A 144,179-nucleotide genomic window follows, 5' to 3' on the forward strand; every position below is an offset into this window, starting at 1 on the left:
CATTTGCAGCAGATAGAATGTTTGCCAAGTTCCGAAAACTTTGGAGAGCACTTACTTAATTCCGTGTGATGTCTTTTTTTTAATTTCAAATGTAAATTTGGTGTTAGTTTCGTAGCAAACTTGGACTGATCGAAAACGCTTTTGTTCTCTTCGTACTTATTACTTTTCTTTTTGTGTGTGTTTCTATTTGCGTGTGTATGTCAGCTGTTCCTCTAACATCGTTCTAATTTTCTATAAAACCACTTAAGTAACAAGTCATTCAAGGTCAAAGATCTGAGTTATGCAAAATTCGATATCTCAGATCTGCATCTGTTGTTCACCACATCTTCACGAGAAATGAATCCCATTAAAACGTGATGAGTAAAATCTCTCACTTATAAGTTCCATTTCATGTCACTGTTCATTGCAAACTTTTGTGGTGATTTTCTCTAGAGTCTCAAAGTTTTTCTCTAAGCAAATAGTTCTCGTGAGTCGATTTCCAATAGAGGAAGTGGTGAAAGCCTTGGGCTATCCTTCTCTTGATGTGTTGATCGTCCTTCCACTATCTACAATATTTTCCTTCTATATCCGTGAAGAAGCTTACTGTAAGATCGGTGAGTTAATGCACTCCACGAAGATGATTAGCTAGGAGACAACTTTGGAGAGCACTTACTTAATTCCTTGTGATTTTTTTTTTTTTTTTTTTTTTTTAATTTCAAATGTAAATTTGGTATTAGTTTCGTAGCAAACTTGGACTGATCAAAAACGCTTTTGTTCTCTTCGTACTTGTTACTTTTCTTTTTGTGTGTGTTTCCATTTATGTGTGTATGTTAGCTATTCCTCAAACATTGTTCTAATTTTCTATAAAACTACTTAAGTAACTAGTCGTTCAAAGGTCAAAGATTTCAGATCTAAAAAAATTCAAGGTCTCATATATGCAAAATTCGAGATCTCAAATTTGCGTCTTTTGTTCATCACGTCTTTTGATTCATTTGGATTCTCTAATATTAATGCTTTCCTTTTTTTTTTTTTTAAGCAAAATCTAGTGAAGGAAGTAAAAATGACAAAACTAACAATTATATATATATAGCCCCCTACCATTTAAAATTTTTGGTTAACTTACATTGCTAGTCACATACTCCATAAAATATATGAAGATACAACTAAGCCCTTCAATTAACGATTTTTTTTTTTTTTTTTTTTTTGAAAAGGACTTCATTTAGATGATCCATTATTCGACCATAGGCCCCCATATATATATATATATATATATATATATATATATATATATATATCATTAATTGGAGGGCTTTGTTGTATCTTCATATATTTTATGGAGTATGTAACTAGCCGTGTAAGTTAACCAAAAATTTTAAATGGTAGGGGGCTAAATGAAAAGGTTTCGTGGTAGTTAAAAAAAAAAAAGGCGGGTGATTATTAACCGTCCACTAACTGTCATAACTACTAACCGCCCTAACCTCTAACTGTCTTAAAAGCAGTTATTAAAAAACCGCTAATCGCCTAGGTGGTTACGGTTAGTGATTATTGAGTTTGCTAACCGCATTTATTGTAATATATATTTTTATAATTATAAGGGGAGAATTCAGTTTACCCCCTGAAGTTTCAGGAGTTTTTAAATTTGAACCTTAAAGTTTAAAAATTGGCAATGTACCCCCTCTAAAGTTTCAAAATTTTTCAATTTAAACCCTCCGTTAATATTTTCAGTCAAAATGGATGGAATCCATCCCACGTACGTGTCACGTGAGATATTAACGCCTCTTCTATCAATTTTGCCCTCAATCTAGATGCTCAATTTACGTTAGTACCCCTTTTGAAATTAATTTACGTTATTACCCCTGTTGGCATCAGAACCCTCACCAGACGAGGCGTTCTCTAGAGAAGCAGATATCGAAGATTGCGAGCTCTGATGAGTTCTCCCACTCTTTGACAAGGCTCACGCAGGATTTAACTACCAAAATTTTACTAGGTTATCGATCTTCCGATGGCTCTATTGGCGGTGGTGATAATTGTGCCAATTCTTCTAGTTTCACCGATCAGGCCATGGACAAGCTTTTTTCCTTTGCTGGGTCTGGTTTTGCTTCCACTGTTGTGGGAAGCTTCGCTAGGAACTTGGTCATGGCGTTTTATTCAAACAATTCGACGAATTTTGAGCATGTTGATTCAAAAACAAATGATATTCCTCAATGGGTGAACGTGATCTCCGGGATAGGTGTAGGGAGCTCATCGGTGATTGTATACAATTGTTTGTCAGCACGGCCGTTGCTGTTTATCTTGACAAGACCATGAACATCAACTTCTATGATGATTTGTTATCTGGGCTAACCAACCCCAAGCATGAAATGAAAGCAAGGGAAATCGGTTTGTAACAGTGCAGTTGAAACTCTTGTGAAAACCTGCCATGATTCTGGCATGAATTCCAATCCAGGCTCAACTCCGACTAAAATTGAGGACGTTTGTCTCAAACCAAGTGAGAAGAAAGACAGTGGGTGGGTTGATGGACTGTGATGGACTTTGCCAAAAAGTTGGAGGTGAGGAAGAAGGGGAAAGAGCTGGAGGGCAAAATTGGAAGAAGAGGCGTTAATATCTCACGTGATACGCACGTGGGATGGATTCCATCCATTTTGACAAAAAATATTAACAAATGGTTTAAATAGAAAATTTTTGAAACTTCAGGGGGTAACATTGCCAATTTTTAAACGTTGAGATTCAAATTAAAAAACCTCTGAAACTTCAGAAGGGTAAAATGCATTTTCCCCTAATTATAATAATAATAATAATTTTTATACATATAACATGATCAATTGATCATTAAATCCCAAATTTTTTTATAGATAATTAAATCACAATTTAAGTATTAATGTATTATCATTATAATTATATGATTATATGACAATTAATGATTAAATCATATGATTATATAATAACAAATTATACATATATAATATGACATAAGTCATAAGTATACAAATTCATATTAATACATCAATTAAACTTAGTTACTATGTATATTATAAACTTATAAGTCCATATATGTTATAAATTATAATTATACATACATGCATATTAAATGTATAAGATCAAATACTTAATCATATGATTTATATTATTCATGTGCAATGATAATGTGATTTGTACAATATCAAATTAAGTAATCGGCATTGGATTAAACAATGTGTTACTTATAACCTCAATTGAAGTATTAATGTATTATCATTATAATTTATATGATTATATCACATGATCAATTAATGATTAAATCATATGATCATATGATTATATAATAACAAATTATACATATATATAATATGACATAACTCATAAGTATACAAATTCATATTAATACAACAATTAAGTACTTGGAGACTTAGTTCCAATGTATATTATAAACTTATAAGTCCATATATGTCATAAATTATAATTATACATATATGTATATTGAATAATATAAATGTATAAGATCAATACTTAATTATATAATTCAATGACAATTCAAATACTTAATCAAGTTAATCATATGATTTATATCATTCATGTGCAATGATAATGTAATTCGTACAATATCAAATTAAGTAACCGGCATTGGATTAAACAATGTGTTATTTATAACCACAATTGAAGTATTAATGTATTATCCTTATATTTTATATGATTATTTCAAATGATCAATTAATGATTAAATCATACGATTATATAATAACAAATTATACACACACACACACACAGATATATATATATATAATATGACATAACTTATAAGTATACAAATTCATATTAATACAACAATTAAGTACTTAGAGACTTAGTTCCAATATATATTATAAACTTACAAGTCCATATATGTTATAAATTATAATTATACATATATGCATATTGAATAATATAAATGTATAAGAACAATACTTAATCATATGATTCAAATTAAATTCAAATAATTAATCATAATATTCATGTACAATGATAATGTGATTCATATAATATCAAATTAAATAATTGACATTGGATTAAACAATGTGTTACTTATGACCACAATTGAAGTATTTAATGTGTGTATATATATATATATATATAATCATTTTTTTTCCTTTTAGTATAACTCGTATTCTTAATAAGTTATAATTTACATTTAAGGACCTTTTTTTTTTTTTTTTTTTTAAGTACAAATAGATGTAAATTAATGTCAATTTGGGGTCAAATATTTTATATTTTTCAATATGGGCTAATTTTGGAGCAATTTGGCCCAATATGGTATATAAAAGAAAGCTCAAAACTGAAAATTGGCTCAAATGCCCAACTTTTGAAAAAACGGTTATAGCAGGCGATTATATGTTTACTAACCGCTATTCGCTAACCACCTAGCTTACGGTTAGTGGTTATTGGCAATAACCTCTAACCGCAATCGCTTTTTTCCCCTAATTTTCGCTACTGTGCCATTTCAATTGTGTAACAGTCCTAGCACCACCACACAAATAATGTAGTCTTAGTTATGGGTTGTAATTCGTGTTATATTTTAGGTTTGGATCCTATCAAGACATGTGTATAAATTATATATGTAAAATTCTCACATAATTAGCATAAGTGTAACAAGAGTTTTAACCTAAGGTCTTAAGCTTAGTTATGGGAACCAATGTCATTAGATCTAATTAGATAAATAAAATTGGATCAAAGCCTATAAATGAGACCATAATGACTAATGAAATTTCCTAATTGATATGCATAATTTAATGATTTAATACATGGCATATAAGACAATAGGAATTAAAATCGTATGATTTTTACTCAATATAAATGTTAGACTAATGAGGTGCTTTCCATGTTGGAAATTATGTCCAAAACTCCAATTGATGATAATGTTTTGATAGAACAATAGATATATACACTTATATTCTTGCATGGCATATATGTGTGATTGTGTATTGTCTGATTATATGCATGTAAGATCCCTAAGATGCATTGTATTTGAGTAATAGTGTGGGTATCACAGAAGATCACTCAAAGGTCCTTGCAAGTTATAAAACCAATTGTTCGTAGTTGTAAATGGAACTGAAAACAAGATCTAGACTATAACATATTAAACCTCAAATGACTTGTCTTGGTCATGAGAAGCAGGTAGGCTTCATGTTAATATGTTGGGGGTATTTACAGGGTTATATCATACACTGAACTAGACCACATGAGTCATCATTTGTTTATACTCTCATAACAAATGGTGTATGTGCACGATAGCTTATAACATTTACTCTAAATCCTGAAGAGTTTGTAAAATCAAATGTGAAGTGTAGGTTACATTGATGTATCAAAGAGTGAGACCTATCATTGGTCGAAATAACCTCATACATTGGGTAATCGCAGATAGCATTGTGGGAACACCAACTTTAAGATGGAATCCAAATCCTTTGTGAGAGAACAAATAGATAAGGAATATTTTCCTTGTTTTAGGTTTAATGGGAATGATTATCCTAAACCTCAGGCCCAGGTATTTTCAGTAGGTACATTGAAAACTTAAACATGTACAAGGTGAGATGCATTCTCACAAGGTACATAAGGATAATCATGAATTTAAATCAATGGCTCAAGAAAAAGAGGTAGTGAACAAAGTGACAGTTCATAGACTTTAGTTTGACTATGGAATGATTACATGGAGGGGTAACTTGCAATAAATAAGTATGTCATAAGGATTAATTGATTAAATCAAAAATATTCATTAGAGTTTAGTTACAATTATTTAGTTGATGTGAACCTCAATCGACGCGCTTTTGAGACCCAACAAACAATATTGGAATCCGGACCCAAGAAAGTTAAAATTCAGATTTTTTTGATAGAAAACTCCGACCCAACGTTTATAAATGAAACGCGAACCAAAGGTATAAAGTAACAACCATCGACCCAATGGTTATAATTGAATCACGAACCGAAGGTATAAAGTTTGAACGCCACAAGGAAGAATCCTTGATAAGTTCACAAGTTCTTTGAAGAACTAAAAGAAGACGCAAGCCTCATATTTTTTTCTAATTTTCATTCATCATGTCCATTACAATGAGTGCATGCTATTTATAAAGCATAGCTGAAAATATTACTACCTGCTTGCTATGGAAAGGAAATTAAATTGGTTCTAACATTGGAAAGTAAATAAAGTAAAAAGGACTAACTAATAAAAGCCTAAAATTAAGGTTGATTTGGTCTGAAATTAGCAGCTCCTCCATGCCAAAAATATACTGAAATTGACAATTAAATCACGCCTAAGGAAGGTCTTGAAATAGGTAAGTCAATCAACCAATTAATTGGCATGTAATTTGGCAAGTCAATCATCCAATTAATTGGTATGTAATTAGAAAGTCAATCAGCCATAATCAACCATTAATCCATGCCATTGCTAAGGAAATTATGCGCAATCAGCTCCATCAATAGCTTGGATCAAATTTATTACGCCTTCACCTCCCTTTGGGCCAAGCTTGGAATGCCCCATTTTAGAACCAGCCAAAATCTCTTGAATCAGCCCATTAAGTGCTTCTTTGATCTTCTTGGATCTTGCTCTAGTAATAGGCCCAACTGGAACATGCAATGGATCATTTAATGGTACTTGTTGATTCTCATCATTAGTGGAATTAATTGTGATTCATTAGAGTCGTGTGACATGGTCTAAGATGGCATGATCACATGCCTATTAAGCTAATGATATTTTTCCTTTAGGTCACTCTTTCAGCTAATGTAAATTGATTGGCATTTATATGTTCCTCAGTTATATATTTATATTTATTGAGATGTTTTATTTTAAATAACGCATGGACCAGAAGATTTATTAATCTTGCTGGTTATTTGAAGAAATTGGATTTGGGAAATTATATAGAGCACTAGGCTTATAGTTTAAATTCTTGCAGGCTAAAGAATTAAAATAAGCATTGGGCTTATGATTTTGATTCTTATAGGCTGGTAAATAAACTTTGGGCTCAATGGAATTAATTTAAAGAGCAAAGTTAAGTCAAAGGAGTATTGGGCTTGATGATAAAACCCGATAAGCGTCGAATGTTTAACATTCAAGCCCCTTAACTCGCATATGCTAATTCCTTAGCATCATTATCTATTTGATTTTTGTGTTGTTTTACTGTTTTTAGGTTTTTAAGAAGGATACAAGAAATTCCATTGGTTTCGAGCTTAAAGCACACTTTAAGGTGCATTTGCAGTTCATTGGATCGAGCTCAGCACCATTAGGCTCGAGCACACTCAGCACTAGGCTTGAGTGCACATGCACTCGAGTGCATCCCCTACTAGGTTCGAGCACACTACTCCTTGAGCTGAAGCGCACACGAGGTAATCTGCTAGACAGAAACATGGAACTAATATGGAAACAAGCCTAGGTTCTCTAATTTGACTAGGGGACAGAAATCCAACTTTTCTGAGACTCCAAGGGCTCCTAGGGTCTATTCTAAACCCTATAAATAGGCCACAAAGTTCAAAAGGAAGGTGTTCTTGGTTTTAGAGAGAGATTTCACATAAAAATCTTCTTGGTGGCTTGAAGAATTGAATAAAAGATGAACATGGCAGAAGGCCATCCTAGCATAGCCTTGAGCAACTAATTCCATAATAGGGTGTTGATGTAGCCATTTCCAAGTAACAATAGTTTGATTGTATCTTAATTTAACAATTTTCAATATGCATGATGGTTGTATAACCCTGAGAATTGCTCTTTAATGCTTATATTCAATCTTGATGAATTTTTATCTTGTCTTATAAATCTTTTTATCTCGATTGAACTCAATCATTCTTATTTTCTATAATTGTGAGAATAATGGTTATGCAACAGTTTTAACTGACTTATGATTAAGAAATTTGATAGTTCATGCTTAGGGAAAATGGACCGTATCGCATCTAGAGGTTAGGTAGACGGTCCGTGCCAACCGAAGATGGATTATACTTATTTCTTAGCCATGTTATTTTCTTGACAACTTGAGTGGCACGAGTCTTATCATGCATATAAAGAATTTCTTTTATTATTTTATTATTGACCATTGTTATGCGATTATTAGTGAAATCAACCCATTATTCTTTCTCTCATTACAATTTACTTTTGCCTTTATTTTTATTCACTTAGCTTTACAATCAAAATCAAATCAAACCTCTTTAAATTTAGCTAGATTTAATCTTGATAAATTTGATAATAACACCCACATAGTCCTTGAGGTTCGATACCTTTAATATAACCCTATCCTACAAGGATTTGTTCTATTGCGAGTGGTTAATTATTATTGATCATTTTTGCACACAAAAAGCCCACATCAATTTTTGGTGCAGTTGCTAGCGACTACAAAATGGTTACGTTGTCAAGTTTTACAGATTGAATTTAACTCGATTCTTCTCTGTTGTTTTTATTTTATTTTTATTATTATAATCTTTTTCTTTGTTTTTTGGTTTAGGTGCTGCATTGCTGGGATTCTACTCTCTGCGCTCGAGCCCAGCCAGTTTTCAGAGTGCGCTCGGGCGCAACATCAAGGGAGCTCGAGTGCAATTGCTCAGTAACCACTTCCAGCAATTGTGATCGAGGCAATTCCAGCGCAAGGTTGCCATCTCTGGGCCATTTATGAGCTTTTATTTTTGTTTTTATTTTTTATTTTTAACTTAGTATATGCTAGGTCGCCATTCTTTATCCTTACCATTAATTTCTTGCGACTTGGATATTGAACACACTCTTAGACAACTTAGAACTGAAAGGGACTCTAACTTGCTAAGAGAGTGTAACACTAAAACCATAGCTGAGGGAGAACATGTTGCATTGAAAGATCACTACCTCCCTACCACTTACAATTCTCCCTCATGTCTCCATCTGCCGGATGTTACAGCAGCTCTCAGGTTGGGTAGGAGATTTTGCTAAAAGCAGTTGTCTAGGCTATTCCTACATACACAATAAGTTTGTTCAAGCTCCCAAAGGCTCTTTGCAATGAAATAAATTCCATTATGAAGAAGTTTTGGTGGGGACATATGGATAATGATGCAAAAATCCATTGGTGATCTAGACCAAAATGGGAAAATAAAAATTGAATGGAGGATTGGGATTTCGACACCTGGAGAATTTCAATAAGGCACTGCTAGCAAAGCAGGGTTAGCGTGTACTTCAGAACCCAAAGTCGTTGGCTGCAAAAATTTTAAAGGTATAATATTTCCCTACTAGTGTCATTCTTAATGTACAACTAGGAAACCAACCCTCGTATTTATGGAGGAGCATATGATCTGCTAGAGATTTATTGAAGGAGGGGTTTACTTCGAGAGTAGGGAATGGTGAGGAAATAAATTTTTTTTACGACAAATGGATCCCACAGAAGGTTGTGTGTATGCCTTATATTCCTGGAAGGGGACTTTCAAAAGATACAATAGTGGCTGATCTTATTGACAGGGACACTCGGTGGTGGAATTCTACCTTGCTTGCAGCAGCCTTTGAGGAGGATTATGCGGCAAAAATTAGTCAGATTCCTCTTAACACGTTCAATGGTAGAGATAAACAATTTGGAGGTGCTCAGCATCGGGAGAGTTTAATGTTAGAAGTGCCTATCATCTAGCAAACTAATGTGCAAAGAATGATAAAGGGGAATGTTCTTATACGTCTCGCTTCACGGATACATGGAAGAGCATTTGGCAGATGAGGGTCCCAAATGTTGTAAAAGTGTTCACGTGGAGGGCGTGTCTCAATGCATTGCCGACAAAAGCCAATTTGTTTAAGAAGAAAATAGTGCCCAACTCTCTATGCCCTGTATTTGGGAAGGCAAAGGAAACAATGGAGCATGTTCTATGGAACTGCCCCGCAGCTAGAGATGCATGGAGTGTATGTTGTCAGAAGCTTAAAAAATGCAGTGAGATGTATGATGAGTTTATACTCTTTGTAGATATTATGCGCAAAAAATTAGGCAAGGATGAATTGGAGGCAATGGCGGTGGTCGCTCGAAACTTGTGGCTTAAGAAGAAATTTTTTGTTCTTTTGGGGGGGAGGGTTCGACCAGCCTAACCAACTTGTTCGGAAGCCCTCAAGTCCATTCAAAAATACACAGATGCACAAGCCATCTAGAATAAGACGGAAGATGAATAAACTATGGTTTGCTATTGTTGGACGGTTACTTCTGAGGGAATTGTTAAGGTCAATTGGGATGTTGCAGTAGACTTACATAATAAGAATATGGACATAGAAGTGATTATACGTGATTCTATGGGAGATGTGCTGGCTACCTTGCAATCTCCAAGAGGTAATATTACTGACTCAGTTGTAGCTGAATCTGTTGCTATTTTACGGGCAATTATTTTTGCTAAAGAGATGAGGTGGAATAAGGCGGAGCTGGAAGGAGATGCATTACAAGTAGTCCAGGCTTTACAGAAAGGGGCAAAATTGGTGTTGCTATGGCCAAGTAGTTGACGATGCTCGAATTATGTAGCAATCTCTTATACAAAGTGGAGTTTCTCATGTTCGACGAGAAGTGAACAATGCAGCTCATAGGCTTGCAAATAGTTCACTCACAATTATGGAAGAAGTGATTCATATGGAAGTGATTCATATGGAAGCTCCTCACTGTGCTTTTGATATTGTAATGGCCGAACGTATTGTTCGAAGTATTCATCATTATGATTGAATGGTTTAAAAAAAAAAAAAAATAGCAGCAAAATTATCTCAGATCTCAAACATATGGAGTCTCCTCCATTTATTTAAGAAACAAAATTTTTACAGACAAATAAACTCATTTGCCAGAGACAAAAATATATCATAAAAAAAAAAAAAAATTACATTAAGGAATTCCAATAATTTTCTATTCCTTGTCGCTCCAATGTGATTATCTCCCTCAATAAAAATAAAATTAAAAAAAATAAATTAAAAAAGGTATTACTCTTGTACTTCATAAATGAGCATGTGGAGGCTCACCCCTTTATATGAATGCTTAAAAAGACTACCATTGCAGTATGGAAACTTAGTTAATCCTAAACCTAATCCAGAATCCAACCCGACCTATAAAGAATATGACATACAAATCACCCCTTAATCCTCTAATGGTGGACTAGCTACATCTACCAAAACTGCTAAAAAAAGCACATAATTACAAATCATGAAAGTTTTAGTCACTATATACCTTGATAAGATTAGAGCTGCGTTTACAGACACAGAAGGCTATAGAACACCAATGGTATGAAAGCATTGTCAAGTTGTGCTGTGTACGCTTCCAACAAACCACTCACGGTCACGGCTAGGAGAAGAGATAACCAATGCTGCAAACATTGGCATGGAGACGTCAATAAATGCATCAATAATCCAAACAAGACAACAGACAAATATCAAATTTCCTTCACTAGTAGTTGCACAAATTTCTTCATTCTTCTATGAAGCCTTTTTTTCTTTTTTTTTTTGTGTCCTTTTTCTTTTTCTTGGGGGGGGGGGGGGGGGGGGGGGGGGGGGGGGGTGTGGATGTTGGGGTGACTGAGTGTGTTAGGACGGGGAAGGGGGATTTCGAAGATGGTACAGGCACAAAAATAAGTCCTTTTAACTTGAACCTAAAAACCTCAGGCATAAAGCACATGCATTAAAGTACAGATTCAAGAAACCAATAGTAAGAATCCACATAGAGAGAGAGAGAGAGAGAGAGAGACCTGGCTAAGAATATATCCAGTAGATGCTAGAAGTGGAACCAGAACTGAACAAGCAGCCAGGACAGATGTTATACCAGCTGCAGTCCCTTCAATAGTTTTCTCTAGCAAGTGGAAAGAATACCATGTTGGAAATTAGCAAAATACCTATTATTTCAACGAAAAAAAAAAAAAAGAAGGAAGAAAAGAGAGACTAGATCTGTAGAAAAAGCTGTGGTTTGAGGGATACTTACTGCCAGTTTTGCTCCACCTAAGAACACCATATTTGTGGCCAACCATTGATGCCTGGAGCATTAAAGGAAAACCATTCTATTAATTCTCTCATTACGACATAGAACTACATATGAACAACTAGGAAAGATAAAAGATGGCAGTCAAAATGATTGTTAAGTAAACCTCACAATTTAACAGTATTCTTATATCCTACTATTCCGCCATATGCATGTTTACTCTCAGTAATGTTATTTTGTTTGTCATTTCTAGGATTAGTAAATCACATAGGATAGTGCTAAACAAGTATTTGCTACCATCTTTCACAGGGAATAATCATGGCACCCTAGATCAACATGGCAAACTAACCAGAGGCACCGCGCCAAGAGTAACATTGTTGTCCTAGTTATTTATTTGTTACCAGTGTGATTAATGGGAATACACCTACAATCGGGGATGCCATTATGAACTTCAACTCTAATATCTAAGCAATTTTGGCTATTAAGGAAAATCTATGACTTCATGACAAGCCCATAACAGGATACAGCAAGATTGTAAGGCATCAGTTTGACGAACTAGTGATTAAGCTCCACATAGATAAAAATTTGTTTTTAGATTTTCGAGGCCCTACAGTTCCAAGGAAGAAAATGATAACAACTTAATCAAAACCAGATACAACTAAGAGACTTGTAAGAGAATGTGTCGGTAACAATTGTGTCAAGATCATTGGAAATCTTTAATTTGGAAAAATGGAATTTCCTAGAGCACAACTCCGAAAGGATATCATGATGGCAGACCATGTTAGTTTTTCCTCTAACTTTCTTACTGTACCTCTTCTACACTTTGTCTCTTCAATTAGAAATTTTCTTTACTTATTTTCTTTTTCTTATATTGAAAGAGACGATGGGAAAACAAAAATTTACAGAGAATGTACTAATATATGCAATGGCATGATTGTTTCCTTTCATGATTCCCATCAATAAGATCATTTCCACTACAACTGAATCATGGGTTGAACCCTCTAGTTCAACAAGTTCCACAACCTCAATCCACTTCTCTATAAGAGAGATCAATCTGAAGTCAAAGATTAAATCAAAATAAGTTGGAAAATGTAGTACAGCTTGTAAGTGCAAATAATCTTCTTCCCGAATATGAACTTATACATGATGACTCATTTTTACAAATTGGTAAAGGAAAGCTGACAATTTAAGAATCTAAACCTATATCACATTGCTTAGAATTGAACAACACACTTCATCTACAGAAGAAAATGATAAAATACACAGAAGGTACAATTCCCATCCTATTCATGAACTCATAACAGATAATGCACCTTCAATCCATTCAACCTTGATACCTTACTGATAAATCTAATAGTCTGAAAATGCTAAAGCTTTTATGAACCTAAATATCAGAATAATGCTACATAGCAACAAGCAGACTCACCATTGTATCTCCAATTCCGAGACTTAAAATTCCAGCAAAAGGGGTGAGAGGTCGATCATTATAACCAGAAGACATCCAAATTGGAAGTGCGCAACCCAATAAGAGTGAGAAATGGCTGAAAAGGCAGATAACAAAAAAAAGGAGGCATTCAAACTTCTCCGTATCAAACATACCATTTAAGGTTTGAGCTACATAAAAAATGACAAGGCATACCTGACAATAAGAAGATCAGAATCACGATGGTCTGTAAAAGCGTTCATAAATTGATGTACAAGTTGTCCCAAAGGCCAAATTCTCCATACCTGGCTACAAGAGAATGGTTATAAAAGATCAACCAAGAAACAAAGAAAGAAACTTCAAAAACCAGTTTAACAGTTTTTAAGCATGTAAAAAACACAAAAGATCCAGCTTGTAACTCATAACTACTAGGATCATAATAATTTTGCTTCACTTTTGGAAATGATTGGGAAAAAGGTCTAGGCAGCTGACCCAAACTAGTTAGGGAAAGGCTTAGTTGTCACATTTTGTAAGGATGAGAACATAATTTCTGAACAAAATGTCCACATTATGTAACTTAAGACTTATAACGATTCCTAAAATTTCAATCTTACAAAAAAATATTTCTTAAAGCTCAACTTTTCGTCCCAGTAAATAAAACTGGCATTATGAGATTGCAATGCATTATGCAATATTGACACCTCAAACCTTGAGTGATAGGACATTTAGAAAGTAATGAAAGCAATGGAACAATTATTTGAGTCAATTTTGTTTAGGAAATATGATAAATGATGTCAACATCAATAACTTACTCGAATAATTTCTAATGCCAAGAAAATTGCCAAAGCTGCACCAAATGCTAGATCAAGAAACTTTGGCTGAAAAACAGATGCATAGTCAGCAGTATTACTAAAAAAGGGGGTTCCAAGAACGGACTAGTACAAAAGATACATCCTTTTTACTCCTAAATCACCTGGAAGATAAGGGCAGGCACAAACATTGAAACAGCCATCAGATGGTAGTACTTTCGAAGGAGAATCCTTTCAATCTTACTATTCTTTGAAATGTTGTAGAACCGCAAAACCGACACATATATCACACACACCCAATAGATACATAAAGATAGTCTTTTAAGTGGTTCCGAAAAAACAAATGACATGACCCTGTCAAAAAAGATATGACACAAGCATTAGAAGCTAATCCAGACAAAATAGCTAGATAAACCTGAAAATGATAGTGTAGAAAAACAACCATTAACAACTACAGTAAGTAACCAAATCAAGCATGTTGTAGATTTCAGGAGTTTTACACAAATAATATATATCATTTCCACACAGAATAGGAGAATAACATGACAGACAAATGAAGTAAAAATCAGAAGTTATTTCACCAAATCAAATTATCTATATGACTCGTGACAATTAGGATGAGGGAAAGCATACAAGTAATGACTCTAACATATATTATCACTAGTGGAGTTTACACCAGGGAATAAAACAGGAACTTAGCATGGACCCTACAAATTCAAAATGCAGGAATTATTTGTAGCAAAAAGAGCAATGACATACCGTTTGATGAGAAGTTTTAAAAGAAAAAGAAAACTAACATGTGTACTTCTAGACTTAGATCACAACAAATAGACAAATGCTTGCAACCTCTCCCCCAACTAGAATACAACTAAAACCACAGTGCAAACATAACACTCACATCTGTGTGGAGACAGATCTCTAAAAGACTAAGACAAATTGGATCTGATCAATAATAATGGAGGAAAATGGCAGATAAATCATCTACGAGAAATGTTCCTAAGTTTTGTTCCCACTGCCTGCTTCAAGGCCACAACAATTAAAGTTGCAGGCATCTTCTTCCACCTATGGAAAAAACAGAAAAACCCCAAAAGCATTCAGAAAGCCTTTCACAAAGACCCTACAACAGGGCAATCCCTAACTGGGTTAGGCCAAACTCAAGGCCTCAGATTCTCATGAAAGCCAATGATAATCATCAGAACAAAACTGATCACTATTCAGCCCTTAAGATAAAGAGACTTCTACCCGCCAGTTGGAGAGTATCTTACAGTCAGTGGCCACAGATTTCCAACCTCTTTATTCCAGAGAATTCATAATATGATTAGTAGCCCCACACATCTAGTTGATGATAAAGAAATATGACATGATACATCACATAACATTAAAAATTGAAAGCAGAACCGAACAAAATTCTAAGATCAAGTTGATTGGATTGCTGATGCAGATGGAAAGCACTCAAAGTTCAAATGGATGACATTTACAACCTCTCTGTGTTTTGTATCACCATAGAACGAAATTTTTATACTGAGGTACAATTCTACAAGACAATCCTATCTATGATAGCACTGTGAGTAATTATGAAAACCATTTACAAATGTAATAATTGAACACTCAAGTTGCAAAACTTATGAAAAACAAGTTCCCAAGCCAAGGAAACTGAGCAGTGCAAAGTACTATTCTCAATATCTTATTAGCTCAGATAAGCTTCAATCTCCACACAAAACATTCATAAAGATAGAAGTTTTTCAGAGATATGACTGTTTATTCGATATTGTATTCTGATCTGCAAGTACTAGCCCATGCAAATATGAACATGCACATAGACCTACATATAAAATTACTCAAAGCAATTACATACCATGAGAGGGTCCTCCGTTTAACTACCTTTTATTCAATTTATAAACTGCAGAACAAACTAACATGCTGTGTTGTAATTGACTTAAGACTTTAAGCACTAATTCTACAATGGCAGTACTGAGGCAGCAGCTTATATGTTTTGCTCATACACCAAGCAAAGGATGCAAATCCATGAATCAGAAAATACTGGCAAAAAAGCACTACTCCATCACCTACCTGTGTTTATGAATCCAATAATAACCACTCTATAAACTCATTACCACCAGATCATATTTGATAATAACAAAATGTAGTGGAAGAAAATATAAGCATCAAAGTAAATTAAATATTGATAGAGAAATAATACCACAACAATGGATGTAAATTGAAATCCTGGACAAACTGCATCCACAATGGGATGATCACAATCAAAATAAATCCAAGGGATGCAAAGAATATAAGAGATCTCCCTATTTCGTTGCATGTCCTTGCTTCACAGTAAGCTCTACTTAAAGAGCGTTCCCATACTTTAACAACATACTTAAAGACCATTGGTAAAAGAAGAAGGCCTAGTAGCAACCCCTGCAGGAAGAGAACAACCTTAGCTATCCAGTTACACCCTTCAAAATAAATTTCATCACTTAAAGAGTAATACCTGAATAATTGTAGCAATTTCACTTCTTTTGATTCCATATTGTACAGAAACCAAATCAGATGAACTTAAGAATCCAATCACCTGTTAAAACAATGGTATCCCCAATAAAATGTACATAAAACCATTTTCCAGGAAGAAATATAAACTACCTAGGTAGAACTGCACTAACCTTCACAATTGTACATGCCAACATGTCACCAAAATAAAGAACAAGGCCCCCAGTCACCAAAAGTGCTTCCCCTAAAAATAAAGAGGGAAGTAATAAATAGTTACAAAAGAACAGGAAACACCTATTAAAATGACCAAACAATAAGGTTCCACCGACTAGACTCTTAGAGTGATTCAGTCGATACAGAGGTGCACTTGAAGTGGGGCGTGTGCTGTCCCTATTGGGCAGGGCCCTTCCCCATAAGGCCCCACCATCGGGGCATAAGTGCCTCTTCCTACCCATATGATATCTCCTTCAAAAGAAGGGACATTTGATTATCTGATTAGGCCAACGCTACAAATATTCAACTTTAGCTATTCAAGGCTGATATAATGGAAACATTTAAGGAACAAAGGATGTTCAACCATTTCTCAACAGAACTTGGGCACTAAATATTGCCTAATTTCTTTAGCTTGTGATCTATTGCTTACAGATATTTTTTTTTTCTTTTTTTTTTTTTCAAAAAAAAAAAAGTAATGATATTGAAGGCATACCCATATTCATAGCTATATACTTTTAGAAGCAGGACAAAGGTCAATACTTCTCAACACTCGCTATTATTTTCTTACTAAGCATTTGTTTGTAAGCTTGTGCGCTCCTATAAAAGAATCCACATGCCATAACAGTGCTCAAACACTATAATTTCTCTTTTGGCTGTTCTTTTATCCATTTTCTTAATTTCCTTTTTCTCCCTTCTATGATAGAAAACTTCATTGCATTCACTGAGGAAAAGGTGACATAGAAACGTTGCAAGACACATACCAATTGAAGCACAAGATGGAAAGGTATTAAGAGAATGCTGGATTAGTTTCACTGCTGCCAATCCATGACAAAGCACCCATAATAACTTCAATACTGTATCAAAGCCTGTAAACAAAAATAAATAAATAAATAACAATTGTATTTGTACTCGATAGAAAAAGTGGTAACCATCCATCTGATAGAAACAATTAGTTTAATTTTTTTTTTTTTTTTTTTTTTTTCAGTTAGATTTTAAACATAAAAATTAAGAATACAAAATAAAAATAAAAACGTTATAAGAAACTAAATCAATTTTCTCATCTTTATCTTCTGATCCTGATCATTGTAAAACACCACAGATGTTAAAAAATTAAAATTAAAAAAAAAAAAGAACAAGTGCAGAATTAAAAACTCACCAGTATGTGATGTTGTAGCAAGAGACACAGAGCATACCACAGAATATAAGACTATACCACTTAAACTAAGCTTAGCATCCAAACTATTACGTGAACGAGGCCCCATATTGTCAGTTGCACGTGATATAACTATGTAGAGGAATACAAGCACACCCAAGCTGGTAGCAGATGAGGCCCAGTACTGCATAGTCAGATATTCAAGCTCTACACAGTGAAAATTGAACAGTGTCAAATACATTGCGGTATTGCAATAAAATACATATAACAGAACAAGAAAGAAAGTAAGTAAGATGAAAGCCAGAAACCCAAGAAATTGTATTATAAGATAAAAACAATTTATACGACAGAAGTGGTGCATCAAAGATGTAACATCACAAGTTACAACCTTTCCCATTTGAAAAATAAAAAAGGTGATAATTTAATGACAAGGGGTGGTTGGTTAAATCTTATGTGCTACAAGTTAATGATGTGCGAACCCTTTCCGGGAGAAAAAAAATGTATTAAAAAACAATAGTCTCAAGAGCTCAACTCCATAATATGGAGCCGCAAACCCAGGAAATAAAAGACATTGTCAGAATATTAATTAGACAATTAAATTTACCATTTCCTATCCGCTTAAACTTTTGTAATAAGTGGTGATTTAATATGGTATCAAAGCCAAATGTCTAGAGTTTGAACCTTGTCTTTATCAATTCACCTCTCATTTCAATTAAATATTTCACATGTTGAGTCTCACTTATTAAGGGGAAGTTTGAGCTCACACGTAAGTGAGGATGTTACAATATTAATTAAATGATTAAATTTAATATTTCCAATCAACTTAAACTTTTGAGATAAATAGTTATTAACATACCTTAGTAGCAAAGAACTGTTCTTCAACCACATATGATTATAGACTCAAACTTGGTGCAATTCTCTTATATCAGTGAGCTATGTCTCCATATCACATAGTAAAATCTTAGAAACCATTAATTCAAAGGAAACATTATATCTCTTCAGTTATGATATTGCAATTCTATTTGTTTCTCGTATTGAATATTCAAAACTAAACTATATTTTCCTATGAATTTCTGTGTGCGCGTTTGTGTATACATGAACATATATAGAAACAAAAGTATCATTTAAGTGTAGTACCCTCAGTTGCAACTTCATGCAATGACAATGCTCGTGACAGCTGTATCAACTTTGAGAGCATAAGCGCGGGAAGTGTTACTGCCCCAAGAAGTATTCCTGATGAAGCACCAGGCCTGGAAGAAAACATTGATATCTCAATTTTACGAAAACCACAAACAAAAAACAAAAAAAAAAAAAGAGGACGAAAAACACATGTAATTAATTCTTGGACATCATATACAATACAAGTCAAATTACTTTGAGAAAAGACTACACCAATACTGCCATAATGTCACATTTACCGCTAAAAGCATGCTTGGCATTATGATGAAAAATATAGTTTTTAAAGTGAAAAGGAACTATTTGCGAAAAATGAGTTTTTTCAAAAGTACTTTTTGGCCCATTTTAGAGTTTTTTTTTTTTTTTTTTTTTTTTTTAAAAAAAAAAAAAAGTTAGAAGAAAAGTTTTTGAAACAAACCAACTTTTTTATTTGACACAACTTGTTAAGTTCTAAATTACTTTATGTTCTTCAAGCCAATGCCAAATAATGTGTAAATTGAAAACACAATCGGTTTCCAAAACCGAAATTTCTCATTTAGATATCCGACGCTTTTTGAGCAACCAAACCGAGAGTAGAATTCACACGCCAACGTCAATTTTGACTTGCAGAATCATCAGGAAAACCCCCAATTTTGATTAAAAACCCTAGCTAAGGCATCCAAAAAAGAGTAGGAAAAAATGGAAGAAAGAGGGTTGGAGAGGGTACCTGGTCTTGAGAAGGGAGAGGGAAGGGGAGGTGTCGGCGGTGATCTCGACGAAGAGGGCGGAGAGGGCGAGGAACGAGAGAGCCAGGCCGTGAAGGAGAAGAGAGAGAGGGAGAGAGAATAAAACGCGAGCGATGAAGAGGAGGACCACCGCCGTCTCACCGTTGAACCCCGACGACGACGACGCCGTGCTCGCCATTTCACTGCTCTCCTCAAATTTCAAAAAAAAAATAAAAAAATAAAAAATAATAATAATAATAGTAATAACCAAGAATTCAGAGGCAGAGAGAGGAATACGGTTAGAAATTGGAATTTCGCGGGAAGAGGCGAGAGGGAGAGGAGGTGGTTCCGTTAGGTGGGTGGACAAGGCAAATACGGTGGGTGGGCCCCAGCAGACTCAGTGTCAAAATTTCATTGGTCTTGATGACCAAAGAGAAGTTTCTATTGGTACCGATGATGAGTCTGGTGGCGTGAGTCTTACTTCGAACGCGCTAAAACCAGCACCAACTGTGACTTGGTCCAACTTCCCTTTTCTCACATTTTGCTTTCTTCCATGAAATAACATTAAGGTAGCTCAATGGATGGCCGTAGATTAGTTTAATGAAATGAAGGTTACTAATTTAAATTTTTTTTTTTATGTGAACATGTCAAATAAAAAAAAAATTAGCATATTACTTCTATGTTGTTTATTAATTTTTCACATATTAAAAGTTTTTTTTCAAAAAAAAAAAAAAAAAAAAGTGGTCATTATTTCTCTCCTCAGATTTTTAGAAAGTAATATTCATGTAGGAATACAAGAATACTTAAAATTCTTCTTAATTTTTGAGAAATGATATGTGCTCTCCAAATCTTAAGTAGTTATTATTTTCTAAAAAAACAAAACAGAAACTTCTCTTATTTCTCTCGCTTGATATTTAGAAAATGATATCCATCTAAGACCATAAAAACACAAGAATACACCTAATAATACCCACCTAGAACCAAAAGAAAACATAGCATTTTTCAAAGATAAAACTAAAGGAAGCAAAATTTATTATAAATTTGGAGAGCTATAGATTCCCCGAGGGTAAAAAATACTTCTACCCCTAAATACAAGTACTGTAGTAGGAGATTGGAAAAATAAATAGAGTTAACTACCTTTTGCCTTATGTGGTTTAACAATTTTATTTTTTGTCTCTTAGGGTTTAGTTTTTATCGCAAGAGGTACCTTGGGTTTACATAAAAACGGTTAAATCCAAAATTTGATAAAAAGTCATGTCAGCACCATTAAAAATTGACATGTATCTATATACCTAATTAAAAATAAAAATTTAAATTTAAATTAAAAACATTAAAAAAATATATTTAATTAAATTTAAATAATAATAATTTGGGAGTCACTCGGCTACTGCCAAGGGGCCAAATGGCGCGGCAGAAACCCCCCACCCCCCAAAGGCCCAATGAGTTTAGATGTGGTTCGTCACCCAAGGACTACCCACAAGGCAAAAGCCTCCAACTGCGAGTCTGCGGCTACTTCTACCTTGTGGCACTTGTCCCAAGATGCAAAAGCGGCTGTTTGTGTCTTATTTTCCTCGAATGCAGAATACATGAATGCCACTCAACCATTGCATTTGGATAAACGTCAATAGAGATATGAGGGAAGGAATGCTGCCTCAACATTTTTCAAGCTCCATTTCCAACACTTTCAATCGTTAGCAAACAGAACAAATGACCTGCAAAAGGCAACACTAGGAGGATATGGACAATAGTATTCAACACCTTTGTATAAATCCTAAAAAAAATTACGAATTATAGAAAAATTATGTCAAGGGTTCTTCTTGATAAAACTGAGAAAATAACAGGAATAAGGAAATTAGGCCATCCTTATTGTACTTGAATAAAAGTGGGGCACAACCCTCCAAAATATTATAAAATTGTCCTTTATTAAAAGATTGCAAGTTTTAAGTACATTGAAAGAACAATAAGGGCAACTCAAATAAAAAGACCTTAAACCACCTAACAAAATACAGGTAAACAAAAATTAAAAAGCAATGCAACAAATAAATGATGCAAGCCAATGGTTTCAGAATAGGATTCTCTCAAGTCCATTTGGACTAGAGAGATCTCCGTTGATGGTCAGAATGGCCCTAGGAGAATCTTAGGGTCATAAATAAGACAAGTGTCCCATTAAAAATAAAAATATTAAAATATTATTTATAAGTATGGCTGGACCACCCCATTTTAACTAGGATGGCCGGCCAGGGGTGGCCAAACCACCCCATGGCCTATGGAGGTGGTTCGACCACCCCCATCTTGCAAAAGGAGGTTGCCGAACCACCCCCAATCTTCTTCTTTTTTTTTTTTTTTTTTTTTTCTTTGGTCCTTAAGGGTGGTTCGGATACCCCAAGGGCCAACCCATTATTTATTTATTTTTTTCGTTTGGCCCTTGGGGGTGTGCTACCCCCAATGGCCAACCCATTATTTTTTATTTTTTCATTTGGCCCTTAGGAGTGGCGGAGCCACCCTCAAGGGCCACCATTTTTTTTTTAATTAATTTTTTTTTAAAAGAAAGTTATAACTAATATTTTAATATTTTTATTTTTAATGGGACACTTGTCCCATTTATGGCCCTAAGATTCTCCCTAGGAGAGGATCCTATTCCAATGGTTTTTTGGCATAAAGACCAAGAAAATGCTTTAAAGAGTTTCCATATAGCTTCCATATACATTATTTTAACGCAAAATATTTCTCTCTCATCTCTCTTTTCTTTGCTTTTCATGAGGATTGCGCTGAAATTTTGTTAAAAAAAATGTGAGGATAAGTAGAAAACTTATATTTTGTAAAAAAAGAATATTTAATTAGTAAGGTGAAAGATAAGGAAAACTATTATTTGAATAGGAAAGAAAAAACTAGTTTAGTTCCTAAATTTAGGTAAAATAAAAAAGAAGCTAAAAACCACCTGCAACACCTTTCCAAAAAAAAAAAAAAAAAAAAACCACCCTCAACAAATTCCTTAGGTGTTTCCAACCAAGAAAACCAAAAGTGCTACCTTAAATCTAAAGTAACACTTTTGCTTTCCTTAACATTATTTTCATATAAAAATGATTTATCTTTTCTCTTCCTCTATCATTTATTTGAAATTATATTTAAATGACTTGGCTTATCTTTCTATTTTCCCGGACATCTATTCGAAAGAGTATTTAAATGATTTAAAAAATGATAAAGTAAGTTATTGTGAAGTTTATTTAAATAGGAAAACAGAAAATAATGAGAAATGATAGAATTTATTCATTTTTCAACTATCTTTTAATCATATCCATAATGAATGAATGAATCAACCAATGAATTTGTGTGGGATCTACATGAGTACTAACTTCGGACATTTTACACACCAATCTGTTTCTTACCATGTAAGAATCATATATATATATATAAGAAAACATATGTTTCTCACCCTCATGTCATTGGATTTGGTTCCCCTCATATTTTCTAAAATATGAGATTCTCATATTCTAAAATCTTGATCATCCATTTCATCTAACGGTTTAAACAAATGCAGAAGTTTGAATTAACAAAGCAAGTGGATTTGTACCTCGGTAACGCACAAATTTTTGCATTTATTTAAATTGTTATATTAAATAGAAGGCTCAAATTTTAAAATATGAGAATCTTGTAGAGGATCTCAATTCCATGTCACTTTACTTGCAACATTTTTGCTAGAATCGCTACCCTCTATCCCCTCAATATAGATGATATATAGTGCCGTTAAAAGATTTTATCCTCAAAATTTTAGGGAGCAATAAAAGATTCAGCTAAGAGACATGACTCACATTCCGTCATTGTAGGCAACGGGGTCTAATAAGTTGTACTTTGGGAATTTAGTCATTGCATTCCTTAGAATCTCTCTCTCTCTAACAATGACAAACTCAGACACACACCAAAAAAGCCTCATGCCATCTTCATCCCCTACCCGTTGCAAGGCCACGTGATCCCATCCGTTCACCTAGCCATCAAGCTCGCATCAAGAGGCTTCACCATCACCTTCATCAACACCCACTCCATCCACCACCAGACCGCCAAAGCCTAACCCGACACCACCGCCGTCGGCGACGATGACATGTTCTCCGCCGTCCGCCAATCAGGCCTCGACATATGCTACACCACCGTGTCCGACAGCCTTCCCCTCGACTTCGACCGCTCCCTCAACCACGACCAGTTCATGGCTGCCTTGTTGCACGTGTTTTCAGCACATGTGGATGAGGTGGTGGGGAAGATGGTCAGCTCCGCACAGCCACGAATCACTTGTTTGATTGCCGATACTTTCTTTGTGTGGCCTTCAGAGATTGCAAAGAAGTTCGGGTTGTCTTACGCTTTGGTGTTTACCTTGTATTATCATCTCGACCTTCTTCACAAGAATGGTCATTTTGCTTGTCAGGGAAAGTATAATGTCTATGTTTTCTTTCTCTTCTTTTTCATTTTTTATACGACCCACCAATTTGCAACAAAATTATTGGATTAAAGTTGAGGACTTACCTATTTAATATAAATAAATTTTTTTTTTTTTGGAGCAAATTAAATAAAATTTATTAAAGTTGACTTATATAGTCATAAATTTATGTCTCGACATGAATTGACAATTATTTACACGACCCCTAAATTTGACAAGAAACCAACACAAAATTAACCAGTTATAGTTAATGGTAAGAACCCACGATAAATTGAACAGAAATAAGCAAATAATTGAAAGATAATAAACTCCACTACAGAGTTAGAGACAAACTACAAAGGCATAATAATAATTGCCTACTAGACATGAACGTAGTAACTACCCACTACACTAAGTTGCTACCCTACATTTTTTTTTAAAGTTGCTCCATGATTTTTGTTATCAGTTGAAAGGTCTAACCCGTTTAATTAAGTGAATGAAGTTATGGTTGACTTATATAGTTTTATGCTCATATTTAGACACTGACCCACACCCAACATGCTAGCACGAATTGTGACCATCAATATGAACTACAGAATCGGTACCAACTTTTTATTTTTCAACTTTTGTGGTGATCAGATATTGGAAAGAACACCATATAGATTACATACCGGGCGTCCGAGCTATTGGACCAAAGGACATGATGTCGTATCTTCAAGAAACCGATACATCATCGGTGTGTCATCAAATCATATTCAAGGCGTTTCAGGATGCTAGGGGTGCTGATTTCGTTCTATGTAACTCGGTGGAAGAGCTTGAATCCGAGACAATATCAGCCCTACGTGAAGAAATGTCATTCTTTGCCGTCGGTCCCATTTTCCCATCTGGGTTCACCAAGAGCTGCGTGCCCACCAGCCTGTGGTCCGAGTTGGACTGCAACCAATGGCTCAATAATAAGCCCCACGGCTCAGTCTTGTACATCTCATTCGGTAGCTATGCCCACACTACAAAAAGGGACCTTGTAGAAATAGCTAATGGGCTTTCACTTAGCAAAGTCTACTTTGCTTGGGTGCTCCGGCCAGATACTGTGAGCTCTGTGGATGCTGATCCGTTGCCCGTCGGATTTAGAGAGGAGGTCGGTGACCGTGGGATGCTCATGCCTTGGTGCTCTCAGATTGAAGTGTTGGCCCACCCAGCGATCGGAGGGTTCCTAACCCATTGTGGGTGGAACTCAATATTAGAAAGTATTTGGTGTAAAATTCCATTGTTATGTTTCCCTTTGCTAACCGATCAATTCACTAATCGAAAATTAGTTGTTGAGGATTGGAATATTGGGATTAACTTAAGCAATGAAATGTTGATCACTGAGGAGAACGTTTCATTGAATATTAACCGTTTGATGGGTGGAAAATCGGGGGATTAGTATAGGAAAGCAGTCAGCCACGCGAGGCAGATATTGGAAAATGCGTTGACGCCAAACGGAACATCAGAAAAGAATCTGGACCAGTTCATGAAAGATCTAACGGCTAGGATACAAGGAAGAGCTGAAATGCTACATATTCATTGAATTTTTTCTGTGATTATTATTTTTAAATTTTATTAGCCAGAACACTGCTTTTATTTCTTTTGAATGAAAGCAATGCTTTTAATTATTTTTTAAATTCTTTACAAATGGGATAAGGGGTAAGGGTTTAAAAGAGCATATTTGTACAATAAGAGCATGTTATGGTTTGCTTTTCAAGGCATGTTTAAGCGTATGTTTGAAAGACCTAAAAGTGTGTTTAACACTCAAAAAATTTATTTGAAAAAAAAAATACCCGTCTGGTAAAAAAAAATTAGAAACACTTTAAAGTATCCAAAAAACCTAAAAATGGCCAAAACGCACTTTTGGCAAAAACTTAAAAATGAAACTTTTATTTTTTGACTTAAAACTCAATTTCTCAAACACAATCTCAAAGATGCTCTCATTCTAGATCATCAAATGAATTTGGCACAATATTTTGTTTCATATATAATGTCCTTTTTTGTCATTTTTGCAATTAAAGTACTTTTGAAGTTTAGTTACACAAACATAAGTAACACTGAAATAGCACTTAATACATGTTACCAAACAGCATAAACAACATTTTTAGTAGTAGCACTTTTAGCAAAAGCTCATAGACAAAAAGTTATATTTCTCACTGTAATCTCAAACAGGCTCTAAGTTTAAAACCTAAAATAATATGCACTTAAGACATGTTACCAAATAGCATAAACAACCTTTTTAGTAGTAGCACTTCTGGCAAAAGTTCACAGACAAAAGTTTTATTTTTCACCGTAATTCCAAACAAGCACCAAGTTTAAAGCATGCAATTCCCACAGTAATCTCATAACCCAGACATGTCTACTTTCAATAGTAACCCATAAATCAGGCATGAAACACCAAAGCCTGAAAACCTCTTTTAATTATGGTAGAGACACATGTATCATTTCACAAAGGTTTTCAAAACTTAATGGACAAGCTAAGCAACAACAAAAAGAATTATACAAATGTGAAGGGTCCAGGGAACAAGGCTCACACTACCACTACTTTCATTCATCTTGTACTTGTGCTTTTCTTATCCTGATTACATTGAAAAATTTTGTTTACGGATTTATTTTTCCCCAAACGAAAATGCAGTAAAACAAACACCAGAATGCGATACCCAACCACCATAAGAAACAGAATGAGTAAATTCTCCCACTTGGAATTATTGTCTGAAGATATGTCATATGCGCTACGAATGGCCTGAAATCCAGTTATGGTCCTTACCTGCCCAACTGCAAAGGAAGTCCCTAGGTATTCATTCTCCAAGAGGCCCTAAAACATGAGAAAATGAATTCAAAAGATTACGAGGTCGTTCAACAAGAAATGAGGTTTCGAAGATTGTTTCCGGCCGATGCTGGGAAATTCAGAATCAGATGCCAGCAATTTGATTTGATATAATAGAATGACCTTGTGAATTTACTTGCCTGAATAGAATATGTATGGAATGCGACGTAGGATAATGGATACATCCACATTGGTCCAGGCAAAGCATTTCGAATTCTGAAATAGCCTGCGGCAAGCATCATTAATACCTGAAATGTCATACATCTTTACTATCAGATTACCTGAATCCAGAAATGATCAATCATAACGTGGATGATTAGCTCACACATTGTTTATGTAAAACGCTGCTTCATTCATACACAACCCGAAATAGAAGACTTAGAAATGCTAATCTGAAGTAAATAATATGATCCTTGTTGGGATCATAACTCACATGTATGGATACCAGTGTCAAGATGCTCCAGAAAACATGTTGCCATAAAGAAACAACAACTAGCATTAGTCCTTCGTTTACTAAAAGGCACATGAAAAAATTCAGCACAAAGTACATCAACAAGCTGAATTCGTCCTGCAATCCTATTAGGAAATAGAAGACAAGGCTCGACGAAATGGAGATTAGAAACAGGAACGGGATGCTAGAGAGAAGCTGCCCCAGTAAAAAGACAAATGCACCCGAATGCTGGTTTGATTCTTCACTAGCATATATCTGCAAAATGGCCATCAACATGATATAGGTCAATTCTGAGATAACGGTGAACCTGGGAATTTTATTACTATATGACAAGATAAAAGCTCAAAAACTAAAAAATTAATTTAATGTCACATGTTGGCAATAAATCTACATAAGCCTGAGTAATTGTGTTGGATAAGCCATATGTAAGTCATTTTCATCTAGGGCATGGATAGGAAAGAAATGGACGATTTGATTATTCAACTATGTCACCAAGGGCATTCTGAGCAGAAATGAGCAGAAGAGAAAAAAAGGGAAGGGGGGCAAAATATGTATTCATACAGATGCATGTATAACCATGTCCATTTCTCGATATTCAGGAATTCTGTTCCCAACAACCTATATCCATTTAGAATCCAAAAATCCAATCTGCCCCCTCCTATTATATTATAAGCATGGTTGAAATAATGAAGAGCAAGAAGCATATGCATGACAGAGAAAAATCACTGCAACAAAGGGAGCCCATAAGTCCAACATACCCTTCCTGGGAAAAACCAGTGATTCTTATCTTTACAAGCACTGACATGTAAATATCGTAATTAATTATCATTATCATCATCATCATAGTCGATCATAAGTTGAGGACAGCCCTCTAAAACATCCTCAAATCATATCACAGGCATCACACAATGTTAAGAGGCTATCCTAGATGACTAGAATGTCAAAATACAGATGAGTATAAACATGCATAATTAACAAACCATGAAACCAGAAATTAGGTAAATACTTTAGCTAAAAAGAGCTATGCTTTATTGCATGCATATCAACCACATATTGGAAAACTCCTTTTTATATATATAGCAATCAGGATTACCTTGATTTCTTTCAGCAGTGCCGGTACTCCAGCAATGCTTAGAAGCGAAGTGAATGATATAAATACAAATATGGCTGCAACTCTTGTCTGCAACATAAAAGATGAAGTAAAAAAGAAATTAGCACGCAAATTACAAATGCAATAAATATCGTGGATGCATATTAATAAAGCTATTGGCAAAGAATTGTCCAAACGCAGGGAAAGAAATCTCCACTTGAAAAGTTAACATATGCAAGGCATAACTAATAAACCCAATCCACGTACAGATATGCAAGAACTCTATGCTGATGCAGCCCACATAGATTGTGGGTTGACAAGCAGAATAATCCTTAAAACCTCCATATAAGGTAGTCCAAATAGCTCAGATTCCTTGGGGGTCTTGCATGTCACAGGTTAGGAGGCCCAGTGTCTGGTCCTAGGTAGCAGGCAGAATTCCCAGCATGCACACCAGGTTGGTCAGAAATATTCTACATAAGGCCTCTACAACAAATAGATTTTGACATTTTTTCTACACATTGTATAAACCACGACAAAAAACCAATTCACACAAGTAGTGGCCATCACAAATCATCACTATCTATAATTTGGATGTCTTAGAAAATGAGTTAGGCACATTATAAGCAGAAGCAGTCATGAAACCATTAGAGTTCACCTAAGACAATGATCAGCATTTGAAAGATTTAACTATATTTCATAACTATTGCACCAAAGTAATATATAAAAATATGATTTGAAGATACTCACCACAACTGAAGACAGAGAATGTCCCAAGCCAGAAAATACTGTACCGACACAGAGAGTAAGAAGCATACAAAGAATAAGTCGAAGCCAGTAGAATTTCCATTCCCTTGACATAATTAATAACGATCTCCAAGTCAGGACTGCAATTCGTGTAGCATTGCTAGCCTTGCCTTTACTTTTGAGGAGTGGACCTTCCTGTAGATGTAATTGCATCTCACAAGTTAATGAAGGCTACAAAAGCCACTGAACACCTCTTGATGCAGACAAGCAGGCAAGAAAAAGAAAGCAGAGGACTGAATTAAGTCTAGTGTGCGTATTGGAACTGTTGCAAATTTTAAGAGAGGGTTTTTTTTTTTTTTGGGGGGGGGGGCGCAAATGTAAACTTTTTGACTTCACAATCATTACTAAGTTCACTCAAACCTCGTGTCTATGAAGCTAGTTTAACTATAATTTTCCAATCTTAGCCTTTCACCCAATCAACTTATTTAGGTATCTACTTCCCATTTTTCTGATCAAGGAAGCTCCTTTTCTCCAACCTTTTATTTACACATGCACAAACCACTAAACAAAAGGGATTCCAAGTGGTTGCCAAAATTAACCAACCTCTCTCCCTAATAGAACAGGTGCATAACCACTGTATACATGATTGAATCTGTGCGGCCACATATAAGATGACACAAACAATTTTGCCTTCTGATGTGCCATGATTCACATGGAGCAAAGCTGGCCCTTGGAGAACATGGCTCCCCCCATTCACAATCACATGTGCAAACCATGATTGCAAATCAAGCATTGTTGAAATCAGTCAAGCCATTTTTCTGCTGTAATACAAGCAGCATTCTACATGGCACAACATGCCACTGTAACCAAGCAGAAACGTGAAGATTGGCTATTCTTTTCCTCAAACAATTAAAGAGAGAACTAACACACCCCCACAACAGAACATAGTACGTGTAATATGTAACTCACTGTGATGACAAGCCTAGCCAAAGCTACACACATACAAATAGACAGAAAATTTATCAATAGTGTTGCAGACAGAACAATATAATAATCATACCTTCTCTGTGAGTCGCAGTATCATACTTTCAACTGCAGCAGCGTCTGCCGACGATTTATAAGTTGCTTCAAGGGTGCGTATTGCCACAGCAGTATCCATATTCACCGATGAGAAGTCCCCATGCTCATCCTGTTATATTGCTCCAGTCCATCCAGAGCACATTTTCAACCAAGCAATAAAGAAAAATGGGCTGCTAAAATTTGTGGCACATGTTCAATTACCTGCCAATTTTTGCACATTGCAATGATCCTGTCGAAATCCGTGTTTATAGCACGTAAAAAGTGATCAGAAGGGCTTTGCATAATTGGGCAGGGAAATCCAGCATTTGAGAAGTGCTTCATCAGCAGAAGATAAATTAATTAATATTAACCTAAAATGCTACATTTAAAATCAAATAAGTCACAGAAAAGGCCCCTTGCAATTTCCCAAAATATACAGGTTTCCAGGATTCTCTACAACATGGAAATTATATACATGTTTCAAATTCGTTATGAAAACCAAAAAAATGTCTAAAAAAAGAGAGAAAATCATTTATACAGTATTATTTACCTGTAAGCAAGCCAATGTTTCTCCAAAAAACAGGGTATTCCCATTTGAAAGCAGACAAATCCGGTCAAAAAGGCCAAATACTTCTGTGCTGCTCTGGTAAATGGTAAAAATAAGAGTGCACCCCGTGCTTGCAAGTTTCTTGAGTGTAACCATCATCAGAAGTGCAGAAACACTGAATCAAAATGTTTCCAACAGAAAGACAAAAAAAAAAAAAAAAAATTATGAGCAAGTAGGGAGTGTGCCAATCTGTCAGAACTATGTATGAATTTTACAAGGGTTAACTCCAATGCAGAGACAATAAAATATTAGAATCTTTAGAATAGCAGCATAGCAACAGCATGATGCCAAAATTATCAGTCAATAATTATTTTGCCCAAATTTCATTAATTGAGAACCCCACCCCCCCCCCCCCCCCAATCGCAATATATTTCTAATTTTTAAGACCAGTTGCAATTTGTTGGCAAAATTGATGTACAATGCAGGGAACAGCCAGGTCTATGCACACACAAACCAGTGCACAGTGTCTTGGGAATGACGAGTGTCATCTAATCAAAATAATAATAGTGCTACCAGTTATCCACAACAGAGCATCATTCGATTGTGCAGTGTGGTAGGGAGTAAACAAGAAGTTCCAGGTAACTGTCAGAACCTCTAAAATCTAAATCAGAGTAACAGAAAAAAAATTACCTGTCAAGATGATATAGTGGCTCATCTATAAATAAGATATGTGGCCTCATCACAAGTTCCCTGGCAATGCTAACTCTCCGTCTCTCACCCCGAGGAAGGCCCTTCATATAACAGTGGCCACCTATCAATTTGTTTGCATAGTCACCAAGTGACATAGCATGGATGGCATCCTCTACTACATTCCTTTTCTGACAAAAGAAACCAGGAAGCTGAAGAAGTGCTGAATAGTACAGAAACTCCCGGACAGTTAGGGATCCAATCAGAGTGGTCTCCCTCTCAACGAATCCCTGCAAATAGGAAAACAATTATGAACCCCAAAGCAACAGAACACAATAACCTTTTTTTTGATTGTTGCACCATATAACCTTAATCTTTTGGCCAATTACTAATTTAACCACTAAAAAAATTATTTCAGAAATGTGCAGCTAAACTTATGATTAAGCACTTTCACAATAAGAAAAATATAGCGCGAGCTCAGCTTGAAGGCGCAAAATAAAGAGTTAGGAAAGGGTTGCAAAGTGTAAACTTCCAGATTGCCTCTGGATTACTTTCACTCTGTTTAAAATTAGGCATGTCGAGTGCAAAAACATAAGCTAAGAAATAGCACAGGAGGAATTTTTTATACAAAGACCAGAATAAGGGAAAAGATTGAACCCATGCATTAGTGAAAAACTGCAGGGAAGAAAAGAAAAGAATAAACTGAAGAACTGAAGATTTGATAGTAAGTGCAGTTGCGTAGAACTTACATATGACCCATAAGGCATGTGTGATTTTGCCCCATTAACAAACACTTCGCCATACATTTTGGCTGAATGATGTAACCTTCCTAAAGTAGAAAGAAAGAACTAGTTGAGTTTCAAATAAAATCCAAAAAAAAAAACACACACACACACACACAAATTGAAATTCTCAAATTGAATTACAAGTGATGACATGATTTACAACCTGCAAGAGACCTTAGTAGAGTGGATTTCCCTGATTTAGCAGGACCCATGATAACCGTCATAGTCCCCGGGAAAGCATAACCGTTTGAACTCTTAACAACTTTGTCAGAGTACTTCCTTTTCCCCTTTATTGTAACAGTCAAGTCTTTCCATACAACTGAAGCCCCTGCTATTTTCCTTACAACAACAGCACCCTCGGGTAATGGTGGAGATGGCAAGGACCCACTATTAAGCTTCGAAAGAGATGGGGAGGCCGGTGTGGTCGCAATGTTAATAGAGTCACCTCCTTCCTCCACCCTTACATCAATATCTGTATCCTCCCATTCTGGTGAATCTTCAAACGAGATGGGTTGTCTCAGTGAACCAGGTTTACGCAAATAGAAAAAGTTACTTGAGGGCACCCTACTAGCTGGACTACTTGCTGAAGATGACGAAGACCTATAATTATCAGATTGAGACTGTATTTCTTCCATTATGTACTCCCAATTTTCAAAACCTCAATTTTTATGGTCTAAATCACAAAACCCCAACAACACCCATTATGAATGGAATCCTGCATAAGAATTTAAAGTAAGAAAACTTAAGCTCCAGTTGAAAAATTCTGTGACTCAAATATATACATCAAATAGCACAGCCAACATTATCTATTTAGTTGTTGAGAAAATGAAAGGGGGAAGGGTGAGGAAGCAAATTCATCTAGGATTGAATACAAATGCCTGCAGTCAGCTTAACATAAGAAAGCAAATCTGCCTATGATTAAGCAAATCATAACTGTTAAGGTTCTAAGAAAAAGGGTCAAGATTGGAAATAACATAAAAAATATGCCTACCAGCACATTTCAAAAAAGTATTCTTTAGCAAAATTTCAGAGAATAACCCAACATTTGGAACATCGTCCTTGTTTTTCACACTTCCATTAGCATGAACATGAGAACCAATGTACGATATTTAACGCCGAATTGGACAGGGCTCTGCTTAGCTTTTTGGAAACCAAAACAACAGAAAGCAGTCTCCACTCAGTTTGCTCAGCAGTTTAAACCCAGCTTAAAGGAGAAATGAGCTCTGTTGGAGAGCTTCACTTCAAGACAATAAGAAATGATACAGAATAGAATGAATAGGAAACTTGAGGCAAAAACCCAGAAGCTCAAATACACTAACAATCTATCTAATCCCATCGGTGTTATCCTTTCTCTATTCTTTTCATATCATATCCACAAAATAAAAGCCGTAAACAACAGGAAACGAAATGGCAAATGCATTTGTGTTGTTCAAAAAATACTCTGTTTTGTAATCTCATAACCAACTTCTCAACTATATAAGAATTTAAATAACCAAATCTCCACTTGTATGCCGAAAGCAAGTAAAAAGAAAATACCAAACCTTTAAAGCGCAGCCTTCTCATTCTCTGAGACCCAACAAGACAAAAACCCCTCTCGGCTACTCCCAATCACAACAGAAAGTAGTACCTTTCTTTGGCCTACCTGAGCTGATTATATCATGTCCAGTAAACATCTAGAAACATAAAACCATAGACCAAAAAAAAAAATGCTTTTCTTTTATTTTCATTGCTCAGCAACTAAAAAGAGGATAAAAGCTACCATCCGAATCGAATACAATAATGGAAAGCTGGAGCGAGAGAGGATGGACATAAGAGACAAACCTGGATCTGAGTTAGAGAGACGGAGCCCGAAGAGAGAGAGAGTGAGTGAATGTGAAAGGAGTGAAGAAGACAAAGAGTACTCAGCGTAGATAGTACTATTATTTAAGTGGATTATTTGACGCGCTTTTTCGGGGTTTTTTCATTGCTTCGCTTTGCCTTTGTCTCCCTCGTTACCTATTTTTATTTCCTGTTCTCTTTTCTTTTTGTTTTGTCACTTTTTTTTTTTTTTTTCTTTTCTTTTTTTTAGTAACGTTAGAACATATACATATTTTTATTATCTCACAATGTCACAACCACAGTCTCAACTAATTTTTTTTAATAATAATTAATTTAATAATTGATTTGGACCTATGCAGACTAATTGTAAGATAAAATTGTTATCCTTTTTTTAGTAATATTAAAAATTATATTTTTATCCTATAATTTTAAAGTACTCAAAGTGAATAGTCTTAACTAACTTGTCCAATAAAAGTTAAATTTAAAATAAAGTATAAAGCTTGTTAAATGATTCTTTTGTGAATTTTTTTTAAAATTTTCAAAGAAAAGTAAAATATGAATAGCTCATTAGGAATGCTTTGAAAAATTTACACAATTGTTGTCGTTGTTCAGTTGTAGAAGCAAGAGGCAAAAATCAAGAAGAATTGCTTGAAAAAAAATATAAATATTTATTAGACTGCTACATAATTATCATAAAATTAGGATAATGTGACTGTAAAAATTAGTTATTAATTTTCTTTTTTATAAGTTATTGTTAATTCAAATGTTAATTTTTACTATTTTAATATTTTAATAACCGTGTATATATATATATATATATATATATATATATATAGTATTTAATAAATAAACAACAAGGAGGACGAAGCAATCTAATAAAAGAGATGATAATGTTTGGGTGGATTTTGATTGTTGAAGGAAAGCAAAGCAACTTTAAAGTGTCTGACGTGATCCGGGAGATGACAATCTGTTGTAATAATTACTTTGAAAGAGCCTTCCTCAAGAATAATAATAATTATTATTATTAATAAGCAAGCCACCAGGAGAAATAATAATAATAATTATTATTATTATTAAAGTGAGCCGGGGATCTGGATTTTCTGCTGCCAACGCATCACTTCCATAAGCAAAAGTAGCATCATTCTGCTCCTCTTCATGCTTTAGATGATTACTACACAGTCTATACTATACATCTTGGAGTTTGGGTTTTTTTTTTTTTTAATCTCTCTTTATATATATATATATATATATATATATATTTCTTTTTGTTTCAGTCGTACTATGATTTTATTTTACATGATTATTGAATCAAACTTTCACTTTTAACCTTTTCCGTAGTTTTTTTTTTTTTTTTTCTTTATATAAATAAAGGAGTATGGACAAATAAAATAATGAGTATCTCTTTCTTATTTTCTGAAATATTAAAGCGTGTGTAGTTAGAAGAAAAGGGTTTTCAATGATGAGTCCGGAGATTTCAGGCACCTGCCCAAGAGGCCCACATATCCCATTGTTATTGTCCAGCGATTTGGCTGAGTGGCTGAAAAAAAATAAAAAAAAATAAAAAAAAATCATATTTGCTTTGTTTTTTTAATTGCTTAGATTTAATTTAAAAAATTTCATGAAAAAATATAAAGTAAAATAAAATATGAAGGGTCATAAGAATAACTAAAACATATGCTGTAATTTTTTCAATCATTTAGATTTTATTTTAAATTTTTCATAATAAGGAGAAAGAGAGTAAAATTAAATTAGACCTATAAACAACATCAATCTCGGATAATTAACTTATTTAGGTACACTTCTTTTTTTTAAAAAAAAAAAGAAAAATTATTTTAAATACTACCTTTGTGAATTTCGTGAGGGTATTTAAGTGAAGAGTATTCCTTGAGGGGATTGTGATTTCTTATATTTAGGTGATTTCTAGTCTCACAATTTTCTCTTCATGTCCGAATTTTAGTAAAATTTGACCAATTATTTAAAGGGTTGGGAATCCTCATCCCTAGTAATAGGATGCCGCTCTCTCTGTTCTGTTCTGTTTTTTTTTTTGTCTTTTTATTTGTTTCAGTTTTTGCTCTTTTTTTGTTAGTTATTATTTTCAACAATTATGGAAACTTTAGCTTATCTTTGGCGGGCTAGCAGTCTGATGAGTGATGTCCAATTAATGCTTTCTTTGACTACATTGCCAAAATAACTGTGTATGACAGGATTTTTTTTTTTTTTCTCACTGGCATTTCCTATCCGAAAATGCGCCAAAACTAGCATTGACTTGGAAATAGATATAGTATATGGCTTTAATAATGTGATTCTCACTTCTTCTTTTTTTAATAGTTATGAAACACATGTCATTTTATTAGATTAGTTTGTATAAATTAATTACAAATTAATTTATAGTAAATTTTTGTCCATTTAAAAATTGAGACATACTTGAACAATATTACTCACGAACAGGTTTTCAGCTCAATTCAGTCACCCTTCACTCTGATTCTACTCAAAAAATTAAGTTCAATTATTAAATAATACAAATCCTTATAGAAACACCAATTCATATAAAGCTCGACTCGTCACAACTCAATTTGTTCATTATATATATATATATATATATATATATATATATATATGAAGGCAAAGAAAGTAATAGATCAGAGCAAATGGAAACACGGATCAACAACTCTTATGGCTCTGATACCAATAGAAAGCAATGAAATAAAGCAGTGAATGAAATAAAATTAATGAAATAAAGCAGTAAAACCTTCCATGCAGGCGGTATAACCGTCAATGTAGGAGGTATATGCAGTTAAAATAAACATGATGCAAGATTTTTCAGAGTAAGCGCGAAATTAGAGCGTATAAAAGAGTAACGGAGTAAATAGATAATGAAATGATATCAAAAGATTTGATTAATGATTAACAAGAGAACTTACAGATTGAAATGTAAATTGGAAGTGGTGAAATTATAAGTTGAAAACAGAAAGGAATACAAGTTGAAAGTAGTAGGCAAATGGCAGAGGGATTTCAGGTGTTTGGGCTGAAAGATTCTGCCTTACAATGAAGGGGGCTCGTCCTTTTATAGACAGAGTCCAGCAGGTAAAGAAAAATTACATCAGAAAATAAAACAGTAAAAATAGGTCCTGTAGCTCACTGTAGTGTCGGTAGGCACTGTAGCAGGTACTATAGTGTCGGCAGGTACTGTGCCAGGATGATTTGCTAAATGTCTTCAGTAGATTTTAATGATGTCTGGTGCCACGGAGGGCAAATGAGCTGTCAATAGTGCCACGAAGGGCAAATAATCTGTCACTAGTGCCACAAAGGGCAAATAAGTTGTCACCGGTGCCACGGAGGGCAAATGAGTTGTTCAAATAGTGCCACGGAGGGCAAGTAATCTGTCAATGGTGCCACGAAGGGCAAATAAGTTATAAATCTTCAAGTCCAGGGTAATAATTTTCACTGTCTCCAGGAAAACCAGAATTCCCAAACCATTGTCGAATGGGATTGAAGGTTGCTTCAGAAGATGCATCGGATTTTTTGTCATTGTCATTAAGTTTTTTATCTTCATCAGAACTGGAGCTATCATCTAAAGAAACGAGTAATGCTTTTAAAATTTCATTCTTCTCTTTCTTCTTCGAAGATTTTTTCTTAGAAGAACTGGAAGAGGAAGTAGTAGGAGAAAGGAAAGCACTGGGGGTTATCAATTGGGCAGACTTGCCAATGGTTAATGGTTTAGAAGGAAGAGGAGCTTGGATTTTTGGTAACTGGGATAATGCCTTGACATTGTCAATCAATTGATCAATTCGTGGGTAGTTATCCGACCATTTACAATACCAATGTCGTTCCAATTTGTCATCAAGAATAACATACTGCCACTTAATGATCCATCGTACTTTGAATTTTTTGGCAAAATGGAGAGTGTGGGGAAATTTGGCTCCATATTCATCAGTGTGGTAAAGATTTTTGAATGATTTTAAAGCTTCCACAATTTTTAATGGAAGAATATCAGGAATAAGACCGAATTTTTTCCACCAATTGGAGAACCAGAGAGGGAGAATGCCTCCAAATTCTTTATCAAAGCTCAAAGACCAGGAGTGGTCAAATTTGGAATTTTGAAAAAGGAAGAATTTATTGAAGGCATTGATGTAATCATAATAACAAAAAGGAATTGAAAAATTATCTAATTTCCTGAGCTGCGAGGGATGCTCTCTCCATTCTTTTTCAGAAATAATTTTGTCAAAATAGACACTGTGGTAAATGAGTTTTTGGGGATCAGTTTTGCAGAAAATTGGTTTGAAATGGACAGAATTTGTTTGGAGCAAGATATTAGTATAGTAAGAAAGAGTTTTCTGGGGATGTTCAGGGATCCAATGAAAATATGGGGGAAGGTAGGAAGTAGCAATTTGAGCAGGAAATTTTAAATGGGATCTGTTTAGTTCAATGTGGAACAAATGTTCAGAATGAGGAAGAATAACATAGGCTGAGGATTTGTCATATTTAATGAAAGGAGCCGCAGTCCTTTGGGAAGCAACAACAAAAGGGTCATAATCTGAAATGAGAGCACTGGAATAAGTGGCCGAAGAACCGGGATTGAAAGCAGAGAAACGATTAGTTAATGCAATAGCTGAATTGGTAGCTGGAGGGGCAATAGGAGTCTCTGGCATAAAGGCCAAAGGCTTGGATTCAATCTTCTCCTTGTCCTTTTTGCTGGCCATTCTGGCACTGCAAAAATTCACGAGTGAGAAAATCTGGAATTGAATTATTGGAACCTTTAATGTATTCAATGTCAAAATCAAAAACACTTAAAAGGGCTTGCCATCTGGCAAAAATTTGTTTTGATGCAATATTTTCAACATCTTTTTGCAATATGTATTTGGCAGATTTACAATCAATGCGTAATAAAAACTTTTGATTGAGTAAATCAGACTGAAGTTTAGTAATGCATAAAACTACAAAAAGAATTTTGCTTAATAGTACTATAATTGACTTGAGCTTTATTCCAAGATCCAGAATGGAATCGAACAATTTGTTCGAAGGATCCTGGGGAAACAATTTGTGTCAGAATACCTCCAAAGCCAATTTCAGAAGCATCAGTTTCAACAATTTTGAAGGCATTGTCTGAAGGAATTCCTAAACATGGTAGGGCCTTAACATGAGCTCTAATTTCTCTGACAAGGGAAGTATGGGTGTTAGTCCAAGGGGGAGGATTGCTTAACAACCGATCAAACAAAGGTTTACAATGTTTTCTCAAATCTTTGTAGAAGTCTGCAACATAATTTAAAGAACCTAAGAATCGCTGGAGCTGATTTTTATCAATGATAATATCAGGGAATTTATCAGCAAATTGAATAGCTCTATCAATGGGTCTTATACGACCTTCAGAAATATCAAAACCAAGGAACCTAATTTTGGTTTGGAAAAGCTTGATCTTTTTAGCAGAAACAACAAGTCCATCGTGTTTGACTGTTTCTAGAAACGAGTTCAAATGTTTCTAGTGCTCATTAATAGATTTAGAATAAATCAGAACATCGTCAATGAAAACAATAGTAAAGTGGCTAAAGGGATTGAAAATATCATTCATGATATTTTGGAATTCACTAGGGGCATTCTTTAGACCAAAAGGCATGACATTCCACTCATAATGTCCAAATGGAGTAGTAAAAGCAGTCTTATATCTATCTTTATCATCAATTTGGATTTGCCAAAATCCTGACTTCATATCGAACTTAGAAAAAACTATAGCTTCACTGATACGACTAACTAAATCTTTCCTATTTGGAATGGGATACCTGATCCATTCTAGTACATCATTAAGTGGTTTGTAATTGATTACAAGCCTAGGGGTTCCCCTTTCAACTTCAACATTTTTCATAACATAAAAGGCGGCACAAGACCAAGGAGATTTACTCTTACGAATAATTCCTTTAGCAAGTAAGTCAACAATTTATTTCTGGCAAAAATCTAAAGTTTCAGTATTCATTTGGATGGGCCTAGCTTTAGTGGGAATTTTCTTTTCAGAAAAATCTTTAATGCAAGGTAAAGAAACAATGTGTTTCTTCCTATGCCAAAAAGCATTAGGAAGATCAGAACAAACAAGATCAATGATACGAGTATTAAAAGAGGTAATTTTGGATTGCAATAATTTATCAGAAAGTTGTTCAGCAATTTTTTTGTATTTAACTTTTTGTTTCAGGAAGTTTAAATGTTTAGTTTTGGCAGTGATAATATTAAAATGGCAAATATCAATTTCAAATTTATTAGCGAAATAAAATTTTACTCCAACACCCATTTTAATAGTTGAAACACCAGTTTCATCGACAGAAAAAGGATAAAGCATGCAAATGAAAGGAAGACCAAGAATAACATTTTCAGTCATATTTTTAACAAGAACAACAGGAGTATCAATACAGACATTTCCCTGACAAACATGTATACTATTTAATTCATATTTGATTTGCAAACGGCTTCCAGTGGCAGAGTTCAATCTTTCAGTGGATTTTTCAAAATATTTGTTGGGAACTATACCTTCTTGAATACAATTCAAATCAACATCAGAATCAATCAAAGCAATAGTATCAAATGCATAATCAGGGGCAATAACAATATGAACTTTAGAATACCACTTGGGTGGAACAATTTTGTTAATAAGACTGATAATTTTAATGTCGTTGTTTATTTAATTGGAAATCACTTTATAGCTGGATTCCGCTTCATCAGAATGCTCAGGTTGCTTATCATTTTCATTATCAGAATTGTGATCTTGAAAACAATTTTGGATTTTTAGTATTAACAGTTGTTGTTTTAAATCATTATTATCAGTTTTAACAGTAAAAAGGTTATTTTTCAAATCTGTAATTTCTTTCTTGATATTACTAATCTCATGCTGTAAATCTGAGATAGTAATTTCTTTGGATTTTTGCTTAGAAAATCGTTCCAAAGTTTCATCAAGAGAGATTTTTGTATTGTTAGGTTTATTAGCATTTTTAACCATGGTATTCTTGAGTTTTTTAAGGTAGTCTTCCTTTAATTCAGGATTTTCAAATTTTGAAATTAAAGTGATTAGTAAATTTTCTTGTTCTTCAGTTTTTGAAAGAACGTTGCAGGTTTTGACATTTTTGCAGCAAGAATCATTGCAACCTATTTTGAAATCATTATCAGAAAATTCACTGGCAGAATGGTAATCTGAATCACTTGAAGTAGTTAAATTTTCATAATCAGAGGAATCAGAAGAACTTATTGATTGTAAGATTCTAAAAAGATTTGTCTTTTCATTGTCGTCAATTTTTAAAGTATTATTTTCTTTTTTCAACTTTTTGGGTGGTTCATGGCACTTATCAGCAAAATGTCCTGATTTTCCACAATTAAAACATTTTCCTTTAGAAAAATATTTTTCAAATTTTGAGTTATTCTTCTTGGATTTGTTAGCTGCTTGAAATTTTCTAATTGGTTTATTGAATTTTCTTTTCTTGTAACTATTGTAATATGGAGCAGGTCTTTTCTTGAAAACTTTATTAGGTTTCTTTCTATTTCTCCGAGAATGAGCCATAGGAGGTAACCCAAATTGTTTGCAGAAATTACCCATTTCATATTTAGCTTTATTTTTGTTTTTCATCTGTTGCCTTATCATTTTTTGATCAATGCACATTTTTATGCCAAGTTTTTTAACAGTACAAAATAAATCTCCGTAGGTTAAGTTTTCATATTTAATTAATCCAGTGTTAGGGTTAATGAGTTCATCTTTAACTTTGTGAGCAAATAATGAAGGTAATCCATCAATAAATTTTTCTTTCCAATAAGGTTTTTGACTATCAGATCTAACCATAACTCGAGAAAGAAAAACATCTTGATACCATCTATAATCAGACATAGTAGGACAACGAAGATTATTTAGAAAATCAGAAATGTGAGAAGTGATGTTAGAAGGGGTCCCAATAAAATGCTTAATGATGGTATAAATCAAAGTGTTAACACAATCGGGTTCACCAGTGCCATGTTGCCCATCAAATATAGGTAAGCCATCTTCATCTTTCTTGACAGCTTTTCTAATTTTTTCTCGAGATTCTTCAGTAAGGTGTTTATCCCACCAATTCCGAAGAATTCCAGAGAAACCAGTAGAAAGCAAATCAACAATTTCTGATTGGCTTAAATTGTGATTAGTAACATAAGCATTATCAACCATAGACATGTGGTTCATTTTATTCAATATTTCTTGTTCAGACAAACCGTCAATATTCTATTCATAAAGTTTATCAGCAGAAACAGAAAACTGAGATTGAAAAAATCTTTCTTCAAACTGTAAATCAGGAGGAGTGGGTCTCGAATATCAGTTTTTTGTAAGATTAACAGGCTTTGATTTATCAAAAATCCTTTGGAGTTTTTGATCGGGATCAAAATTTTCTTCAATCATTGCAATGTTAAAATCAGAAGAATATTGAGAATTTTGAGAATCACTTGAGTCAGATGTTTCATTGATTTTAATGGACAGTACAGGCTTGCCCAGAGCCAGAAGCTTGACTGGTTTTCAAATCCTTCAGCATTTTGTCAATTCTATCAACATTTTTTTGGTTAGTAGTTTTCAATCCAAGATTTTTTCTTTCTTCAGGAAGAGAAATGATGGGTTTTTCAATCTTACTTCCAAAGGATGTAGGAGTGTCAATTTTGTCTTCAATTCGATCAAGTTGTTGACCAATGATGTGAAGAGATTGATTTACAAAATTGTTTTGCTCAATGATTTTTCTTGTTTCATTATGAACAACAGCAGAATTAGTAGAATCAGGATTTTTAAAAGGGGAAGCTTTAATAGTTGTGTTAGTTCCATAAGTCTTTATTAGTAAACTTTCAAGAGGTGGGTGTGAAGCTTTAACAGTGGTTTTGTCTTCTTTAACAAAAGATCTTTTAACAACATTTAAAACATTATAGTTGAGATAATAGTTTTGTAGAAAATCAAAAAGCAGAATATGTTTTTGTGCTTCAATCATTTTTTTAGTCCAACAAATTTTTATAATGGATCTTTCTTTTTCAGAAAAAGTAGATCTATATGAATGTCGCAGTGCTTGGTTTTCTTTTGAAGAAAAATCTTTTTGTAAAGCAGGCCAGTTAATTTGGGAAAAGAAATCTTTAAGAGGAGCATGAAGGATATTTAACTGATGAGGAGGAGGGGGAGGAGCATTAAAATCTGAAGCGGATGGAGATAGCGATCCTCCATTATCATCAGCTTGAGTAGTGGGAGGAGTTTGCTTGGCAGTGTAAAAAGCAGAAGAAACTTGAGAATCATTAGAAACACCTTTTAATTTTAAATCAGGTTGAGCAAGAAATTTATCAATATCTTGGTCTCTTCGTCGGAGACTGATAAGTGCCAAATATTGCATATTTGAACCCCTTTATTTACATTAGTTAATCCTTTAGCTGTGTCGTTATTTAATATTTTGTGTTATTTTTGTGTTTTTAGTGTTTTGTAGCTCATTGAAGAAAAACTACAGCTTTAAAGGGAAAAATGCAAAGTTTGGAAGAAATAATACTTTGAGAAGACCTAGATTGTGTGGTTAAGTCTAACCAAATCCAAGAAAAGGTTAAATCAGATTAAAATTCAGATTGGATAAGATTTCGGATCGGATTCAAATGCAGATTCTGCATATGTCTTAGTATTTTAACCATAACTCTCCACTCAAATATCGGATTGAAGTGATTCAAACGGCATTAGAAAGCTAGCTCAAAATAATACAATTTGTTGTGAAATAAGATTTTCGTAATTCGGACGGTTTCTATGTCAAAATCGCCCCGCAATTAAAGGACACAAATCTGGACGAATCCTATTCCGATTTCAGACTTCTATTTTGACTGGGAGACAGACCTCCGAATTATCTAGGTTTGCTTGGGCTGCTAGGACTTCTCTAAGCCTATAAATAGACTTCTTTGCATTCAAGAAAAGACAGACAATCCCAGAGAGCAAAATTCTTTTGTTTAGTTTTTTCTTTAGGTTTAGGTTTAGGTTTAGATTTTATTTTTATGTGGAGCTAAATTCCTAACTAAGGTTGGGGATGAAGCCTCACCGATGAAGAACAACATCACTTTTATGTAAGTTTTTATTATTCTGATTTTATTGGGTTTTATATTTCAATTGTTTTACTTCTAATCAATTGTATGGAGTGATTCTTGGATATCTCTTGTGATTCAAGGATACATGTGATGATTTGAGATAATTTCATATGATTGATTGCTTTGCTTTTAACTCATAAAAATTGGATATCCCTTGTGATTTATTCTACGGATACATCTGGTGTTTCAATTGAATTTGGATTCCTTTTGTGATTTGATCAATGAATGGATACATGTGATGATTTTGATTCATTCTTTGAAGCATAGTAAAACATATCTATGATTTAATTTGTGAGAACTTCGGATTAATATTGATGAACATAAAGTATGTTGTTATGATTTGGTGAGTGTGAATTCTCAAACCTTAGTACCTTTATCCTTAGATTTACTTATTTTATTTAGTTTATGTTTATCCTTTAATTTTCAAAACTCAAAAATCAAAACCCTTTTGGAACTAGATTAGGATTTAATTAGTTTAGATATAAATTGCTCTTTCAAAAATACAATTCTCCGTGGGATCGACCTCGCACTTGCAATCCATTAAACTACAATTGATTTGTGCACTTGCGAGTTAAATAAATTTGCACAACAAGTTTTTGGCGCCGTTGCCGGGGAATTGTTCAATTTTTGAAACCAATTTATTTCTAAATTAGTTTTATTCTTCTACTAGTTATAATTAGGATTTTATTTTCTGCAATTTGTTTTGTTTTATTCGTGTTACTAATAAAAAAAAAAAAAAAAAGATTGTTCTTGTTGTTTTTTGTTTTGTTTGGCTTGTTTTACAGTTCTGCCGCAGCACCTTCCGCACATCAGCGCGATTAAGCGCACTCATAGCAAAAGCAGCAGTTCCGTAGATCTTTGCCAAAAATTTATTTTTGGTCCTTTTTGTGAGTTTTTAAATTTTAGTTTTCATTTTTTTATTTTTTTATTATTATTATTATTATTATTATTATTATTATTATTATTTTTTTGTGTTAGTTGTTCTTTTAGTTTATTTTATTTTATTTTTTTTAAAAAAAAAATTTGGTTAATGTTTTATGTGGGATATCTACATGCTAAAAAGTGAGGGGAAGCATGAATTTTCATTTTAATGATTTTAATGCATCTCCTAGTTGTAGGACACCAGCTCCTACCAACTACCCTCAAAATTTTTACCCACATAAACCATGTTCATTTTGTTTTTGAATCCTTATCATGAGGAGAACAATTGTCCAGATCTGCGAACTGAGCTCAACGCCTTATGGGACAAATTTGATCAAATCAGAGCAGCTAGATCTAACTTTTCATATGAACAAATGAACACCAGTTTCTCTAGCCCGGGGTTTGATTCAAATTTCAATTGTTATAACCCAGACTAGAGCAACCAATATGATTTCTCAGGATCAGCTCAAGCTACAGGAAATTATGCTCACCAATTTGATGAATTGCACCATTCAGAATATCCACAGTTCGATCATCAAGCTCAACCTCCTGTTTATCAGTCTACCACTCAAGTGCCTGCACCACAGTCATCACTGGAAGACATGATGAAAGCATTCATGCAATCAATGGATAAGAACATACAAGAGATAAAGCAAGATATGAAGAATACTACCCTGAGCAATTCCCAAGATATACAAGAGCTAAAAGGTTTCACCAATCAAGCCGTACTGGAGATGAGGAATTCCACCATGGCTAACAACAGAGACATACAAGAACTTAAGCAGGCCATGACCAAGATAGAAGGACAGATCAGTCATCTAGTTGCTTACTTCAACAGAATAGAGGAAGAAGAGCTTCAAAGTCAGCTGATGGCTGAAAGGCACTACATGATTGATGAGGATGATTCCAAAAATTCTTATGATGAGCATGCCTAGGTCACCATCACACTTGAGAGTGAGGAAATTGTGGATAACAAAGAGGAGGAAGAGAAAGAGGAGCAAGTTGAGCACCCTGAGCAAGTTGAGCACCATGAGAATAGTGAGCCACCAACAAATCCTGACCTACCCAGTGACATGGAAGTGAGTACTGAAGCTCCCGCCTACATCACTGTCCCTCTTGAGGCACATCAGGAGCCATCTTATGTCAAGATATTCAAGGACTTGTGCACACAAGCACACAAATCTAGGAACCACTTTCGTAAGAAGATCTGTCGAAGCAAGCAAGTCTACATAAGATGGCGAAACATCCTTCCCGAGGGCTATGAAGTTTTGAAGAAGAAAGGATGGAAAGGATTGGTTGGACATCCGCATGATAGGGGGAAGCGCTGTAAAATTTTCTCCTCCAGTTTATTTTTTGCACTTCACTCCACAAATTTTTTCTTTCCTTTTTCATTATATTGCATTTCTATTTATTTGTTTTGTTTCTAACAGCAATTGATCTTTTGATGTTTTGTTTCTGTGAAAAAAATATTGCTGTTAGTTTTTGTTGACAGGTGTCTTGGTGTTTAAGTTTGGGGGACGCCCTAGCCTTTTTCATACCTTGAGATTTCTTTACTTCCGGTAATGTATTTCTATACTACACATTGAGGGCAATGTGTAATTCAAGTTTAGGGGTATGGAAAAACACTTTGTCTATTTATTTTTGTTCTTATTTGTTTATTTTTATTTGTCATTTTGTGTTAAAAAATTTGAAAAAAATAAAATAAAATTGTGCTATGTTGTTGTCAAGTTTGAGTTAAACTGTAACTGTGATTTACATTTCATTAGCTCGCTTAAAGGGTTGAACATCATCATTATGTCATTAGGAGTCTGAGTCCTTTGACTTATTTTTGGGTAAAAGGGATTTCACTTCTTTTGAGATAAAATTTTACGAGCACATTAGCATGTTTTCTGTGAGTTATGATGTTTGAGCTTAGGCTTGTTCTCTTTGAGATTTGTTAGATGACCTATTGATGAATAACCATTGGCTTGCAAGATATAAAATAAATAAATAAAAAAGAGAAGGAAAAAGAAAAGAAAGATCATGTTGAGTTTTCCGCTGAGTAACCGGATCTCTTGCCTCATTAAGCATTGAGTGTTCGCGTCAAAAGGTGTGAAGTTCAGTGTTGATTTATGATATGGCTAGTCTGGCTTCGTAGCCTTTTTGACTTAAGTTAATAAGCCCTTAGGGATGTTCTACATCTAGTGCCCTAAAGCTACCTGGCTTAGGAGTCATTGGCCTAACACTTGTTACATGAGTCAATTAGAAAGCTTAAGGGAGTTAGACATTGCAGAGCCTGTTTAAAAAAAGAAAAGAAAAAAAAAAAAAGTGAAAAAAATGCATATCTTGCCTTGGTTGTTTCATTTGTCAGGGATTCTTTCAAATTTTATGGAACTTATCTTGAGTTTAAACTGAAAGCTTCATGATTATGTACTAATTACACTTTACACATTTCAGAACATATGAGGTCTCAATTGTCCATTTATGAGTAATTTGATTTTGGATTTCCTTTCGACTATTATGATGGTGTTTGTCTTTTTAAGTTTGCTCATGAATAAGAACCATGGTTTATGTCAAACTTTTTTCTTGTTAACAAAATAGTGCACAATGTTTGTGGGTATCATTCCTGTTAAGCCCTCACGAGACTTCACTCGTCCACTAGGGATGCCTAGGGGTTTAAAAGGCTTGTTGCATATGCTAAATGTAATCGTCTCTCCCACGAAAGAGGATTTATGTTTCTTGCTTTCATTTTATTTTTCGTTTTGTTTTGCTAAGCGACTAGCAAAATGTAAGTTTGGGGGTGTTTGATAAGTGCCAAATATTGCATATTTGAACCCCTTTATTTACATTAGTTAATCCTTTAGCTGTGTCGTTATTTAATATTTTGTGTTATTTTTGTGTTTTTAGTGTTTTGTAGCTCATTGAAGAAAAACTACAGCTTTAAAGGGAAAAATGCAAAGTTTGGAAGAAATAATACTTTGAGAAGACCTAGATTGTGTGGTTAAGTCTAACCAAATCCAAGAAAAGGTTAAATCAGATTAAAGTTCAGATTGGATAAGATTTCGGATCGGATTCAAATGCAGATTCTGCATATGTCTTAGTATTTTGACCATAACTCTCCGCTCAAATATTGGATTGAAGTGATTCAAACGGCATTAGAAAGCTAGCTCAAAATACTACAATTTGTTGTGAAATAAGATTTTCGTAATTCGGACGCTTTCTATGTCAAAATCGCCCCGCAATTAAAGGACACAAATCTGGACGAATCCTATTCCGATTTCAGACTTCTATTTTGACTGGGAGACAGACCTCCGAATTATCTAGGTTTGCTTGGGCTGCTAGGACTTCCCTAAGCCTATAAATAGACTTCTTTGCATTCAAGAAAAGACAGACAATCCTAGAGAGCAAAATTCTTTTGTTTAGTTTTTTCTTTAGGTTTAGGTTTAGGTTTAGATTTTATTTTTATGTGGAGCTAAATTCCTAACTAAGGTTGGGGATGAAGCCTCACCGATGAAGAACAACATCACTTTTATGTAAGTTTTTATTATTATGATTTTATTGGGTTTTATATTTCAATTGTTTTACTTCTAATCAATTGTATGGAGTGATTCTTGGATATCTTTTGTGATTCAAGGATACATGTGATGATTTGAGATAATTTCATATGATTGATTGCTTTGCTTTTAACTCATAAAAATTGGATATCCCTTGTGATTTATTCTACGGATACATCTGGTGTTTCAATTGAATTTGGATTCCTTTTGTGATTTGGTCAATGAATGGATACATGGGATGATTTTGATTAATTCTTTGAAGCATAGTAAAACATATCTATGATTTAATTTGTGAGAACTTCGGATTAATATTGATGAACATAAAGTATGTTGTTATGATTTGGTGAGTGTGAATTCTCAAACCTTAGTACCTTTATCCTTAGATTTACTTATTTTATTTAGTTTATGTTTATCCTTTAATTTTCAAAACTCAAAAATCAAAACCCTTTTGGAACTAGATTAGGATTTAATTAGTTTAGATATAAATTGCTCTTTCAAAAATACAATTATCCGTGGGATCGACCTAGCACTTGCAATCCATTAAACTACAATTGATTCATGCACTTGCGAGTTAAATAAATTTGCACAACAGAGACCTTCTGAAGTGGTTGAACCAACAAAAGAATTTCTTCTTTCATTGGTTAAAAGTGGCCTTTCAATTCTGTTAGTAAGATTTAAATCAGAAAAACTAATTTTTACAGATCCATCTAAATACTACTGGATATAATCAAGATTACTGGTATCATTCACTACTCTGGCGGGCTTAGATACGTTTTCCAAGAGCCAATCGTTGGGAAGATTAAATTCATCGCATCGAATCATTCTAGGAGTTCGTATATTAGCGTACTGAGTAGAGCTTTGGATCAAAACAGTAGAGCTTCTAGAATTCTTAATAATAGCCTGAAGATTTATATTGGTTTTTAACAACTTATAATAAATACGGTAGATGATAGCAAGAGGTTTGCTACCTTCTTCCATATTATAACCAGAAGTTAATACATTTAAAGTTAGTGCTTTAAGAATATGAATATCATTCAAAGCAAGAGTTAAATTAGGGAAAGTATCAAAATGAATAGGACCATTAAACAAAGAAGATTGAATGATACCAAGAATACTAGTCTGAAAATTAACAAATCTAGCATCACGAAGGCATAATAAAACAGAAGCATTGATACCTAATCTAGTCAAAGGTTTAACAACAACTTGAACAGATCCAACATGTAGAAATTTATATCTTTTAGCAAGAGAATCATTGACAAATTTTTTATTAAACAATTGAAATTTTTCATTGTTGCCAGAAATAGCAAATGTTTGTTCAACAGTTTTAATAGAGTATTCAGCTCTAAAAATAGATTTAGTCCAAGAGGTAGTATAAACTTCATTTGGAAAAAGTTTAGGAATATTCCATTTATCAAAACTGAAAGAATTATCGTCTTCAACAAAGAAATGCTCAGAATTAACAACATTTGGTGGTAACGAAGACCTAGAGCTAACGGAAGAACTGGATCTCCACATTTTTAAAAGCTAAAATTTAAAACTTTCTTTTAATCATAGATTCTTTTCTAAGAACTCACAACACAAACCCTTGGCTAAAACTAACCCTTCACCATGCCCTAAGACGCCAAATTCAGGCTTAAGAAGGGACTTAAAGGTCAACCGAGGTTACCTAACGGGGTGGTTGGTTTATAACTGAGAAAAGCGATATGAAGGCAAAGAAAGTAACAGATCGGAGCAAATGGAAACACGGATCAACAACTCTTATGGCTCTGATACCAATAGAAAGCAATGAAATAAAGCAGTGAATGAAATAAAATGGAAACACAGATCAACAGATTATAATTGGAGAACCAAAGAGGGAGAATGCCTCCAAATTCTTTATCAAAGCTCAAGAACCAAGAGTGGTCCAATTTGGAATTTTGACAAAGGAAGAATTTATTGAAGGCATTGATGTAATCATAATAACAAAAAGGAATTGAAAAATTATCTAATTTCCTGAGCTGCGAGGGATGCTCTCCCCATTCTTTTTCAGAAATAATTTTGTCAAAATAGACACTGTGGTAAATGAGTTTTTGGGATCAGTTTTGCAGAAAATTGGTTTGAAATGGACAGAATTTGTTTGGAGCAAGATATTAGTATAGTAAGAAAGAGTTTTCTGGGGATGTTCAGGGATCCAATGAAAATTTGGGGGAAGGTAGGAAGTAGCAATTTGAGCAGGAAATTTTAAATGGGATCTGTTTAGTTCAATGTGGAACAAATGTTCAGAATGAGGAAGAATAACATAGGCTGAGGATTTGTCATATTTAATGAAAGGAGCCGCAGTCCTTTGGGAAGCAACAACAAAAGGGTTATAATCTGAAATGAGAGCATTGGAATAAGTGGCCGGAGAATCGGGATTGAAAGCAGAGAAACGTATATATATATATATATCGCAAGTAAGTGTACATACTAATATCTTGTTCAAGTATAAGACGGTAGTGTATAAGTACTAACATACAAACTGATAAACAGAAATGTCACAATAGCTCCAGAGTACGAGAGACCAATAATGAATCCAATTAGGACCGAAGACAAATCCACACGTAAAGGAAATACTATTTCAACTAGAATTAGACTATGAATGAAACATATAAAGGAAATACACTACTACAATTAGACAACCAACTAAATAATATTATATAATTATACTACAACAACATAAATAAGTAGATATGTCCATTGCTGTAGTGACCCAAATAATTAACTTGGCTTAAGTAGTTTGGTTAGAGGGTTAATTGAACTTTTGGTCACTAGGGACAACTGGAGGGTCATTTTTGAAATTTCAGACTCTCTAGTTGAATGCTTGTGTGGGGACCACGCGAGCGCTCACCTGTAAACAATACATGAGCACTCGTGTAGGGACCAGCCCAAGCTTACCTTGACTTTTGGTTGACCACTAGTTATTGCCCGAGCATACGACTGCAACCCTAAAACCACTTAGTAAATAGTATGCGAACGCTTGGCACTGTAGTACCGAGCGCTCGCTGCCCTGCAGAGCTCTCAGCTTTTTCCCCTATAAATAAAGCCCCCCCTCCCCCCCCTAAGCTCATTTAGCCATTGTGCCCTCTACAATTGCTGCTTGAGTGTGGTTGTGAGCCTTGAGTGATTTCCTTGTTCTTGGAGAGGAAGGAGAAACCACTTGAGGATTCTCGCTATGGGAAGGTAATCATCTCTCTCTAGTGTTTCTTTAAGATGTTATGCTAGCCTTATATCTTGCAGTAGCTTCGTTGTTAGAAACCTAGAAGTAGAAGTCTTGATCATGTTATAAGTTTTTCCTTTCCATTAGATTCGTTCTTGTTGCTCGAAGATGTTGTTTTGGGTTAGGAAATGTTAGAAACCCTTTTGTAACCTTAGAACCTGTTTGAACTGCTTAGGAGATCGTAGGACCAAAATGAGGTTCTACTTGAACTCTCTGGTCGAACGCTCGGCCTAGGGCACAAGCACTCGCCTAGAAGCGTTTAAGGGGAATGCCATTTTGACCAAACTCCTACAGCCCTTTTTTTTATATTCTAAGTTCGTTTTTTCATAGATTTGGAGAACCCTTTGGAGGAGTTTTTAGAGGACTTGTACGACCCGGGTGAGTACGAACTTGCATAAGGCTCACTATTTCTTTTCCTGCATTGCACAACTATTTTGTGTACAAAACATGCATATTTACAACTTTCATGAAATACATTTTGCCGTATCATAAACTTTGCATCTCCTAGTTATTGGACACTAGCTCCTACCAACTACCCTCAAAATTTTTACCCACATGAGCCATGTTCATACTGCTCAAATCCTTATCATCATTATAGTGATTGTCCATCCTGGGGACAAGTTTCTAATTTTCCATATGAGCAAATGAACACCAGTTTTTTCAGTCCAGGGTTTGATTCAAATTCTAATTGTTATAACCCGGACTAAAGCAACAAATCTAATTTCTCATGGTCAGCTCAGGCAACAGGAAATTATGCTCACCAATTTGATGAATTGTACCATTCAGAATATCCACAGTTCGATCACCAAGCTCAACCACCTGCGGATCAATCCTTTACTCAAAGATGCCAACACTCAAGCTACTGTAGGGAGGGAAGAATGGATTAGCCAGAGTGAGAATGAACACCCATCTGAACATCAACTTGACCCAATGACTCAATATTAGGGCAATGAAAGCATACAAGATAACAATAAGGAAGAAGAGTTTCAAAGTCAGTTGATGGCTAAAGGACACTACATGATTGATGAGGATGACTCCCGAAATTCTTATTATGAGCATGTCCAAGCAACCTCCAACTTTGAAAGATAGGAAAGTGCTACAAGAAATTATCTTCCTAAAGGTGAGGTATTTCCATTTTGTCCAACTGCTCACATTGATGACTTAAAAAGGAGAATAGTCCAACTCAAGACAGTTAGGTCAGCCTATATCAGAACTATGAATAAGTGGGGACCATCTTTGTTTTGTGAATATTGTTATAATCCTACTCACCACCAAAGCGAATGTCCATTCATTTTACGCTACATGGTTGATGAGAAGGAAATTGTGGATAACAAAGAGGAGTACGCAGAGCAAGTTGAGCATGCTCAAGTCACCACCACACTTGAGAGTGAGAAAATTGTTGATAACATTGAGGAGGAAGAAAAAGAAGAAGAAGTTGAGTACCCTGAGCAAGTTAAGCACCATGAGAATAGTGAGCCCCCAACAAATCTTGATCTGCCTAGTGACATGGAAGTGAGTACTGAAGCTTATGCCTACATCACTGTCCCTCTTGAGATACATCAAGAATCCAAAGCTTCATCGCCTAAATGTCTCAAAGAGCCATCTTATGTCAAGATACTCTAGAACTTGTGCACACAAGCACACAAATCTAGGAACCACTTTCCTAAGAAGATCCTTCGAAGCAAGCAATTTTACATAAGATGACGAAATATCCTTCCAGAGGGGTATAAAGTTTTGAAGAAGAAGGGGTGGAAGGGATTGGTTGGACATCCGTATGATAGGGGGAAGTGCTGTAAAGTTTTTTCCTCCAGTTTATTTTCTGCACTTCACTCCGCAAATTCTTTCTTTCATTTTTTATTACATATTGTTTTTATTTTTGTTTTTGTTTCTAATAGCAATTAATCTTTTGAAGTTTTGTTTCTGTAAAAAAAAATATATATATTGTTGTTAGTTTTTGTTGACAGGTGTTTTGGTGTTTAAGTTTGGGGGACGCCCTGGCTTTGTTCACACTCAGATTTCCTTACTTTCGGTAATGTATTTCTATACTACACATTGTGGGCAATGTGTAATTCAAGTTTGGGGGTATAAAAAAACACTTTGTCTGTTTATTTTTGTTCTTATTGTTTATTTTTATTCTTATTTGTTTATTTTTAGTTGTCATTTTGTGTTAAAAAATTTGAAAAATAAATTTTTTTTGCTATGTTGTTGTCAAGTTTAAGTTAAACTGTAACTGTGATTTGCATTTCATTAGCTTGCTTAAAGGGTTGAACACATCATTATGTCTTAGGAGTTTGAGTCATTTGACTTATTTTTGGATAAAAGAGATTTCACTTGTTTTGAGATAAATTTTTATGAGCACATTAGAATGTTTTTTGTAAGGTATGATGTTTGAGCTTAAGCTTGTACTCTTTGAGATTTGTTGGATGACCTATTGATGAATAATGCAAGATTAAAAAAAAATTAAAAAAAATTAAAAAAAAATAAATAAAAAAATAAAAAAGAGAAGGAAAAAGAAAAGAAAGATCATGTTGAGTTTTCCGCTGAGTAACCAGACATCTTGCCTCATTAAGCATTGAGTGTTCGCGTCAAAAGGTGTGAAGTTCAGTGTTGATTTATGATATGGCTAATCTGACTTCGTAGCCTTTTTTACTTAAATTAATAAGCCCTTAGGGATGTTGTACATCTAGTGCCCTAAAGCCACCTGGCTTGGGAGTTATTGGCCTAACACTTATAACATGGGTCAATTAAAAAGCTTAAGAGAGTTAGACATTGTAGAGCCTGTAAAAAAAAAAATGCATATCTTGCCTTGGTTGTTTTATTTGTTAGGGATTCTTATAAATTTTATGGAACTTATCTTGAGTTTATGCTGAAAGCTTCATGATTGTATACTAATTACACTTTTCACTTTTCAGAACATATGAGGTCTCAATTGTCCATTTATGAGTGATTTGATTTTAGATTCCCTTTTGATTGTGAGGATGGTGTTTGTCTTTTTAAGTTTGCTCATGAATAAGAATCATGATTTGTATGAAACTTATTTCTTGTTGACAACATAGTGCTACAATGTTTATGGGTATCATTCCTGATAAGCCCTCACGAGGCTTCACTCGTCCACTAAGGCTGCTTAGGGGTTTAAAAGACTTATTGCATACGCTAAATGCAATCGTCTCTCCCACGAAAGAGGATTTATGTTTTTTGCTTTCATTGTATTTTTTTCATTTTGTTTTGTTAAGGGACTAGGAAAATGTAAGTTTGGGGTGTTTGATGAGTGCCAAATATTTCATATTTGGACCCCTTTATTTACATTAGTTAATCCTTTAGCTGTGTCGTTGTTTAATGTTTTATGTTAGTTTTGTGTTTTTAGTATTTTGTAGGTCGTTGAAGAAAAACTATAGCTTTAAAGGGAAAAATGCAAAGTTTTGAAAGAAAGCATACTTTGAGAAGACCTAGATGATGTGGTTAAATTTAACCAAATCCAAGAAAAAGGTTAAATTGGATTAAATATCAGATTGGATAAAATTTCGGATTGGATTCAAATTTAGATTATGCACACATCTCAGTATTTTGACCATAACTTTCTGCTCAAGTATCGGATTGATGTGATTCAAGCTGCATTCGAAAGATAACTCAAAATAATACAATTCATTGTGAAATAGTATTTTCCTAATTCGGATGGTTACTATGCCAAAATCGCCCTGCAATAAAAGAACACAAATCTAGATGAATCCTATTTCGATTTTAGACTTTTATTTGGATTGGGAGACAAACCTCCTAATTATCTATATTTATTCGGGCTTCTAGGATTTTCCTAAACCTATAAATAGACTTATTTGCATTCAAAAAAATATACACAAGTCCAAAGAGCAAAATTCTACAGCTTTTCTCTTTAGTTTAGTTTTTCTTTAGGTTTAGCTTTAGGTTTAGATTTTATTTTTATGTGGAGCTAAATTCTTGTGCAAATTTTATTAACTCGCAAGTGCACGAATCGTTTGTAGTTTAATGGATTGCAAGTGCGAGGTCAAACCCACAAGGAATTGTGTTTTTGAAAGAGCAATTTATATCTAAACTAATTTTACCCTAACCTAGTTCCAAAAAAAGTTTGAATTTTGAGTTTTGAAAATTAAAGGATAAACATAAACTAAATAAAATAAAACAAAAGATAAAGACTAAAGTTTGGGAATCCACACTCACCGAATCATAACAACATACTCCATGTTCATTAATATTTATCCAAAGTTCTCACAATTAAAATCTTAGATATGTTTTATTGTGCTTCAATAGTTAATCAAAACCATCTCATGTATCCATTCATTGCACAAATCACCAAAAGAATCCAATATCAATTAAATCATTAGATGTATCCGTAAATCACAAAAGATATCCAATTTTAATTGAAACACCCAATGTATCCGTAGAACAAATCACAAGGGATATCCAATTTTTAGGCAAATAAAATCAAGCAATCAATTGTACTGAATTATCTCAAATCATCAAGTTTATCATTGAATCACAAAAGATATCTAATAATCATTCAATCCAATTGAAAAGAAGTAAAACAATTGAAATATAAAACTCAATAAAATCGGATAAATGAAGACTTACATAAAAGTGATGTCGTTCTTCATCGGTAAAGCTTCATTCCCAACCTTAGTTGGGAATTTAGCTCCACATAAAAATAAAATCTAAACCTAAACCTAAACCTAAAGAAAAACTAAACTAAAGAGAAAAGCTGTAGAATTTTGCTCTTTGGACTTGTGTATATTTTCTCTTAAGCAAAGAAGTCTATTTATAGGCTTAGGCAAGTCCTAGAAGCCCGAGTAAACCTAGATAATTCGGAGGCCTGTCTTCTAGTCCAAATAGAAGTCTGAAATCGGAATAGGATTCGTCCAAATTTGTGTCATTTTATTGCGGGGTGATTTTAGCATAGTAACCGTTTGAATCATATTTCTCAATGAATTGTAGTATTTTGAGTTAGCTTTCCAATGCCGCTTGAATCATCTCAATCCGATACTTGAGATGAAAGTTATGGCTAAAATACTGAGATGTGTGCAGAATCTGAATTTGAATCAAATCCAAAATTTTATCCAATCTGATCTTTAATCTGATTTAACATTTTTCTTGAATTTGGTTAAACTTAACCACATCATCTAGGTCTTCTCAAAATATGCTTTCTTCCAAACTTTGCTTTTTTTCCTTTAAAGCTTTAGTTTTTCTTTAACGACCTACAAAATACTAAAAACACAAAACTAACACAAAACATTAAATAACGACACAACTAAAGAATTAACTAATGTAAATAAATGGGTCCAAATATGAAATATTTGGAACTTATCAAACTCTATCATTTGTGAAAATGTGCTACTTAACAAGATAATGAAAGGATGATACTTGTAAAAGCATGCATATAAAATATGAACAAGACTAATTGCATCATATGACATGGTACACCGGTACGTGCTGGATAACGGCCATGGGCTTACTATACATGTTAACTCTATGGTCAAATGTGTGTGTGAATATGATATATGGGTCTTGGATCCAATAGTTATTTCGTGGTTGGTGCAGCCTTAACGGGCGAGTCACTATAGGACGTATGTTATTAGTAGCGTGGGCCACCTGAGGTCGTACTCGGTCGGGCTGCTAGTGTTATGGACGGTAGCGTATAATGGTCAGGGCACTGTCATTGTATTACAGGTCCATTGGGACAGCGCCAACCCTGCTAAGAAGGGATAATATCTCGGGTAGACCATACAGTTGAACTATCACTAATTCTCATGATTATAGCATGCACTATAACTGTCATACCTAAAATGTTGCATATTTTACGAAATGGAGTTCATCACTAAATGACATGGATATTATGTGCATTATTACTCACTAAGTGGTGGCCTAGGACCTGTGCGGTTTAGCTAGCATAGAAGAGGATAGCTTCGGATAGAATCATAGTGGTGGCCGAGGACCTGATCCAAGTCATTTTTGAGGATTTGGACCTAGTCTGGCTCAAGTTCATGTGGGACGTAGGAGTATCCACTCGGGAAAAGATGATAGAGATAGTGATCATACTAGCACTACTTAAACTTAGGTGTTGATTTTCCTATGTTCAAATAATTATTCTATGTTTTGTAACCTATTTTGATGATCGGTCTGTTGACTAGCACATTTGGGAGAATTTATTTATGTTATGAGGTTTATCTTTACTCTGGTTATCTTGATTGTGGTATGTAGTTGGTACTTTCTTATTCCTATAGTTAAAGTCTTCCGTTGTATTCTCTCGTTTAGGAGAAGTTAAGATCACTAAGTCTTGTCCTATAAGAGATAAGGCTGGGAGACGAAACATAGGATCAATTATCAGTTAATTGATTTCCACGGGATGTTACAACCGCTTCTAAGACTTCTATGTTAGAATATTTCAATAATATTTGTTCTTTCTCCATAGCATGTATAAATAAATCTAATAATGTCATACCTTCAATATTCTTATGACAAAATTTCAATATCCGCCTCCACGAATCTCATTTAGATGCCCAAACATATAGAAGAAAACTGTGTTTTGTGTGTGTAGAGAGACTATTACTCTCTGCCCTAATTTTCACATAATGATCTAATGAAGTCTAATAAGTCAACTTCACTTATATATAAGATGAGAGTAAAGGGTTTTTTTCATGTGTCCACAAAATTTGGCACATCCCATTATGGGCCAAAAACAAAATAAATGACTATGTTAGTCCACACAATAGGAATAAATACAACAATCTCCCACTTGAACAGCACAAGTCATCTAACCACAAAACAAATGCAAACAAGCATTTCAAAACACAATTTGATCCAAATGTGTCTGCAAGTAACAAGTTAAGAATATATCGACAAGATGCATGAAATATAACAAATATTTTCAATCACGTGACCTATGAAAAAAAATGCAAGTGTAAGACACAAATAACCCAAATGGTAATCAATATATTTTCAAATGAAGCCCACTGAGACTAATATACATTGTCTCACCAAGACTCACACACAATGTCTCGTATCACAACATCAATGCCATAGCTAACACAAATGCACGCAAAACAATATATGGCAACACAAAAATACTCATGATATACCCAAGGCACGTAATTTCCACTAAGTTAATAGAACAAATTATTCTAACAACCATATATGAGTCGCATGCTCTTGAAACACTATTGGAGCCCAAACCTTTGGTCAATAGGTCTGCTAACATATATTATGTAAGAGTAATTAAGCATAACTCAAATGTGAGATTTGGCTAACTTTCTCTCTAGCAAAAAAATTTGTTTATGTCAATATGCTTGTATTGCAAAGAGCTCATCGTGTTTCGAGAGAAAGAAAATTGCTGCATAGTTAACACAAAATATCTCCAACGGCATCACGATGGCATCTAGAATACCTAGCTTTGAGATAAAATTCGGCAGTCATGTATTCTGATACGTAGCCTTACAATAAGCTACATATTATGTCTCCATAGTTGAGGAAGCTATAAGTGTTTATACGACACTTTTCCACGAAATAGCTACTCCCACCATCACAAATACACAACTAGGATAACCAAAATAATTAGCATCACAATATCCAACTATATCAAGAATGTCGGATTATCGATATGTTAGCACAAAGTCCTTAGCACTCTCCGCAAGTACCTTAGTACTTTCTTTACAACTTTCTAGTGACTCAAGTGTTTTCCAAGTACACCAATAATATAATCATATGCTGTTATGTACATATTTAAGTTCACATCAAGCTACACACAATTGACGTAAATATGATTGCTTGTGGCTATTGAGACTTAGAAGCTATTACCTTTTCATAATATGTGTCTTTCCAGGAGAGATATGTCAGGATCGTCAATATTGAGGATGTTACAATAAGTTTATGATGCATATAATAAAAAATAGAAATATGCGCTCATAAATATCCTCATTCACCAAATAGTAAGATTTTATTTTACACATATAATAGAGTTCGCAATACACATTGCACTCTTACACATTATTTTCATCTCAAAATCATGCAAGAGTCTCTAACACATAATGAACTCTTACACACTATTTTTATGTTAAATTCATGCTAGAGTCTGTAACACATAATAAACTCTTACGCACAATTTTTTTTTTCTCACATTCATGCTAGAGTCTACAGCACACAATTGACTTTTATGCATTATTTTTATCTCAACTCCATGCTAGAGTCCATAGCGTTGGGATTTATACGTATGTTTGAGAAAGTAAACTTCAAAAATTTTCTTTTTTATACGCAGCAGATTAAAATGATCTCCAAGACCCTATTCCATCAAGATAAACATGTTTAAATCTAAAGCAAACATATAAGTTATAATTACTTACATGTAGATTCGGCATCTCCTAGGCATGAGGTCATAGAAGTATCCTTTGATTATTCTGTCATAGTTGGACTGAGTAATTGAAGTTCCAACATGTAACGACCGATGGAAAAATCAATTAACTGGTCATTGACCCCATGGTTCATTTCTTAGCCCTATCCCTCATGTGACAAGACTTAGGGATCATAACCTCTCCTATACGAGAGACTTCAGCAAAAGACTTTTAAACTATAGGATTAGAGAACAGTAACTAAAATAACCACACATTCATGCACTAGAGTAAACATAATAACCTCATCAAATAGATACATCATCAAATGTATCGATCAACAGACCATCATAACATATTACAACCCACAAGATAATTGTTTTACAAAAAGATAAAAAGATCAAATCCTAAGTTTGAGTAATGCCAAAGAGATGACAATCTCGATCATTGTCTCCCATGTGGATCCTCCATCATCCCACATGGATGCCAGCCACACATGGTCCATGTCTTCAAAAACAACTCGAATCAGGTCCTGAGCAATCACCCATGTCAGGTTCGTAGGCATCTTCTTCTAAGCTAGCTAAACTGTGCAATTATTCATAATGGAAAGGAAAACATAAAAATAAGGGGGTAAGTCCAAGGATTTAGTGAAGATTAATGCACATAATACCCATGCCATTATTTTGTGATGAACTCCGTTTGGTAAAGAATGCAACAATTTAATCATGACAGTTATACAAAGATGCGATATAGATATAGTAATGCTTATAATCATGAGTAATAGCAATAGTTTAATAGTATGGTCTACCCGAGATATTATCTATTCTCAGCAGAGTTAGCACTGTCTTTATGGAACTGTAATACAATACCGGTGCCCCGTCCATTGTAGGCTATCGTTCATAACACTAGCCGCCCGATCGAGTTCGACCTCAGGTGGCCCACGCTACTAATGATGTACGTCCTGTAGTGACTGTCTGTTAAGGTTGTGCTGGTCATGAAACAACAATTGGATCTAAGGCCCATATATCATACACACATTTGACCATAAAGTTAACATGTATAGTAACCCCATGACCGTTATCCCGCATGTACCGATGTACCATGTCATACAATGCAATTAATCTTGTCCGTATTTTACATGCATGCTTATAAAAGTTTTAATGTCATTATCTTGTTAAGTAGCACATTTTTACAAAAAGCTAGAGTTCATGTCAACATGGAGTATATTGTGAGAGTTGTAAATATGCATATTTTGGTACACAAAATAATCGTGCAATGCGGGAAAATAAATGGCGAGCATTATGTGAGTTAAAACTCACTTGGGTCAAGTAGGTTCTCCGAGTATCCTTCCAAGGGTTTCGGGCTCTTCAAATCTATGGAAAACCTCCCATTAGTCCTAAGTCCACTGAAACAAACTCTAGACTCAAAAACAGGGGTCTTTGGGTGCTTGGCCTAAAATGTCATTCCCATAACGATCCTGGTCGTGCGCTCGACCTAGGGACGAGCGTTCGTCCAGTGAAGTTCAGGTAGAACCTCATTTGACCCACTTGCTTTATGAGCTTTCCTTCGACTAGTGCTAAGGCCAAAAAAAGGTTTCTAGCAATTCCTAACCAACATGATGCCTTCTAATAACATGACTATTGTTGTGAGTTTTAATGTTACTCGCAAGTGCACGAATTGTTTGCAATATAGCTTTTGCAAGTGCGAGGTCAAATCTATAGGGAATTGTGTTTTTGAAGACTAAATATATAAAAATTAATTAAATCTTAACCTAGTTCCAAAAGATTTTTGATTTTGAATAAAAGAAAACATAAACGACAAAAAATAAACAAATAATCAACTAAGAATGTACTAAGGTTGTGGAATCCACACCCACTAAATCAGAACAACACATTTCATGTTCATCAATATTATATGAAGTTCTCACAAATGAGATCCTATGTATGTCTTACTATGCTTCACAAATTAATAAATCATTTAATATATCCATCCATTACACAAATCACAAAAGATATCTGGATTAAACCAAATTATCAAATGTATCTGTAAGACAAATCACAAAAGATATCCAATTTTATGTTGATAAATAAAGATCCAAGCAAAACAATTGAATAAAACTCTCATAAATCTTCACATGTATTCGTAAATAACAATAGATATCCAAGAGTAATCTCAATAATCGAATTAAAGTAAAACCATTGAAACCTTAAAAACCCATAAAATCATAATAATATTGACTTACAAAAGAGTGTTGTTGTTCTTCATCGATGAGGCTTCATCTTCAACCTTAATTGAGAATTTACCTCCACATGATTATGATAAATAAAACCTAAACCTAAGGAAAACTAAAACTAAAAAGGAGAAAAACTGTAAAAATTCGGACTTGGTCTCCCTAGCCTCCTTTTATAGAGGCTTAGTATTTTATTTATAGGGATTTCTAGGGCTTTAAACCCTAAAACCAGCGGCTGGAACAAGTCTGATAAGTGGTCCGTCCAAATGGGCCTTTTCAACATCCGGACATGCCTCCCAAGTGCGCTCGATCTCACAATACGTGTGCTCAAGCGTACTGCCGTTCAGACGGGACTTCCCATAGTTTGGACGGTGAAATCACCGTTCGGATGGCTTGCGAACAGAGGCTCTTTTGACCTATTAAACATCAAAATTAGCAAACTCTTGTGAAACATGAATTTATTGATCTTTGCGTTATCTTTCCAATGCCATCAAGATTACTCCAATCCGAGTTTTAAAACTCTAGATATGGTCTTTTTAGTGGGACTCGTCAGGTGCGAATCATCGCTCGATCTAAATTTATTGCAAATGCTTCCCGAAGTGTCTTAAGCCCCATAATTAATGCAATGAGTTGCATTTTTCCCTTTAAAATTGTAGTTTTCCCTTAGAAACCTAGAAAATACTAAAAACAAATAAGTATTACAAAATATCAGATTAAAACATAGCCAAATGATTAACAAATGCAAATTAAGGGGCTCAAATATGCAATATTTGGCACTCATCAACTATGTCTAATTAACAGAATGACTAAACAAGTTAAATCTTACAATAACCTACTAAACAAGGACCAAGCTAATAACTCAATGAAAAGGTAGAGGTTACCTTCGCAAGCAAAATGCTCTAAGGAGCGCTTCATTTTTCACTAAAAGCTCACAAAAGCTCATAAAATCTCACAACACTCACAAACTAATCTAATAGGTTTTCCCAAGGTTTCTAAGGCTGAAAATTCAAATGGGGTTGGGGAGTATTTATAGGGGAAGAGGCTGGGGACAAAATGGTGAATAATAGAAAAGGATTAAGCGCTCGTGGTACCACAAGGGTGAGCACTCGTGTACTGCAGCTTAGAAGGGCTAGAGTTGCAGGTGGCACGCGCAGGTAAAAATCAGCAGTCAACAAAAAGTCAAGGAGTGCTTGTCCTAGTCCCCACACTGGCGCTCGTGTCTGGTTGCCAAGTGAGCGCTCGTGTCTGGTTCCCCACACGAGCGTTCGTCTATTGTACCTCCAAAATGTCAAAATGTCAAAAATTGCCCCTTTAGGTGTCCTTAATGACCCAAAGTCCAATTAACCTCCTAATTAAGCTGTCCTAAGCCTAATTAATTTATTTGGGTCGATACACAACATGCTTGCAAACTTCATGTATTCATCTAAACTCATTTCGCCTTCATCGCATTCTTCGCGTTCTTCGTGAACTGCAAGAACATATTTTTGTTCTTCACCGATTTCACAAACACTTGATCTCACATCAAGAATTTCAAGATTTTTCATCAAATGGTGAAAGATTTCTCCATAAGGTCTTCTCTTTGATGATTGAAGATGACTATGAGTGTGAGCTCACAATGTTTTCCTAAGAACAAGAGAAGAACTAGAAGTATAAACTTAGGAATCAAAATTCTCACTTTGGCCGTGTATCAACTCTAGAGTGAGAGTGAGGTTGGGTTTTTGTCTCTCACAAAAATCACAAGCTCCAAGCCAAAGGTGTAGATTATGCCTTCACCTGCTCCTCTATTTGTAGTACTAGGTGCTGTAGAGAAAGCGGAGTTCTAATTGAAGTGGGACTAGGATTCAAGTCCTAGCCCTTATCAAACCACACGGCTATGGGGAGATTTATTCTCCCCATGAGTCTTGACTAGGCTTCTAGCCCTTGCCTACTTCCACTTCATTTAATCACTTTGGCTTGGATTTTATCCTCAAGCCCAATACTCCTTTAAATAAATTTAGCCCATTGGAATTAATTTCATGTGGCCCAATGAATTAAAATGACAAGCACAAGGCTTATTTTAATTCGTTAGCATTTAGGAATTAAATCATAAGTCCAATGCTTCTATTTAATTCATTTCTCCAATTAACCAACAATATTAAATCTTTTGGCCCATGTTTTATTAAAATAAAACATCCAGTAAATAAATACTTGAAGAACAATATATTTTCTTAGTTAATTTATATCAGTTCAAAGAGTGACCTAAGGTAAAATATCATTCGCTTAATAGACATGTGAATATATCTCTCAAGATCATATCACACGACACTATTTTAATCACAATTAATTTCACTAAGGAATTGTGACTGGTATCTAATGATTATTTTTGATTTAATTAATCAATCATCATGATGTTATTACATTTTTACCCTTCCATGGAATTATTCTGTAGTTGAACCAAAGTCTTTTCTAATTGTCACTTTGTTCACAACCTCTTTTCCTTGGGTCATTGATTTAAATTCATGATTATCCCTATATGCCTTTGTGAGATTATATCTCACCTCGTATATATACAAGTTTTCATTGTAACTACTGAAGACACTTGGGCTTGAGCTTTTAGGATAATATTTCCCTTTAAATCTAAAACAAGCGGAATATTTCTTATCTCTTTGTTCTCTAACAAAGGATTTGAATTCCATCTTAAAGTTCATGTTCCCACAATATTAGATGTGATTAACCAATGTATTGAGCTCTATTGACCGCCAATAGGTCTCACTCTATGATATATCAAAGTAATCATCATTTTATATCTGATTTCACTTACTTCTCAGGATTTAGAGTAAAATGTTTAAGGCATCGTTCACGTACACCAATTGTTATAACAATATTTTACAATTGATGACTCACGTGGTCCTGTTCAGTGTATGGCATAACCTTGACAATGCCCCCAACATATTAACCTGAAGCTTCCTTGCTTCTCATGACCAAGATAAATCATTTGAGGTTTAACATGTTATAGTCTAAATGGAATTCTCAGTTCTATTTACGACTACGAACAACAAGCTTTATATGTTGCAAGTTTATTTTGAGTATGATCTTCTATGATACACACACCATCACTCAAATACAATGCATTTTAGGGAACTTACATGCATATAATCGGATAATACACAATCCATATATATACCATGTAAGAATATATGTATATGTCATTTGTTCTATTTCAAAAACTCTTATCAATCGATTGGAGTGTTGGACACAATTCCCAACAAACTCCCACTTGTCCTTAATTCCAATTGGACACCTGTCTGCTATCTTGAAACATCTTCATGTATTTTATGAAATACTTTTGGTTTCGGACCAAACTCCAGTGCAAAAGGATTACGAGACTAAATTTGAGTAATGTGAAAAAATTCAGATAGAAAATGTTAACAAAACTTGCATTCAATTGGTTTTCAATTTTGTGAGAACTTGGGGATAATCATTGGCAATTAATAATCCTGAACAATCCTTAAATGATGATGCACATAATTTTATGTTGTTAAGCTTTTTTTCCCCAATAGCCGACAATCTACTAATATTGATTTTTTAAAAAAAAGCAATTGTTGGTTCTCTACATTAGAGTGGTCTCTCTCTCTCTCTCTATATATATATATATATATATATATATAATCATCTACATAGGTAACGTCCATTCGATCAGTAATGTGCATTCCTATAGAATTGCCACATTGGCGTGAACTCATTTTTTTTTTTAGAGAAATGCTATAATTTAATAAAAACTCTACATTTTGCCCATAAAAGTCCAAGTGGCAAGATGTCACATCATATTTTTTGTGGAGAAAAAAAGACAAAACAAAAAGAAGATGATGTGACATCTTGCCACATGGACTTTTATGGGCAAAATATGGAGTTTTTATTATATTCTAACATATCTCTTTTTTTTTTAAAAGGTTAAACCGGTTTTTTTAGGCATAATTTTTGAACCCATTTCTTAAGAGTGAATCGGTCATTAAATTAGTTTAATTAAGAGCATTTAATTATATTTCAATAATTTTCCTTATATGTGATTTTATTATGTTCAAAAATTTAATATACGATATTATTTTCTCAGAATTTATTACTTTCCAAATTATATAAAGACAATATTTAGAATTTAAAAACATACTACATTAATTAACTACTTATAATCTGCCATATATGTTTTTTCAATAGATATCACGCTAAAAATATTAAATATTCCTACTAATTTTTTATATTATAATTCATGTATTTTTCTTGCTTTTTTATTTTTTATACTTTTCATTTGAAATCATATATACTTATACGAACAAAGATTTAAACATGTTTTAGTTTATATAAATTAAACTAAATTCAATGGTCTTATGTTTTAATTCATCTGTGTGTGATTGTGTCTTTAAGTACATGTTCAGTACACTTAAAATAAAGGTGCATGTTCAATAATGTACTGGTGTATAACCCTTAGTATGTTTTTTCGTTAAAAGAAGCATAATAGATTTTTTTCACATGAAAAGTAAGATAAGAATGCGTTTAAATTTTAAAATTAAATTATAAAGAAAAATTCCGCGCATAGCGCGGATTATGTGCTACTTCATATAATTACTGATATATGTAATGGATTGTTTTCCCTGATAATAATGGGTATTACAAATTACAAATTTAAAGTTCATATATCTCAACTACAATCCTTGTTACTTTACCATAGAAGGCAATGTCCATAGAACAAACTACTCACTTCAACTCAAAATACATAGTGTGGCATCATGCTCATTCAAAATAACAAATTTTTGGATTTTGCTAACTAATTTGCAACACGTCAACCAAGCACGATGAAAATGATAAAGATCAACATCACGAATCCTAAAATAACAGTGACATTACCTACGCAAACATCCTAAAATGACAGTTTTTTTTACTATTGTATAACAAATTACAAGCAATTATGTAATGACAATAAAACAACCCACGCAATTGATAACAAAGGAATATCACATCAAATAGCAAGTCTGCAATTACATCACAGTCGCCTTACAACAAAAGTTTAAAATATAATAGCGTCATACCAAATACTTATCCTTGTTATCATGGTTATGCATGGACAGAGACAAAACAATAGTTTCTGTAACAAAAGTACAAACTGTTGAAAACAAATCTAGCATACCCCCCAACACCAAACATACATAACGATGTTCCCAACAGACACACCACCAACTATTTAAACTAGCATATAAGTGTTAGGTAAGAAGTTAGGGATGAGGGATGCTATCCCACATCAGCTGGGCAATTGTATCCCTAGTGTTGGCCATTGCTATGGAGGAAGCTTCAGAAAAGTCAAATGCATGGCCGTACTCCAGGCCATCACCATCAAGTGGTTCACAGGAGGAGCATGCGCAAAGAATGCATCATCATGATCAGCCAAGCGAATATAGTTATGCAACGTAAGACATGCGTTCACAAGAATTGGTTGGCGTGCAACTTTATACTTTGGCATTCTAGTTTGCACATGGAATCGAGCTTTCAAAACACCAAAACATTGTTCAATCACCATTCTTAAAGACGAGTGTTGGTAATTGAACTATTCCTTAAAGCCAACCGGGTCCCCGAAGTTGCGAAACTACTGGAGGTGATATCTCTCACCTCGATAAGGTGGAAGGTAACCAATAGGAGCACGAAAACCCAAAGTCAACAAGATAATAGAAACCTACGCGAAACATTCAAAAGAGGATTGATTTTAATTGCTACAGTAAAATAGAGTTAAAAGTTATTGTCATTATTGAAATAACGCATGCGTACCATTAGGGGGTATTGGGAACTGATTTTTAGACCGGGTCACTGCATCATAAAACACGCGCTAGTCATTTGCTGTGCCCTCCCATCTAGTGTACAAAAAAGTGAAAAGCATATCGAAATCACATGCGGCAATAACATTTTGAGATATGTATGCCTTGCGCCCCCTAAACGCACTTTGACTCGCCATCGGAACGCAAGCACTAACATGAGTACCATCAATTACACCAATGCATTGCTACCAAGAAAAATGAAATGGGTTAGCATTAATGACTACTGTTATCAAATGGATGGAAAAAGTATTGAGAACATTAGGAAAGTACATATACCTCGAACTAGTGGTAGTACTTCTAATTACCAGCAATGTATGGGTGTACACCACCATGGTGGGTTGGCCTTATGATTGTTTGGCCTAAGTGACAGAGAGCTCACATTACCATTTTGAAATGACGGGAGATTGTTTAAGTCGAGTGCTGAAAACGATCCGCCGCAATACGTATACCCTGTCGATGTCCAGCTATTAAGCAGAATATGGCTAAAGACTCCTCTCCACCCGTAACAGATGGCTGTCTGCTTGGTACCCACCTCGTAGGGTAGTACACAGAGAGTTGAAAGTATCCCGCTTCATCCTAAATAGTTCATAGCATGTGCCCGGATGGCCGAACAAAATCTCGTGGACGAAGTCATTTCCACTGAGAGCTGAGGTACGCTACAGGACCCGCTGTATACGTGTAGACTCGATCACTAAGTTTTGAAGTTGTAAGAGTAGTAAAAACATTTCCTCAAACCAGTCATGGTCATCAAAGGATGGAATCGATGCACCATAGAAGATGAAGTCAGCATAATTTGACCCATCCATGGATGCTGGATACAAATTCAACGAAGGCAGCCTTTAGCAGTAATGATACTAATTAAATGATGTTACTTATAAATAATAATGATGCCAAATAAATGATACTACACATAGTTGAAGACGCTTATGAATGTGATAATTAATGTATAATTGACGGTCTGAGAATAAATTGAGTAAAAAATAGTTTTGTAAACAATACAATGGCAATCGCTAACAATAGTGTTTTTTTTTTTTTTTTTAATCTCAAATCGTATTTGTACTTTTGTATATAGTCCACGGTTTGCAGATATAAATAGGATATGGATCACACCCTATTTATTTTAATATATATGTAATCCACATAGTTTATATAAAAACAATTGACTATGGTGGCTGCCGGCTACTATCAGTAAGTCCATCTAAGGTTATTTCAAAACACCACCACGTATACCGAAAATTATGTAGATTTATCTGTAATTAAATAATTATTTTCAGTATACAGACCAACACACTCATAGGCCATTTCAAGATAAGTACACCCTCATGGATCCAACTTTGTTTAAATTTTTTATTATGAAAATTATATTTGTTTAATAACAAATTGTAAAGGGAAAAAATAAATAAATTATCAACACAAAAAAACTACCAATGACATTACAACGTGAAGTCTAAAACACAACCTCATATACAGAGAATTACGTTGTTGTATCACCAATTAAATAATTTGTTCTAAACAATTTTCATCATAAAAACTTTAAAGTCAAACTCTAAATTAAATAATAATAATAATAATGATAATCAACACAAAGATGCAACCAGTGACATCATTACCGTGAGAGGTCCAAAACACCACCTCATATACAGAAAATTTAGTTATATTAGCAATGATTTTTGTTTTTTAATTTATTTTCAGCGTACAGCTCCACGCACTTGTAATGGCCATTTCAAGAAACCAAAAAATACACCCTCATGGATCCAAGTTTGTACAATATTTATCAACACAAAAAAAAACTACGAATGACATCACTGTATGAGCTCTAAAACACAACCTCATATACAGAGAATTACGTTGTTGTATCACTAATTAAATAATTTTTTTAAACAATTTTCATCATAAAAACTCTAAATCGAAACTGTAATTTAAAAAAATAGTTATAATCAACACAAAGATGCAAAAAGTGACATTACCGTATGAGGTCCAAAACACCACCTCATATATAGAAAATTTTGTAGATGTATTATCAATGAATTTTTTTTTTTTTTTTTTTTTTTGAGAAGAAATATAATTTAACAAACATATAGACCCACACACTCGTAATGGCCATTTCAAGAAACAAAGTTCACCCTCATGGAATTTGACCGTTTGGTTTTTATTAGAAAATTATATTTGTTTAATAATAAAGACAAAAAAAATATTTATCAATACAAAACAAGCATCAGTGTCATTAGCATATGAGGTCTAAAATGCCACCATATATAGAAAGTTCTTTAGATGTATGACCAATTGAACAAATTAATTTTTAAAACAATATGAAGAATAAAAACCCCTACACAGGTTTTGCCCATTTCAATAAACAAAAGTCACGCATGAATGCAATTGTGTTTAATTTTTTTATTACGAAAATCAAAATTTTTTAATAACTATATATAAAAAAAAAAGAAGTAATACAAAATACTACTACCAACAGACAATACTGTATCAAATAGCGACAAACACTAGCAAGTGCGAAATCACGTATAATTGCAGATTTCGTAAGTGAACACAAGTAAAAAGTAACACATAAAATAACATGCAAACATTAACTTAGCAAATACACAAATATTATAGAAAATTGCCAGCAATATAATTGCTGGCGGATAATAGTTCCGTTGCACATAATCGATAAATATTAAGCACACATTACAACCTTGAAATAAAGGATAGGAAAGCAAACAGCAGTTCCATAAAGCAACAAACATTACGCAGCACAACAGACCACAACATAACATACTATTGATCATTTTTTCAGCAACTACTACCTAACCTAAAGGCGCAAAATCCATGAAAGGCTCCTTTTTGGGGGCATGGATATAAATGCTTTTTGTAACTCCTTGTCCCTTAGCAGTTCAACCGCCTTAAAATAGTGGTCATCATCAAGTTCAGGTGTAGTTTTAGTTAGGAGTGCAGTACACTTGGTCATAGGGTCAAATATAGCTGCGCTACTGGCATCCTGACTACCCCTAATGGCTTTAGCCATCATCAAGTCTTTTTTCAGTCGGGTTGTCTCAGTAAACTCCTTGATTGCATCATTCATGTAAGAAGATGTGGGTTCCTTACCCTTCCTGCAAGACCTACTCCCAGACCCACTACTAGCTTCAACTACTGTACGCTTTGCCAAATGTCCACTACCATTTATCACGACCCCGCCATTAGGAGAGGCATGAGGGTTGCCACGATCTACAACGTCAGCATCGCCACTACCTCGGGGTGCACTGTCGCTGGCACTCCTTGCCGAGCTTAGAAGCATACCAAACCTTAGTTCGTTATCCAGCTCATTCTCCTCATCAATATTAGGTGGATCCTGTGCACATGAGTGCTTCAACACACCTCTAGTAGTGGACCCATTGAATAGCACCCCCAACAACTCAAAATTTGGGCTTCCCTTTCTACGAAAATGACTGGCCTTTTTGTTAACCTATGGGATGCAATATTAAAAGAAACTACGTATTGGTCAGAAAATCTATAAGTAAAGGGGATAGGTGTTCGTACACTTACCCTCATGTACTGCTGCCACTAGGTCTTAGTCCCTGTAACAGTGTTTGAAATTGGGTCCCATCTAAACCCTGTTTCTCTCGTCAGAAGGTCAGAAAATTCATGGTGATTCATCCCCAGTCTTTTATACTTCTCACTGCATTTTCTTGCAGTGTATGTCACTCCAAACATGTCCGACAATTGTGAGGCAATGGGAAACCATTGATTTGGGTGCATATGGCCATCCACTAGTCGTCCTTGGTTCATAAGCTCCACCAACATTTCAACAAATTTCGTCTCAATATTAAGAGGCCATGATGCATCCAGGTTGGCCATCTAGTGGGGATTGAAGACATGGAAGGGATAACAAAAAATAAAATAAAATTTATTTATGTTTAGAATTCAATTTTTTTCCTACATACACCAGACAAAATTACTAACATAGCTTTGACCTAAACATATAAATCGACAGAGGCAGACACAATTGAAAAAAATATTCATGATAATATTACAGTATACTAAACAACTCAGGGCTATGTTTACTACAAGTTAGAACCTTTTTGTGGATTTTCGAGGGTGAAGTCGATGGAACGAAAGGGCGATTGTATTTCGTGCTCCTGGTACAGTATGCCTGCCAACGAAAGGAAGAATGTGTTAGAATGGCATCAAAGGTTTACAGTTACAATGGCCTCAATTTTTTTTTTTTAAGAAAAAATCAAAGAAAAAGGTGTAGAGAGGATGCAATTGTGGACCTTACCTTCCACAATGTCTTCGGTGCTGTAACGGTTAAGGTGGCCGAGTTGCGAGTTTTACGCTTACGACCAACTCTACTATGATAACTGCAAGTGCATGGGGATTCAACTGTTGTATCTGACTTGTGGGAACGAAGGGATTAAGAACACCTCAAGATCACTATGCGCATCAACTCAACTCCCGTACATGTAGGGAGTAATTAAGCTGTAGGGATTATGCAGAGTAGGGATGGCGGAGAAGATGCCCTTGGGTTATGCAGCTTAGGCATTGCGGAGAAGACATCGAGAAGATAGTGAAGGAAAAGTTCTGGGGTACGGACTGAGGATTTCATTCTATAGGGGATATCTTTGAATGCAAAAGTTGTATATGTGAAATAGATGAGGAAATTAAAACGATGCGTTTAATTATAAAACGATGCGCTCAAGAGTATGTCATCCTCAATCGTTTATTTTGGGTTATCAACGTAACTGTGGAACTTTTGCTAATTATGTTCACAATTTATCATGAAATGTTGGATGTTGGATTTTCATTTGAAGAAGCCATCTTTGTCGTAAGTAGAGTATACTAGGTAGATACAAGATATGCTGCATGTGAGCATTATAAGCATTTTAAATGAACCATAATCATACAGCTAACAAGGACACACATGGAAAATGCATAATCGAACGATTATGGGTAAATTGAGAGAATCGATGAGGCAATTGTCAAATTTTTTCAAATGAGGATAAGCTGGGTTATAGTGTGGACATAGCATTGCATTCACTTTTAATTGTTATACGTGTATGGCTACAACAATGTACTACTTTAGATGTTAAACCATCCAACTAGATCAACAATAGCAGCCAATCCTATTGGATGACTTGCTTATTGGGCATCACATGAGAGTATACCATGGAAAAATATCATATGCGGCATCACTTCACTATTCAAGGGAAAAAGATTTCCAAATCTCGACTATGCCAACTTTATGTCATGCAAGTTGCATCTCATTTTGCCGTTGGAAATTTTTTTTCTTCTTTTCCTTTTTTTGTTTTCTTACATACAACAAATCGAGGCACCTAGAACCATTGGATACAGATGTGCAGCAGAGGAGAGCTGTAAGGATGGGTAGCCCGCAAATCAAAGCAATTGTAGCCGTTGGATATTACTATGCACCTGAGGAAAAAAAATTAAGAGTGGATAGCCGAAACAGCAACCAGATTCCATTATCACATTCAACTGACAAACTGGTAGATGAAAACGACAAATGTTGGCACATTAACTAGGCGTGAAAGAAAAAAATAGAAATGTCATATTAAATAGTGTTAGGAGAGGACAATTCAATGCGTATAAATTCCTACTTGGCAATTTTTAAATTTAAAAGAAACCTGAGTGCCTCGGGATATGGGATTAAGGGTGACTTACAAGTAAAATTGAATTGGGATAGGTTGGTACTGGGTTGGTAGAAGCAGATTTATTACTCAACAAAAATTGTACCCGACCGACCCGCACATTCATTGAGTGGCTTCTTGTATTAGGCTGACAATGTAATTAAAGGCCGGCCCAGAATTTTGTGACTGCCACTACCTTATGAAACCAGATTTTGAGCCCGGATAAAATGGTCTGAGAACAAGCCAAAAAACATCTCAAATTATTGCGGCCCAAAACTTATATAATACATTGGGTTTTGCAATTTTGAAACCAAACCCAAATCTAAACCCAAATGAAACTGCTTCCAAACAAGGCCCCAATGTTTCAAGTATCTTATGAACAAGATACTACAGAATTAATCATTTCCAGAATCTTGCCAAGCTTTATCTCTTGAGAGATTCTCTCTTAGAGATATCTTCTCATTTAAGACAGCGTTTGCATCTCACTCGAGATACCCAACACTCTTTATCCTTGGTCGAGTTAACAACTTGTATTGTTGTTCTCATAACTCCCACATTATCGTTTGTACAAACCCGATTTTGACAATCTATCAATAATCCAAGCACCTCTTGGATTCCAACTATTGATAGAATTCCTATATCATCCTAGAACAATCCAAGAGGATAATGACTTGGTTGACAAGATAGTGGAGCATGAAGGTGAAAGCAACCCATCTAATCATTCAAGTTCTTTCACACCTAGAAACAACCCATCTAGCTCTTCAAGTTCTTCATCTTTCTCTTCTCCTGAACCACCACCGAGAAAGGTGAAGGACTTATGGTGCAGTGTAACTCAGTGGGCTGCAGTGAATAACAACAATAAAGAACAGATAGGTATTTCTAGATCTTAATTTTATTAAAAGATCTAAGAAATCTTCTCTAAAATGCTAGATACTCTCTAGGATTTGAAGGAAAACTGAAAAACGCTAAACTCCGAGGCTTCTTATTGAACAAAACTCATATATAATCAACAGATGTGTTCTAGGGTCTATAAAACATGTATTTATAGGCCCCCAAACCCTAAACCTAAAATTAATATGAAATAGAGTCGGAATTGAACTTCTACGAGGCTTGTCTGGACGAGACATTGCCCTGTTCAAACAGTCCCTAAAGAAACTGAAAATTAAAGGGTTAATAACGTTTTTGGTACCTTGGTTTTAACATTTTTATTTTCCCCTCTAGGTTTTAAAACATGACAAATCTAGTACCTCACATATGGGAAAAGACGGAATCAATACCTCTGTTGGTTTTCGTCAGTCCCAATTAACGAAAGTCCACGTCATCTCCATTAATATCGCGATACCTGTCCTAAAATTAAAAATAATTTAAAAAAAAAATTGAGGTCCCTTTCTTCCACGCCTTAAACCAATCTGCAACCCATCTTCCAGTTCTTCGGTAAAACGTAACGCCGTGATACTGTGAGCTACGAGACCTCGGCCCCCGCCGACTCTTCCTCACCTATTGTCTCTGTGGCTATTCCCCCAGCTGCGGGGCCACGATCCTCTCCTTTGCGCACACTCCACCGTAATTGGAGGTGAGACCCAACCACTCCTCCCTTAAGGACTGCCCAAACTCGAGCCCGGACCAGGCCATGTTGGACTCTTCCTCTCCGGCTTTGGTAACCAGAAACAACTGAATGGTACGGTTGCACTTGTTGAGCTCTTCCTCGTCGCTGACACCAACTGTGGAGGAATTGAAGCTTCCGGAGCTCTCCTTTGGGCTTCCGGAGAAGTGTCGAAGCTTCTCAATCACCGTTCCCTTTGAATCCGAGCCCGAATTCGTTGAACCCACGCTTAGATTAAGATCCATCATTTTTTTCCTACTAAATTCACTTCAAACACAAATCGTCTATTAAGAAAAAAAAATTCTTCGCACTACGGCTAACAATAACTAGTAAAAAAATGAAATTAATATCAGTGAGAGAGTGAGAGAGATTGCTTTTTTCTTCTCTCAATTTCATCCTCTCAGTTTTTTATTTCATTTTTTTTTTTTTTAGGTTTAGTTATTATTATTATTTTATAATTATTTTTTATTTTAGGACATGTGTCGCGATATTAATGGAGATGACGTGGACTTCTGTTAATTGGGACTGACGAAAACTAATGGAGGTATTGATTCCGTCTTTTCCAATATGTGAGGTACTAGATTTGTCATGTTTTAAAACTTAGGGGGAAAAAAATAAAAATGTTAAAACTAAGGTACCAAAAAAGTTATTAACCCAAAATTAGATACGTAAAACGACTGAAAACTGAAACATAACATAGGGCCATTTAGATGGCTTGCAAACGGAGGCTATTTTGACCTAGTAAACATAAGAATTAGCAACCTCTTGTGAACATGACTTTGTAGATCTTTGAGTTAGCTTTCTAACACCTCAAAGCTTGCTCCAATCAGAGGTCTGAAACTCTAGATATGGCCTTTTTAACGAAAATAACATAAGCGTCTAGACGGTCTCCGGACGAGATTGCAGACGAGGCTCTCAGGTTGAGTCTCGTTCGGATGGGCTGCAGAAGAGCTTGCAGATGAGGCTTGTCGATCTGCATCATTCTCCCCGGGTTGGAGAGAATTTGACCCTAAATTAGGACGGATCTTTCCATAGTCCTTCGGGTGCCCTGTCAACTCATTACATTCTCCTCTTCTCAATCAAAGCAACTTGATACCGAAACATAAACAATTTGCAAACCTTCATAACATAACTTTGAGTATTATATTTGCAGTTATTTGCACCATGCCGACACCAACGTCAAGATTTTGTTTAGGGAAAATTGATAGAAAAGTTTCAATCCCAAGAAAATCAACATAATTAATTTCCTCAAGACTGCATTGAGATTTTTCACTATTTGGACTTTCGTCAAACACAAGGTGGACATCATTCCCTTCAACAATGTTTATGGTATCAAGAAATAAGTTTACCTCCTTCAATAGATCCTCTTTATCAGGATAAATGTCATAAATTTATGGAGATTCCCAATCTACCGAAAAATCTTCCTCCACCTCTCTAGGCACCTTCTTTTTGTTTGGCTTTTCTAGTTTTTCTGTCACAAGGAACTCTTCGGGTTGCAAACAACCTTGGAATTCCAGGGTGTCGAGCTTGACGCCTGCTTCCCATGGAATAGCATGAGCTTGTGTCGTACGACATATCCTCCGCACTCCATGCCCTGCAAAAGGATTGACAGGTTCACTCTCAACGATAAAGTTGTCTTCCGCCCCACATACGGCAGTCTTGGTTGATGACGACGACCATAGTGACCACCCATGTTAGATATTTGGGTAGTGAGGGCTTCGATTTGATCCCTCATAGCCTCGAATTGTTCCTCCATGTGTTGCCAATATGCCGCCACTTGCTCCTTATGTGTTGACTCCGTGCGCACGTGCACTTCGTTCATGTCTGCACAACGATTGCCCCTCTTTTTCATGGTAAGTAACTTGGGCTTTGAAACCAACTAATCAGCGTGACTTAATGGGCTACAGTAAATAACAACAATAAAGAACATATAGCTATTTCTAGATCTTGATTCTATCAAAGGATCTAAGAAATCTTCTCTAAAAAGTTAGATACTCTCTAGGTTTTGAAGAAAAACAGAAGAATGCTCAATTCTGAGGCTTCTTATTGAACAAAACTCATATATAATCAACAACTGCTTTCTAGGGTCTATAAAACATGTAGTTATAAGCCCCCAAACTCTAAACCGAAAATTAATATGAAATAGAGTCAAAATTGAACTTCTACGAGGCCCATCCGGATGGGACATTCCCCCATTCAAACGGTTCCGTAAATAAACTGAAAGTTAAATACGTAAAACGACTGAAAACTGAAACATAACATTGAGCCGTTCGGACGACTTGCAAGCGGCCTGCGAACGGAGGCTCTTTTGACCTAATAAAAATCGGAATTAGCAAACTATAGTGAAATATGACTTTCTATATCTTTAAGTTACATTTCCAACACAACAAATATTTCTCCAATAAGAGATTTGAAACTCTAGATATGACATTTTTAGTAAAAGTCATCAGACGAAAATAACATAGGTGACCGGATGGTCTCTGGACGGGATTACAGATGGGGCTCTGGGGTTGAGTCTCGTTTAGACGGGTTGCAGACAAGCTTGTAGACGACACTTGCTGATCTGCATCAACTTGAGAGAGATATATGAGCGGTGTGAAAGATGTCACTTTACATAAGTTAATGAATCAAGAAACTTTCAAGAAGTTGTTCAAGACAAAGAATGGTGTGTTGATATGGATGAAGAAATTAAAACTTTGGAAAAAAAGAAAAAAAGAAAAAAAGATAAGGGAATTTGTGGATTTGCCAAATTGAAAAGAAGTTGTTGGGTTGAAGTGGATCTACATGATTAAGTACAAATCAGATGGAAATATTCAGAAGTACCAAGCTCGACTAGTTGCAAAAGGTTACATGCAATATGAAGGTATTGATTTTGTAACGCCCTGGAAATTAATTAATTGGTAATTAATTCTACGGTTTGTCTCCCAGCTTTATCCCTTGCGGAACAAGACTCAGAGACCTCTACTCCTAAAAAACAGAGGATACTAAATAGCGGAAACAAAATGATTCTATAACATTAATCATTACAACCAGAGCATCTACCAAGGATCGTTAAAGTAGCTAAAATACTGTACATAACATTATATTTACAAGGGATTCATGCTATACCTTAACATGCAGACATACATAAAAGCTCTAAGTCTACAACATAACTCAAAAGTGCTAGTTACCATGAGTACCCACCTAAGCTTGTAATAAGTCCTCAAGCATCTCCTGGGTCGAATCCTCCACAATAATCGGAAGCTTCGCAGTATCCATCTATTTATAACAGCATAGTCGTACACATGGAGAAATAAAGCAAATATTATAAGGGTAAGTTTGACGACTTAGTTAGTATAAATGCACATGACGTACCCGTCATCAAATAGTAAACTCAGCTATTTATAAAGAACATGCAACATTATGAGATGACAGTTTATCATGGATGTGATATATATATTATATATGCTTATAATCATGAGTAATAGTAATAGTTTAACCGTATGGTCTACCAGAGATATTACCTCTTCTCAGCAGGGAACAGAGGGACCTGTAATACAACACCGGTGCCTTGGATATTGTACGCTACCGTCCATCCTATTAGAGGCACGACCGAGTACAACTTTGGGTGGCCCATACAACTAATGATGTCTGTCCTATAGTGACCATCCATTAAGGAATGGCTGCGCCTAGTCACGAAACCATTGGATCCAAAGCCCACACATACACACATTTGACCATAAAGTTAACCTGAATAGTAAGCCTATGGCCGTTATCCCACACGTACTGGTGTACCATGTCATATGATGCAATTAATCTTATCAGTCTTTGACATGCATAGTTTTATAAGTCTTGTCATTATCTTGTTAATCAACATACGTTTTTGTAAAAGAAAGTTCACAGTAGTTCCAAAATGTATTTCATGAGAGTTGCAAAATATGCATGTTTGATATACATAAAATAGACGTGCAATGCGGGAAAAGTAACAACAAGCATCCATGTGAGTTTGTACTCACCCCAGTCGTAAGGGTCCTCCATAAAATTTTCTTGAGGCTCTATAACCTCGAATACTGAGAAAAGACCTATCATTAGTTCTAAATCCAACTAAAACGAACCTAGAACATGAAAATAGAAGCTATCGGACTACTGGCTAAAGTGTCGTTCCCTGGAACGCTTTTGACCGTATGCCCGAGTCTTTGGCTGTACGTCCACCTAGAAGGTTCGTACGTCCGATCTCGTGGTTGTACATCCGCCCAGAAGGTTCAAGTAGAACCTCATTTGGTTCAACCGTCGTCCTATCCTCCCAAACTTGTTCTAAAGCTACCAAAAGGATTCCTAGGACCTCCAATCTCAAAACAACATCTCCATGCAAAAGAAAATATGCACAACAAGAATTAAACGATAACCCATGCTTAAACCAAGATTAAGGGCAACAACATAATTGGAAGCTACAAACTACCAACTAAGCTAACTATGAAAAGCATAACGACTAAGGAACAAGCTAGTCTTTGAAGATTACCTCATTGAAGTGAAACGTCCAAGAATCACCTCTCCTTCTCCAAGAACTCACAAAATCCTCACAAAACACTCACACAGGGGTATTAGAGAGCCTGGGGGCAAGAGTGGGCGTGAAAGGGTGAGGGGTAGGGTGTATTTATAGGGAGAAAAAGCAAAGGGGCACTACCAACTATACTGAAAAGTAACGAATGTCCGAGACTATAGGGCTATACATCCGATACTATTTACCTAGTGGTCCAAACGCTGTAGTGTACGTCTAGGTATTAACCAGGGGTTAACCCAAAAGTAGCGTACGTCTAGTACTATTTAGGTTATACATCCGTGTACTATTTGTAGAGTACGACGTACTATTGTCAGCGTACGTCCGATTGTCCCCCAACATACGTCCTCACTTAAGACAAGAGCGTACGTCCGGTCAGAAAGTCTGAAATTTTCAAAATGCCCTTCCAACTGTCCTTAGTGACCTAAAGTCCAAATTAATCCTCTAAGTAAGCTTTCCAAGCTTAGTTAATTATTTGGGTCACTACATTCTTTCATTCTTATAAAAATTTCGTCCTCAAAATTTTGCAGCCCCAACACATAAGAAGAAGAAACAGTAACATCACCTTAACGTCCGTAGTCTTATAAGGTTCATGCTCTGCCTATCCTTTGGAAAAAATCTTATCCCAACCATTCTTTCGGCACTGAGCTCCTTCGTCCAATATAAAGTGATCCACATCAGCATCCTCACAAGTTGTAGCAAATCCATTTGTTAGTCACCAAGGGTGTTGTAGTCGATGTTACCCACACTATATCAACCATCATCAAACTTGACGACCCCTCAATTCACCAAAACAAGTAGCTCCACATGGAGTCGAGCCCGTGGGTATCTTTGACATGATGCCATACTTCCTAGCAGGAAGGAAACTTATCTTAATTGACTATTCTTAGACAATCCAAATGCAACCGTTACTCAGCACCGTAACGAATTGGCATACAGTCCAAGACAAAGAAATTAACCATACAAATAAAATCCTTTAACCTCAATGTAAAGTTATAAAAGACATTGTGCTTAACTATCAAGTTTGGCAGCAAGGCAACTTGCTATACCGCTAAACGTACTCTCTTGGTGATTCCGATGGGTCCTACATGATTGTCTATTACCAACATTACAGCTACAAAGACGACTAACTTTGTTCGTTGTATCATCGGTGCCATGCTCAATGGCTCCTGGGCTATCTCCTCCCATTCGCCAACTGGCACTACACCATCCTCAAGAACCGTGGAAGGTCATCTCATAAGTTACCCAAGGCATTGTACTCAGCGTTTCCTACACTGTACTAGTCTTCATTAATCTCAACACCCAAGTCGATCAACTCACAAAATGAGTAATTCCATATACGGTCCGGATTGATGGGTATCTATGCCATAACCTTATAGAGGAAAACAAAATCTTTTTCACTCGACTATCCCAATAACCAAAACAGGAATAGGTATACAGTCTAAGTACAATCTTGAGAAAAAGAGTCATACCCAATCAAGTCTTAAACAAATGCGGATAACGGTTCCGTATGTCCTACTCCACTTCTCACCATGATTATGCCACAATATCTTAACAATGGGAATCTTCGTACGTAGTACTTGTTCCGTCCGATCCATGATCTTCACCTGCTCCTCGGTGTACATCAATCCTTACTAGATCTTCAAAGGTTCGTACTTCACCACTAAGTCTAGATTAGTGATGTACTTCCTTAATACCGACACATGAAAAACATCATGTCTTCCCACCAAGTCTGGGGTCAAGGCAACTCTCTATGCCAATCTCCCCTTCCTTCCCAAATTGAATCATTCCCCTCATCGATGATATCTTAAGAAACACATGATCTCCTACTTCAAATTTTGAAGGTCGTCTCCGGTTATTGGCGTAGCTCCTCTGCTGACTCTAAGATGCATTCATTCTTTGTCTAATGGTAAGCACTTTGTCACGAGTATCTTCAATCATTTTAGGCCCCAACGTTTGTCTCTCTCCAACGTTGTCTCAATACAAGGGCGACTGATACTTATGTCCATAAAGTGCTTCGTAAGGCGGCATTCCAATAGTCACTTGTAACTAATATTGTCGGCAAACTCGATTAAAGTTAGGTACTAAATCCAACTACCTTTGAAGTCCAACACGCAAGCCTGTGACATGTCCTCCAGGATTTGGTTAGTCTGCTCCAACTGACCATCCGTCTGTGGGTAGAAATCGGTATTAAACTCTAATTCCATCCTCTTCTCATTCTTGTACATCTTGGTACTTCGAGGATGTACAGTATAGGGAGAATGATGAGCCTTGCTCATGATCTCCTTTCTTAGTCCTCCATTACCCGACACGCACTGGTTTGAAATGGATGAGCAACCCATCATCCTTACGGCAAAACCCTTTGTGCCTTAGCAACTACTTGATCTAGGTACACTCAGGGTCCTCCAACTGAGCGGCTTTAATCCTAGCAAGCAATTCCAATGCAACCACTGGGTTAGACAAGCGTGCAAACGCACCATCATCTACCACTTCTACTCCCATCCTAGCGAATTTCATAACCAACTGGGGTTGTGAAATTCCAAGAGCGGCAAGCTCTACCGTCGACTTCCTACTTCATGTGTTTGCTACTACGTTAGCCTTGCTATGATGATAATTGATCTTGCGATCATAATCCTTAGATTAGCTGTAGCCACCTCCTTTGTCTCCATAGACATCTGTACCTGATAACTCCTTAGTCCATTCAAGTACAGAAAGATTCTATAGAATCTCTTAGCTCATATGTAACCCAAAATCATGTAATCGATGCATACAAGATCCAAAGGTACAAGATTCATTAATTGCCTTCTACCAAAACCCAAGTTCAAAAATATCATGCCTTAATATCTTTCTAATGGGAAATTAACAAAATCAGGGGTCTTATCACCACACATCAACATAGCTTAACAAGCATCATGCATTAACAAAAATCTTAGTTAATGTTACACTTTTAGGTCCAAAACCACAAATCAAGTGCAAGTACAAAACAAAATACAACTAGTTGATGTCTCAGTATACATCCAGAAACCCAGCCCCAAACTCCAAAACAAAGTGAACCCGCATGCCTTAAACAATGTGGTTACACTTGTCCCATGTCCTACCATCATTTCCTTCCAAGTAGACCAGTACTATTCCTTTTGGCCTTGTTGCAGTTTCGAATGAAGTGTCCCACCTTGCCACATTCGTAGCACCAATTTTTCCTTAATCTGCATTTCCCAAAATGTAGTCTGCCACACATATGGCACAAATGACTATGTTTCTTACTAGAACGCGACTCTTAGGGTGTCCTCCTCCTTAAGCTCCATTAGTACTCCCAATATAACTCTTCCTTGAATCGGGTTCATGTAATAACATCCTCGCTTCCTAATTCCATCATTATCGAGTTCCTCTTGGCATACCACCATCGCCTTGCTCCTCCAAAGAACTTGTAGGCCGTGTACTTGACTCTTTGCTGCTCAGTACAATCCATAACTCATAGCAGTTCCTCCAAGTTCATAAGCCAATCCCTCGCCTCTCTAGAGTTCAGGTTCCCTTTAAACACGGGGAAATGGTGCTCATAAAACTCCTTGAAAAAGCAACCCTTGATTCCACTTGGAGTCCCTTCTCCTCGTACGTTGACCGAAGCATCCACCATAAGACTTGCCACAATTTCCAGTGCTTGGGTGGCGTCCAGAACGTTCCTCGTCTTCTCATGGGTTGGGATGGCCTCTTACCATCGTTTCTCCCATTGCCTTCGTGCAGAGACATCTTTGCAGTCACAACGATCTTCAGCCCCTACTTTGAAGCGTCACATCGTGTCTCACTCAAAACGTCAAATCTAATCGCAAACCTATCCTTACTAAGGGCCTAAGCTACTACCACCTTATCCAAAGTCCTAATCTAGATCTAAGCTTAAGACCTTAAGTAACTATCTTAGTGCAGATCAAACCTAATCTCCAAATTTGCGTCATCAAAGCGGTCCTAGTCCTGACTTCAATACCATATCGAATTCCTAGATTCCTCAAGTCCAACATCCTCAAGATCATAGGTATCAAAACTCTGTACCCCTAGTATATGTTAAATCAATCCTATGCTCTGGTAGATCATCTCTTACAGTCCGCGGAACCAAAAGCTCTGGTAAATCATGACTTAATACTTAACAGATCCATTCCTATGGTCCGAAGAGCAACTACTCTGATACCAATTGTAACACCCCAGAAATTAATTAACTGGTAATTAATTTCACAGTTCATCTCCCAGCCTTATCCCTCGCGGAACAAGACTCAGGGACCTACTCCTAAAAAACAAAGGATACTAAACAGCAGAAACAAAAAGATTCTATAACATTAATCATTACAACCAGAGCATCTACCAAGGATCATCAAAGCAGCTAAAATATTGTACATAACAACATCTTTACCAGGGATTCATGCTATACACCTTAACATGCAGACATGCGTAAAAGCTCTAAGTCTACAACATAACTCATAAGTACTAGTTACCATGAGTACCCACCTAAGCTTGAAATAAGTCTTCAAGCATCTCCTAGGTCGAATCCTCCACAATAACTTGAAGCTTCACGATATTCATCTCTGCTAAACTATCTATAACAGCATAGTTGTATATATGGAGAAAAAAAGAAAATAATACAAGGATAAGTCTAATGACTTAGTGAGTATAAATGCACATGACGTTAGGGGTGTTAATACGGTGACGATTAGCGGTTATTGGCAAAAACCGCTAACCGTAACCGCCTTAGCAGTTATTAGATTGCACTAACCGCAACTGCTAACCGCTAGGCGGTTAGCGAAATAGGTAACCGCCCGCTAATCGCTTTTTCAAAATTGGAATTTTTTTGGGCTTTTTCTTTTATTATTATTATTTTTTTTTTTTATCACTGTTGCATTTTTTTTACCCTCATTTGTTTTTTGTATTTTTAGTGTCTTCTTGGGCCCAATTACTATAAAAAAAGCCCATATTGAAAAATAAAAAATATTTGACTCCAAATTTACATTTACTTGTACTTTAAAATAAATTCCTTATATATTAAATCATAATCGGTTAACTTAAAAAAAAAAAAAAAAAAAAAAAAAAAAATCAACACAACATATAAAAAAACTATCTCAGATCTAAGAATCTAAGATAATGTGATATATGTTTTATAAGTATAAAGTATCTAATAAATAATAATGAGTTGATTCAATTGTGGTTATAAGTAATACATTGTTTAATTCAATTGTGATGATCATTGTACATGAATAATATGAATCATATGATTAACTTGTAAATGTGACTTATGAGTTATGTCATATTATATATGTATTATTTATTATTATATAATCATATGATTTAATGATCAATTCATCATGTGATATAATCATATCAATTATAATGATAATATATAAATTACTAAAGTTATAATGATAATACATTAACACTTCAATTGTGATTATAAGTAATACAATGTTTAATCCAATGTCAATTACTTAATTTGATATTATACGAATCGCATTATCATTGTATATTAATAATATAATTAACTTGAATAAAGTATTTGAATTGTCATTGAATCATATGATTAAGTATTAATCTTATACATTTATATTATTCATATACATAAATGTATAATTATAATTTATAACATATATAGACTTATAAGTTTATAACATACATTGGAACTAAGTTTCTAGATACTTAATTGTTGTATTAGTATGAATTGGTATACTTATGAGTTATGTTATATTATATATGTATAATTTGAAATTATATAATCAAATGATTTAATGATCAATTAATCATGTGATATAATCATATAAAATATAGTGATAATATATTAATACTTAAACTGTGATTTAATTATCTAAAAAAACTGTGTGATTTAATTATTAAGTGATTATGTTATATGTATAAATATTATTATAATTAAAATTATAAAAATATATTATATAAAAAAGCGGTTAGCGGTTAGTAAATTCAATAACATCTAACCTCTAACTGCTAGGCGGTTATAGCGGTTAGGTGGTTAGCAGGCAATTAGAAAACTATCCGCATTGACACTCCTACATGATGTACCCGTCATTAAATAGTGAAATCAGTTGTTTATAAAGCACATGCAACATTATGAGATAATAATTTACCATGGATGTGATATAGATATAATATATGCTTATAATCATGAGTAACAGTAATAGTTCAACCGTATGGTCTACTCGAGATATTATCCTTTCTCAGCAGGGTTGGCATTGTCCCGAAGGACCAGTAATACAATACCGGTGCCCCGGATATTGTACGTTACCATCCATCTCAATAGTGGCACAACCGAGTCCGACCTCAGGTCACCCACATTGTTGTGCAAATTTATTTAACTCGCAAATGCACGAATCGTTTGCAATATAATGTTTTGTAAGTGCGAGGTCAATCCCACAAGTAATTGTGTGTTTGAAGAACAAATTATAACTAAACTAATTTAATCCTAATCTAGTTCCAAAAAAGGTTTGAATTTTGAAAATTAAAGGATAAACATAAACTAAATAAAATAAAACAAAAGATAAAGACTAAGGTTTGAGAATCCACACTCATCGAATCATAACAACATACTCCATGTTCATCAATATTTATCCGAAGTTCTCATAATTAAAATCTTAAATATGTTTTACTATGCTTCAAACAGTTAATCAAAACAATCTCATGTATCCATTCATTGCACAAATCACAAAAGGAATCCAATACCAATTAAATCATCACATGTATCCGTAAATCACAAAAGATATGTAATTTTAATTGAAACACCTAATGTATCCATAGAACAAATCACAAGGGATATCCAATTTTTAGGCAAATAAAATCAAGCAATCAATTGTACTGAATTATCTCAAATCATCAAGTGTATCCTTGAATCACAAAAGATATCCAAGAATCATTCAATCCAATTGAAAACAAGTAAAACAATTGAAATATAAAACTCAATAAAATCGAATAAATAAAGACTTACATAAAAGTGATGCCGTTCTTCATCGGTGAGGCTTTATCCTCAACCTTAGTTGGGAATTTAGCTCCATATAAAAATAAAATCTAAACATAAACCTAAACCTAAAGAAAAACTAAACTAAAGAGAAAAGCCGTAGAATTTTGCTCTCTGGGCTTGTATATCTTTTCTTGAATGTAAAGAGGTTTATTTATAGGCTTAGGGAAGTCCTAGAATCCCTAGTAAACCTAGATAATTCGGAGGTTTGTCTCCCAGTCCAAATAGAAGTTTGAAATCGGAATAGAATTCATCCAAATTTGTGTCCTTTTTTTGCAGAGTAATTTTGGCATAGAAACCTTCCGAATTAGGAAAATCCTATTTCACAAAGAATTGTATTATTTTGAGTTAGCTTTTTAATGCCGCTACAATCATCTTAATCCAATATTTGAACAAAAAGTTATGATCAAAATATTGAGACATGTACAAAATCTGATTTTGAATCCAATCCAATTTTGACTCCGATTAGAAAATTTTCGATTTAATCCTCTCCTTGATTGGGTTAAACTTAACCACATCATCTAGGTCTTCTCAAAGTGTGATTTCTTCCTATTAAGTGCTAAAATATTCATATTTTTAGCCCCTAACTTACATGTTTTAACCCTTTAGTTTTAGTTAATTCATGCCATTTTAGTTCCTTTTTGGGTTTTCCTTGTTTTTGTAGGCTTTTGGAAGAAAATGAAGTAAATCTGAAAGATTTGGGCTCAAAGAGAGAAAATGGAAAAAGTTGGAGCCCCTAACAGTGCGATCGATCGCAAGTTCTCTACGATCGAGTGCACTACTAGAAAAGACAAACCATGAAGCGGCCATGTGCGATCGATCGCACCCGTGCGCAGGTGACACATCAAGAGTGCGGCCAGATTGCTAGTATTTCCATATCAGAGTTTTTCAACTCCCAGTTGTAATAGGAGTAAAACCCTATGAATTTCCTAGGTTTACTTGTGTAACAAGGACTTCTAAAGCCCTATAAATAGAACTCTAAACCTGGAGAATGGGGGAGCTGGGGAAAATACACTTTCCAAGAAGAAGAATTGGAGTTCTTCAAGTTCAAGTTTCAGGTTTATTCTTTTCCTTTTCTTTTATTTTATTTTATGAAGGTGTTTAACATCAAACCTATGTGTAACTAATTTATTTAGTAGGGATAGATTGAAGCCATAGTTATGTTTAGTTAATATTCAATATTGGCGCCCTTGTGATGTTCATGTTGTGATATTTAACTTGATTAATATCTGCTTTCATGAATTCCTCATATGTGTGTGCCTGATCAACATATGCATATGGTATGAACTAGTTAGTTAAACCAATTTGGATGACCGAGTTCTGGGTTTAATAAAAGTAACAAAAGAAATTCACACTGGGTTCTTGGGTTGATCAACATGGGGAATTGGGAGTATACACCCAAGCCCTAGGTTTCACGTGTTTGTCGATTTTCACAGAATATATGTTTTCTTATAGAACAACTTAGTATACACTCATGCTAAATCTTTTAAGAAAGAAAAGAGTTAGAGTATACATCCATGCCTAACTCGTTGCTTAGGGAAATCAATAGCTTAACGGGTATACACCCATGCCTTTAGGTTGACAATATTAGATATACATAATATGATTAAAACATTGACATATTGATATATTATCTAAATATAATTAGTGGTGGATATCAAAGCCCTTCCTTTTTGTTATTATGAAATCAAAAACCAACATTTGCTTTGTTTTACTTTTTGGAATTTATTTTAAAATTTAGCAATCCTCGTGGGAATGGCCTCATACTTGCACCCTATACTACTATGTTGACCTCGTACACTTGCGGGTAAAACATACAATTTGTCTGGGATTGCAGCAAATTTTGTTTAGAATTATTTTCCTTTAGTTGTGTTATTTTAATTTAGTTATTCTCGATTTTTTCGTAGTTACTGTTTTGCCTCTTGAGGTGCGCTCGAGCGGCCAACCATGGCGATCGAGTGCACCTTACGGTGCGATCGATTGTACATCTAGAGAGCAGCACAGTTACTACACTAACTATAGATCTGAATTTTTTTTTTCTTTTGTTTCATGCAGGGTCATTTGAATCTGCATATTAGTAAGTTTTCTTTTTAAATTTCATTTTTTCCTTTTTATTTTAACTTTTTGTTATTTTATTCACACATGTGGGGAGGCGTTCTGACACCCATGAACCATGTTCTTTATGTCATGACCCTTATCACCATGTTAGAGAGTGTCTTATATTGAGACAAATTTCTAACAAATTTAATGGGCATAAGAACACATCGTTCTCTAGATCGGGGAACACCCGCTATTTTGATTCCTATAACCCAACATGAAGCCAATAGACAAATCTCTCATGGCAAGCTCAAGCTCCTGGAATTCATGCTCGACAATCTCATGGACTACAACATCACTCATATCAGCAATTCTATGATCATGCATATTCCTCTCATTCAGCTCCACAACAGCAGTGTTAGGCTAAACCACCTTCTCTTATAGATATGATAAATACATTGATTAAGACTACATAGCAAGCATCTGAGGAGATGACGACCTACTTCAAACCGAAAGGCAATACTCTCAAAGAAGAAGAAGCATATCAAGAGGAGCCATCTTCCACCTATTGGCCTCCACAATACCAAGAAGAGGATCCATCTCCCATATACGATCATTTGGACTCTTCTCCACATCAACAATATCAAGAAGAACCACCTTCTCCAAAAAGGTTTGTCTTACAAGAAGCAGTTACTGCCTTAGAAAAATAGTATGCTGACTTTACAAAACATGTGGCAGCTCATCTTAGCCGCATGGAGGAAAGAGAGCAATCATTTGAATGGATGGAGGCCCACCTCAAGCAAAAATCAGATACATTTAAAGAAGAAGAAGAAGAAGAGTGTCAAAGTGAGTTGGTGGCCAATCCTAATAAGCATTACATGGAGGAAGGGTGAGCCTACTATCATGAGCAAGTTGTCACGTTAAGGAGAGAAGAGGTGGTTGAAAATCAAGTGGAAGAGGGGAATAGAGAGCAAACCAAAGTTCTAGAGGAGCTAGATCGGGAAAAGGAAGAGAGCACTGAAACTTCTTCAACATCTATTCCCGAATTCTTAAGAATCCAAGAGAGAAGTCTATTGGGGCTATGTGATGAGCAATTTGAGGACATCAAGATAGAGAAGCTCTGTAACACCCCCAGCCCGTTAAGGCTAAGTTTGCCACTTTTCTTCTTTTACAACAAAAGTTTTTGCAAAGATCTATAAGGTCTATTAGAGTACTTGATTTTCAATGATACAATAAATGTATAAAACATTCTTCAAGAGATTTTATTACAAGCGAAATTAGAAAACATTAAACTTCAGTTGTGGAATATCATATTATTACAATAACTGATATGAAAAGACTATGAAAGTTAATAATTATTCCCGCCCCCATTCCGGCCTCCTATTCTAGTGTCCTTTCTATCTGAAAACAAGAAATAAAACTGAATGAGCCCAAAGGGAGGCCCAGCAAGTAAAATCCACAAGCATAAATAGTTTTACTCCTTGTTCTCAGTTTTAAAAATTGTTTTCACAAATAAATATACAACCAGCTATAATAATACATGTATGTACGGTTGCATCTCCCGTAGCATATACATACTATTACATCTAGTAATAAATTAACGTCATAAATCATCATTATAATTCATCATCATAATGCATCATTATAAATCATCATAGTAAATCATCATTGTAAATCATAGTATATCATTGATAAAATTTTATTATCATTTTCTCATATTAAGGCCCATGTACACTGTTATCCCTGTGTACGAGGGTTGCGGGTCCTTGTGACCATGGCACTGAACTGTAGCCTCAGTCATGCCAAACCGTCAATTAACTCTTTCTTGGTGCACTCAACGGTCATGTGGATGGAATACCACCTTCTTGCATAGCCTTCTTCAGTGGTTTCGCCTCCATCCGAGTATCGGTACCGAACTCCTCTCATCCTTACTTATCTTGGGGCCAAAAATACTCTCCTCCATACATGTACTCTTATTTCATAAACATTTAACTCATTTCTTGTACTTCTCTCAGTACTTCTTTTGAATCATCTTAGGGCAACATGTAGAAGGGTTTATCATTATTTTTCTTTCTTATAATCATCATCATTTCTCAACTTTCTTTTCTCAAAATGGAAACGTTTCCAAATATAAACTTGTTGTACTTAGAAAGCGTTTCAAGAAATAGAAGCTTTCTAAATAATTCTTTTAGAAATCTTTCATGCATGCAACATATCTGCATGATAGGTAAATAAAATAATTATTTACAGTTTGATACAAGAATGTATAAATAGCATGACATGAAGTAATTTTAGAAGGGATAATGAATTTAGTTACCTCTAGACTAAAGATATGAGCAGTCTTTAAACTGCTAATTAATCATCTTGAAAAATATCTTGTTGTTCCATTCTATTTATTAACAACTAAATTAATAACAATTCACGAAAATCAATTAACTCCAGTCTACTCCTTTAGGAAAGTTAACCCATTAAAATCTAACCCAAAACATCCTATAACTCAGCCCAAAAATAGAGAATCAACTCCCAAAACTAATTCAAAATCTCAAGAGTAAAACCACCCAATATCATCCTGATTAAATCAAAAGGTTCTCATCTAAGACCCATTACTCAACTTAAAATCAAATACCCACAGCTAAAAGAAGAAGAATTTTACTTTTGAAGAACCCCTTTTTATTATTCTGCAAATTTTCTTGGCCATCCTTTAAATCTCTGTTTCTCCCCCTCAACATCTCACCCGCTTTCTCTTTCTTATGCTTCTCTGTCCATCTCTCACTCTATTGCAACATCTCTCTCCCCCTGTCTTCTCTTTTTTACATCCGTAAAGTTTCCTCTCTTTGTCTTCTCGTTTCTTGCTCTCCGTTAAGTAATAAAGCAAGGAGAGTAGGTGAAGTCAAGAAAATGAAAAGAGAAGTCCAAGCCGTGTGGTAAAAAAAGGAAAAAAAATGAGAGGAGTAATGAGTGGTAATAAGTCGCATTGGGGAAAGTGGGGGAAGAGAGGGGTTGGTGTGCTAGTAGAAAATAAGAAAGGAAGAAAAGAAGGAAGAAAAGAAAGTGGGTGGGGGCCTCATGGAAAAAGAGAGGGAAGTGTGGAAATAGAGGAATAAATAAAAAGAAAAGAAAGAAAATGGTGTGAATTAGGCATGAAGGGGTCCGGTTGTATATAATAAGAGATGAGCATTATTAACAACACCTTGGGCCCACTCCTTATTAAAATTATATCTAATCTCATCTAACCATTCTCACACCCTTTTTCGTTTGCTAACACCAAATCAACTATCCCTCAAAGCTAACTTTCCTTCAAATGTATAATATGTATCACTATACCATCATATCTCTTAAAGTCACCAACTAAATTATCAAGCTATAATATATCCTAAACCTTAGGACGTAATGATCTCAAATAAAAATTCATTCCTATAACACTCATATAATCCATAAATTCTTCAAGAACAATTCTCTTTACTTAATATAAATATTAAAATAATATTATCTTCAAATTAATATCTTTAAATAAGGATTTTAAATTTGGGGCGCTACAATCTTCCCTCCTTATTGAAATTTCGTCCTCAAAATTAAAGCCTATAATATTATCGTCCAATCTTCAAATTGAGCGATTCAGATTTAAAATATTCTTTTCGATTATTCATCAGAGCCTACTCTCCAATATTCACTTTTATCACGTTGAAATTTCATCTCCTTCTTCTAGGAGTAAATCTTATTCACAGTCTACAGTCTCGATTTCTGCAATCGTTCATCAGTTCACACTAAAATCTTACCTCAAAATCTTTTCCATTTTTTTTTTTTTGTTTTGTGTTTTTTTTTTCAACCGCAATAACAACAATCGAATTATTCATCTTCTTATATAAGGCAGTCTACAATCAAGGTTTAAACATCAAATTAAAAAAATCATGTGATGACTAGTTCAAACCTCCAATAATTTCCTTGATCTAATTTAATCAATCTTATCAAAAAGGTGTAAAAATCATCTCTGCCTATATTTTCTTTAGTATCTCAGTATTCCAAATCATGTATACGAAATATTAATATGATGATGTAATAATTATTAACTTCTCACCATCATAAATCCGTAAAAGTAAATAGCACCAACATTCTAAAGTTTATATCTCCCAAAAACGTCATTACATGAATATACCTTAGAAGTGAAGTCATAATTCATTTTATTCTAAATACACAACCGTTTCTATTTTCTCCTCCCAAAATCTTGTGTCGATGCTACAATATCAGTGAAGATCTCTCTGTACTATATCTTTACTTGATAACTCATAACTTAGCAAAAGAAACTCGTAATTATTATTCCAACTCAATTGAAATACACGATTACATTAAATGTAAGATTCTCATCCATTCTTGACTAATACATGCTGTGCTTTGCTACGTTCTAGAGATGAAATTGATAAGCAAGCAAAGCAAGATATGGGTAAGTTTCCAAGCTGGAAGTCCCAAAACACTCATGTTATAATTTCTCTCTCTTGGGTCTTGCAAGGTCAAGAAGAGAAAAGAGAGACAGATAGTCCTGTTGTTTTCCAGAAATGAAGATTTGATAAGCATTTCAGGATATAATATGTATGTGACTCCTTTCCGAGATTTTCAAAATACCCACATCGGATGCTCTCTCTCCTCTGTGATGTATGGAGACTTGAAGAAAAGAGAGATATTTAGCCTGAGAAGCATGATCAAGGATAATCTTGCTTCATAAGGACATGATCAAAGATAATCTTGCTTCAATGGTTTACTATTGAGAGTATAAGGTCTTGGGTTTGTGAATCAAGTCGTGATGTTGCATTTTTCTCTTGAGGATACACTCAACTAGGAGAAAAGTTGAGCTTTCATTGTACGGAAGGCTATTAGCAGAAGATCTCAGGTGAAGGGGTATGATCAGAAGGCATGTGTTGCAATGGAGAAAGAGGTATGAATTTATAGGAAGGATTTTTGGATAATGAACGAGCACGTGTGGTGTGCGTTGGCATGACAATTCATTCGGTTGCCCATGCATGGAATTCAAAGTCATTGAGTGAACAGTAAGTTTGAATAATGAGAGCTGAAAGTCTAATGGTGCCAGTTGAATTTATGACAGGAGACCAGATCCTACTTCAAGGGGATCTTTTGACAAAAAAATCCCTCGAGCCCGAGGTTGCCTAACGATTGTTGTTTACTGTTCATTTCACCTGAAGTGAAAAATTTCTTTAAAGCCACTCGTCTGCTGCTTCCAGAAACTTCAAAAAAATCTCTTCAGTTTCTGACGCTCAGTCTCTCCTGCACACTTATTCCCAATACTTCATCTCTCCCAAATATATCGTATTCTCAACTATTTTCCTTACTCTCCCAAATATGGCAGCATCATTATCATTCATTAACGACATCGACTTGAAGCCCTAGTTATGTTTAGTTAATATTCAATATTGGCGCCCTTGTGATGTTCATGTTGTGATATTTAACTTGATTAATGCCTTCTTTCCTGAATTCCTCAGATGTGTGTGCCTGATCAACATATGCATGTGGTATGAACTAGTTAGTTAAACCAATTTGGATGACCGAGTTCTGGGTTTAATAAAAGTAACAAAAGAAATCCACATCGGGTTCTTGGGTTAATCAACTGGGGAACCCAGAGTATACACTCATGCCCTAGGCCTCATGTGTTTGTCGATTTTCATAGAATATATGATTTCTTAAAGAACAACTTAGTATACACCCATGCTAAATCCTTTAAGAAAGAAAAGAGTTAGAGTATACACCCATGCCTAACTTGTTGCTTAGGGAAACCAATAGCTTAAGGAGTATACACCCATGCCCTTAGGTTGACAAATATTAAATATACATAACATGATCAAAACATTGGCATATTGATATATTATCTAAATATAATTAGTGGTGGATATCAAAGCCCTACCTTTTTGTTATTATCAAATCAAAAACCAATCTTTGTTTTGTTTTACTTTTTGGAATTTATTTTAAACAAAATTTAGCAATCTTCGTGGGAATGACTCCGTACTTGCACCCTATACTACTATGTTGACCTCGTGCACTTGCGAGTAAAACATATAATTATTTGCCTATTAATTTAGGTAGATATTTGTAACAACACTTCCAAACTTTGCATTTTTCCCTTTAAAGCTACAGTTTTTCTTCAACAATCTACAAAACACTAAAAACACAAAACTAACACAAAACATTAAAGAACGACACAGCTAAAGAATTAACTAATGTAAATAAAGGGGTCCAAATATGCAATATTTCGCACTTATCAAACACCCCCAACTTACATTTTGCTAGTTCTATAGCAAAACAAAACGAAAAATAAAATGAAAGCAAGAAACATAAATCCTCTTTCACGGGAGAGACGGTTGCATTTAGCATATGTAACAAGCCTTTTAAACCCCTAGGCACCCCTAGTGGACGAGTGAAGTCTTGTGAGGGTTTAACAAAAATAATACCCACAAACATTGTAGCATTAGGTTGTCAACAAGAAAGAAGTTTCACACAAACCATGGTTCTTATTCATGAGCAAGCTTAAAAAGATAAACACTATCATCACAGTCAAAAGAGAATCTATAAGCAAATCAATCATAAATGGACAATTAAGATATCATATGTTCTGAAAAGTGTAAAGTGAAATTAGCATACAATCATGAAGCTTTCAATTTAAACTCAAAACAAGTTCCACAAAATTTGTAAGAATGCCTAACAAATGAAATATCAAAGGCAAGGTATGCATTTTCTTCTCTTCTTTTTTTTTTTTTAATTTTTTAATTTTTATTTTTAAAAGGCTTTGCAATGTCTAACTCCCTTAAGCTTTCTAATTGACTCATGTAACAAGTATTAGGCCATTGACTCCCAAGCCAAATGGCTTTAGGGCACTAGATGTAGAACATCCCTAAGGGCTTATTAACTTAAGTCAAAAAGGCTACGAAGCTAGACTAGCCATATCATAAATCAACATTGAATTTCATATCTTTTGATGCGAACACTGAATGCTTAGTGAGACAAGAGGTCCGGTTACTCAGCGAAAAACTCAACATGATATTTCTTTTCTTTTTCCTTCTGTTTTTTATTTTATTTATTTATTTATTTGTTGTATCTTGCATGCTAAGGTTATTCATCAATAGATCATCCACCAAATCTCAAAAGGAACGTGCTTAGGTTCAAACATCATGCCTCTCAGAAAACATGCTAATGTGCTCATAAATTTTTTTTTCTCAAAACAAGTGAAATCTCTTTTACTCAAAAATAAATTAAAGGACTCAGACTCCTAATGACATAATGATGTGTTCAATACTTTAAGCAATCCAATGAAATGCAAACTACAGTCACAGTTTCACTCAAACTTGACAACAATATAGCACAATTTTTTTTTTCAAATTTTTTTATCACAAAAAGACAAATAAAAATAAACAAATAAAAACAAATAAGAACAAAAATAAACATACAAAGTGTTTTTCCATACCCTCAAACTTGAATTACACATTGCCCTCAAATTCTATTTTAAAAACAAAAATTTTTATTTTTTTTAAATGAATTTTTTAAAAAAGAAATTTTTTATTTTTTTTTAAACCAAAATTTTTTATTAAAAAAAATTATAAAACAAAAATAAATAAATAAACTAAATTTTTCAATTTTTATTACAAAAATCGAAAAAAAAAATCTTATAAAAAGGATTTAAAAACAAGAAAACAAAAAACAAAATTTGGCCACCACTTGCAATTTTTTATTTATTTATTTTAGTTTTAGGTTTTTTCTAGAAGTTTTAGTATTTTTTTTTTTGTTTTTATTTTACTAAATGTAGTTTCGTCACTAGGGGGGACATTGAAAATATTTTTGTAATTTGTGGGCGATATTGTCACAATTCAAAGTTTGTGGAGACATTGTCAATTGCATGATAGTTTGAAAGGGTATGTGAACTTTACATTTTTTTTCTAATTTATAAGAACATTTTTGTCTTATGAAAATTTTTTAGGGTTATTTTTATCTTTTTTACCAACCTTAGAAGGGAACGTTGAAACAATTGGTAATTTGGCAGGAAGAGAGAGAAAAGAAAAGAAAAAGAAAAAAAAAGACGCATGCGACCTGATTTGCTCGGGAAAAAATTGAATTTGACGTGAGTATAATTGAAATTGCTTTTATACTTGACAAAAGTAAAAGGTTGTTGTAGAGCTCTACTATAGACCTAAAGGCTACAATTCCTCACTTAAAAAAAAAGAAAAAAAAAAAAAGGTAAAGAGCGTAGTTTTACAAAAGTCCTGAACAATTATGTAACTTTTTCTTGAATTGTTTATTTACTTTGTTAGTTATAATCCTTACTAATTTTAATTAATGTTTAGTCGAATGTTGTTTTAATCTTATCCTCTATGGACTAAAATCCTAATTTTGCCACAGTTCGATGGGGTGAATCCTTAAACCAATATTGTCGGACTGAGTTTTTCTCCAAATTAGAATGAATGAATTTTCTCCAACATATTCTATAAAAATGATATGTGTCACTTTCAAGTGAGAAATACATGCTTTTTAATATGTAAGGACATTCATGCTTTTCTCCTTTGGTTTCTATGGATCAATTGTCTTGTGTCATCTACCAGAGTCCAGCTGAGAACATTAATCACATCTTTCTCTCTTATCCTTTTGCAAGGGTTATATGGATGAATGCTGTCTGGCCTCTCAACACTGACATCTTCGCCTCTCTCCCTATTGGTAGGTGGACTAAGGCTTTGTTAAAGCCCCGCTCTCTTCTTGGCATCCCTAGAAGAGCTGTTTTTTTATTTCCAGCTTAATGCTTTGATGACAATGGATAACATTTGGTTGGCCATGAACAAGCTAGTGCACAAAGGCACCACTTCGAACCCCCAATCTGTCCTCAAGTTCATCAATAGTTCAGTCTCCCATCACATAGCTGTTTGGAAATCCAACACTGAATGCGTGGATGATTGGTCCCCCCTCCTAAGGGCTATCTCAAAGCTAACTTTGATGTGGCTATCAGACCCCATTTTGCAATAGCTGCTGCTATTTTGAGAGATGACCAAGGTGAGATCATTGCTGCTCACTCACAAGGCTTCCCCACATGGGTGCAAATCAGGGAGAGCCAAAAGCTGCTTGTCTTGCAGTGCAACTAGCCTCCAGTTCCCCGCCCCCGCCCCTTGAAGGGGACTCTTTTGTCACGATCCTTTCAATTAACTCCCCTCACATAGCTACCGAATGGGCCTGTGTCCAAGCTCTTGCTGATGTCAACCAGCAACTCCGCCTCTTCCCCAACTAGACTGCATTGACGTCTTCTCAATGTGCAAATTTCAATGCACACCATATCGTCAAATGGGCCGCTTCAAATCAAGTGTTTGGAAGCATTCTCAATCACTCCCTCATTTTATGTTCTTTACCATTTAGGTAGGGGTGAAAAAAGAGAGTTGCGGTTAATGGTTAGTGGCTAAAACCACTAACCACAACTGCCTAGGCAATTAGTAAATTTTACTAACTGCCTCCGCTAACTGCTAGGCGGTTAACCGCCGCCCGGTTAGCGGTTAGCGGATAAATAACCGCCTTGCTTTCAACAAAGCCTGCAAACAGATCGATCAAGCTTTTTTAGCAAAAAAAAACAATCTTTTATAGTTTTTTTAGCAATTCAATTTGAAAAAAAAAAAAAAAAAATCAGAAATGGAACAAGGTATCTCACTATCTTGAATTTGTGCTCGAGTTCGAGGGAGAGTGGCGATGGAGGCTGCATCGGCGTAAAACTAAAAGAGAAGAAGAATGATGCGTCTTAGTGAGAAGAAGAATGCTGCATCTCAGTGAGAAGAAGGAGGCGTCGAAGAGAAGAAGAAGGAGGTGTCAAAGAGAAAGAAAGAAGCTTTCCTAATAATATGACCTAGGATGACTGAAACGACGTCGTTTCAAACTAATATATAAAAAATAATATATATATATATATATATATATATATATATATATATATATATTAAAAAAGCGGTTAGTGATTAGTGCAGTTAGCGGTTATAAGGCGGTTAAAAAAAACCGCCTTTTCACTCCTAGATTTAGGAGTGGGAAAGATCCTCTTTGTAACCGCTTCCTTATATTAAATAAAAAAAATAAAAAGATAAAAACGTGAAATGCAAATGCTTTTTGAATAAAATTTATTCTAACTTTATTATTGCAATTAAAAAAAAAAATGTGCTTCTCACATATAAAGGACGCATGTTATTTTTATATAATAGGTGAATTCTTCCAACTTTGTTTGGAGGAAAACTTTGTCAACCAAAAAATTGACAATGTCCTATAAAGACAAAAATACTCTTAATAAATTTTTTTTTTTTAAAAAAAACTAAAATAATTTTTTTTTTAAATAATAATAAAGAACTAGAGTTTGAAATTTTAAAAAAATTTATTATTATTTTTTTTTGAATTTATTAAAGTGTTTTTGTTTTATTGAAAAAATTTAAGATTATTTTTATCTTTTTGCTAGTTTTGTGGAGGACATTATCAAATTTTTGGTAGGTTATATGAGAGTGAGACATTGTAGCAATTGAAAGATTAAGAGACATGGTCAATTGAGTGGTAGTTTAAGAGAAGCATGTGAAATTTTTTTCTTTTATTTATTTATTTATTTATATATTCTGAGCATAACACAAACTTCATTATTGCCAATAATAAGAATACTCCAATAATTGCATTTTATTGGGGATAAGGCTAGCTTTCTCACGCCTACATGCATAATCATCACGCGTGCTTTCTATGTTTTCATCCTCAAAGAGAGATGGCTGTTTTTTATTTTTTATTTTATTTTATTTTATTATTTGAATTAATTTTTAAGTTTTTTTGTTTAGTTTTATATATTTATATTTTTTTTTAGGGGTAATTATCATTTCCTCCTATGAACTACCACTCGATTACCATATACCCCCATCAACTACCAACTTTACATTACAATGCCATCAAACTACCATTTCGTTACCAAAACCCCTTCCGTTAGTCAAGATTGTTAAGTCGAATAATCAACCCATCAAGTTCCTATCACATGCCTTGAATGCGTATGCATTTTTTTTTTTTTTTGGTAATTATCCTTTCCCTCCATGAATTACAACTCGATTACCATATATCTCTATCAACTACTAACTTTACACGAACGTGATGGGTTGACGGTCCAACTTAATGATCTTGACTAACGAAAGGGGGATTTTGGTAATGAAAGGGTAGTTTGATGGGGTCGTAATGTAAAGTTGATAATTGATGAAGGTATATGGTAATCGAGTGGTAGTTCATGGGGGGAAAATATAATTACCCATTTTTTTTATTCAGAGTGTCACGTGTCGTCTTATATATTGGTGCTAACGTGGCACACTAACGAAATCCATCAAATATATTGACGGAATTTAATTATAGAACCTACCTCGAAGAGTTCATTTTAATACCACAAGGATTGATTTATAATTTAGGCTAATCACAGAGTTTGATTTTGCATTTATCTCTTATTTTTATTTCATTTGTTGTCCACAGTTTCTATTATAAGAGGTGGAAGTGGAACACACTAGTATTAGAGCATATTTGAGATTGTTTTGAAAAATAGGGATTTTAAGTCAAAAATAGCGTTTTGCCATTTTTGGGCTTTTTGGACCTTTAAAAGCGCTTAAAATTTTTTTTTACTTAATGGATACTTTTTTTTTTTTTTTTCAAATGAACTTTTTGAATGTTAAAAATACTTTTGAGCCTCTCAAATGCACACCCAAATAGGCCCTTAGTATATAATTTCTTCTCGTATTAGTCTTGAAATTACTTCTACTTTCCACAAAACCATTAAACCCTGAACCATGGCTGATACCAACTGAAAAAGGAAGTTGGTTACTTCATTAAAAGTGAAACAAAATGGATGGTCCTAAATCTAATTCATGTTTTGAATAAAAGTAGTGAGATTTAATAGATTATTAGACGATTGTTATTCAACTGGGATGATTGAAATTCATTCTTTAGATTAATAAGGGTTAGTAAAAAAGAAGAAAAAAATTAATAATTGATTTTTACTGCTACGTCATCTTAGTAGTATATATGACAGTTGTATACCAATTTAGTTGTTGTGCACGAAACTAAATTTAGTATCCCAAAAGAAGCAAGAAAGAGCATAATAAAAAATAAATTAATCATACAAGACATTAATATTTAAGTGATTCAGTTTAATAAGCCGACAACCACTAATGGAGATGATCTGAAATACAAATGAGTATGGAAAAAAACTACTCAAAGCCTGGACCTCCAATATGCCTAAATCTCACGTTAATACGAGAGAAAGCAAGAAAAAAAAAAAAAAAAAAATCTCATTTTTAAGTGCCCTGCACCTACTCAAACTCAAAGTGAGAAAGCTGCGGCTCCTATATTTTTTTTTTTCTCCACCTTTAAACTAGTGCGGTTATCTGCCTTTTATAAGAGCTAATAGTTGGTTATACCTTCAGCCTCCTTGTGGCCTTCCTCTGCCCCATCCTTCGATGTTGTTGTTTTTGTATTTCTTTTAATTTTTAATTTTTTTAGCTTTATTGTAGTTTGTTTTGGGTTTTGTGTTTTTGTTTTTATTTATCTATTGTTATTTTCTTTATCTTTTAGAGTTCTTGCCACCATTCGTTCTTTTAGTGCTGTGCTCCTCTCTAGAACTTTTGGTTGTGCCATCTTTGACATATCATGTCTGGTGTAAAACTAGAACTTTTACTTAGGGAGGTAAAATTTAATTTTTAAAGGTCTATTTTTTTAAAAGATTTATTGTTTTGGGAACCACGCTATGGCTAGCCCCCCAAGCCAATAGGTGATTCCGCCCCTCACCATGTCTTACCACCTTAATTGGCAGCCAATTTTCTTGGCCTTCATGCTAAAAAATTATAAGCCCACATCACTCATTTAATGCATTGCCTTTTTTTTATTTTATTTTATTTTTTTAATTTTTATGTTTACTCGGTTTAAGCTCTTTTTGTTTGGGTTGCCTAGTTTTTACTGTTGTAATTTGTTATTTCGTTTGTATTTACTATTAAAAAGAACAAAAAAAAAAAAAAAATTGGTTATAGAACATTTCTTCGGGTAGGAGAAGTAAACCTGGCCTCCAAAACCAATTAGACTAGAGGAGAGCAAAAAGTTGGTTAACAAAGCTCTTTCATACGACTTGGAGTAGAAGTCCACGTCGGCTAAAGATGAACTCCATATTGGAGTGGTACGCCAAAACCAATCCAAGAGAGAAGTGATTGGGCTCCACGTGGTTGACTTGATAATTCTTTTGAATAACATTACTAAATAACATTTCTTTTAAATATATCTTTTCTTTTAGGGAATATTATATGTAAGTCCCCAAACTATAATAATATACCAATTCCGTTATGAGAAAATGACAAAAATACCCTTAATAAAAAACAAAAGAATTACAATTTCTTTTTTTTTTTTTTGTCTTTTAAAAAAAATTTATGGACATTTTAGTCTTTTACGGGATAAATAAGATGCATTTCAAGTTTTTAATAGTTTCAAGGAACATCATTTTAATTGAAACTTTAAGAAAAAAATATTGAAAATTACTTGATAGCCTAACCGTATATTGATTCCTCTAAGTTGTATTTGGGCTTTGGCCCATGAAGAAGAGAGAATAAGCCATTTCACAGGCCCAAAGAGTTTTCCAACTCAGTTTCGTACTCCCAATAGCCGTAACCAAACACTACAACCTGACCAATCTTCTTTCTAGCTTGTCAAACAAGACAGTCGAGGACCCCCATCCCTATATAAATCGTCCCCTACTCTCGTCTCTCCCCCAATTTGCTTCGCCTCCCAATTTTTCGATCCCAAAATTATGGCTCACCAACCGGAATCGTCTGACTCGTGAGTCAAATTAGTCCCCTCTCGTTATCCCTAATTTTGTTTCAACTTTTCTAACCCTAATTTCGCGATAATCTTTCTGGATGGTGATTTCAGGAAATCGGGGAAGAAGGACTTCTCGACGGCAATTCTGGAGCGCAAAAAGTCGCCGAATCGGCTAGTGGTTGACGAGGCCGTCAACGATGACAACTCGGTGGTGGCGCTGAACCCCGAGACCATGGAGAAGCTACAGCTCTTCCGCGGTGATACGATTCTCATCAAGGTAACGTCCTGCGGGTTTCGTTTTCGGGGGTGTTTATAATTTGATTCCTAAAATTGGCTTGTGTTGTTTTGTGTGCCTGTTTGTGTGAAAGTTAAGAGGTTTTTGAGGGGTTTGCTTCATGGGTTTGTGCTACATAGCTAAGCTTTTAGTTGCGGGGTTGGATCTTTTGGTGTTAATGGAACTTTAGTTTGGGTACGAAATCATTGGATGCTGTTTTATGTTTCGAATATTTCTGTGAAAGAGGATGGGGGTAAACTTGTGCTTTGAGGACCGACTGGGTGAGTGTGTTGATGTTTGTTCTAAGCTTTGGCTAAGATTACTTTATTATTATTATTTTTTTTTCTTTTTTTTTTTTTTATTCCTTTTTCCTTTTTCTCAATACCTTAATATTTTAGGGGATTGAGTGTTCAAACGAATGGAATTCATGATCACACGCTCTATCTGTGTACTCCAATGGGTGGCGTGAATGCCTTAAGATATGGTGTTTTGTTAGCTTGAATGCTTTGGAATTAGACTTTAATTCCAATTCCAGGCCCATGGTCTGCTCTATATTTCAATTGATTTAAATTGGCTTCTAAGTTCTAAGAAGTCTCTTTTGTGTCCCTCTTAGGTCCCTCCAAGAATGATGTAGCTATTAAAATCACCATTTGATAAAAAATCTAATAATGATCAATCACAAGCTCAATGGTGATTTTAATAGCCACATCATTCTTGGAGGGACTCAAGAGGGACACAAGAGGGACTTGTAGCATTACTTCCCCCCAACACACACACCAAAAAAAGTAAAAGACAAAAAAACAAAGAGCAAAACACTGATAAGAGCAAGAGTTTCTCCCACAGTATTGAAATTCTGACTTGAATCCCTGTTTGCAAAACCAATTGTGCTCCTCAAGTTTCATTATGTTCTCATTGGGAAAAGAGCCTTGGCATGCGAGTTATTCTTTAAGCAATCTGAGTGCTTTGAAAAGATGGAGTTTTTATAGGAAGTTTTGTAATCTAGTTTTGGAGGAAATTTTTTATTTTTTTCTTTTTTGGTAGTGCCTTTTTCTTCTTACATTTTTTGTGTGGATAAGAGTTTTTCAATTGAAAACCAAATAGTAGGACATCACAACAAAATTACTATGAGTTTGGGTTTGATTCTCTTGCAGCTCCCAGTTGACAAAAACTGGCTTTTGTGTTTTAGTAGTACTTCTTGTTGCGGTTGTGGTGCATTCCCTTTTGCATGTGTACGCTTCTTTAGAATGTATAAATGCAGTGGTCGTGGCACCTGAAGAGATGGGAATAGTTTGCTTTTTAGGTCCTGATAGTCTATGTTTCACATTTGATATTGTTTTGTTTGTTTTTATTTTATTTTATTTTATTTATATTTGGCGGATTGGGTGGCAGGGCAAGAAACGAAAAGATACAATCTGCATTGCTCTTGCTGATGATACATGTGAGGAGCCAAAGATTAGGATGAACAAGGTTGTTAGATCAAATCTTAGGGTTCGGCTTGGAGATGTCATATCTGTGCACCAGTGCTCTGATGTGAAGTATGGGACGCGTGTCCACATACTGCCAGTTGATGATACTATAGAAGGTGTTACTGGAAGTTTGTTTGATGCATACCTCAAACGTAAGTATTGATCTGCCTCATGTCTGCTTTTTTCTTCCCTTGGTGTGTTTGTCAGTGCTTCTTAGATTCTTTTATTTCAAACAGAAGATTTTTTTTTCTTTTCTGTTGCTCCATTCTGGAATGCATTAGTTTTCAAAATCTCTTCTCTTATTTATAATTTATAGATTGTAGGGAAGTTAAAGCTTTGCCTTTTTTTGAGGCCATTACTTCTTCCCTTGCTTTCTGAACAGGGTTATGTGCCTGTCTGGTGTATTGTCCTACTATTTGGGTGCTTCAATTATTTGAGGTGTCCAGATAATAATTGTTCCCCCAAAATAGAACTTGGTTGCTGAAATTGTTATAAAAGAATAAATTTTGGTTTATTCTCACTAGATATTTGGTGAAATGCCTTAAGGAAGCACTCTTCTGTTTCTTTTTCCAAAATTTTCATTTTCTTTTCTTTTTTTTTTTTGGTTGGGTAATCCACATCACTGTCATGTCTGCCGATACCTGGATGTCTATTTTTGTTGGTTAGTGTTTTTATTTCATGACTGGTTCAATCGTTTTCTGATGTTGTATGATACTGTTGCCAATGTTGGGTTTGCAGCTTATTTCTTGGAGGCTTATCGCCCTGTGAGGAAGGGAGATCTATTTCTGGTTAGAGGAGGTATGAGAAGTGTAGAGTTCAAGGTCATCGAAACAGACCCAGGGGAGTATTGTGTGGTTGCCCCAGACACTGAAATCTTCTGCGAGGGGGAACCTGTCAGAAGGGAGGATGAGGATAGGTTGGATGAAGTTGGTTATGATGATGTGGGTGGCGTTCGGAAGCAGATGGCTCAGATTCGTGAATTAGTGGAGCTGCCACTAAGGCACCCTCAGCTTTTTAAATCAATTGGTGTGAAACCACCCAAGGGAATTCTACTTTATGGACCCCCAGGTTCTGGAAAGACATTAATAGCAAGGGCTGTAGCTAACGAAACTGGGGCTTTCTTTTTCTGTATCAATGGGCCAGAGATTATGTCCAAATTGGCTGGGGAGAGTGAAAGCAATCTCCGGAAAGCATTTGAAGAAGCTGAGAAGAATGCTCCGTCCATCATTTTTATTGATGAAATTGATTCTATTGCTCCTAAGCGGGAGAAAACACATGGTGAAGTTGAAAGGCGAATTGTCTCACAACTTTTGACCCTCATGGATGGACTGAAATCTCGGGCCCATGTTATTGTTATTGGGGCCACAAATCGACCAAACAGTATTGACGCAGCTTTGAGAAGGTTTGGTCGGTTTGATAGGGAAATAGACATTGGTGTTCCAGATGAAGTTGGGCGCCTTGAAGTTCTTCGCATACATACCAAGAACATGAAGCTCTCTGATGATGTAAGTTAACTTCTCTTCTTCTTTGTTAAACTGGGTATAATATAAATTGGATCTGGAGCAGATTCTGGTGATTTGGGTCTAATTATGACTTAAGCATGATGCTGCAGAATCTGCATATATGAACTCAGCATTTGCTTGAATTTTTATTAAACTTTCTCTTCCCGTATCCTGTCATCATCAAGATATGCTAATAATTGATGTTTACCCTACAGGTTGATTTGGAAAGAATTTCAAAAGACACCCATGGGTATGTTGGTGCCGATCTTGCTGCTCTCTGCACTGAAGCGGCATTACAGTGCATTAGGGAGAAGATGGATGTGATTGACTTGGAAGATGAATCTATTGATGCTGAGATACTCAATTCCATGGCTGTTACTAATGAGCACTTCCATACTGCTCTTGGAACAAGCAATCCATCCGCTTTGCGTGAAACAGTGAGTTTTTATTTTTATTTATTTATTTTTTTTCTGTCGGAATCTTTCTTTAGCTGGGATGTCTCAAGTTTCTGCTGGAATCCATCTTCTCTTGAACCAAATCAACCATTGATTATGTTGCACAGATGTTTAATGTAGTTAACCTCTTTTTAATTGATTGATTTTCGATGAATAGGTTGTCGAAGTGCCCAATGTCAGCTGGAATGACATTGGAGGCCTGGAGAATGTTAAGCGGGAGCTTCAAGAGGTAATTATTTTTGGTTTTCAGTGTATTTCTTGTGATTCTTTAACCAGTTTATAGCTGAAACTTTGTTTTTACACTATCTTTGTGACAGACTGTTCAGTATCCTGTGGAGCACCCAGAGAAGTTTGAGAAATTCGGAATGTCACCTTCAAAAGGGGTCCTTTTCTATGGTCCCCCAGGATGTGGGAAAACTCTATTGGCCAAGGCAATTGCTAATGAATGTCAAGCCAACTTCATCAGTGTCAAGGGCCCTGAATTACTTACAATGTGGTTTGGTGAGAGTGAAGCCAATGTTCGAGAAATTTTTGACAAGGCCCGACAGTCTGCTCCATGTGTGCTTTTCTTTGATGAGCTTGACTCCATTGCTACACAGGTTGATCCTTCACCACGTCAAGATTTTTAAGTTTTAGCTTATAAATATTCTCCCCGCATAAAAAAGAAAAGTATTTTTTTTTCTTCTATTCTAGCATTGTTAGGAATTGTCATTGGAAACTTTGCATTGCAGACTGTATATGGGATACATGGGTAATTGTTTGCAGATCAGAGTAGGTGAAAACTTTGGCTCTGAATTGAGCTGATGAATGGTTGATATTTTGTATTGTATGGGTTGCATAATTAAGTCCTCCTTTGCTTATTACCTCAACCTTTTTGATTTGCTGGTCTCGATTTACATGTAATATTTTAATCATTGTTGCAGAGAGGAAGCAGCGTTGGGGATGCAGGTGGTGCTGCTGATCGGGTTCTGAACCAACTCCTTACTGAAATGGATGGCATGTCTGCTAAAAAGACTGTGTTCATAATTGGAGCCACCAACAGACCTGACATAATCGACCCAGCACTTCTGAGGCCAGGTCGTCTTGATCAATTGATTTATATTCCTCTTCCTGATGAGGATTCACGCCATAATATTTTTAAAGCTTGCTTGAGAAAATCACCTATCTCAAAAGATGTTGATTTAAGAGCACTGGCCAAGTATACTCAAGGCTTCAGTGGGGCAGACATTACAGAGATATGCCAGCGAGCATGCAAGTATGCTATAAGAGAGAACATAGAAAAGGTATTCTTTTGTTCCTGGTCCTTGATTTTTCTTTTGATTATCATTTTTGGGAGACGTGGAAAATGAATTCCCTGCATGTTATGTTTGCATGACTCGATCCTTATTTGCTCATCTTGTTTTTCTCTAAACCATACTTCATTGCCATTCTGCATATTTGTTCTTCCACCATGTCCTTAAATTTGCGCATCTGCTGTAGCTTTTGATGAATGAATCTGGAATTGTAATGTTTTTTGAAATCCTTGGAAATGAAGAAATGAACACCATCAGTGTTCATGGCTAAGTGGTACTTCACCTTTCCTAGGTAGGGGTCTGGTCAACCCCATTCATTGTTAAGGTAAAAAGACATGAAACAGTGGGGTCTCATAAGAGGAGAAAAATGAATCTGTTCAAACAAAGTCAGCTGAATTCCTAAAAGACCGAGATAGTAGATACTTTGCATAATTGCATTGTGAAAGCTTACAGTGCCAATGGCCTGAGCCTTTTCCTTTGGTAGTAGTATTTGTTGCTGGCAAAAATAATTTGACCAAGTTTGAGGATATGATTCGAATCGATATTATTGCAGGATATAGAGAGGGAGAGGAGGCGAAGTGAGAATCCCGAGGCTATGGATGAGGACGTGGATGACGAAGTGGCTGAGATAAAGGCTGGTCATTTTGAAGAGTCCATGAAGTATGCCCGTAGGAGTGTTAGTGATGCTGATATACGCAAGTACCAGGCATTTGCTCAGACATTGCAGCAGTCTAGGGGTTTTGGAACTGAATTTAGGTTCTCTGAGACACGAACTGGGGCCTCTTCAGGATCTGACCCATTTACAGCCGCTGCCGGCGGAGCTGATGAAGATGATTTGTATAGTTAGGTTTTATCATACCCCAAGTGACGACATAGTATCTATCTGTTCACCTTTTTAATTCATGCCTTTGTAGGCCTAGGTTGCCCTCACAATATGGCAAGGCTTTTCCTGTATGTTACTGCTTTTACTTATGCTTATTTTTTTTTTTGTTCTTTTTTCTTAATGTATTTCCGAGCCTGTTGGGGGTTGCTGGGTTAAACATCGGATTTTCTGTTTCCTACGTTGTTATTTATGGATGAAAAACTTTAAATGATGAACGTTAAAAAAAAACAAAGAAAGAAAGAAAGAAAGAAAGAAATCTAATGCATGCAGTTTCTACTGTATGACTATTTCTAGGTAATTCTGATAATTTTCTCAGGGTCAAGCATGATCAAGATTGTCAATATGCAATGCGGTGCTGTCGGTCTATTAGCTGATCTTTGTGTTGCATAATTGCATTTTCGTGAATCACATGATGGTGATGAATGTGCTAGGGTCCACGTGCTTTAGGCTTTTGAATTCCAAGGCGAACAGTGCATACTCTCCAAATCATAATGGTGAAGCTAGATTTTATGTTAATTATTGTTCGGCTTCCAACTCATAAACTAACATCAACTAAAATCTAGTGGCTAAATTTTATTATTATTATTATCATTATTTCTTGAGCACTAGCAGTAGTTTCCACTTGATTCTTTGTAAGTTTAGAAAATAAAACTATTTTTTGCTTTTCTATGAAATATATTATACAATAGTTTCTCTTATATTTACTTGTACCATTAAAATATTATTTCTTTACAAAATGCAAGTTTTTTATTTCACTTTTTATACAAAATCTCAACACAATTCTCAATTAAAGATAAAAAGATGAAAGATGAAAGAAGAAAGAATTGTTTATATTAAAATAATGTATATAGAACCACTTTTGGTTCCTTTACACATTGGAAAACATTGTAGTAATCTATGAGGATTGATTAAATGTAACGAATCTGATATGAGTAGGTCTTTGTGATTCTTTTCAAATTTTTCCTAAACATAGTCAATGGAATGACATATAGGGCATTTGCTGCTAGTGCTCTTATATGGTTTCCGCCTGAATTTGACTATATAGACCCTATGGCATTTTAGCTTTTTGATAAATGTTTGGTAAAAGTTCAGTTTGACATTTAAAATTATAGTTTAGCCTTTAAATTCACTTTTTTTTTTCTATGAAATTGTAATGTCAAATGCACCTTGAAGATTTGTTTGGGTTTGCAATTTCGAAAAGTGCAATGTAAAAATATTTAAAAACGCAGTTAAGTATTTGACAAATGTGATGTGGCTTTTAAATCATCAATAAATTAAAATTTAATAATGACAATCTTAAATTCAATGGTAATTTTAAAAGTCATCTCACATTTGAAAAACTCAGTTTAACGTTTAAAATCCTAGTTTAGCTTTTAAAATTGTTTGTTTTAAAAAAACACACCTACTTTACCTTTGATGTAAAAACGCAAATTTACAATTTTTTCAAATTACAATTTTTTAAAAACGCAATCTCAACCTGAAGTTTATACTTTTCAAGGATAAGATTTTCTTTTTCTAATTTTATTTTTAAAAAAGGGCAAAGCTATTCATTGGCTACGATTTCATGACGAATTTAGATCCAAGAGGAAAATCCGACACCTGGCCCAGTTCAGTCGATAGATTGCATTGTAAGCTTTGCGTGGTATCACTTATTGCAGGCTGTACAACTTTCACATGCTTTAGTTTAGTGTCACTGTGACTCTGACTGTGAGGGAGTCTCCTGACTCTCCTCCTTGCATCGTTTGAATTTTATTCATTTTTTTTTTTTTAAAAAAAAAAATACCTTCGTTTTGGACTTTGTTTTTAAATTTTTTTTTTTTTAGAAAAAAATACCTTCATATGCTTAACGGCCTAGGAAGCGTAATTCCAGACGGAAAATGTTTAGAATGCTATAACTTTTATTATAAAGTTATTTATAAATTGGTTTGATAATTTATAATTGATAAAATAATTAAGAATTTAAAGCCAAATTTTTTGCATCAATTTTAAAATAACTTTGTTGTAGTTATAGTATAATAATTATCCCAAGCACCATTCGAGATTCACATTAATATTAATCTTATAACATTTAGCCAATAGAAATAGAAACAGAGAAATAAAGAAAAAAAAAAAAAAAAGAATGAAAGAAAGAAAGAAAGATCAGGAGCACCCCCTTACAATTACAATCCAAAACTATTAAGTATACTTGCGAGAAAAACTCTTATAATTGTCTCAAATATGATGACAACATGGGAAACATAAAACCCAAAACCATATTACGAAGTCCGGCCACCTCCAATTCTCTCAAGGCTTCGTGGAATGGCCGCCGGAAGAGCACTCCGGCGAGCCGAGCGTCCGGTAGTTGACGTATCGGCTTGGAGCCGAGGAATGCCTATACCCTTTTGGCAGGCAGCCCTTCACTTGTCTCCCCTGAAAGACTCGATGCTTGTGGTGAAACTGGGGCTTCAAGGTTGCGTAATCTGGAGCTTCGGAGACTAAGGGCCTGACAATGGTGCTGGGAGCGCTGGATGGGATGTGTCTTGCGGCCATAACAGCTGTGAGTGAGGAAGAGAAGGAGAAGAAGAAGAAGAGGAGGAGGAGATAGAAGGCGAGCATGGAGAATGTGGAAGACATAGTTTTAATGTAATTTGTTGGGGGGAAAGAGGAGATGGGATTTAGAGGTTTATAAGGGCGGGGTCTTATGGGAGGGGAGGTTAATAAATGGACTCGTGAGTAGCTGAAAAATGTATTGTAATTGTACAGCTCATTACTTCATGCTCATGGGTGTGGTGCTCATCTTTTTGCACTGTGGTGGATATATGTGAGGATGCCCGTGAGTTTCTCTTATTGCACCCTCCTTCACTCTTTTTTCTCTTCTCTTTCACCATATCTCAGCTTCTTCTTCTTTTTTCTTTTCTTATTTTTTTAATTTTTTTTTAATTTAAAATTTTTATTTTTTTTTCCTCCAAATTTGAAAAGTATTGTTATTCATGCAGTGAATATTAATAGCTCTTTATCTTATTCCATTTTGTTCCATATCTTACCTTTGATGATGTGGCATTGAAAATTAACAAAAACAGTAATATTATTTAATAAACTACTTTACAACTTTGATGACATGGCGCATGAAAATTAGCTCTTTAATTTTATTCGATCTCTCTCTCCTAATTTAAAATGGTGATTTTGGAGAGGTTTGAATATGGACTACCAAAAAAAAAAAAAAAAACAAAGTGATGGAAAGAATTTGAAGCAAATAATAAAATAAAATCCAAACTGAGGAGATATTTTTCAAGGAGAAGATGGATATATATACTCCTAATTAAATCGGATTTGATGATAATAGTTGGATATTTATGCATAATGAGGTAATTGTTGCAGTAAAAAACGATAGATGTTGGTCCCATAAATGACTGATGAAAGAGTTGCTCACTCTTATTATTAAGAAATATTGAACAAATTAAAATTTTAGGACATTGTGAACAAGACGGATATATAAATATATAATTATATCTACAGATGGCAGACTTTATTTCATTTGGGTCCTTAATATTAATTAAATTTCAGGCCGATTCGAAGCTTTCATCAGCCATCCCCCAAGCCTTTAATCTTAGTTATAAAGCAGAGACACTTGCCATCAAAGGAGGTGGATGGCATGGGGTTGAGTGTTTAAATACAATTTTTGTGGTTGTTTTGGGTGGTGGGTGGAGGAACTAGCCTTCTTAAAAACTACTTCATTATTAACATCCAATTCCAAACAACAAGAAACCCCCAATTTCTGCATAATATGCATGAGTCAGCAGTGAAGAGGTCTACTTTAATTTAACCCAATTTAATTTAATTAAACTGGCAGACCCATCAATCATAATCTGCTAATTTTGTGTCGTTTCAAAAATTATCATTCCTAAATCCAAAGTGTTGCGTGTTGAGTTCAAGTCTTGTCAATGCATGAATATAAATTTATTCAAGTAAACTTTAATCCGACTTATTTAATTAAATGAGTTAGATTACTCTACTAATTTTATGTTGAATTCATGTGAAATTTGCAAATTGTGTGAAAAATTACGCGATGAACATGGGTAACACCTGGCAGGACACCCCACCTTCCAAAATAAAATCTTACCCACCCCAAGTGGGATATGAGAAAGATGAAAAACCTAACCTGTCACCACCCTAGGGGATACTTGTCAAAGATATAACCCAACGACCCCAACCAACTTTTGGGCCTTCTGTCACGCGCCTCAATCCCATGAAGATCTTCGGATATAATTTAATGCAGGTTGGCAAATGATTTTATTTGTTTTATTTTAATTTTTTTAATTAATTAATTTTTATTTTTATTTTCATTTGGGCCTTTGCAACCACTAGCTATAATAAGGGTATTATTAGTGGTTGCAATGCAGCAAAGTAATTATCTGTGGTAGGGGGAGTAGGTGGTTCATTTCTGCATTACACCTTACTCTTCTATTTTCTTTCAAGTTTTTAGCTTTCACAACCTAATAACTCTGACCATCCTTTCATAAATGCTTCATCTTTATATTAAACTGGTAGATTCAATTAAAATAAATAAATAAAAATATACTTTTTTTATTTTTATTTTTTATTTTTTTTTACATGTCCGCACAAGAGGGGGGAGGACGACTTTTTTTTTTTAATCTAAAAGTTCAATGTTTAATGTGCATTTAATTGAAATATTTATTTCTTTCAATTTTGTAAGGGATTTATTAAATTTGCTATTTAAGGTGTCTATTAAGTTGGAATCCCCCTCACCCTCTTATGCGGACATATAAAAAAAAAAAAAAAAAAAAAAAAAAAAAGTTAGATTTGGTGGTTACAATTTGTGACATTGGATCCAATGATTTTGGACCATTGGCTGTGTCTAAAATCACAATAAATTTAAGGAGAAAATTCACTTTATCTCTTTAAAGTTTGAGGTGCTTTTCAATTTGAACTCCAATATTTAAAAATTTGCAATGTACCTTCCTAATGTTTCAAAAATTTTCAATTAACATCCTCCGTTACTAACTGCTGGCTTAGGAGTAGGTGAGAGGCATCTGGTCCTTTTCTTTTTCACATCAACATCCACACGACACCCAAAAGGGGTTGACGAGAAAAAAATCAAAACAGGTGTTGGGTTTTAATGAGGGTAATTACATCATTTCATTAGCTAGGTTTGGTGCAAAATTGGAAGACGCAGCATAAAAAACTCACATGAGACGCACGTGATGTCATTTCCGTCTATTTAAATAGCAATTAGTAATGGAGGGTGTTAATTGCAAATTTTTGAAATATTAGGGGGGTACATTACAAATTTTTAAACATTGAGATTCAAATTAAAAAACACCTCAAACTTTAGGAAGATAAAGTGAATTTTCCCTAAATATAACCATTTTGTCATATGCAATGACACTATCAAATATCTTATTTCTTGTCCCCAATTCTTATTGTAATGGTGCTTCGGTTTATTCTAGAAAGTACTAATTCTAATGTGACTATATCATGCGAATGTTTTGTCAAAAACACCTTTTAGTACTTTAGAAGGAGGACAAAATAAGTTTGGAAAAAGTTTACATACTACTCTAAAATTATCACTGAATTGATAATATTTTTTATAAACTTTCAAATGTAACAATGTCATTCCTAAACTATCAAATAATTGATAATATCCTCTCTATGGCCAACAAAAAGACAAAAGTGATCCTAATTTTTTTTTTCAATAAGACAAAAATACTCAAATAAATTGAAAAGAACAGAAAAAAAAATTAATTAATTTTTTTTCTTTAAATTTAATTTTCACACTTTGATTTTTTTTTTTTTTAAAAAAAATTATTTTATTAAAGATATTTTCGTCATTAGAGGTATATTGTCAATTTTTTGTAATTTAAAAAAGACATTATCATAATTGAAAGTTTAAAAAAACATCGTTAATTAGATGGTAGTTTGAACGTAGACTTTTCCCGATAAATTTTAAAGATGTAGTTATTTCTTGCCTTCATAATTTTTTTTTTCCTATATTATTCCATAATTCTTCCAACACAAACCTCAGCCAACAACATTGGATGGTACTAAAGTTTTTTAGCTAAATGCCCATACTACGAACAATTAGCATCGTTTCTCATATTCGAGACCTATAACTCTCAATGATGATGCCAACTGATTCGCATTAATGTCATTAATGGTTCCATTTAATGCCGTCCCTTTTTCTTTTTTTTTAAGAACAAAAAAAAAAAAAAAAGTAAAGAGAAACACTAGATTTAAGTGATTTGGTCTTAAATGTCACCGGAGCAAATACTCAAGGAGAGAGTTTTTCTTTGAATTGGTTGGAACTTTCAATTTACTTTTTAAAAATGACATAGGTTCAATTTTTTTAATAGGACGTGAGATTTATATAAGTTTTTTGTAAAATTTATTTGGGTAAAGTCAACATACCCTCCTCAAACTACCATTTAATTGAAAATGTCTTCCTCAATAAGTAAAAATGTCCTTATAGATTTATCAATAAGGCAAAAATACCCTTATAAATTCATTTTTTTAAAACGAAAATTTTAAATTAAAAATAATATATATTAAAAAAAAACGAAATTTTTTTATACAAAATTTTTAATTTTTTCTTAAAACGGAATTTTTTATTTTAAATAAACGATTTTTTTTTTAATTTTTTTTTTTAAAAAAACGAAATTTTATTATTTTTTTAAATGAAAATTTTTTATTTTTTTTTAAACATAAATTTTTATTTTTAAAAAATTATAAAAAAATAATAAAAAAATAATGAAAATTTTCTATTTTTATAAAAAGTCGAAAATTTTTAATTTCTTTTTCTTATAAAAGGGAATTTAAAAAAAAAAAAAAAATTGGCCACTGCTTGGATTTTTTTGTTTGTTAGTTTTAGGTTTTCTTAAGAAGTTTTAGTATTTTTGTTTTTATTTTACTAAGGGTAATTTCGTCATTGGGGGAAACATTGACAATTTTTTGTAGTTTGGGAGGGGACATTGTCACAATTAAAAGTTTGGAGAGACTTTGTCAATTGGGTGGTAGTTCTAGGGGGGCATGTGGACTTTTCCCAATTTATTTGAACTTTGTGTCTGCTATTAAAAACTCATGTGCATCTCACACGCTCAAAGAACATATGTCATTTTTTATAAATTAGATTGGAAGAAGTTCTAACCCAATTTGAAAGAAAACTTTATTCGTAAGTTACATCTATATTTTATTGAACTACTGATCACATTCTATTACAATTGGGAGTATTTATGTAGAAGATTATTGTGTATGTTGATGACAGTTTTTCAAGGAGTGTGACATGGCACGGTTCTCGAGGAGTGGCACAATGTCCAAGGAGTAGTCGGGTTGCAAAAGAAGAAAAGAATAAGATAAGAGTTGTCGGTGGTGTGCCGGCAGGGGGAAGCTCTGATGCCTAAGTCTGTAAATGATTTGGAAGGAAGAAAGAAATTGAGCAAAGAATGCTTGAGAGAGAGAGAGTTTGAGGTTCAAGATTGTGATTACCGAAACAGTGAACTGGGTCTCCCTTTTATAAGCATCAGGTAGCAGTTGTCTCCCCGTAAACCTTGGCCCCACGTTCCCGAGGATCCACGTTTGCCATGTTGGCGATGTGGATCGTGGGTTGTGGGATACTCCACGATCATGAAATCGTGGGGTATGTTCGTGAGCGGCTTGGCCTCGCTTACATCGGATGTGGGTGCTTGAGTAATCCTTGGGTACACATGTGTCAGTCTGGTGCTGACAGGTGGACCACGTTCTGTCGAACATGGGTGCTTGCTTGGGCTCTAGGTGAATCCCCACGTTCATCTAGTGATCGTGGGTTTCCTTCATACGTGGAATGACCAACTGACCCTCGGTAAAAGATTGTTATGCCCTTGGTGGGTTGACCCTGCATCGGGTTGGGCTAACTAAGTCTTGGCCTGGGCTTGGTCTTTGCGGGCTTGTACATTGGACTGGGCCAATGATCTTTGGAGATTTGAAATTTTGAATTTCAAATTTTTGGAGGGAATTTTTGTCTTTTGAGCTTCCCGAGCTGTCTAGAGATTGTTGATCTTCCCAAGCCAATGATCTTTGAGACCGTTGGCGTTCCTGAGTAACGGTCGACAGCTTGCATGTTAGTTGACACGTCGATCTTTGTGTGGTTGGAGTTTCGGTGGTCACGCGTCGAAGTATCCGTGCCTAGGTGAGGTGCCTTTAGAGGGCATTTAATGTCTGGGCATGTTTTCGAGGTGAACCCTAGGGTTTTGCATACAACGCCGTTGAGCCATTCGTCTTCCTCACGCCTATATAAGGGTTTCCTCTTCATTATTCCACTATTTTCATATTTTGGCAAACCGATCACTACAAAACCCTCCATTTTCATTCTTTAGAAGCTTTTCTGGAACCATTTCCGTTTGGCTTGCCTATATCCCATTCACTTTTCTCACTACTACTTCTTGAGGGTAGTATTTTTCAGGGTTTCAATCAGTCGGATCCCTGCTTGTGAACAGTTCGTTGATTCCGACAGCCCAGTACGCAAGTATTTAGATTTTCTTCTTCCCTTGATCGAACCGGTGGTTGACCATCTCCGGTTGAGTATGACCCACTTGCTGATTCATGGCGGTTGTCCATGCATCCCTCGGTCGCGGTTGATAAGTGTTAAATATTCCATATTTGGACCCCTTTATTTACATTAGTTAATCCTTTAGCTGTGTCGTTATTTAATATTTTGTGTTAGTTTTGTGTTTTTAGTGTTTTGTACGTCATTAAAGAAAAACTAGAGCTTTAAAGAAAAAAATGCAAAGTTTGGAAGAAAGCATACTTTGAGAAGACCTAGATGAGGTGGTTAAGTTTAATCAAATTCAAGAAAATGTTAAATCGGATTAAAGATCAGATTTGATTAAAGTTCAGATTGAATAAAATTTCGGATTGGATTCAAATTCAAATTCTGCACACGTCTCAGTATTTTGACCATAACTTTCCGTTCAAATATTGGATTAAAGTGATTCAAGCGGAATTGGAAAGCTAACTCAAAATACTACAATTTATTGTGAAATAGGATTTTCCTAATTCGGATGGTTACTATGCCAAAATCGCGCTGCAATAAAAGAACACAAATTTGGACGAATCCTATTCCGATTTCAGACTTCTATTTTGACTAGGAGACAGACCTCCGAATTATCTAGGTTTAATATGGCTTCTAGGACTTTCCTAAGCCTATAAATACACCTCTTTGCATTCATGAAAAGATATAGAATTTCAAAGAGCAAAATTCTACAGTTTTTCTCTTTTTAGTTTAGGTTTTCTTTAGATTTTGGTTTTATTTTTATGTGGTGCTAAATTCCCAACTAAGGTTAGGGATGAAGCTTCACCGATGAAGAACATCAATACTTTCATGTAAGTCTTTATTTATCTAATTTTATTGGGTTTAATATTTCAATTGCTCTACTTCTTTTCAATGTATGGTGTGATTCTTGGATATCTTTTGTGATTCAAGGATACACTTGATGATTTAAGATAATTTCACATAATTGATTGCTTGATTTTATTTGCCTAAATAATTGGATATCCCTTGTGATTTGTTCTACGGATACATTTGGTGTTTCAATTAAGATTGAATATCTTTTGTGATTTACGGATATATCTGATTATTTAATTGATATTGGATTCCTCTTGTGATTTGTGCAATGAATGGATACATGAGATGGTTTTGATTAATTGTTTGAAGCATAATAAAACATATCTAAGATTTTAATTGTGAGAACTTCAAATTAATATTAATAAACATGGAAGTATGTTGTTATGATTCGATGAGTGTGAATTTCCAAACCTTAATCTTTTATCTCTTAGTTTATTTTAATTAGTTTATGTCTGTCTTTTAATTTCAAAAAATCAAAATTCAAAACCTTTTCAAGAATACAATTCTCTGTGGAATCGACATCGCACTTGCAATCCATTAACTACAATCGATTCGTATATTTGCGAGTTAAATAAATTTGCACAACAAGTTTTTGGCGCTGTTGTCGGGTAATTGTTCAATTTTTGAAAACAATTTATGTTTAAATTAGTTTTATTCTTCTACTAGTTATAATTAGGATTTTATTTTTCTGCAATTTGTTTTGTTTTATTTGTGTTACTAATTAAAAAAAAAAAAAAGTGAAGATTTTTCTTGTTGTTTTTTGTTTTTGGTTTGTTTTACAGTTCTGCCACAGATCTCTTCTGGACGCCCTTGCTAGTACGATTGATAGTAGCCCTACTACGATTGAGCGCACTCGGGGCCAAGACAAGAAGTCAAGTGCACCTGCGCTCGACAATCGTCTCTAAAGGCTCGAGCGCACTCATAGCCACGCACCTAAGGATCAACGCTACTGCGCTCGATCACACCTAACCTGCGCTCGAGCGCACCTCCATAGTCAGCACCAGCAGACTGGTAATAGCTGAAAAATTTTGCCAAAATTTATTTTGGTCTTTTTCTTTGAGTTTTTACGTTTAGTTTTTATTTATTTTTTAATTGTGTTAGTCATTTTTTGATTTATTTATTTTTTTAAAAAAAATTTAAAAATGGTTAATGTGTTATGTGGGAAATTTGCATACTAATAGAGTGAGGGTGAAGTGTGGATTTTCAGTTTAATAATTTTAATAATTTTTCTGTACAACATGCTTCTCCTAGTTGTAGGACACCGGCTCCTACCAACTACCATCAAAATTTTTACCCATATAAACCAAGTTCATATTGTTTTAATCCTTATCATGAGGAAAACAATTGTCCAGATCTGCCAGCTGAGATTAACGACTTATGGGACAAATTAGACCAAATCAGAGCAGCTAGATCTAACTTTTCATATGAACAAATGAATACCAGTTTCTCCAGTCTGGGGTTTGATTCAAATTTCAATTGTTATAACCTGGACTGGAGCAACCATCTGATTTCTCAGGATCAGCTCAGGCTATAGGAAATTACGCTCACGAATTTGATGAAGTGCACCACTCAGATTATCTGTAGTTCAATCACCAAGCTCAACCACCTGTTTATCAGTCTACCACTCAAGTGCCACAGCTTGCACTACAGTCATCACTGGAAGACATGATGAAAGCATTCATGCAATCAATGGATAAGAACATACAAGATATGAAGAATACTATCATGAGCAATTCCCAAGATATACAAGTGCTAAAAGATTTCACTAATCAAGCCGTACAGGAGATGAAGAATTCCAACATGTCTAACAACAGAGACATACAAGAACTTAAGCAAGCCATGACCAAGATAGAAAGACAGATCGGTTATCTAGTTGTTGACTTCAACAGAATAGAGGAAGAAGAGCTTCAAAGTTAGCTAATGGCTGAAAGGCACTACATGATTGATGAGGATGATTCCGAAAATTCTTATCATGAGCATGCCCAAGTCACCATCACACTAGAGAGTAAGGAAATTGTGGATAACAAAGAGGAGGAAGAGAAAGAGGAGCAAGTTAAGCACCATGAGAATAGTGAGCCCCCAACGGATCCTAATCTGCCCAGTGACATGAAAGTGAGTACTGAAGCTCCTGCTTGCATCACTGTTCCTCTTGAGACACATCAAGAGCCCAAAGCTTCATCGCCTGAATGTCTTAAAGAGCCATCTTATGTCAAGATACTCAAGGACTTGTGCACACAAGCACACAAATCTAGGAACCACTTTCCTAAGAAGATCCTTCGAAGCAAGCAATTCTACATAAGATGGTGAAATATCCTTCCAGAGGGGTATGAAGTTTTGAAGAAGAAGGAGTGGAAGGGATTGGTTGGACATCCGCATGATAGGGGGAAGCGCTGTAACGTTTTCTCCTCCAGTTTATTTTCTGCATTTCACTCCACAAATTCTTTCTTCCCTTTTTCATTACATGTTAATTTTATTTGTTTTTGTTTCTAACAACAATTAATCTTTTGATGTTTGTTTCTATGAAAGAAAAAATATTGCTGTTAGTTTTTGTTGACAGGTGTTTTGGTGTTTAAGTTTGGGGGACGCCCTGGCCTTGTTCACACTCAGATTTCCTTACTTCTGGTAATGTATTTCTATACTACACATTAAGGGCAATGTGTAATTCAAGTATGGGGTTATGAAAAAACACTTTGTCTATTTATTTTTGTTCTTATTTGTTTATTTTTATTTGTCTTTTTGTGTTAAAAATTTTGAAAAAAAAATAAAAAAAATTGTGCTATATTTTTGTCAAGATTGAGTTAAATTGTGACTATGGTTTGCATTTAATTGGATTGCTTAAAGGGTTGAACACATCATTATGTCATTGGGAGTCTGAGTCCCTTGACTTATTTTTGGGTAAAAGAGATTTCACTTGTTTTGAGATAATTTTTTATGAACACATTAGCATGTTTTCTGTGAGGTATGATATTTGAGCTTAAGTTTATTCTCTTTGAGATTTGTTGGATGACCTAGTGATGAATAACAATTGGCTTGCAAGATATAAAATAAATAAATAAATAAATAAAAGAAGAAAAAAGAAAAGAAAGATCATGTTGAATTTTTCACTGAGTAACCGGGCCTCTTGCCTCATTAAGCATTGAGTGTTCGCGTCAAAAGGTGTGAAGTTCAGTGTTGGTTTATGATAAGTGATGTACAAATTTAATTGTACTCGCAAGCGCACGAGTCGTGTGCAATATAGTGTGTGTGCAAGTGCGAGGTCGATCCACAGGGAATTGTGTTTGTGAAATTTAATTTCTATCTAAATCAATTATATCTTAACCTAGTTCCGAATGATTTTGATCTTGAAAATAAACTAACATAAACTAAATAAAATAAAAATAATCAAAAGATAAACGACTAAGGTTTTAGAATTCACCTCACCAAATCAAAGCATACATTCTTATGTTTTCATTCATGCATCCGACAAACAATTAAACCCTATATATGTTCTATTGTTTTTTTATAAACCAATTGAATCATTCGATGAATCCATCTCTATTACAAATCACAACGAATATCCAATTGAGATCCATTGTATCCGTAAATCACAATGGATATAAGTCTCAATCAAATCATTCGATGTATCCGTTGGATGAAACACAACGAATATCCAACATTTTTGTGATTTATAAACAACAATCAATCACAATTTTGTCACACAATTGAACTGAAATGAACATACATTACATTAAACGACGGATTTGTACGAACGAAACATAAAAATATAAAACTAATCAATGGTGAGGCTTCATCTTCAACCTTAGTTGAAGAATTAGCCTCTCATGACAAAAGAAATCATAAAGAAACTAAATTACTTCATTAAAATTAAAAACTTACAAAAGAATTTGAGTTCCAAGTTACAAAAACCCAGAAAACACGGAAAGCAACCAAGAACGGCGCCCCCGGCGCGTCTTCGTCTGATCCCCCTCAATTGTGAGGCTTAGAGGTCTATTTATAGGGCTTAGGAGAGTCCTAGAAGCCCTAGTAATCCTAGGAATTTCGGAGATTTAAGTCCAAGCCCAATTAGGTTAAAGAAAACCTAAGCCCAAATCGGAATAGGATTCGCCCAGAATTGCGGTCCTATCTTGCGGCATGATTTTGGCCTTGCGGCGCTCAGAATTGGAAAAATTATATTTCACAATGAATTGTAGTAGTTTGAGTTAGCTTTCCAATGCCGCTTGAATCACCTCAATCGGATATCTGAGATGAAAGTTATGGTCAAAATACCGAGACGTATTCAGAATCCAATTTTGCATCCAATCCGATTTGACTTCAAATTGAGAAATTCCGAATTAATCCTTTCCTTTATTTGATTAAACTTTAACCATGATTGGTTAAGCTTAACCATATCCTCTAGGTCTTCCCAATTTGCCCCTTTAAGCTTGGAATTTTTCCAGAAATGCTTTCTTTTCTTCCAAAAGCCTATAAAACAAAGAAAATACAAAAAGGCAGTAAAATGTCCTAATTAACCAAAACCAAGGGATTAAAACATGCAAGTTAAGGGCTGAAAATATAAATATTTTAGCACTTATCAATAAGGGAGTTAGACATTGTAGAGTCTATAAAAAAAAAAAAAAAAATGCATATCTTGCCTTGGTTGTTTCATCTGTTAGGGATTCTTACAAATTTTATGGAACTTGTCTTGAGTTTAAGCTGAGAGCTTCATGATTTTATGCTAATTACACTTTACACATTTCGGAACATATCTAAATTGTCCATTTATGAGTGATTTGATTCTAGATTTCCTTTTGATTGTGATGATGGTGTTTATTTTTTTAAGCTTGCTCATGAATAGGAATCATGGTTTATGTGAAAATTCATTCTTGTTAACAACATAGTGCTACAATGTTTTTGGATATCATTTCTGTTAAGCCCTCATGAGACTTTACTCATCCACTAGGGATGCTATTGTTACAAATATCTACCTAAATTAATAGGCAAATAATTGGATGTTTTACCCACAAGTGCACGAGGTCAACATAGTAGTATAGGGTGCAAGTACGGGGTCATTCCCACAAGGATTGCTAAATTTTGTCTAAAATAAATTTCAAAAGTAAAACAAAACAAAAATTGGTTTTTGATTTGATAATAATAAAAAGGTAGAGCTTTGATATCCACCACTAATTATATTTAGATAATATATCAATATGCCAATGTTTTGATCATGTTATATGTATATCTAATGTTTGTTAACATAAGGACATGGGTGTTTACTCCTTAAGCTATAGATTTTCCTAAGCAACGAGTTAGGCATGGGTGTATACTCTAACTCTTTTCTTTCTTAAAGGATTTAGCATGTGTGTATACTAAGTTGTTCTTTAAGAAAACATGATTCTGTGGAAATCGACAAACACATGAGGCCTAGGGTATGGGTGTATACTCTCGGTTCCCTATGTTGATTAACCCAGGAACCCAGTGTGAATTTCTTTTGTTACTTTATTAAACCCAGGACTCGGTCATCCAAATTGATTTAACTAACTAGTCCATATCACATGCATATGTTGATTAGGCACACACATATGAGGAATTCATGAAAGCAGAAATGAATCAAGTTAAATATCACAACATGATCATCACAAGGGCGCCAACATTGAATATTAACCAAACACAACTAGGGCTTCAATCTAGCCCTACTAAGTAAATTAGTTACACATAAGTTTGATGTTAAACATCTTCATAAAATAAAGGAAAAAATATAAAAAAGCCTCCTAAACTACCAGCCGTTTTCGATTTAGCCTCCTAATGTTTCAAAAGTGATAAAGTAGCCCCCCAAACTACCAAACTATTGCATTTTGGCCACTCCGTTAGTCAAAACCGTCAGTTTGGACGGAAATTCAAAACGATGTCATTTTGTTGGGGGGCTACTTTATCACTTTCTGAACATTAGGGGGCTAAAATGAAAACGGGTGGTAGTTTGGGGGGCTTTTTTATATTTTTTCCAAAATATTTTTTTTTTCATAAAAGGACATTGTAGTAACTTACCCATAACAAAACGACGTCGTTTTGCAGTTTCCGTCCAAACTGACGGTTTTGACTAACGGAATGGCCAAAATGCAATAGTTTGGAAGTTTGGGGGGCTACTTTATCACTTTTGGAACATTAGGGGGTTAAATCGAAAACGACTGGTAGTTTGAGGGGCTTTTTTATATTTTTTCCTAAAATAAAATAAAAGAAAGGAAATGAATAAACCTGAAACTTGAACTTGAAGAGCTCCAATTCTTCTCCTTGAAAATTGTGTCTATTCTAGAGGTTTAATGGTCTATTTATAAGCCTTAAGAATATTCTAGAAAGCCTAAAAATCGTAGGGTTTGAGCCCTAGTTCGCACTAAGTTACAAAACCCTATAATTTGCACTTTTCATAACAAGGCTGGCGGCTGACAACTCGCAAGTGTACAAGATCAACATAGTAGTATAATGCAACAAGTACAAGATCATTCTCATGATGATTGCTGTAAATTATGCTTAAAATAAATTCCGTAATTAAAACAAAACAAAGAGTGATTTTTGAGTTTATAAGGATAAAGGTAGGAATTTGATATCCACCACTAATCATGCTCAAATAATATAACAATATGCCAATGCTTTAATTATATTGTGAATATCTAATGTTTGCCAACCTAAGGGCATAGGTAGGCCTGGGTATCAGTCAAAACGGTCCGGTTAAGGACCTTATCGGTTATTAACCGATAATTTTCGGTTAAACGGTTTATTAACCGATACCGAACCAATAAGAATTTTAACCGATAATTTCGGTTAAAACGGTACACGGTTAAACGGTCCGGTTAAACCGGTTAACCGATTTAACCGATAGCTTTATATTGATTTATTTTGTTGGGCCAAAAACCAAAAATGAGTTTTTTTGACTTTTGAGAGCCCAAATACTTTTTGTTGGGCTAAAATAATTTATTAAAAATGAGTTGTTTTAGGGACCAAATACTTTTTGTTAGGACCCAAATATTTGTTTTTTGGGCTAAAAATTGAAGCTTTTTTTATATTGATCCACTTCAATTTTTTTTTTTTTTTTTTTTTTTATATTATAAAATACATTTTTTCAAAGCAAATGGACTAATTAACACAATGAATGCTAATTAGACTAGCAAAACTAGTTAATGAAAAATGCTTTTACCAAAGACAAAGAAATCTCATCAAATGCCATAACTTAAAAAAAAAACATCAAACCTACCCAAACCCAAATTAAAATAAAATTCATTAATGAATAATAAACAAAGTATTAACTAATTAAAGTCACTTAGCAAAAGGAAAATAAGTCATGGGCAACACCATTATAAAAAATTAAAAAAAAAAAAAAAAAAAATCCGATTTCTTATCGGTTAACCGGTTAACCGATAAGAACCGCTTAACCGGACCGGACCGGACCGGACCGAATTCCGGTATACTTTTTTTAACCGATAAGGATATCGGCATATCGGCTACGGTTTATATCGGTTCGGTCGAAGCCGGTAGACGGCCGGTTAAACGGTAACGGTTAATTTGCCCACCCCTAGGCATAGGTGTATACTCCTTAAGCTATAGATTTTTCAAAGCACTGAATTAGGCATTGGTGTATACTCTAACTCTTTTCATTCTTAAAGGATTTAACACGGGTGTATATTAAGTTGTTCTTTAAGAAAGCATAAATCTATGAAAATCGACAAGCACACAGAACGTAGGGCATGGGTGCATACTCCCGATTTTTCATGTTGATTAACCTAAGAACCCGTGATGAATTCTTTTGTTACTCTATTAAGCCTAGGACTCCATCATCCAAATTGACTTAATTAACTAATTCATACCACATGCATATATTGATCCGGCACACACATATGAGGAATTCAATAAAATATGAATTAATCAAGTTAAGTATCACACTATGATTATCACAAAGACGCCAATATTGAAATATTAAATAAACATAATTAGGGCCTCAATATAACCCTACTAAAGAGTTTAGTTACACATGAGTTTGATGTTAAGCATCTTCATAAAATAAAATAGAAAGGAAAAGAATGAACCCGAAACTTGAGCTTGAAGAGCCTCCAATTCTTCTCCTTGGAATTATGTGTCTATTCTAAAGGCTTAAGGGTCTATTTATAGGCCTTAGGAACACTCTAGTCGTAGCTTTTGCGTTCTAGTTCACCTGGGGTTTTGAAGGGGTGAAAAAGAGCACTTTTCGGAATACGGCACTGCTGCCTTGCTCTTCACGCACGGGTGCGCTCGATCGCGGCCTGTGTGCACTTGATCGCAGGTCTGTGATGGATCAAATGTGTTGGGCGCTCGATCGCACATGTGATCGATGCTGCTTCTTGTGCGCACGAGTGCAAGCCTGAGCTCGTTTCTTGACATTCTCTGGTAGTGCGCTCGTTTCCCTTTTCTTCTTAGTTTTAGTTTCATTATGTGTAACTAAACAATTGTTAGGGCTAGATTGAGGCCCTAATCATGTCTTTTTAAGTTTAATATTAATGTCTTTGTTTCAATCATATGTGGTTATTTTAATTGGTTATGCCTATGTCATTGAATTCCCATTGTGAATGTGTCTCACCTTTATTTGCTTGTGATTGGAATCTGTTAATTAAGTCAATTTAGATGACCGAATCTTGGGCTTAATAAAGTGAGCAAAGAACCTCATCATAGGTTCTTGGCTTAATCAACATGGAAATTACGAGTAGATACCATGCCCTAGGATTCATGTGTTTGTCGATCTCCATAGAATTATGTTTCCCTAAAGAACAACTTAGTAGATACTATGCTAAATCCTTTTGCGAAGAAAATAATTAGAGTAGATACTATACCTAATTCGTTGCTTAGGGGGATCAATAATTTAAGGTATAGATACTATGCCCTTAGATTGACAAATATTAAAATACCATGTGATTGGAACATTGATCTAATATTTTCTTAATTAGAATGATTTGTGGTGAATATCAAAACACTAACCTCGTCATTATCTTTGTATCTTTTCACCATTGTAAATCTGTGACAATTTAATTTGGGAAAATCAATTCTAAATAAAATTAACAATCCTCGTGAGATGATCTTATATCTGCCCAACTATACTATTGTTGGATTTCGTGCACTTGCGAGTTAAAACGTGCTAAATATTTGCCAATTAATTTAGGTAGGTATTTGGTAAAACAATCAGTTCTTCACTGACCTTTTCAGTGATGGTTAGAACCCTCTTCTGGCTCCTGCTGATGCCACAGCCCCAACTCCTCCTACTGCTCCGGTTGTTCCTGTTGATCCTATGCAGCTTGTTGATGAAGACTTTGAGGATTCTGAGTAATCCTATCTTGTTATGATCTTTCCCTTTGTCCATGTGTGACAAAAAGGGGAGAATGGTTTAGACTTATAAAACAATATTTCTTTTAGTTTGGTTTTTTGATGAATTTGTGTGAATTTTATCTTGTGACAATGTGGTTGTTCAAATTTGGTTTAAACTTGTGATATTTTGAATGTCTACTTTTTCATTATTATTGAATATAGTGCAGTAATGCCTTCTATGTGAAATGTTTCAAAATCAGGACAGTGTGTGGTCTTGATACTTTTTACCTTGAGATTGGATTAGTGCAACGATGGTCATTGGTGAAGTGTTCCATGACCTAGCATTTTGGTCTATAAGGGTTGCACATGGTTTGCTCATTGTGTTTAGTTGGTTTTGTTGTTTGTGTAAAGTTTTAAACCTTGTTTAGGGTTTTGTCATTGAATGACCAAATGGGGAAATTGTTAGATTTTAATTTGGCCTTATTCAATGATGTTTCTTGTAATTCTTTTGTGTTTAAAACTTTGGGAAATAGTACTTAGACTTTATGGGTTGTTGAAGAACTTTCTGTTTTCCCATCACAAACCCCGTCAGAACGGGACTTGTAACAGAACTGTATGAAGAGCCTACTGTTTCCTCGTCAAGAGTGCCATTAGAACGAGACATATAACGGGGAGTTACTGTTTTTTCGTCAGAAGTGCCGTTAGGATGAGACATGTAAAAGGGTGTTACTGTTTCCTCATCAGGAGTTCCGTTAGGACGAGATATGTAACGGGAGTGAGGCTAAAGCTACTGTTTTCTAGTCAGAAGTTGCGTCAGATCCGGGATTTAACGGGATTGAAGCAAAAGCTATTATTTCCTCATCAAGATGGGACATGTAACATGACCAATGTTAGACTCCCTGCTTTCTTGTCAGATGGTGCGCTAGGATGGGACATGTGACGAAGAGGTGACATTTGTTCTTCCCATCATAACGGAACTGCTTTCTCGTTAGGACGTGAATTTTTCAGATAAATGATTTTGTTCATCCCGTCTTAACGAGAAATGCATCCCGTTAGGACATGAAGAGTAAAATGCTTTCCTTATAAAAGGATTTTCCTGTCATTGTTCATTGTAGACTTTTTGAAAATATTTTTCTCTGTGCATTCTCAATAGTTCTCCACGAGCGCTATGTTTCCTGAGTGTTTTGTTCAAGAGAGGACATGATAAAGCTTATGGCTGTCATTTGCTCTTGCTTGGCATTTTGCCTGTTCGTTTAACTACACAAAGATTGTTGCCATGTGTACTCGAAGAAATAAGTCTACTGAAGGGTCAATAAGGAAATGCACTTCATGAAGATGGTCAGGATGGAGACAAGCTGAGAAGCTTGTTGTTCTTACTAAGTCTAGAGGTTCTCAAGCTTGTGAGTATCGTCTAGTCTATAACTCTGAATCTTCATATAGTGATTTTTCGAGTTTGGCTGTCCTGAAGTAGTTTTTACCTTTGATGTGTTCATAGAGTTCTACTTTGTAAACAAACTTTGTATTGTGTTTGTGATGTTGTTTTAATTCCGCTGTGCATGTTTTATTTTTGTTCTATGGCTTAGTTTCATACTTTGTTTATTTGGCAATTAGAGGTAGAATTCGATCCTTGTAATCTTTCAGATCCTTATACAAGCTGAGTCACGAGTGTTAAGCAAGTTGAGCCAAGCTTATATGAGTTTGGTTCGTTTAACATTTTAGCCAGAATTTGTGTTCACGAACAACTCATTTAATAATCAAATCAAGCTTATACAAATCAATCTTGATTACACTTGCCCCTATCTATGCTTGCCCCCCTTACGTAAGATGTGAATGAAAAATTTTAACTTTTCGATAGAATAAGGCTACTCTTCATACCCATTAATTTTATATCGGTTGACGTCACATATTTAATGTGACTTTTTTTTTTTTTTTTTTAAGTGATTAACATAAGATACTTAAAATACTAAATGTTAAGCGATACAAAATTTTATGATAAATGAATGTAAAAGTATGATTAGCCTTTCACGATATCAAGATTATCAAATAATTTGAAAAGGTCTTATCAACTGCAGTTGTGTCCCCAACCACGAACCGTGTCATTTTGACCAAGATTCCTCTAAAATAAAACGCAAAAGAGCTCTATGGGATCGTGAAGGGGTAAGTTGAGCATTATTTATATAGTTTGTGTCTCCATCATCCCCGCAAGCATCAATGAAGAAAAATAAGTGCAATTAATATGTGTATATATTGTTTGACCTGATATATAATTAATAGAATATTATGGGCCATTAATTGTATTTGCAGATGAAACAAATGGCCTTTTCAACAATAGCCAAGAGACACGAGAACAAGGACGCCCTGAACTACTATCATATTGTTAGAAGTCAATAGAGAGGGATCGATCATCCAACTGATTGGCCGGTGATTGACTCTCAAGTTGCAAAATATTATCATCAAGCATTCTTCTTTTGGAACTTATTGGATTTATTACTTATTTTGTCAAAATTTATTAGATTCAACTTAACGATTACATGATGCATAGAACATATTGTAATTGAAATATACGTAGTTGTTAGATCGGCCCTTTGACCATCTCATCTAAAAATTAATTAGTGTCCAATAAAAAACGTCAAATCCTTTTATAATATTTAAAAATTGCACTTCGCAAGACATGTTCTAAGCGAGAAACAAGTGTTCCCACTCAAAATTTTTTAAAATTCCTTTAAAAATACTATTAAGTCCACTATTACTCCTCATATTTCACTTTTTGTCCCTCCATATTACTATTTCGCCTCCTTCAAAGTTATAGAATGTGGCTTTTACGGTATACGAGGAAGTAAAACAATATTGAAAAGTCAAACAAGAAAAGAAACTGCAATCTTTTTTCACATATGTGCAGCTTTTGTTCACACTGCACAAGGCTGCACTTCTTGTACGGTGCGAAAAGATTTGTGCATTGTGAAAAGAGAGTAACTTGAGGCTTTCTTGTTTATTTAATTTTTCTACCAGTAATAGTAAAATGGCACTTAAGAGGGAAAAAGCTTATTTTTCACACGTACAAGTTTTATAATAATAAAAAAAAAAACAAAAACTTTTCTATTTCCTCTTTCTCTTATGAACCAAATTTATTTTAAGGGTAAATTTAGCACAAAGATTGGGGACTTAAGTCCCCTAAAATTTTAAACATCCATATAAAATTATATTTTTGATGAACCCTTAAAAATAATTAGTTTTCTTCTCCTCTCCCCTCACTCAAAGCAGAGTGACCAGGGGCGGACCCACGTTATAGAGTGGGGGTCCTTGGCAACCCCAAGAAAAAAAAATTTTCCCCTTAAGCCCTTTAAAAAAAAAAAAATACATGTAATGGCCCTTTCAAAATTACCGTTCAAACCTCCCCCAAAAAAAATTTTCCCCTTAAATTTTTCCCCCTAAAATGTTTACCCTTAAAAAACCCCACTTTGGCCTAGAAGAATAAAAAATATAAGCTTTTATCAACTAACACATTCCTAGAATTGAAGAATACAAATGCCAAAAAAAAAAATAATAATAATAAAAAATAAATAATAAATAAAACCCTATTATGGGTCCCTAGCCTCACGCAGCAGTTTAAGAGCCAGTTTGCCTATTTCTAAGAGCCAGTTTTCCTAGCCTCTTGCAGCAAGTTGAAAGAATCCCCAGAGCTTGAAGACAAAAATGAAAAATCATAAGATTCTGCCGACAATTAGAGGAGAGAGAGGACAAAAATAAAATAAAATAAAATATGGGAGACAATTGTGTGATGGTGGGGAGAGTAGAAGGATAAATAATGAAAGAGGGAGGCATCCTAGGAGCAAAATAGTAATTTAATATATATATATATATATAATTTGGGAACTGGCACCCTAGGAAAAAATTCCTGGGTCCGCCCCAGAGAGTGACAACAATAGTAGTAGTAGATTTTCATTATTTTATGATAGTTTCGTAACCAAGCAACTATGGACCCATCAAAAAGGGTTATTTGATCCCTTGGGATATACGATGAGGCTTTTACTGTTCATAGCTAGCCAAGATGCATGCGGCGAAAAGGATTCTGCCCATGTTTATTAATAATTTGTATCGAGTGCTGTTGGGAATCCCACCCATATATTGTGGCTCTTTCAACTTGTACTTATATGTCAACGGCTACTCCAATATAGTATATATACCATTCCTGATACCATCCTCCACCACATTAATTGCAACAACAAATTAACACTACTCCCAAGCTCTTTCCAGAGAAAGAATAATCAATGGCTCAGATCGAGCAATCCCCAGGAGTCTCCATGCATGGAGTGACAGGCAGAGAGCAATCCTTTGCCTTTTCCGTTGCTTCACCAGTTGTACCAACTGACACCTCTGCAAAATTTGCTTTGCCTGTTGATTCCGAGCACAAGGCCAAGGTATTCAAGATTTTCTCCTTTGCCAATCCTCACATGAGAACCTTCCACCTTTCTTGGATTTCCTTCTTCGCCTGTTTCGTCTCCACCTTTGCCGCGGCTCCCCTTGTTCCCATCATCCGCGACAACCTCAACCTAACCAAACGAGACATTGGAAATGCCGGAGTTGCTTCTGTCTCAGGAAGCATCTTCTCCAGGCTTGTAATGGGTGCAGTTTGTGACCTTTTAGGCCCACGATATGGGTGCGCATTTCTCATAATGCTTTCTGCTCCCACAGTTTTCTGCATGTCATTTGTTTCAGATGCTTCAGGCTACATAGCTGTCCGGTTCATGATTGGATTTTCTCTTGCAACATTTGTGTCGTGCCAATACTGGATGAGCACAATGTTTAACAGCAAGATTATCGGGCTTGTGAATGGCACCGCCGCCGGGTGGGGCAACATGGGCGGAGGAGCCACTCAACTCATCATGCCTTTGCTCTATGAGCTGATTCGACGTGTAGGCGCCACTCCCTTCACTGCCTGGAGGATAGCCTTCTTTATTCCTGGTGCGCTTCATGTCATCATGGGAATCTTGGTCTTAACTCTAGGCCAAGACCTGCCTGATGGAAACCTCGGTGCCTTACAAAAGAAAGGTGAAGTTGCCAAAGATGATTTCTCCAAGGTCAGTAATTTTCTTCAACTCTTTTTTTTCCTTCTCCATGCTAATCAACTAATAACAGAACACCCCAAGTGATATATATTATTTGGCAATCTCCACAGAGCCGTGGCCCGTCACCTATTTCGAGAGAACGGTGACTTCCAAAATATAATAAAACATTTTTTTTTAACTTGGATAAATATCACTACTCTTTGCAAATTAAAGTACTTTATTTAAATAAAATTAATATGATTACTACGTATTATTACTACATAGTCTGATCGAGTTAATAGTTTACTAACTTAGACTAAATTTAATGTGTCTTTTAAATGTTTATAGATACTTGACACTATTTTAAATAGTTTAAAGGGTCCGGAAGAAATTTCTGTCCTTATACTATATATCCTAATAAGATTTAATAAGCCCAAAATTTATGATTACATGATGGAATTTGACTGATTTGCTTTGATGGGTTAGGTGCTTCTGCATGCTGTCACAAACTATAGAACATGGATCTTTGTCCTCCTCTATGGCTACTCCATGGGTGTTGAATTGAGCATAGATAATGTCATCGCTGAATATTTCTATGATAGGTAAGTCCTGCATCTACTTCCTCCGATCCTTCTCACAAATTTCCAGATTTAGAACTAACCATATGTTATATATATGTAACAGGTTTGATCTTAAGCTTCACACTGCCGGAATCATTGCTGCCGCCTTTGGTATGGCAAACATTCTTGCTCGTCCCTTTGGCGGTTATACCTCCGACTTAGCAGCTCGATATTTCGGCATGAGGGGCAGGCTATGGAACCTTTGGATCCTTCAAACACTTGGTGGGGTGTTCTGTATCTGGCTCGGCCGTGCAAATTCACTCAGCGTTGCCATCTTGGCAATGATCCTCTTCTCCGTTGGAGCTCAAGCTGCCTGCGGAGCAACTTTTGGTATCATACCCTTCATTTCTCGCCGATCGTTGGGTATTATATCGGGCTTGACCGGCGCTGGTGGGAACTTCGGATCCGGGTTGACCCAATTAGTGTTCTTCGCAAGCTCAGGATTCTCCACTGCAACGGGACTCTCTCTGATGGGGGTGATGATTGTGTGTTGTACTCTTCCGGTGACGTTGGTTCACTTCCCACAGTGGGGAAGCATGTTCCTTCCACCTTCCAAAGACATCGTGAAATCCACCGAAGAATTCTATTACGTGTCGGAGTGGAGCGAGGAGGAGAAGCAGAAGGGCTTGCACCAGCAAAGCCTCAAATTTGCAGAGAACAGCCGGTCAGAGCGTGGCAGGCGCGTGGCATCAGCCCCAACGCCGCCAGATTCAACACCAGCCCATGTTTAGTGGGCAGCTAGAGACCAATAATGAGAGCGAAAAAGGCTGTTTCTATAACAGTCTTGTCTAAATCTCTCTTGCCTGTTATTTGTCAAATATTGTTGTCTTGTTTTTACTTTTCAAGGAAATAGCCATGCAGATGAACACGGAAACTCTCAACATATCCATTATATATCCATGCATGATTCTGGGTTTTTGTGGAAAGATTCATCGTTTATTGGAATCTTAAATGAATATATAATATAGACTTTTATCAATAATCAAAACGTATCTAGTACAAGCTTACGTGAGAGGAGGTGCATCTATCGTGGCATGGCATTCCATGATTAGTTGAAGCGAAAAGCATTATTATATAATATATATGAGGTTTCAGGTGAGCTGCTTTGTTCTTGAGAGACAACAAGAAATGACAAAGAATTAAATAAATAATTTAAATTATCTAATTGTCATTGAGATAAACAGATTGAGAGTTTTCAAGTGAGGGTGAGGTATTGATATTGATGCGGTCGTTTTTTAAAGGTTTGGATTCAATTTCATTCTCTCTCTCTCATTTTCATACAACATTGAAAATTAAATCTCAACCCTTAAAAAACTACAACACTTAAAGTCTGATATATATATATATATATAGTGAGGACCCGCTCTATTATTTAAAACCCTATGTTTATGAGTTAGGGTTAAACACCTTTTCACACTACAAAAATATTGGACTTTAATGACTCACAAATAATGACTTTTTTGTCCAAAAAAAAAAGGTAATTATATAGTTAGTGAAGTTCAACTAGTAACTTTTTCAAAGTGACAAAAAGTGCATAGACTAAAATTTGGGCTAGTATCGTTTGAACAGTGAAAATGACATTATTTGGTGCCATTTTCAGCAAAACGGCATATTTTAGAAGGTTTTGTTTGAATAGTGCACAATACATTGTAAAAAGTGTCGTTTTGCACTATTCACATGTCGCCTAGTGTAAGGCGACATGTGAATAGTGTGCACGTCACCTTTTAGAAGTGTGACACACTAGGCGACATGTGAATAGTATGCACATCACCTTTTAGAAGTGTGAATTTTTGTAGTGAATGTCCTTCTTATATCTCCTTTGTGTCATTTCAAAACTGATGTGGCTTTAAAATTATAATTGGACTTATAATAAATCACTATTATATTTTAATCCAATAATTATTTTGAAAGGTATATCAATATATTTTAAGAGCACACAAGAGAAATACAGGGACATGTCTAACTGTTTTTATGTGTCTCTTTTCGAGATATGAAAAGAAAGACGATATTAATACATATAAACAAATACATAAATTATAACTAATTAGGCTAATAGAGTTCATAACATCAGTTAATTGATGAAATAACAGAACTAAAAAAAAAAAAAAAGAATAAACAAACAATTCTGATGAGTTGTGGAATTCATGACGTCAGAGAGATGATATTAGTTTTATAATTAAAGTCCAGAAAAGCCATGGCAGTTTTCACTCTTTCTCGGAAGTTATGGAAGCTCTATTTGTTCGTTGTCATCGAGATGAGCTGAATTTCTCTGCTGTGTTGGCAAAAAGGATATGGGCACGGCGTAATCAGGTGGTTCACGGGGGGAAGTTCATCCATCCCACTCGTCTAGTGCGAGAAGCAGAGGAGATGGTGCAGGGGTTTCTCTCTACACGGGAAGTCAACACCAACAGGGAAGTCCTTGGAAATCCCGGGTCTACTGTTAAATGGGGTAAACCCCCGGCGGGGATACACAAAATTAACTGGGATGTGGCAATTGATGAGTCCCTGAATTGCATGGGGTTTGGGGTACTTATTCGAGATCACACGGGATTTGTGCGGGCTGCAAAGAGCATGAAGGTGACTGGATGTAAAGACCCTGTCGTTGGAGAAGCACTAGCTGCTCTTGCTGCAGTGGAGTTTGCCATAGAGCAGGATCTACAGGATCTCATTCTAGAGGGGGATTCATTATAGGTTGTGCAGGCCTTACAAGAGAGGGGTACCAATAGGCGACAGTATGGGCATATTGTGGATGATATTAGAGCTCTTCTAAGTTCTCGCAGAAGGTGGGAGGTCCATCATGTACGCAGAGATGCTAACAGGGGAGCCCACCGGCTCGCCAAGAATGGCCTGACCCAGCCCTCTCCACGCACTTGGAGTAACCAAGTGCCAGTTTGTATACTGGATATTGTACTTGAAGAGCTTTTGACCTTGTAATGTAGAACCCTTTGGGTTCGAGATCTTTCTTTGGAAGAAATGAAAGAGGCTATTTTCTCAAAAAAAAAAAAAAAAAAAAATATTTTTTGGAATCCGACTTGAGTAATTAATCCAACAGTAGGTGCGTTTTCACAACCCAGCAGATATATCAATCCCCTAATGGACTTAAAACTATCTCAAAATGCAAATCATGTCGTGGTAGTGACAAGTCACCCCATGCGGGGATGAATTGTCTATATCCAAAACTCCAGCATCATGGTATTCTAAATTCTTTGGACGGCCAATAATAACATTAGTTTGAATTTATAATTTTAAAAAGTAAGATTTAAAAATAGTAGAAAGAGTAATTTGGAAAAGTGATTTTTAAAGCCCAATTAAATGTTTGAGAAAAATGTAAAATTAGTCATTGTGATTTATCAAATTTGCAATTAACTCCCTATGGAATCAAAATGAACTCATAGGGGTTGTTTGTCAAATTCCTCCCCTCCCATCAAATACTATTCACTTTTTTTTTAAAAAAAAAAAAATTTTTTTTTTTTAAAAAAATCAACATCAAAACATTCGAACTTTTTATATCACATCATTTATTTTTTATTATTATTCAAATAAAAAAATCACTATAAAATAAAACATTTTCACTTTTCAATACAACTTTTTCACTGTTTTATACCAATTATTATTCTCATTTTTTTTTCTTCACAAAAAACATAAACACTAACTGAGTAAGGGGAGGGGGCTTAACAAACAACCCCAATGGTCCCTGAAGTATGCCAAAATAATAATTTACTCTCTACAATCAAATTTTATTCACTAACTTAACAGATTATGATAGCGTGAAACGTTAAAGCCAATAAAATTGTTAGGTTACGTGAATGTTACGTGAATACTTTTACATACACGCAACGGGATAAATTGTTAGGTTTTGAGGGAACCTATACCTTTTAGATTCGTTAAGGGAGCCTAAAACCTTTTCAAACACACGGTTTTGATTAATTTTTCCTTTATTCATATATAATGGCATATAAATAGGCAAACTATTATAATATTTTTTAGGGCTAAGTCATTAAGACTCTTACATGAAATAAAATAAAGATAATATCAAATAAAAACTCACACAATAAAATATCATACTGTATCATATATTTTAATATATCCTACTATTAATAATTATTCCGCATAAAACTCTATTTTCGTAACATTCATTTCCTCTTGAATCATTTCCTCTTGAAGAGGACTTTGTCTTCAAGGTCCTAAAAATCTTATTTTTGAAATAATCTTGCTCTTGGAATCTCATCAGCATATTAATAACACATAACAAAAATAATAAAAAATAAAAAATTAGTAGACCAAGTGGCCTTTTTCTTACTTTACTTTTCTTACTTTTTTTTTTCCTTTTTTTTTTTTTTTATTTTTTATTTTTTGGCTAGCCTCCACTACGTTTGACCTATGACCAAAACTGAGTATTTTTTTTTTTTTTTTTTTTTTTTTTCTGCTCCAAACAAAGGAAACAAATTTCCTTTTCTTCTTTCTCCTTTTTTTTGAGCCACAAACAAGATAGTGCTCAACGGTTGGGCTGTGATGCAGAACCATCGTCATGGCAAGGCAAATGGCAGTTCGACTCAAGACAGACTCTTCGGAGATTGGTGGGGACTGGTTGGATGAGAGCTACGTTGTGGGTCTTCAACTAGTGCGGTGGTGCTTTGGATTTGTGAGGCAGCACGATGGTTCTAGTTTGACGTCGACGTGGATGGATTTTTCTGGCTTCAACAATTCTTTTTCTCCTCTTCTTTTTTGTTGTGGCAGACGGTTGATGTGAAGTTGGGGGTTTCGAATGGTGGTTTTGTTTGCAGTTTGGGTCTTTTGGATGTTGGGTTTGGGTAAATTGGGTGGCCAAATGGGTTGCTTGGGGACTGATGAGGACACTGGGTTTTGGTGAGGGTGAGGTAAAGAGTTGTGCTGGTGGCACACTGGATTGGGATTGGCTTGCTTCAATGCGGTAAAATGAGTGGATTGCATGGTTATTTGTTGCCAAATAACTCTCTAATTTTTCGGCCTGCTCCTCCATATTCTTCATCGAACTTTTCAACAAGGTCCCAAGATGACCAATTTGTTGTTCCAAACGATCTATTCTTTGATTCGTCATCAAATCAAATTGGGCTCTGATACCAATGTTACGTGAAGGCTCTAATATCAATGTTATGTGAATGCTTTTATATACGCGCAACGTGATATATTATTAGGTTTTGACGGAACCTAGATCCCTTTAGATTCGTTGATGTGAACTTAAAATTCTTTCAAACACATGATTTTGATTAATTTTCTGCTTCCTTTATTCATAACATAATGGCCTATAAATAAGCAAACTATTACAATATTTTTTAAGACTGAGTCGTCAGTTCTTATTAGAATATAAACTAGGAATGAGTCATTAAGACTCTTACATGGAATAAAATAAAAATAGTATCAAATAAAAACTCACACAATAAAATATCCTACCATATTATATATTTTAATATATCCTACTATTAATAAATATTCCGCATAAAACTTCATTCTCGTAACCGTCACACTAACACAATTTGTTAAATTAGTAGACAAAATTTGACTGTAAGGACTAAATTGTTTTTTTGGCATATTTCGGGGACTTTTGAGTTCATTTTGATACTGTAGTGAGCTAATTGTAAATCAGGTAAACCACACGAACTAATTTTAAATGTTTCCTTAAATGTTTAGCAAATTTGTAGCCTGACCTTTAAAATAGCAGTTTAACATTTAAAATTGTACGTTTTCAAAGCACCCAATTACTTGCAATTTCAAATTGCGATTTAAAAATACAATTCCAAACGATCCAAGTTGATAGTACAAGTCAATGTCTACAACTCATCCTTGTGTTGATTTTATTAACAAGAAACGCTTCACTTACTAAATTTTCTCCTGAAAAGTTAGTTCTCAACTTATATGTCATCATCACTTGTGGTCTATTATTTTGAAAAATGTATTACCATCCCAACTTTTAAAGAAAAAAATTGATAAGTGTTGCTAGACTCTAGTCAAAGTCAAGTACATACATCAGCTTATAAAAATTTGAGGCTTATCAGATAAGCTAATACATGAAAGATAACAACACGATCACACGATTACTTCAAACTACGAAATCTCATCCTTTTGGAGCTTATCAAACATGCCGGTTAATCCCTTGGTAGTTATGTTGGTGAATATATATTATAATTATTTATATATAAGAATTATTATAAAATAAGGTAATGATGTATTACTACTTTTATTAAGAAAATAAGGAGACTTGCTCATAAAGCAATATCTTTAGTAGAAAATATGAGATTTGTCTCCCATTAGAATTATATTTTCTAATTATGCGTATTTCCATTTTATGTAATAGTCTATATAAACCTAAGAGTGATCAATAAAATATATAAGAAGTTTAATATTCAACTCTAGTAGTTGTTTTGGGAGGTTTAGGGTTCTTTGAATTATCCTAAAATTAAGAGGCCTACGATTCCTCGAATTATCCTACTAAACCTATCGCTCTTATCGATTATTCATCATTTGTTACGGAGGCCCCTAACAACTTGGTATCAGAGCCAAGTTAACGAGACAAATCCCATATTCCTACTAGAAATATTGCTTTACGAGCAAGTCTCCTTATTTTCCTAATACGAATAGTAATACATCATTACCTTATTTAATAATAATTCTAATATATAAATAATCATAATATATATTCACCGGATTATGACCCGTAATAGGTTGACAGTTGCAATTGGTGGTCGATGGTTGCCATTGGACTCCGTCAATTCTCCCGCTTGAAATTGAAAAGAACCGAACTCCAATGAGTGTTGGGCTTGGTAGAATTTGCAGAGATCAAGATTGGAGTCTCTAGATAAGCTTAACGTTTTCACATAAGTGGTAATGTAACACAGTAGTAATGTAACACCCTTGACGGGAAGAAACAAGCTGGTCATCACGAATTGCTCCAATTTCTTCATGCAGTTCGACAAGTGCCGTGGGAAGGAAATTACTTGTCCTTTCAAATGCCATGGAATCTTGGAATCTCATTTATCAAAGGAAAATTCTTGTCCTTTCATGTCTTTCTAGCAGTGATTGTCCACAAAACATAACTAGTAAATCTCACACTGTAGAGTAGCCTCAAAGTCGTTGAGGATTCTCACTTTTCCCTTTTGGCCTCTATATAGTGTAATGTTAGAAACAGAGTCGAGGGTAGTCTTATACTGTCATATATCAGTGCCTTATACTGCAATGCATCTCTTCAAACAGCAGAGGCAGATTATCATCTAAAAATATTCATCAGAAGACCAGTGCCAGAAAGATAATCAATAAAGTTATCTTTACGATATTGAAAACAGAAATGTACTATTAAACAAAAACATATATATTGCTTGTCAAAGAAAGTATATCTAATGAAGTTATCAAGTAACATAGCATGGAGAAAGCAACAATTCTAACCCAACAAAATGTACATCACCCGTCAATTGAAGTACAACAAAGTACTTACCAAAAAATAAGTACAGAAAAATGGAGTAACTCGCTTTCGCTTCCAATCTTCTTGAATGTAAGCTAATGTATATTTCCATGATGCATTTAAGTTAATGCCTGATTTATAAGGACAAAGATTTTAGATCAAAACTAGTAGCTTAACTTCCCACGACCACCGCAAGTACTACAGGATCGGGCAGAGGAGCACTTTGAACAATAGCTCCATTTTTTTGGAAGCCTGAGAGAGCCCAATTCATTTCATTTCCGATCAGTGGATTTATTCCAACATTAATGGATTTCAAACTAGAGAGAAAAGAGAGATGCATCAAAGGGCGAGGGAAGGCAAAGTATATATACCCTGCTGTATATCGTGTGGCCAGAGTCTTTGATGCCATTCTTGCCTTCTCAGCGCTTTCCTTAGACAATTTCTTAAGCACAAACCCTTCGCCATTGCATTCAGAGCATATACCCGAACCACCACAATCTCCACACTCTTGCAAACGTAACTGCATATGGAAAGAAGTTCAGTTAGACTAATAGCTTTGGCATGGAAAAAGAGCTCTAGGTGAACCAGCAGATGAATCAAATATTGGATCACAGTCCATTATTTGTCTTGGGATAATATTTGTGTATGAAAACCATTACTACGTATCATATAAGCTGCTAGCTGTGGCATTTCTATAAGACATTCTTGTCATAAATAATAGAAGCAGACAGAGAGAGAGAAGGAAAGATGGAAGGAAAGGTCTGAAAATAAATTTGGAGGAAGACCAACAAAAGTTCAATTTATGCATAAAATGACACGACTTTTGTGTGCAATGGTCAATGGTTATCAAAGTTGATTAAACATGTTCTTGGACAATCTTCTCAAAATTAAACAAACGATAATTGCAGAATTAGGCTTCTTCAATCCATTTGTGACCAAGAGCCCCTCCTTGATCCATCATAAGTCTGCAATCATTATCTTGGTGCTAATGAGGTTAATTTTACTCATTTTCAATTTATGACTTTTATCTCTTTCAGTATGACAAATATTTGTTTTCCCAAGTGATGATTTTTTCCAGGGGCAGGCGGTTAAAAATGAAAAGGGGAGGGGCAATACAGAAAGTCCCCTAGATCACATACCTACAACCATCACGGCTATTAAAGTAACACCTAGGATTTGGTTAATCATATATGGTATTGCATCTGTTAAGTTTATACATGTGAGTATCAACTTTGAATGGTTAATATAGCCTAGTTGGGCCCAAACTCATAGGCTTAGCTATGGGTTGATTAATATCTCAACATACTATATTATAGGCTCACTAAAAGACTCCACAAGGTATCAATCTTCTTACAGGTGGTATCAAAGCCGATAGTTATGTGCGGTATGATGGAGTAGCCACGCACGGATAAGGATCTCTGGAGTAGAGGGACAAAGGTGCAAGGTGTGAGTATGGACAAGAGCCCTTCGAGTAAGAGGCAAAGGTTCATGGCATGGACTAGCACAAGAGTTCCTGAAGTAGGGACAAAGCTGCAAGGTGTAAGCATGGACGAAAGTCCTTGTAGTAAGGGGCAAATGTTCATGGCACAGACATAAACAAGAGTCCCTAAAGTAAAGACAAAGGTGCATTGCGTGGATAAACCCACATAGCCTACAAGTCATCTTCGAGAGGGTCCATAAGATTAATAAAAAGCTTCCGTTTGAAGGGGAGTATAGCAATGTGATGATGGACTCACACGTGAGAGGGAAATTGTTGAATCTACACGTGTGAGTGTCAAGTTTGAGTGGTTAATATAGTATAGTTGAGCACAAACCCATAGGCTTAAATAACACCCAGTTGTAAATACATGGTACAAGATGACATTTGCTATTACGTTGCTAACAAAATAAAATGCAGAAAAAAATAAATAAATAAAACCACATAGCACATGGTTGTTTCATACAACTAATAGGATGTATCTTAACATTGAGTACTATGGGAATACTGTGGGTACCATGGTTTTGTATAATGTCGTGATTTACATGGTTCATCCATAGTGACTTATATCCACAACACATAAAACCCAAGCAGCTACATCTTTCTTATTAACATCAATATGCTTACAACATATCCACCAAAGCGTATATATATAACTATAATGAAACAAAAATTCCAACTCTCAATCACCCAACCACAATGTCATAGGTTGGGCCGTTCTCCATCGTTGGCATCCATACACACGTGTGATCGGTAGCCTGAATTTGGTGTCCGCACCCACATCATAGTGCGCGATAAATCGCAGATTTGCATATTAAACAGAAGTTCAATTGAACTGATGCACTCGACTTTGGAGACGAAGTGGCATATGTGTAGCTAAGGAACATGTGAGCAAAGGAAGAGGCATCATACACTGGTGTCTTAGTTGAATACTTGATGATTGTAAACAGAAGTATATGCTGGTGGTACAAAGGTGTATGCTTGCATTGAAAAGCATATGCTGAAAAGAGGGAGGCATAGTGGGAACAACGAAGCACATGAAACTTTGGGAGGCAAACATTATTTCTTGGTCAAATTTGGACTTGGACAAAGGAGGCTCACATGGAACACATGAGCACCAGTATCTGAAGCCTATTATGGAACATGAGAGCGCTAAGCAGCGGAAAAGGAATGCAGTTGTCAGATGATGATAAACCAATGGTCACTAAGTATTGTGGTTTGTCCAAAGAAGAGCGCGTATAAAGGACATTGCTAAAGGTTAGTGTCAGTGGGTTCCAAGAGTGCTAGTGATGCATGAGAGAACATAAACCTCTCTCATAGCAACATCAACATTGGATGATAGATCGATTGCCGGAAAAAGGGTCCATGACACACTTGACCTGAAAAGAGTCCAAAGCTGGGCGGAGCAGTGATGGCAAGTTCTATGCAAGGGACGGTCGAAGTTTAATGCTGTAAACAAAACTTGAGACTAAGAAAACATTACCATATTTGCCTCAATGTAATTTCTATATAAATCATTTAGAGGAGAAGAGAGAGAAAAATGCAAGAGAGTAATGTCGTTCGGTTCACGACACACAAAGTGCAATGGTTTCCCTCTTCTCCTCTCTTCCATTTTTCTTTCTCTCTTCTCCTCTTTCATTTTTCATCTCAATTTCTCTAACAATCACTGCACATATCCGAAGTAAAATGTAATAAATTTCATGCATCGCTGTAAATTAATTACACACCTCAGTGACCTCAGAAGCCTTAGTTCTCCTTACAAGAAGGGTAGCTGCTGCACCAACAATTGTGGCAGCAATTGCCACAGAAGCGGCTGTTTCAGGTAGAGCAGAAGAGATCAGGGATGTTTTTCTTCCAAGTTCTTGTGACTTTCCATCTATCAAGAAGCAATAATTAGGCTTGAGATCCATAATCACTTTGAAAACCAAAGATACAAGAAGCATGAGCAACGATCAAATCAATCAAAGTTCCACTTCTATTTTAGAACCAAAAAGAAGTATCTTCAAATAATTGGACAACTT

At 35.0% G+C, this 144,179-nt stretch overlaps 7 protein-coding genes and 2 pseudogenes across 10 annotated transcripts in view; 5 read left to right on the forward strand and 4 right to left on the reverse strand.

The window, feature by feature from the left end:
• LOC148584130 (protein PHLOEM PROTEIN 2-LIKE A10 pseudogene) overlaps positions 1-2,505 on the forward strand; it is a 3,689-nt pseudogene extending 1,184 nt beyond the window's left edge.
• An 8,185-nt stretch (positions 2,506-10,690) lies between these two features.
• LOC132164301 (phosphatidate cytidylyltransferase family protein) lies at positions 10,691-20,290 on the reverse strand. Its single transcript, XM_059574788.2, has 15 exons — positions 20,097-20,290; positions 19,802-20,002; positions 19,057-19,169; positions 17,923-18,126; positions 17,528-17,632; positions 16,727-16,797; positions 16,558-16,638; positions 16,270-16,484; positions 14,234-14,423; positions 14,073-14,138; positions 13,477-13,565; positions 13,264-13,378; positions 11,841-11,892; positions 11,611-11,711; positions 10,691-11,232 (listed from the first exon to the last, which is right to left on the reverse strand). Exons 2-15 carry the CDS (start codon positions 19,996-19,998, stop codon positions 11,119-11,121), a joined length of 1,713 nt encoding a protein of 570 aa, XP_059430771.2. The 5' UTR covers positions 19,999-20,002; positions 20,097-20,290; the 3' UTR covers positions 10,691-11,118.
• Positions 20,291-21,238: 948 nt separating this feature from the next.
• LOC132162943 (UDP-glycosyltransferase 86A2 pseudogene) lies at positions 21,239-25,771 on the forward strand (annotated as a pseudogene).
• An 829-nt stretch (positions 25,772-26,600) lies between these two features.
• On the reverse strand, positions 26,601-34,341 carry ABCG3 (ABC-2 type transporter family protein). Of its 3 annotated transcripts, none has more exons than XM_059574509.2 (13): positions 34,240-34,341; positions 33,960-34,065; positions 32,582-33,133; positions 32,383-32,462; positions 31,637-31,923; positions 30,950-31,121; positions 30,622-30,735; positions 30,401-30,529; positions 29,344-29,535; positions 28,600-28,686; positions 27,489-27,761; positions 27,196-27,303; positions 26,601-27,043 (listed from the first exon to the last, which is right to left on the reverse strand). In XM_059574509.2, the coding sequence occupies exons 3-13, from the start codon at positions 33,051-33,053 to the stop codon at positions 26,780-26,782; spliced, it is 2,178 nt and encodes a 725-aa protein (XP_059430492.1). In that variant the 5' UTR covers positions 33,054-33,133; positions 33,960-34,065; positions 34,240-34,341; the 3' UTR covers positions 26,601-26,779. The 3 variants fall into 3 exon arrangements, with proteins under 3 accessions (XP_059430492.1, XP_059430494.1, XP_059430495.1); XM_059574511.2 differs by having other exon boundaries at positions 33,960-34,060; positions 34,240-34,329; XM_059574512.2 differs by lacking the exon at positions 33,960-34,065 and having other exon boundaries at positions 34,240-34,305.
• A 36,879-nt stretch (positions 34,342-71,220) lies between these two features.
• LOC132162944 (uncharacterized) lies at positions 71,221-72,263 on the reverse strand. Its single transcript, XM_059573154.2, has 2 exons — positions 71,991-72,263; positions 71,221-71,871 (listed from the first exon to the last, which is right to left on the reverse strand). The coding sequence occupies exons 1-2, from the start codon at positions 72,261-72,263 to the stop codon at positions 71,221-71,223; spliced, it is 924 nt and encodes a 307-aa protein (XP_059429137.2).
• Positions 72,264-102,909: 30,646 nt separating this feature from the next.
• On the forward strand, positions 102,910-109,088 carry LOC132163382 (cell division cycle protein 48 homolog). Its single transcript, XM_059573651.2, has 9 exons — positions 102,910-103,060; positions 103,154-103,319; positions 104,706-104,934; positions 105,521-106,287; positions 106,500-106,721; positions 106,897-106,968; positions 107,057-107,338; positions 107,663-108,022; positions 108,585-109,088. The coding sequence occupies exons 1-9, from the start codon at positions 103,032-103,034 to the stop codon at positions 108,876-108,878; spliced, it is 2,421 nt and encodes an 806-aa protein (XP_059429634.1). The 5' UTR covers positions 102,910-103,031; the 3' UTR covers positions 108,879-109,088.
• Positions 109,089-131,852: 22,764 nt separating this feature from the next.
• On the forward strand, positions 131,853-134,115 carry LOC132164473 (high-affinity nitrate transporter 2.1). The gene is made up of 3 exons (XM_059574990.2): positions 131,853-132,662; positions 133,116-133,231; positions 133,314-134,115. The coding sequence occupies exons 1-3, from the start codon at positions 131,853-131,855 to the stop codon at positions 133,978-133,980; spliced, it is 1,593 nt and encodes a 530-aa protein (XP_059430973.1). The 3' UTR covers positions 133,981-134,115.
• Positions 134,116-135,472: 1,357 nt separating this feature from the next.
• Positions 135,473-135,940, forward strand: LOC148584131 (uncharacterized). Its single transcript, XM_088518757.1, has one exon. The coding sequence runs from the start codon at positions 135,473-135,475 to the stop codon at positions 135,938-135,940; it is 468 nt and encodes a 155-aa protein (XP_088374883.1).
• Positions 135,941-140,076: 4,136 nt separating this feature from the next.
• Positions 140,077-144,179, reverse strand: part of LOC132164450 (uncharacterized) — a 6,159-nt gene continuing 2,056 nt past the window's right edge. Inside the window, exons 2-5 of one of the 2 annotated variants that reach the window (XR_015913048.1) lie at positions 143,886-144,034; positions 141,053-141,201; positions 140,715-140,933; positions 140,077-140,493 (exon numbers count right to left, since the gene is read on the reverse strand). Coding sequence is in view for 1 of the 2 variants with exons in the window: in XM_059574966.2 (XP_059430949.1) it covers positions 140,846-140,933; positions 141,053-141,201; positions 143,886-144,034 (386 nt within the window). In the remaining variant the exon portion in view is untranslated. Of the gene's footprint in view, positions 140,494-140,570; positions 140,934-141,052; positions 141,202-143,885; positions 144,035-144,179 lie in introns of those variants that run through there. The other variant, XM_059574966.2, reaches the window with a different exon arrangement.

Source organism: Corylus avellana, chromosome 8 (genome assembly GCF_965113065.1).
Source record: "Corylus avellana chromosome 8, dhCorAvel1.hap1.2, whole genome shotgun sequence".
Lineage (NCBI taxonomy): Eukaryota > Viridiplantae > Streptophyta > Magnoliopsida > Fagales > Betulaceae > Corylus > Corylus avellana.

Bases quoted from the DNA above. Each gene is read 5' to 3' on its own strand.
- LOC132164301 (XM_059574788.2), bottom strand. From the start codon at position 19,998: ATGGCGAGCACGGCGTCGTCGTCGTCGGGGTTCAACGGTGAGACGGCG. The intron at 11,893-13,263 runs GTGAGTCTGCTT...TTAATGCTCCAG, and splicing joins TCGGAATTGGAGATACAATG to GCATCAATGGTTGGCCACAA. The intron at 11,233-11,610 runs GTCTCTCTCTCT...CAATGTTTGCAG, and splicing joins CTGGATATATTCTTAGCCAG to CATTGGTTATCTCTTCTCCT.
- ABCG3 (XM_059574509.2), bottom strand. From the start codon at position 33,053: ATGGAAGAAATACAGTCTCAATCTGATAATTATAGGTCTTCGTCATCT. The intron at 30,530-30,621 runs GTAATTGAACAT...GCAATATAACAG, and splicing joins CAATGTGCAAAAATTGGCAG to GATGAGCATGGGGACTTCTC. The intron at 27,304-27,488 runs GTGAGTTATGAT...ATGACATTTCAG, and splicing joins TGACACTGGTATCCATACAT to GTATTAATGATGCTTGCCGC.
- LOC132162944 (XM_059573154.2), bottom strand. From the start codon at position 72,263: ATGGCCAACCTGGATGCATCATGGCCTCTTAATATTGAGACGAAATTT. The intron at 71,872-71,990 runs GTTACAGGGACT...TGCATCCCATAG, and splicing joins GGGACCCAATTTCAAACACT to GTTAACAAAAAGGCCAGTCA.
- LOC132163382 (XM_059573651.2), top strand. From the start codon at position 103,032: ATGGCTCACCAACCGGAATCGTCTGACTC. The intron at 103,061-103,153 runs GTGAGTCAAATT...TGGTGATTTCAG, and splicing joins CAACCGGAATCGTCTGACTC to GAAATCGGGGAAGAAGGACT. The intron at 106,969-107,056 runs GTAATTATTTTT...TCTTTGTGACAG, and splicing joins TTAAGCGGGAGCTTCAAGAG to ACTGTTCAGTATCCTGTGGA.
- LOC132164473 (XM_059574990.2), top strand. From the start codon at position 131,853: ATGGCTCAGATCGAGCAATCCCCAGGAGTCTCCATGCATGGAGTGACA. The intron at 132,663-133,115 runs GTCAGTAATTTT...TTGATGGGTTAG, and splicing joins CCAAAGATGATTTCTCCAAG to GTGCTTCTGCATGCTGTCAC. The intron at 133,232-133,313 runs GTAAGTCCTGCA...TATATGTAACAG, and splicing joins GCTGAATATTTCTATGATAG to GTTTGATCTTAAGCTTCACA.
- LOC148584131 (XM_088518757.1), top strand. From the start codon at position 135,473: ATGGAAGCTCTATTTGTTCGTTGTCATCGAGATGAGCTGAATTTCTCT.